This window comes from Malaclemys terrapin, chromosome 21 (assembly GCF_027887155.1).
Source record: "Malaclemys terrapin pileata isolate rMalTer1 chromosome 21, rMalTer1.hap1, whole genome shotgun sequence".
Lineage (NCBI taxonomy): Eukaryota > Metazoa > Chordata > Testudines > Emydidae > Malaclemys > Malaclemys terrapin.
Genome location: NC_071525.1, coordinates 16,979,868 through 17,118,983, shown reverse-complemented (window position 1 = coordinate 17,118,983; position 139,116 = coordinate 16,979,868). Strand labels below are relative to the sequence as shown.

Here is a 139,116-nt window from a genome sequence, read left to right as displayed (position 1 = left end):
AGTGCCCCAGAGAACCCCAGGACTTACCCGCATGTGGAGACTCTCCCACAGCCCCCCCACCGCCCATGCCGCCGGGGGACCCCTGCCCTGCGTCCTAGCCGCTGCCCCATGTGCGGACTGGGGACCCCTGCGGCGTACCCGAGCCGCCGCTGCCACCGCCGCCTGGGACGTCGAGCGACCTCAGCCCCGCTCCCCGGCTGGCGCTACCCGAGTAGCCTGGGGAGCCCCGTGGCGTGCTCCAGCCGCCGCCGCCCCTCGGGACGCCGGGCAACTCCAGCCCCGCTCCCCAGCCGCTGCTGCTCGACCGCCATGGGGAGCCGCACCACCTGCCCCAGCCATCGCTGCCTGAGCCCCTGGGGGTCTCCTGCACCGCGCCGCTGCCGCCTATACAGCCAGGGGACCCCCACCACCTGCCCCGGCCGCCACCGCCCGAGCGGCCGGGGGCTTCCCACCCTGTGCTCCAGCCGCCAATGCACGCAACGTCCGTGGAGCTCCCTGATGCGCCCCAGCAGATGAGACCCCGGCCCGCCGCCTACCAGCTGCCACAGTGCCTGAGAGAATCGCCTACCCGCCACTCGACGCTCCAGCTGCCGAACGATCCCTACGCAGTCCATCAGCCGCTTCAGCCGCCGGGAGACCCCCCAACCACTCCACTACTGCCCCAGCAGCTAGGGACCCCCCCCCACGCTCCTGTTGCCCCAGCCAACAAGAGACCCCCACACCGCCCAGCAGCAGCTGCACCCATCGACCACTCCCCCGCCATGTCCCTCAGTCACCTCGGGAACTCTGCGCTTGCACACTAAGAAATGGGCAGTAGCCCACGAAAGCTTCTGCTCTAATACATTTGTTAGTCTCTAAGGTGCCACAAGGACTCCTGTTCTTTTTGCGGATACAGACTAACACGGCTGCTGCTCTGAAACTTACCTGCGTGCGTGCAAGCCATCGTTCTTGGGGAGTCCTTTGCTGGCAACATTTGCAGTGCTGACTCACAGTCCTCAAGATCAAGCCCTTAGAAGAGAGAACTGTGACTGCAAATCAGAGGTCATCTAGTCCAACCCCCTGCATCCTTCCTGGGACTCTCAGTCCTCTTCTAAGGGCTTGATCTTGTATTACTGAAGTCAGTGGGAATTTTACCACTTGTTTTGCTTGGATCTGAACTGGTTCCATACTGGAGCTCCTGGAACAGTCCTCTCTCCTCCATGTGATCTCATCCTGCTCCCTGCGTAACAACAGGAATATTTTCACAAGGGGAAAGGAATGGAACAATTCCCTTCTATGGGGGGGTAACACAGCTGAGAGACACGTACCCAAAACCCCCACTTCCATAACGTGTAAGAACCAATCTTTTCAAAATTTTATGAAAGAGTAAAATAGAAATGAAAAAAGTAGCTGTTCAAGTAGGTAAACCCCCATCAGAAAAAACAACAACATACAAAACAATCAAATGATCTGAGCACCGATAGAACCCAAAAAATTATTTTCTATTTTTTGAACAACCCTGTTCTCCCCGGAGGGAGGCGCACCACACCTGGAAGTACTGCAATACCAGGCTGATGCATGGAGTGGAAGGAGCAAGCTCCTATTCCATCTCCCTGGTCCAAAAATCCGTTTAATATAAAGTTCTCACATCGAGAACATATCAGATATTAAACTGATAAGAACAGATTTAAATTTTATTAGAGAATATTTAAAGAAATAAACGATACAGAAAATTTGAAGCGTTAGTCATTGGTCATTGGGGGTAACATGCAGAGTAAGGGGGTATGTTGGTGTTTTGGGGCTGGGCAGCACACATAGTATATACACACTGCAATGTCCCCAATGAGGGGTGGGTAACCGGTGGGCGGGATCAGGAGACAGTCGATAAACGGTGAGGGTCCACCACCCATACAGGAGGCAGGGACAGTCATGGGTATAAGCAAGCGGGCTGGATAATGGGGATGGGGTGACCCTCACGTGGCGGGATTCAGCTAGGTTTGGTGGGTTTAGGGCTCAGGGGATAGGGTCCAGCAGGGGGTGTGTGTGGGTGCACGAGGTCTCCCCGGCTCACTCTTGGTATTGGCGGTGGCCGGTGATGTGCTCGGTGTAAATGTCCCGGGACCAACGGATAGCGTCCGAGACCATTAGGCGTCTCATGAGCCGCGCGTAATGACGGCCCACCCCACAGGTCCTCAGCACGCGTTCGTTACACGGGTCCCAGGCACCCAGGGCCCCAACGAGCAGAGCGTCGACGTGCACCTCGTAGCCCTTGGTCCGCAAGGTGTCAGCCAGGGGGGCGTACACTTGGACCACAGCTCAGAGAGCCGAGAAGCGATACCTTTCCTCGGAACAGCGCGCTCCCCTCGCGCTCCCAGTGCTTTCTATATCAATAGGACCTACTTTCATACCTTCCTAGCTAAGTGGCAATCGCTGCCCCGAAGTGACTCCGATACACTCACTCAAACCACCAACTCTCCACACCGAATTCTGCTCCCACACAGAGAATTCTCTCCGCCCGCTTCCTTGGGCTCAGCCCGCTGCTCTGTGTTGCCGCCAGACATTGCTGATCTGCATAACCCCGCCCACTGACGTGTGACGCCTCCCCTCGCTGTCTGCTGCTCTCCCTGCCTGCAACAGACGCGGTGCGCCACGTGCTGCCGGAGCCCCGCTCTCGGAACCAGCCCGTCGGGGCGCGTCCCTCCGCCACTGCTCCAGCCCCCGGCCCGCCCCGTCCCTGCCCTGCGCTCCCCCCGCTGCTGCGCTCAGCGCAGGGAGCCGGGCAGCGAGAGCCGGGCTGGGGATCAAGGGGAGTTTTCTGGGGGCGGGGGGTGTGCAGGGGCGAGGGAATTTCCGGTCCTTAAAAGTGGGGGGGGGGCACCAGCACCGGAACGTGGCCGCCCCCCTTCCTCCGAGCCCCCTCCCTCACGCTTCGCCTTCACCTGCAGGCCCCGCCCCCGCTCCGCCCATTCCCCCTAATCCCTGTCCCCACATCGCCCCTTCCCCGATGCCCCGCCCATTCCCCCTAATCCCTGTCCCCGCATCGCCCCTTCCCCGATGCCCCGCCCTCACACCGCCCTTCCCTCCTCGTCCCCGCCCTCACGCCTTCCCCGAATCCCCGCTCCCACGTTGCCCCTCCCCCTAAACCCCGCCCATTCCCCCTAATCCCCGTCCCCGCATCGCCCCTTCCCCGATGCCCCGCCCATTCCCCCTAATCCCTGTCCCCGCATCGCCCCTTCCCCGATGCCCCGCCCATTCCCCCTAATCCCTGTCCCCGCATCGCCCCTTCCCCGATGCCCCGCCCTCACACCGCCCTTCCCTCCTCGTCCCCGCCCTCACGCCTTCCCTGAATCTCTCCTCCCACGTTGCCCCTCCCCTCTAGGGCCCGCCCCTGCACCGCCCCTTTCCCTGAGGCCCCACCCCCGCACTGCTCCTTCCCCCCAGGCTCAGCTCCCGCACCCCCCCTTCTCCCCAGGGCCCTGATCCCGCACCGCTTCTTCCTCCATGGCCCCGCCCTCGGCCCCCCCTTCCCCCTCGGCCCCGCCCCTGCACCGCCCAGCGACCCAGGCGCAGGCAGGACCGGGGAGGCGGGAGGGCAGAAAAGGAATCCGGGCCCAGCCTCCCGTTCCCGGGTCCCTCGGGCACATCACTCAGTCTCTCTGGGCCTCAGTTCTCCCGGCCGGGACATGGGGCTGGCGGCGCTTCCCACTCTCGCCCGAGCCTGGGAGGGGAACTACCCTGCGGATTAGGAAGATGCTCAGATACTGGGGTGATGGGGGAGGGGCGCAGGGGGAGCGTATTAGCACCATTGGTTGGTATATGGAGTCTGTTTGGAAACAAACTATTTCCCTCAAGTCATTCCCAAAACCTGTATTCAGCGATAACCTTGGAACAGACAGAGCAGCACGGTTTTTTTCCCACGTAGCCAGCCCCCAACCTGGCGCCAGCTCCTAGTTCTGCCCCATTTCTCCTACTGCGACCCCATCTCACCTCCTGGCCCTGGCTGGGTGGCCATGGGCCCCTCGTGGCAGGGGGCTGTGCAGGGGGGTCTCCTTGCAGCCAGGAGAGGGTGTCTGGTGGGTGCTGTCACCTCTGCCAGAGACCCACAAGAAACCCACTAGCTTCCTCCTCATGTGGGGAGAGGCTCCTACTTTCTGACTTGGGGGTGTGTGTCGGGGGGGAGTTTCTGTGATGTCAGAGCCCGGGGCAAGGGGGGGGGATCGAATCATGACTCTGAAGTGGCAGGGCAACCTCCCCCCCAGACCCCCAATCCTGCTCAGATTCCTCTAGGGGGCTGGGCTGGGATCTCTAGGGAGGGAGACACAAGAAAAAACACCTGCCACTATGGAACCCAGGAGTCCTGGCTCCCAGTCCCCCTGCTCTAACCTCTACCCCACTCTGCTCCCAGAGCCAGGGATAGTACCCGGGGGTCCTGGTGCCCAGCTTCCACCCCGCTCTGACCACTAGATCCCACTCCCCTCATCATCATCATCCAAGCTGGCCCTAGGGAGATGTGTGTGTCCCTGTCGCCCCCTGCTGGACGGGCTGAGCCCTGCTCTGTGTGTGTGTGTGAGAGAGAGACACTGTGTTTGTATCAGTGTTAGTGTGTTGCTGGGCTAACTTCTAGGAAATGCTTTTGCAGGACTTTGTATCCTGCAGTAGATCACACACACACACACACACACACACACACACACACACACATCCCTCCACAACTCCACACAGCCAGACAGTCACACACGCTGATGCACAAAGGGACTCACACAATCCCAGACACTCAAACACGACACACCAGGGGCACACACTAGCCCACCCCCCCAAAGAGAGGGACAATCACACACACACACACCGGAATAGTCACAATCGTGCTCAGAGACACAACCACACACAGTTCACTGCCACTGCTCCCAATGCAAGGACCTCCTGCCCTGCACAGCATGTGCTGAGGCCTGTGGAACTCACTGCCACTGGACAGCTACCAATAGGAATGGACCTTTCCAAGAGACCAATAGACATAGCCGCGCCCGTCATAGATTACAAGCCCGTATCCGGTGGCCAAGCTAGAACACGCTTAATTCTGCCCCCTTTGTACATTTCAAGAGCTTTTAGAGGGAGGCGCCCCATCTCAATGCAAAGACTCCAAGGGCTGCAGAATCTGCTCCATCCCTGGGGAAAATCTGCTCCTCGTTTCCAGTCTGGATTTGTCTGGCTTCATCCTCCAGCCATCAAGTCTCGCTCTGCCTTTGTCAGCTGGGTTAAAGAGCCCTCTGCGCCCCCAAATCTCCTTCGTAGGGGGGAGGTGGGTGGAGAATGTGGGGGGTTTTGTAATCATTTGATGACTCAGTTTCCCCACTTGCTTGGGTGTGAAGCTCCCCATTGGGCGTGCAGGGCTTAACTTCTCCCAGGGGGAGTGAGACAGAGCCAGATGTCAACTAGGCCTGCCGGGGCTGGAACCTGGAATGGGAGGCCCAAGGCCCAGAGCACATTCTGCAAAGCAGCAGGCAGAACAGGGGGTCTAGGTGTGAACTGCGCCTGGCAAAGATTTACATTGGTGGCTGCTCAGGGCAGGGGGGAAGCAGAGAAGCCAGCATGTGCCAGGCGCTCGTAATTCACCCAGCTAATCCTCGCTCCTCCACTGTGGACTCCCGCCACCGCCCTGCCCAGGGGGCCGGCTTCCAGCGCCTGCTTGTGACCTTTCCAAACCAGCCTCTGCAGGTTTTGTCCCAGGAATCCTGACTCCCAGTTCCACCTCCTGCTGTAACCACTAGACCCCACTCCCCTCCTAGAACCAGGGATAGAACCCAGAAGTCCAGACCCCGCCCTCCCCCCCACACACACACACTAATCACCAGACCCCATTCCCCTCCTAGAACCAGGGATAGAAACCAGAAGTTCAGGCCCCGCCCCCCTCCACCCCCCCCCCACACTAACCACTAGACCCCACTCCCCTCCTAGAGCTGGGATAGAATCCAGGAATCCTGGATCCTAGCCCATCGCTGTAACCACTAGACCCCATTCTGCTCTGAGAGCTGAAAATGGAACCCAGGAGTCCTGGTTCCCAGTCTGCCCATCCCCTACCCCCCGCCTCTCACCACTAGCTTTTCTTGACATGTGAAGATCAAACCTGGTGCCATTAAGAGCCAGGAAGTCTTTATCACAGTTCCTTTTCCTCCTCTGAGCCCCAGCCCCTGCCAGCCCAGCACACGGGCTAGTGGGTTACAAATCCATAAGCAGGGATGTTTGTCTATCTGCCGTAGCCCACTGCCTCCCTGGTTACTGTCGGACTGGGCTCCCAGAGGCTAACGCAGCCGCAGGGCCAGGGTAAGTGCTGTGCTCCTGAAATCTCACACTCCCGGGAACTTGTGTTTGGAGTGTGGTTGTGTGTGTATGTGGGGGGGGGGAGCGGGGGGGGAGAGACAGAGGCTGTGTTTAGAGTCTCAAAGCATCTTAAACTGAAGGCTCTTTGAGCTGTGGTCAAGTGAAAAATTTTCTAAGTTGTATCAGTTGCCCCACCCCAGAGGTGGCTGCTTCTTAGCGCTGGGCGAGCCATCCCCCTGGGGCATTATGTGCGACTGTTCCCCGGCTGCCCTGTGCCAGAGGTGGCTGCAGCTCAGCACCCGGTGAATCATCCCTCCCTGGTATTATGTGTGGCTCTTACCCAGCTGCTCCACCCCAGAGATGGCTGAATCTTAGCACCGGGTGAGCCGTCCCTGCCTGGTGTTATGTGTGGTGTTTCCCGGCTGCTCCACCCCAGAGGAGGCTGCATCTCAGTGCCAGGGGAGCTGTCCCCGCACAGCATCTGTATGCAGCTGGTAACTGGGTTATATGGTGTTTGGACGAAGGAGTAATTGAATTTTTAAATATAAGATCTTGTAGGTTTATTATTAGTTATTATTTGCACTGTAGTAGTGCTGAGCCCCACGCCCGGGTAAGCCCCCCAGTGTGCTAGGAGCTGCGCAAACACAGGAATACCGCTGCCCCGCTGGGAATTTGTAGGTCAGTTACCCAAAGGAGGAGAAATTAGCACCGTGGCCGCTGGGTATATTCTCAGTGCAACTTGTTTCTTTGCTGTATGTGCACCAGTCCTGGACACAGGGCCGGTGCAAGGAAGTTTCACGCCCTAGGCGAAACCTCCATCTTGCGCCCTGCCCCCAGCCCTGTGGCAGCTCCCCCCCCCTTGAGGCGCCCCCCCCGGCGGCTCCCCCCCCCGCCCTGAGGTGCCCCCACCCACGGCACCTCACCCCCCAGGGAGCCATGCGGCAGCTCCCCACCCCAGCTCCCCTCTGCTCCGCCTCCTCCCTGAGCATGCCGCCCCCGCTCTAATTCTCCTCCCCTCCCAGGCTTGCGGCGCCGAACAGCTGATTGGCCCTGCAAGCCTGGGAGGCGGGAGAAGTGGAGCGGGACCGCGTGCTCGGGGAGGGGGCGTAGGAACGCTGTAAAAAAAAATTGGGGGCACCACTTTTTGGCACCCCCAAATCTTGGCGCCCTAGACAACCGCCTACTTTGCCTAAATGGTAGCACCGGCCCTGCCTGGACAGACGTGGTTGTAAACAGCATCCAGGGAACTCCTTCTGTGGGGACTCTCAGCAGAAACCACCCAGGCCAGGTTCCCAGGGAGCAAATAACTCTCCATAGACTGAGGGGTTGAGGCAGCGAGCACCCCAGAGAGAACTAAAGTGCAAAAGCGAATGAAAAACAAATGTCTTCCAAAGCCTGAACAGTTGCTTGCATACTAAGGACAAATTGTAATAGCGCCACCTGGAGGCTTCTGGCAGAACAAAGATAAGGAGCGCCTCATGTGTCATGGAGACCTCGTGGGGTCTTTGCTGAGCCATTCTGTACTCCATACTCCTCCTCCCTCCCCCCTGCTAATGCTCACCTCCCCTCTAGGGGGCAGAGGAGAGCTCAGTCCCTATGGCCCGTTCAGCGAGCGAGGGGCTGGTTAACGCCATCTGGGGTGTGGATTTTGTACTTCATACATGTTTGTTAGGAACAGGTCTGGGATGCTCACAGCTCACTCCACCCAGCCGCCTACAAGGGAAAAGCCCCTGCCCCCTCCCCGGATCTAACCATTAGATCCCACAATTCTCTCCAAGCCAAGAATAGAACCCAGGAGTCCTGACTTCCAGTCCGCCCTGCTCTAACCCAATGGACCCCCACTCTCATCCCAAAGCCAGAGATAGAACCCAAAGTCCTGACTACCCGTCCCCCTGCTCTAACCATGAGACCCCACTCCCCTCCCAGAGCCAGGGAGAGAACCCAGGAGTCCTGGCCCCCAGCCCCTGCCCCTGCCCTAACCTGTAGACTCCGCTCCCCTCCCAAAGCTGGATAAAGAACCCAGGAGGCCTGCTTTCACCACTAGCAAGATCCAGACAGCAGATAATCGCTGGCCCCTTCCGCCTTCTCTAGAGATCCTGTTCTTAGAATTGTTGTGTCACATCAGATCTTCCGAGACATCTCTGGCCCCAGCAGGGGAGAGAGAGAAGGCCCCAGCTACAGGAACTGTGTATGGCAGCGGGGGAGCCAGCCCCCTGGGACGCTGGGTGAGCCCATCATGTCCAGGCTGGGGGGCTGTACCCTGCTCAGCAGCGACTCTGGGAAGGACCCAGGTGTCCTGGTGGAGCCAGATGGCCCATGAGCTCTGTAGGCAATGCTCTGGCTAAGAGGGTGAGCGTGACCCTGGGCTGGAGATGTAGGGGAATAGCGAGTAGGAGCTGGGATCCCCGCTCGACGTGACATTGGGGAGACTGCGCCCAGCTCTGGGGGGCCGCATGTCAAACAGGGTGTCCGGAAATGGGGGAGGTGTCAAAGAAGAGTAACGGGGACGATCCGAGGGCTGGAAAACCTGCCCGAGAGCCAAGCACTGAAGGAGCTCAATCTAGTGAGTTTAACCCGGAGAAGGCTCAGAGGGGACAAGATCCTGGTCTGTCAGCACCTCCCTGCTGGTGGGGGGAAGGTTTTGGGGAGCAGAGGGCTCGTTAACCCAACAGACAGGGGCAGAGTGAGAGCTGATGGCTGGGGCATGGAGCCAGAGAAATCGAGACTGGGAAGAAGGGGCAGATTTTCCCCAGGGAGGGGAACTGACCCTGGGAATCACTGCCCCAGGGACAGGGCAGAGTCTCCAGCCCTTGGAGTCTTTCTATGGAGATCGGATGTCCCTAAAAGCACTGCTCTAGCTCGACCATCAGCTCTGGGCTGGAGGCCGGGATCCCTGAGGGGAGGTCTCCAGGCTGGGCAGACTGCCTGGGCACCACGGTCCCTTCTGGCGTTAAGATGGGCAGATCAATGAACGTAGCCGTAAGCAGCTGGGCTGGGAGCGTCTCAGTTCTCCTCGGCGAGGCAGGAAGCTGCGATGGTGAATAAAGCTAAACACCGCGCGGTCGTTCTTACAATTTACCACGTGTTACGGTCACGTCTAATGGCCCAGCTGAGATCAGGGCCCCTTCGTGCCAGGCACTGCCCAGACACACAGCAAGAGACAGGCCCTGCCCCAGCTGAGATCAGGGCCCCTTCGTGCCAAGCGCTGCCCATCACACAGCAAGAGACAGGCCCTGCCCCAGCTGAGATCAGGGCCCCTTCGTGCCAGGCACTGCCCAGACACACAGCAAGAGACAGGCCTTGCCACAAAACGTTTGAAGGCTAAAGAAACAAAAGTAGGATTTGTATCCACCTTGTACAGGTGGGGAAACTGAGGCATGGAGCGGAGTGGCTTGCTCGTGGTCACATGGGGCCCTGTGGCAGCGTTGTGTAGCCCATAGAACTAGCTTTAGCATTTATTTGATGGGGCAGTAATGCAAGCAACCCACAGGCCTGTCTCCTGTGAGACGCTGGCATCAGCAGTTAGCATAAGGCTTGGGGCCTATGAACTTTGGCACAGATAAATGGCCCAACCGTGACCCCTAAGTTTTGGGGATGTGGGAACAGGGCATTTAAGGGGGAGCTTTGTCCACAACGACACCAGGAATTCTGAAGTAATCAATAGAATGAATATGCGACTCCTACATCGGGCTCCAGCTGTGACTAGACCCAAGATCTCCTGCCTTAGCCCCCAGCCCAGCATCACTATGGAACTCGTAGCATTTCTGGGACACCCTTTGCGCTGAAAACGTTTTCATAGGAACCTTTCCCGGGCCCAAATCCGGTTCCCTTTTCTTGTAGGCCCCACGTCAGTGTTCACCCTGGAGGAGATGGAGGCCCTGCTGCTGCTGGCCCTCTCCATCCTGACCGGTGAGTGGTTCTGGTTGTGCTGGGGCTGGGATGCAGTAACGGGGATGAACAGGAAGCCGGGAACTTGGGAGACTCTGCCATGGCGATGGCTCCACCTGCCAATGCTTGAAATCCAGCAGGGGACATCTGGAATGACTGGGGTTCAGTTGCAACCTCTAGGGGGCGCTGTGCTGCAGACAGCGAGGTGGGGGCTCTCCTCTGGCAGTCAGGGCTGGCCCCGATACCCCAGGGCAGGACTAGGGAGCATGGTGTTGCAGACAGCGAGGTGGGGGCTCTCCTCTGGCAGTCAGGGCTGGTCCCAATGCCCCAGGGCAGGACTAGGGAGCATGGTGTTGCAGATAGCAGGGTGCTGCTTCCCCTCCAGGTGCCGGCTGCCAGGACTGGGGGGTGACCCTGCCCGTGGGCCCCCTGACCGGATGGAGCGGCTCATGCGTGACGATCCCTTGCTCTTACACCTACCCCGAGGGGCAGCTCGTCAGAGCCATGACCTGGAGCCGGGACAACAAGAGAATTGTGCAGCTCAAAGCAGCAGCGGGGCAGGGCTATGACAAGGCCGAGCGCGCCCAGTTCCTGGGTGACCTGCACCACGACTGCACCCTGCGCCTCAACCTGCTGGCGCTCGGCGATGGGGGCGCGTACTCCTTTGAGTTCCAGACCCAGAGCCAAAGCTGGAGAAGCCCCCGAGCCGTGTGCCTCACGGTGTCAGGTAATCCCCGGCTCTTCTTGCAGAAACGGTTCACCAACAACCCAGCCTGGCCCCACACGGCGTTATGTGTGGCTGCTCCCCAGATGCCCTGCCCCAGAGGTGGCTGCACCTCAGCGCCCATCGAGCCATCCCCAAGGATGGTTGCTGTACACCTCTCATAACATTTCACTCAAATCAGATGACCACATTCTGCAAAGCTGTGAAGAAACAGTGGAGTCTGGTGCTTAGAGGAAGCCTAAACTGGAGTCAGGACTCCTGGGTCCTCTCCCAGCTCTGGGAGGGGAGTAGGATCTAGTGGTCACAGCAGCGGGGGCTGGGAGCCAGGACTCCTGGGTTCTCTCCCAGCTCTGGGAGGGGAGTGGGATCTAGTGGTCACAGCAGCGGGGGCTGGGAGGCAGGACTCCTGGGTTCTCTCCCAGCTCTGGGAGGGGAGCCTGGTACAGGTCACACCCCCAGCTGGTCTTGAGGCCGCTCTCAAAGAAGGGGCAGTGGCTTGTGACTAGAGGTGGCTGTGCCCATGGCCGTGCCCCCAGCAGTGACTGACTCCCCCTCACACACCCTGCACAGAACATCCCTGCAGGGTCAAATATAGCATTACTAGGACCGCCGGAGCCCTGAACGGCAACTTGATCTGCTCCATCTCCGAGCGCTGCGCCTCCTCCGGCCTGCATTGGTACGACGGAGCTGGCGCGCGGATCCTGGAGGAAACTGAAGCTGGCAAAAGCAATAGGTTGAGCATGCGCATCATCTGGCAGCACCGGGGGGCGGCGCTGGAGTGCCGGGTGCAGGGCTACCGGAATAGGTGCCTCCCCAAAGGGCCCCAGCCCCCAGCCACAGGTGAGTTGCATTATGTATGGGGCCTTTCCTTTCTAGGGGGCGCCAGCTCCCATCAGGCCCCAGGGCAGGGGCTGGCTGGGGGGCAGGGAATGGGGCACGGGGCCTTTCCCCTCTAGCAGGCACTGACTCTAATCCGGTCTGAGGGCAGGGGTCTGGCTGGTGCTGGGGGTGGGGAATGGGATACGGGACCTTTCCCCTCTAGGGGGCGCCAGCTCCCATCCGGCCCCAGGGTGTGAGACTGGTTGGCTCAGAGGGGCAAGGAATGGGGCACGGGGCCTTTCCCCTCTAGGGGGTGCTGGGTCTGACCCATCTCCAATGGCCTTTTCAGGCCGGCCCCCCCGCCTGAAGGTCCTGGTGGACATGGACGGCCCAGGCCCGATCAGGGAGGGCGACTCGTTCACGCTGAGATGTGTGGAGGACAGCGGGTCGCTGGACCAGGTCTACTTCTGGATTCACAACTACGAGGACCTGCACGGGGCCCCTCTCAGCAGATTGTCTCACGGGGGCAATTACACCTGCATGAAGTGGGTCTCCGACATAGGGCATGCCTACCTGGCCATATCCCCCACCACCTATGTGGCCATCCTTGGTGAGTAGCCAGTGCCAGGGCGGGGCCACAGCCCTGGGGGTGGGGCCAAGGAGCACAGATGGGAGGGGTCCTTGTCTCACCTACATTCCAAATGGGGGCGGGACCACAGCCATGGGGGCGGAGCAGGAGAGCACAGATTGGGGGGCCTTTCTGTCACTGACATTCCAGTTGGGGGCAGGGCCACAGTCATGGGGGTGGAACCAGGTTCACAAATGGGAGGGGGCAGGGGCCTTCCTTTCGCCACCACTTGGATATGGGAGTGGGGCTAGAGCACTGGGGGCGGAGCCATGGAGCCCCTCCGCCCCATGCCATGCTGCGCCTAAGCCCCCAGCTGCCATCCCACGGGAGCGTCATTAGGTCATATCTCATTCCGCTTCCTCTGCAGCCCCCCCTGTGGTGCATGTGGTGGCCACCCCAGGCCCTCATCGCAGCACGGGGGAACCCCTGTCCCTGACGTGCTGGCTGGACACCAGCGCTTTTGGCGGATTGGGCTTCTCCTGGTACAAGAATGGCGAGCGGCTGGGGTGGGCACAGGCAGAACTGGCTTTCCCGGGTGTCCAGGTGGCTGATGGGGGAAAGTATCAGTGTGAGGTGCACAACATCCTAGGGAAATCCACCTCCCTGCCACTCACCATCACTGTTGTGTGTAAGTACTGGGTGCATTTGACTCCACATTACACATTACATAGCCAGGGAATGGCTTAGAGTCCCCCATGCACCATGGCTGAACCCCACACAGTCCTTCTGCAAGGCCAACCAAAATAAACGAGCTCCCAGCTCGTGCTCCAGCTGGGTCCGCTTTGTTGACCAGGCTCCAGTATCTCTGTCCACAGAGCCATCTAGCGGCCGAATGACATTGCAAATCAACCTGTCACAGGCCGAGAAACACCCGTTCAAATAACGTACACTTAGTTGAAATTTAATATTTTTTAATCATCAGGAAAAATATCTGGTTTGCCCCCCTCAAAATTAGCTCTTTGCCGGACTTTTCATTACATTTTTCACCTCCATTTTTACCTACAGTGTTTCAAAGAGCAATTCAGGGGCGGTGGGTGAATGAGCTGTTGGGGGAGCCTAGCCCCCGGCCCCTCCCTCGCTGCCCGAGAACGCCCCCTCCCCTTCTGCCTCCCCTTCCCTGCTGGAGCCCGGAGCCCGGAGCCCAGAGCCCGGGTGGGTGTGTTCCTGCTGCCCCCTGCTGGAGGAGCTGAGCCCTGCTCTGTGTCTGTGTGTGTCCCTGCCCGCCACCTGTGGCCGCCGGCTCCCCCCATACACCTCCAGTCCCAGAGTGCCCCCAACCCTGGCACCGGGCAGCATTGCATGGCCCCACCCCCAGCGGCCCCAGCCCCAGGCCTCACGAGCACAGGCCCCAGCCTGCCTGCCCCAGCCTCTCAGCCACGTCCTATGATACCCGCCACCCATGGGGCAATTGTTGAAAATTATAATCAATTAAAGTTAAATAAACTTTTAAACAGAAAATAGTGTGGGGGGGGGAGATTGGCAAACAAAATTGTTTAGGTTTTTGGGAAACAGACAATTATGATGGCTGAACAGAACCATCTTTGATCAAAATACAGATAAAACAATGGATGAAAATTTGGAGGGAATGTTTGATTCACAGTTTAGCAAAAGTTGCAAATACCAAATTCCCAAAACTTTTTGGGGCAAAAGTGCGGGAAACGGCTCCATTTTGTACCCAGCAAAACAGAAATACACACATTTTTGTGATCATTCACATTTTTTCTTCCATTGGCCTGTGCAGCTGCCCACACAAGGGGGCTCTGGTCTCATTTGGGGCAGGGTCTGTGTCTCGCTCTGAGTCTGTGATCTCAGCAGGGACAGGGACTGTCTCTGGTTGTGTGTCTGGGCAGCGCCCGGCACAATGGGGCCCTGATCTCAGCGGAGGCTTCTAGGTGCTATTGTGATAAGAGGAGATTGGAGGTTTTATGAACCTGGAAGAAACTCCAATGTCCAATAAACACTTGGGAGGGAAATTCTCCTGGTTAAAAACCCAGCTTCGTTCCTGCCCCCTCCACTGAGACTGGCCTTCATTGTCCCCCCTAGGACTATGCTGCCCCCTCAACCAGCTCCCACCTCCCCATCTCCCCTGTGCCTGCCCCACTGCACCCTGCATGACACTGGAGCTAATGACTCTATTCTCCATCCCTGCCCCCCACAGACGGCAGTGACTGGTACCAGCTGAGCCCTGGCCCCATGGCAGGCTTCGGAGCAGGGGTCCTGCTGCTCTTCCTCCTGAGCAACCTCGGGGTTTATTGTCTGGCCAGGAGACTCCGCCAACGGAAAGAACTGGGGGGGAGTCAGCAGGGTAAGGGACCCCCCGGGGTGGGAATTGGGGGAGGGGCAGGAAAAGGGGCTGCTCTGGCTGCATTGTGGAAAACTGGAGTGTGGGCGTGTGAAGGAAATCAACCCACTGCTCTGTGTGTGTGTGTGTGTGTGTGTGTGTGTGTGTGTGTGTCTCTGCCGCCCCCTGCTGGAGGGGCTGAGCCCTGCACTGTGTGTGGGAGGGTTGGAGGAAGCGGCCTGCTTTGTGGGGGGGGGGGGGGGCGGAGGGCGTTGCCAGAGGGGGGAAACGATTGAATTTGGGGGAAATGTTTAAAGAAGGAAAATAAAGAGTGAAAGGGGATAATTGTGTCTCCTTCCCCAGGGGGCAGCAGAGAGGACCCCAGTGCCCCACAGAGAGACTCGCTCTATGAGGTCAGTGGGGGGGTCTGTTAACCCCTGGGTCCCCACTGCTCCCACATACTGCCTGGAGTTGAGTAGGCAGCTGCAGCCTTTGCCCGCCCCCCCCCCCCCCCCCCGAGTGAACCCCTGACCCCAGCTGGACGGAATCAGCACAACCTGAGCATGTGTCATAGACCCCATCCCGATAATGGCTCAGGGGAGATTCTCCTTCACATCCAATAGCCAGATCCTGCCCTGGCACAGGAGGCTGGGAGATGTCTCCCCAAATACAGTCGGGGATGCTCGTTGTTAGTGCACCAGGTAACTGCAGTTCACAGCTCTGCAGGGCGGTAAAGGTGGGCTTGGAACACAGGAGTCCGGGCTCCCAGACCCACCCCCCGCTCTAACCACTAGACCCCACTCTCCTCCCAGAGCTGGGGATAGAATTCAAGAGTCCTTGATCCCACTTCTCTGCCCTGCCCCCATTACTGCAGGTACAGGCAGACATCACACACAGGTCTCCTGCTGGGGGAGTGTCCCCTCTTTCCAGGGCCGGTGCAAGGAAGTTTTGCGCCCTAGACGAAACTTCCACCTTGCACACCCCCACCCCAGCTCTGCAGCAGCTCCCCCGCCCTGAGGCGCCCCCCCCGATGGCAGCCCCCCCCCCCCCCCCCCCCCCGTAGTGATCTACAACCCATCCTGGACAATCATCCCTCGCTTTCACAGACCGTGGGAGGCAGCCCAGTCCTCGCCCACAGACAACCCACCAACATTAAGCATATTCTCACCAGCAACAAAGCTCGATGCCAACTCTGCCCACATATTTACACCAGCGACACCATCACAGGACCTAACCAGATCAGCTACAACATCACCAGTTCATTCACCTGCACATCCACCGATGTTATATACGCCATCACGTGCCAGCAATGCCCCTCTGCTATGTACATCGGCCAAACTGGACAGTCCCTACATAAAAGGATAAATGGACAGAAGACAGATATTAGCAATGGCAACATACAAAAACCTGGAGGAGTACAAACAGCAAACAGGAAAACATCAAGAAAGAGCTCTCCAACCTGGAGACTTTCATAAATAACCAACCCTCCACACAAACAGACTTTACTAACAGAAGACAGGAGATCTACATTACACACTTCACCTTTCTACAAAGGAAAAAGGACCGCAAGCTGTCTAAAATCCTACCTGCCACATGGGGCCACGATAGAATAGTGGTACCCCTAACTCACCCAGCAATATCGTCAATTTATCCAGCGACACACTCAACCCGGCAGAAGTCTGTCCTATTCTGGGGACTCTCTTTTTGCCCCACCACCCGCACGAACATGATACAGTTCTGCAGTGATCTGGAAGCCTACTTTCGCCATCTCCGACTCAAAGAATACTTTCAAGATAACACCGAACAGTGCACTGATACACAGATACCCTCCCACCAACAACACAAGAACGCCACATGGACCTATACATAGAATAGACCTATACATAGAAACAACCCTGACATTATAATCAAAGAGGCTGATAAAGGAGTTGCTGTTGTCGTCAGGAACAGGTCAGACTACCAAAAGGAGGCTGCCAGACAACTCTCCAATACCAAATTCTACAGGCCACTTTCCTCAAATCCCACTGAGGAATATACTAAGAAACTGCACCATCTACTCAGGACACTCCCTAAACTAACACAGGAACAAATCAACACACCATTAGAGCCCCGACCGGGTTTCTTCTATCTACTACCAAAATCCACAAGCCTGGAAATCCTGGATGCCCCATCGTCTCTGGAATTGGCACGCTCACTGAACAACTATCCGGACATGTGGACTCTCTACTCAGACCCTGCACCACCAGCACTCCCAGCTATCTCCGTGACACCATTGATACCCTGAGAAAACTACAGTGCATTGGTGATCTTCCAGAAAACACCATCCTAGCCACCATGGATGTGGAGGCTCTCTACACAAACATCCCACACACAGATGGAATACAAACTGTCAGGAACAGTATCCCTGATGATGACACAGCACAACTGGTTGCTGAACTCTGTGACTTTATCCTCACACACAATTCTTTCAAATTTGGTGACACTATATACCTCCAGACCAGTGGCACCGCTATGGGCACCCGCATGGCCCCACGATATACCAACATTTTTATGGCTGACCTGGAACAACGCTTCCTCAGCTCTCGTCCACTCACGCCCCTTCTCTATCTAAGCTACATTGATGACATCTTCATCATCTGGACCCCTGGGAAGGAGACTCTGGAAGAATTCCACCACGATTTCAACAGCTTCCACCCCACCATCAACCTCAGCCTGGACCAATCTACACGGGAGGTCCACTTCCTAGACACCACAGTACAAATAAGTGACGGTCACATTAACACCACCCTGGACCGAAAACCCACCGACCGCTATGCCTACCTTCATGCCTCCAGCTTCCATCCTGGACATTCCACACAATCCACTATCTACAGCCAAGCACTGAGTGTGACGATGCGGTTCTGGCAGAACCCAACTGAGAGTGCCAACTCAGGACAAATTGCTCAAACAGGGCAGTTACAGCCCAAGGCTGGGGTTTTTTCCACCTCTAAGGCAAACCAAACCAGCCAGACTAAGAGGACTTCGGTCTCACCCCACTGGCTAACCGCAAGTCTCACAAGCAATCTCCTAGACACTCCAGTTTCTCAGTATTACCACCAGTGCCACTCGTTATGGGGACAAATGGTTATGAAAACCAATACCCAAGTAAAAGAAAAAAGGTTCTCCTGATCCCAAAGGACCAAGCCCCAGACCCAGGTCAATATACAAATCAGATCTTACCCACAATCACGCTGTTGCCAATCCTTTAGAATCTAAAATCTAAAGGTTTATTCATAAAAGGAAAAAGATAGAGATGAAAGCTAGAATTGGTTAAAGTTCTTGGTTCAGGCTTGCAGCAGCGATAGAATAAACTGCAGGTTCAAATCAAGTCTCTGGAATACATCCCCCGCTGGGATGGGTCCTCAGTCCTTTGTTCAAAGCTTCAGCTTGTAGCAAAGTTCCTCCAGAGGTATGAAGCAGGATTGAAGACCCAATGGAGATGAGGCATCAGCCTTATATAGTCCTTTCCAGGTGTAAGAACACCTCTTTGTTCTTACTGTGGAAAATTACAGCAAAATGGAGCCTGGAGTCACATGGGCCAGTCCCTGCATACTTTGCTGAGTCTGAAGGCATATTGGCCTTCTCTCAATGGGTCCATTGTATAGCTGATGGTCCTTAATGGGCCATCAAGCAGGCTAGGCAGAGCTAATCCCAGCTTGTCTGGGATGTCACCCAGAAGCATAGCATAAGTTTGCCATACAGACAGTATAGAGCCAATATTCATAACTTCAACTACAAAACTGATACACACATATAGACAGCATAATCATCACCAGTAAACCATAACCTTGTCTTAGACACCCCATTTGACCCACTTTATACAAGATTTGGTGCCACTACAGGACCTTGGTTGCAACAATGATCTATATGGTCCCAGTTTATGTCAATAACATCACACTGAGGTACAACTGCATTTGCTCCAACACCTACAAGATCTTCACCAAGGATTCTCAAAACTACGATACCCACAGGAGAAAATAAGGAAACAAATCAACAGAGCCAGACGTGTACCCAGACGCCTCCTGCTGCAAGACAAGCCCAAGAAAGAAGCCAACAGAACTCCACTGGCCATCACCTACAGTCCTCTGCTTAAACCTCTCCAATGCATCATCAGTGATCTACAACCCATCCTGGACAATGATCCCTCGCTTTCAGAGACCTTGGAAGACAGCCCAGTCCTCGCCCACAGACAACCCACCAACATTAAGCATATTATTGGCTGTGGCGTCTGAAAGTTCCTGAGGAAGATGGCATCCACCTGAAATAAGAGAAATGGAAATAGAATATTAGACACAGCTGAACAATCCCCATTTTACCGCTCCCATTTGCTTTTATTGTCCATGTTAATATACCCTCAACTTCACCAGCCAGCTGGATCTACATGACTCTTCAAAAGGATAAAATACAGAGCTGCCTTCCCCACAGTGAATCAGAAGAAGCAAGCAAAGAACTGTGGGTAGAGAACAGTAGACTCCAGTATATCGCAAAGTGTTTAGTAGAGCGAACTCCACTGATTTGCATGTCTAGCTAATCTGTATTGTTCTGGAGAAGGTTGCAGGAGACAATGCCAAGGAACTGTGGAAAACTAGATCCTGTTCCCAATCTCATAAGCATGACTAATTAGAGTCGCTGCTAATGATTGTGTTTGACAAGGGAGAGGAACTAGGCAAGGGCAGGAGAACTAGTGACTCCAGGCTTTTTAACAGTAAAATTCATTTAATATTGCAGATAACTGAGTCTGTGATAAAGGAAACAAAGCCCTCACTCTCACACAACAGAGAAGGAACAAGATAGCATGATACCGGGTAAAGATGAAATGTGGGGGAGGGATAGCTCAGTGGTTTGAGCATTGGCCTGCTAAACCCAGGGTTGTGAGTTTAATCTTTGAGGGGGCCACTTAGGGATCAGGGGCAAAATCAGTACTTGGGCCTGCTAGTGAAGGCAGTGGGCTGGACTCAATGACTTTTCAAGGTCCCTTCCAGTTCTAGGAGATAGGTATATCTCCATATTATACTTGCTAGGGGAATTCATATGACCCACATTTTTCTGTGCCCCTGCACAGAAAAATGCAAATAAAATCTACCAGGGGACACAGCCTCTTCCCCAGCAGCGTGTCTGTTCTAGCATGCATGGAGCAACCTCAGAGAGAGGGGCGGGGGGCTGGGCATGCATGCCTGCATGATCGCAGGGGGTGGGTATGTGGTATGTGCGTGAACAATCAAGAGAGAGAGAGAGACTCTGTCCCTCTCCCTTGCTACAACAGCTGACTGGTGTGGAAGGGTAGGGCTTTTTATTCTACACAAGGCAGTCTAGAGGCACAAATGTAATAGTCCTGCCTGAGTTAATTGATTCATTCTCTGAGGCATTAGTAGCCTGACAATGTAGTTAGTAACATCGTTAAAGTTGCTGTTGTTGGTTAATTGATCTCATTCTCTGAAGCAGAAATGTAGCAGCCTGACTGTTACAGTGAATGTTGTTAATGTTGCTATTGTTAGTTAACTCTTCCCTTTCTCAGTCAATTTCCCCAGGAGCATAAAACCTGTACAAGTTTTAAGGCCCCTACATTGCCAGAGTGATGGAAAGGAGCCTTATTATAAATGACAGTAAGGGAATGCTCAGCTAGGAAGATCTATGTGCTTTCTCACTTTATTTCTGTGCCAGAGTGGCACAATGGGGTTAGAATACAGCTCAGGATTTATTTTACTTACCCATTAAAAAAAAAAGACCTTTGAGGGCAAATAAAACATTTACCAAAGAGTCAATAAAATGTCAGGACAATCAGAACCAAGAACATCCCAAAGTACCCAGCCAGGTCCAGGACAATGATTACCAAAACTGTATGACTTTCATGTGTGAAAGTCTCAACAATTTAAAATGACAGTCTACTTTGTGTGTGTGTGTGTGTGTGTGTGTGTGCTGTTTTGTGTTCTGTAATGTAACTTAAATGAAAGGGTATTAGTTACCAAGTGTTTGTAACTTAACTTTCATGTGCTTAGGAAATGCTGAATAGTTATTGTGATGTTTCTGTATTGTAGTTTAAGTAAATTACCAAAACAGTTGAATCTGATGTGATTATATTGCATTATTTTGACAAATAAAGGATGCAGAAGTTTGATTTTTTTTTGGCGCAGAATTCCCCCGGGGTAAAGGATATTGACTTTTGAAGGAGATGCTAAAATGAGAAGCTGTGACCAAGTTCTGTCATAGACCAGGCAGTGCCCTGAGTGATCCAGAAGCTGGTGCTTCCTTAAAATGCCTGCAAGGTGTGATCATCCAACAGTTCCCCTTTCAGGAAGATGATTGCCATATTACACGCCTCCACCCTGCTCCCTACACTGACGTATCACCCTGTGTGGTGTTTGAGGAGGGAGGAACTGAAGAGAGATTCAGTATTTGCTGGGCAGAAGATGGCCCACTCTTCAGTTGATCTGCCTGAGACTGGGAAGTTGGAGATGAAGAAGATCTCTGTCTAGACTAGATGTGATAAATCGACCCCTGCTGGATCGATCACTGCCCACTGATCCGACAGGTAGTGTAAACATACCCTGAGTCTTTGAATCACTCGGCAAATATGTTATGACTTTCCCCTTCCACTGAAGTGCAGTGATAGGGGAGAATAGGACAATCACTAACTAGATAGAAGCAGGGTGAAGTCAGGATTACGGGAAAGGTGTATTTGCATTGCAAGAGAATGTTAACGTGAGGAGGAATGGTTGGAGCTGGTTGTTGGTCAGAAAATGCCCAGGGTGGGAGAGAATGTAGTTCTTCCTTACAATGACTGCAGAGAATATATTGTTATGTATTTATCTTTTTAGAAATGTGGTAACCATATTGTCTACACCCAAAGCCCTGCACAAACTTGGACATGCACCCTCCCCAATATACATACAGATAAAGAAGTGAAGAAATCCCAAGACTCACTCAGGGGTAGAGGGTCCAGTCTGTTTTAGGAAACTTTCATAAATCCCAAAGAACTGAGCCTCGGGGCTTCCAGGGGCAGGCAAGGGAGAGTCACTGATCAAGTGACGCCATGCTGGAGTATTCATCCTAAAATAACATGAATGGAAAGGAAATAGGAGTATCAGGAAAGGAATTCTCTCCTATATCTCCTGCCTCCTCATATACCATAATTTACATTAATAACACTGAATGATCCCACGGCCTGGTAAAATCAATGTTAATGTGACTTTCTTCCATCCTCTAATAAAATCTCTATTGTTTCATCAATAGAAATTTCAAATCAATTTGGGGAACTGGGCTCCCGCAGACTCCTAAATTCTCATATCAGCTAAATGGGCAAGAGAGAGGAAAAGCAGTGAGCCCCATGACTCCCTAATCCCTATATGGCCATCAGCTGTTTTATCTCACCAGCCATTCTTCTTGGTCTTGGTCACTACCAAAGGAGAAAAGAAACTCCATTGAATCAGGGATGGAGTGTTCCATTACTCACGGGCAATGGATTTTCGGGAATAATCTCTTTACAAGTGATTGAGATCTTTGGAGGAGCTCTCAGTTGCCCCTTCCCCAAACTACACTGTAGAAATACCTTTGTAAATACGTTGTCCTCTTAGTAGAGCTGTTCCTCACCCCCTGCCTACCCTATAGTCCCAGTGAAATACAGAGAGCAAAGTTGAGATCACACTAAACATGTGACTGCTGCATTTTCTGTTCCTAATTCCCTTCTTTTCTCACTCTTGAAAGCATCATAAACTAGAAAAATGGGTCCCAAGCTCCAGATGTGGGCATTCCCAGACTTTGCCGGGGTCCAGGCAGGACACACACCCCTGGTGAAGGAAGAGTTTTTTGAACAGTGCTGCATCCACATTTTCAGAAAGATGGGGGCCATGTTCCATACATGTACCTGAAACCCTGCAGCCCCCAAAGTACTCTAACCTAGAGCAAGGAGTATGCTCATTGCCAGAATTACCTGATCAAGGATGGATCTGTCTTTTTAAAAGGTGAGGAGGCTTTATTCGGAAAGACAAAGTAGGTTAGTGGCCAAAATGTAGCTGCCAATTTGGTGTGGATCCTTGGTCTGGCACTTGATGGAGCCTTCATCCTAAATGAAATGGAAACAACAAAATGTTAGGAATGGGTAGGGCACTGGGAGGTGTCTATCGATTTAAGGTTGCAATACACAGTCTGTTTATTATTCTGTTCCTCTGTGTAAAATGACAGACAATATCCCAATGAGTTCCTAATAAGAGTATTTTACCAATAACCAAAGCAATTTATGACCTGTGGGTTTAAGGAATGCTGTGAACAGTAGAGGAGCTAAAGGATTGCTGACTCCAGCATTGAGCAGGAAACCTGAGTTAAAAGGGTGGCTTAATGAGTTTTTGAGGCACCTAAAACTATTATTTTAGGAAGGGATCTCTGAGAGGAACCCAGACATTTAACCACTCAACTGTTAGGGGGTTCAGAAGGAGACATGCAACACTGTACACTAAGCAGAGCTACCTGCAGGATTATGTGTCAAGCTGTCAGTGGCCTACATGGTATTCTGAGGCTTTTTGGCTACACTATGTGGCTCAAAGTCAGACCTTTTCCCCTGTCACTCCCCACCCCCCACTCCCCTCCACACACACACTGTCACTCTGTACAGTGTGTACAATGTAAAACTTTTTTTATCTTCTTACCAAGAATCCACCTTTGACCTTAGGTACTCCATCCTCCACGAATGGGTTCTGAGATCTTAACTGAATAAAAATAGAGAAATGTATATTAGACATTAGGGAAATCTTCCATGCATTTAAAGAGAGATGATCGGGCAATGGGAGTATCTTGTCTTCTGAAAGTGACCAGTGCCAGGTGTTTCAGAAGGAATGAACATTACTGGGCAATTTCAAGTGTTGTACAGTCCCAGCTTCTAGCACGAGAGGTTTAGGATACCTGGAGCATGGGGATTGAGTCTCTGACCAACTTGACTAATAGCGACTGATGGATCTGTCCTCCATGAATTTATCTAATTCTTTTTTGAACCCAGTTATACTTTTGGTCTTCACAACATCCCTTGGCAATGAATTCCACAGGTTGACTATGCATTGTGTGAAGAAGTACTTCATTTTGTTTTAACTCTACTGCCTATTAATTTCATTGGGTGACCCCTTTTTCTTGTGTTATGTGAGAGGTAAATAGTACTTCCCTACTTTGATAGATGGATAGAGAGATGTTGTGGTGATTGGGGCTCTCTCTCTATATATATAAATATATATATATTTAGGATCACTGGCTAGACAAAGGATTATTATTGACTTGTGAAGACAGGACTGTTTTTCAGGTTGGTACTCATCTCATTAATGATAGGGCAAAGGAATTAATTAAACAATGAGGTGATCTCTGCAGTTGAAGATGACCTTAAAACTGTTCCCATATCTCATACAATATCCCTCTGTTTAAGAGACTGATTAAGTCCTATTTAGGTTAAGATTCTTTCAGGCTTTTCTTTGTTAGCTTTGTTTTCATTTGGAATCCTCTAGGTTCAAAGTTACAGGAATAATCTATCTAATGCCCACTGAGAACTAGGCTGAAACCCCTGTGGCCCCACAACTCTATTCATAAAAAAACTCACACAGTTCTATTATATTGGGTACATGGAAAAACTCACTTACTTCTGAGGTCTGAATGCCAAATCTTGTACTAAAAACTCAAAATTGCTACAGTATAGCACGGCACCAACTGTCTCTCTCGGAGGCCAAGTTGAGCACTGACTGTTGTTCATTGCCTCAATAGCTTTGCTTGGGCTAGAGGATGTCACAATGAAGGCTGTGGTGCAATTGCCATGACAACCAGGTGTTAACTCACAAACAGGGGGTGATGTAGTGGCTGTTATATATGTGTGCATCCTGCCTGCCCCTGCCCTGCCCATTTGTTTATGAGTATGTGCCCTCTCTAGAGACTAGCCCAAAAAGATAAATAAAAGCTTCAAGTTTAGGGAGAACTGATGGTAATTCTCTTTGTGCTCAAGTGACAGAGGCCTATTTTTGGAGCTGAAGATCCCGAGTTCTGCTTCCCATGTTTGGCTAACAGCCGGCATCTCTGGTGTCTGTCTGCAGTCAGCCCTGGTTCAGTAAAAGTAGTCCATCACAGAAGGTGTAGTTCATCACATGACAGGTAGCTAGAGAGAGGAGGATAGAACAGGCGAATCAGGAGATCTGGGTTCTTTTTATGGTTCTGCTTTGACTGACTGTGACTTGTAGCAATTGCTTAACATCTGTGCCCCAGGGACTGACTCCAGAGAATATTTTGTAGGGATATTAAAGAAGGTACTAACAGTGATTCTCCCAAGTGACAGTGACCCCCTCATAATTTGTCCCACACACTTTGAAATCCAACAGTTTCACCCAGTACAAAAATGTCTTGGGTCTTCTGTTAAAACTTGTAAGCTACTGTCTGTAGAAACCATTGATTATATCTATCCTGTGAAAGATACTTAAAGAATTTTTTCACTTCAAGGTCCCAGAAGCAAAGACAAGGTTTTCATCTCGAGGCCAAAAGACCAAAAACATCAAGACACTTGATCACGGCCTTGGATAGACCAAGAGACTACTGACACTTGATCTTAGCTCATAGCTCACTGGGTGGGGGCTCCAGACGCTTTTGCATTGCTTTATTGAAAAGGAACCCCTAGATACAGAACCGGCTATATTGCTAAGCAGCTCGTGGAGCAATTTGTGGGGATGACTGGAGGAGCGGAGAAGTAGAATAGATAGATAGAAGGCAAACGCAATGGCAGGAACTTGGGGGAAGGGCTGAGGTGAGGGTTGAGCCTCAGAGAAAGGGGCGGTGCGGGGGCGGGGTCTCAGGGGAAGGGGAGGAGCGAGGGCGGGGCGTCGGAGGAAGGGGCTGTAGTGGGTTCAGTCACAGAGACCCCCTTGGGACTGTCACCTGATGTGCTGGAATTACCTCTGAGCCTGTTTTTTACAGCCAGTTTGGGACTCCAGAACCTGCCTCGTTGAACCAGACACACTAGCCTGCGGCAACACAGACCCAGGTCTGATCCACACCCCCAAAGCTGCAGACTTTAACCAAAAACTGCTTAGCAAGTTACCTATCTCCAGCACCCAGACACCCAGCTCCCAATGGGATCCAAACCCCAAATAAATTTGTTTTACTCTGTATAAAACTTAAACAGGATAAACTCATAAACTGTTCGCCCTCTATAACACTGACAGAGATATGCACAGCTGTTTGCTCCCCCAGGTATTAATCACTGACTTTGGGTTTACTAATAAACTAAAGTGATTTTATTAAGTATAAAAAGTAGGATTTTAGTGGTTTCAAGTAATAACAGACAGAACAAAGTAAGTCACCAAGTAAAATAAAACAAAACACGCAAGTCTAAGACTAATACATTAAGAAACAGATACAGGTAATATCTCACCCTCAGAGATGTTCCAATAAGCTTCTTTCACAGACTGGATGCCTTCCTAGTCTGGGCCCATCCTTTCCCCTGGTACAGACCTTGTTAGTTCCAGCAGGCATCTTAGGTGAAAAGCAGGGGATTTCACATGACTGGGACCCCCCTTGTCCTGCTCCACCCCCTTTTATAGCTTTGGCACAAGGTGGGAATCCTTTGACTCTCTCTGGGTCCCCACCCCTCCTTCTAAATGGAAAAGCACCAGGTTTAAGATGGATTCCAGTATCAGGCGACATGGTCACATGTCCTGTGAGCCCCCAGGCCTCCATTCTTCCCAACCTGACTCACAGGAACACAGGAAGCTTGCAAGTAAACAGAGCCATTTACAACCAATTGTCCTAGTCAATGGGAGCCATCAAGATTCCAAGCCACCATTAATGGCCCACACTTTGCATAATTACAATAGGACTTCAGAGTAATACTTCATATTTCTAGCTTCAGATACAAGAATGATACATACATACAATTAGGATGAGCACACTCAGTAGATTATAAGCTTTGTAATGATACCGTACAAGAGACCTTTTGCATAAAGCATAAAGCATATTCCAGTTACATCATTTTCACACTCATAAACATACACCTCTACCCCGATATAATGTGACCCGATATAACACGAATTCGGATATAATGCGGTAAAGCAGCGCTCGGGGGGGCGGGGCGGGGGGATTGGGGGCCTGCGCACTCCAGTGGATCTACGCAAGTTCGATATAACGCGGTTTCACCTACAACGCGGTAAGATTTTTTGGCAGCGATAGGACAGCGTTATATCAGGGTAGACGAGTATTTTTATAAAGCATCGGTAATGTCACGGGTGGTGCATGTGGCTGTGCAGATGTGTGTGTTCATGTGGCTGGATTTCTGCATGTGTTTGCATCTGTTAGCAGTTGTGTTGGTGTGTGGCTGGATTTGTGCAGGTGTTTGTGTATGTTTGCAATTGTGTGTGTGTGTGTGTGCATGCTCTGCTGCTCTCTGTCGGCTGCAGTGACAACCGCTTCTCCGTGTGTCACAACCCAAATACTGTCGACCCAGGTGGTGATTCCCCCATCCTACATGGGCTGGCTGGCCTGACCCTTCGCCCGTCTGTGGAATGTGGTGGTGGCTGCAGCTCGCCCCCTGTGGCACAGGAGGGTGCAGGTGCGGGCACTGGGCTCTGATGCACCTGGAGGGCAGCTCGCATGAGGCGGGGCAGGGCCTATGGTTTCCGTTCTGCGTTGCCTGGTGCTGGGCCGTTGCACAATCCCCAGCCACGCCGCACACCCCGAGGGGGCGTGGGAAGCCGGGCAGATGATCCAGCACCAGGGTGGAGAGGATATGTGATTGGGGGGAGGGAAGGCCTTGGGCTGCACTGGGGGAGTGCAGAGGAGGGGTGACACCCCAAAAACCTGCAGCAAAGGGATGGACAGGTGGGGTGGGTGGATAGAAGAGGCAGCGAGCCTACAATCTAAAACGGGAGTGGGGTCTGGTGGTTACAGGGGAGGGGGAGGGGGAGGGGGAGGGGGTGAGAACCAGGACTCCTGGGTTCTCTCCCTGGCTCTGACTCTCTCTTGTGCAATCCCTCCGCAGTTACCAGCCAGGCAGCATTTGGGAGCGAGAGTCCTTTTAAAGTCCCGGAGAATCTGAAGGAAGGTTTCCAGCATCCCGAACTCTCCCAGAGTGGCAAAGATGTGATGGTGGGGTATGGACCCAAAGGCATTGGCCAGGTGGAGCCATGCTACGGCGCACTGCCTCCTGGACCTCCTGGCTGCTGGGTGTCAACGTTCTCGCCGTTGTCAGCCTTCGCCAGCTCCTTTGTCCAGGCGGTTTGGCACGACGTGGTGCCCCTCGCTCGCGGCCGTCGCTCCTCCTGCTGTACTGTCTCCGCAGGTTCAGGTGCTGCGGGGACAATCTGCGGCCTCGTTGTCTCTCGGAGTGGGGAGTGGTGTTCAGGCGGATCTTGAGGTGGGAGTCCTAGTGCAGTGTGCGGGGGAGGGGGCAGCTCTCGGTGTCTCCGAGGCAGCCCTGGCTCTTTTGGGAGGGAGGGGGGTTCTGGAAGCACCCGTGCTGGACTTTGGGGGGACGCGTGTCTGGAAGCGCTGAGGACAGTGCTGGTTCTCCTGCAGGCGGTATCCAGCTGGGGCACAAGACTTTTTGCAGTTGGGGTGTCGCTGGACAACCCTGGAGGAGGTGTTGGGTCTCCCGGGGGTGGGGTCTCGCTGTGGGATCTGGGGGCTGCGGGAGGCTCCTCCGTCAGCTGGATCTCACCGGGCGGCCTGGGGGGCGGCGTCGATTGCTCCTACGGCAGGGCGGTATCAGGTTACCTGTCAGGGAGCGCTGTCCCGGCTCCCATCCATGTTGTGCTGGATGGTCTCCATGAGGTTGCTGAGGTATCTGGTGAGGTTGCTGACTTGCGAGATGGCAGTAATCCCCCTCACGGCAGGGTCCAGCGTGGGGATTCTGGAGACAGGGCTGGCTCTTTTGGTGGCGCCGTCCTGTCGGTCGGTCCTCGAGACAGAGGTCGTGCTTCCCTCGACTGGCGGTTGGTCCCCCCTTACGCCTTGTGGCTCTGGGGACACTGGCTGGCGTGCTGAAGCCAGAGCATCGGCGGGGGTCAGAGTTGGGACCCACAGGGTGTCGTCAGAATTGGCCGTCGCTGTCATGAGGGGTCCCTTGCATGTGGTTTGATGATACTTCCATTTCTTTTGAGTCTCAAAGGGTAGGTCGCAGCGGCTACACTGGAAGGCGAACACCTTGTTGTGGGCTTTCCGAATGTGCTTGCTGAGGGCCCCGAGGGTCTGCACTTCACGGAAGAGAAAGCAGAAAGGGCAGAGGAGGAGGTCTGTTGGGATCGCGTACTGGAGGTAGGTGTAGTCCTCTTCCCCTTCCTTATCCTCTGTGGGGCGGACCTCTGTTGTGCCTGCAGACTCGCTGGGTGGTTCCTCCCTGCCCCTTTTCCCCGATGCCCTGCCCTCACTCCGCCCCTTCCCCCAAATCCGTGCCCTGCACTGCCCCTCCCCCCAGGACCTGCCCCTGCACTGCCTCTTCCTCCAAGGCCCCGCCCCTGCACCCCCCCTTCCTCCGAATCCCCACCCCCGCACTGCCCCTTCCCCCGAGGCCTTGTCCCTTCACCGCCCATTTCCCCCAATCCCCACCCCCACACTGCCCCTTCCCCTGAGGCCCCGCCCTCGCTCTGCCCCTTCTCCAGTCCCATCCCTGCATCACCCCTTCTCCCCAAGCTTGCACCCCGCATCGCCCCTTTCCCCAAGGCCCCACCCCAATGCTGCCCCTTCCCCCGACACCCCGTCCTCGCACCGCCCATTCCTCCGACACCCCGTCCTTGCCCTGCCCCTTCACCTGAGGCACCACCTCTTCCCCGAGGCCCCACCCTCGCACTTCCCCTTCTCCCCAGGACCCTGCCCCTGCAGCTAGGGTGACCAGACAGCAAATGTGAAAAATCGTGACGGGGGATGGGTGGGTAATAGGAGCCTATATAAGAAAAAGACCCAAAAATCGGGACTGTCCCTATAAAATCGGGACATCTGGTCACCCTACCTGCACCACCCGGCAACCCGGGGCAGGCCAGATTGGGGAGGCGGGAGGTGTGACACTCTGTACCTCGGGGGAACACGCAGCACCTGCATGTTCATCCTTATAAAACGATTGTGTGGTATCCAATGCAAAGTTTGTCATGTCGGGTGTCTTCGGAAGGCTCATGATGCACTGAGCATGGTTGTTATAGTGATGTTATAGTAATTGTTACAGTAATATTACAGTAAGGTTATAGGTTATAATTTCATGTATACAGTTATGAGACTGAAAATGTATCCTCATGGCTTAAAGCAAGCCCAGGGAAAAACTCTCCAAGAGCAGAGGGTCAGTTCACACCTCATCAGGGCATGTATGGGACAAACCCAGCCCAGCCTCACAGGAACAAAGGACGCTGGCCTAGGCAACAACAAAAGTATCTGTTAGACACTCGAGTGAGTCACCCCCTTTCCTTTGGTTAGTTTGGGACTGCGATGAGGTTAATGCTCATGTGACTCATGGGGCGGGGGGGCAAAGCCAAGCAGAAAGAAAGAACATGATAAAAGGAAGGGTACGTCTATACTTACTTTCTGGTCCGGATGTAAGCGATCCATCTTCTGGGATCGATCCCGGAAGTGCTTGCCGTCGACGCCGGTACTCCAGCTCGGCAAGAGGAGTATGTGGCATCGACGGGGGAGCCTGCCTGCCGCGTCTGGACCCGCGGTAACTTCGGACTAAGGTACTTCGAATTCAGCTACGTTAATAACATAGCTGAATTTGCGTACCTTAGTCCGAAGTGGGGGGTTAGTGTGGACCAGGCAGAAAAGACATTTTGTCATGCTCTCTCTCTTCTACCTACATCTACAGACACCACCACCAGCAGGCATAACTGGACACTGCAAGATGGAGGTTCCTAGGGTTGTGTCTGGGACCGGAGATATTGGCTAGTGGATTCAGTTGCACAATCCAAGGAGCAGCTTTAGGCCAGAGGCTGTGCGTGAACAGCCCAGGAGTGGGGGTTCTCCCAGCAGAGCAGGGTAAGGCTGGCTCCCAGAGGCAAGGATAGGAGTGACCTAGCAGATCACCAGTCCGGATAGCACCAGAGGGGAACGTCACAGCGGGGTCTACAGGTTAGAGCAGGGAACGGGGAACCAGGACTCCTGGGTTTTCTCCTTCGCTCTGGGAGGGCAGTGGGATCTCGTGGTTAGAGCAGGGGGACTGGCAGTGAGGACTTTTGGGTTCTATCTCTGGCTTTGGGATGAGAGTGGGGGTCCAATGGGTTAGAGCAGGGGGACTGGGACTCAGGACTCCTGGGTTTCTATGCTTGGCTTGGAGAGGGGTGTGGGATCTAATGGTTAGATGGAGAGAGGGGGCAGGAGCTTTTCCCTGGTAGGCAGCTGGGTGGAGTGAGCTGTGAGCATCTCAGCTCTGTTCCTAGCAAACATGTGTCTGAAGCACAAAATCAACACCCGGAGGTATTAACCAGGGCAGGCTGAACAGGCCATGAGGCCAGAGCTCTCCTCTGCCCCCTAAAGGGGAGGGGGGCATTAGCAGGGAAGCCAGGGCAGTGGTTCTCAAACTTTTGTGTTGGTGACTCCTTTTACACAGCAAGCCTTTGAGTGCAATCCCCCTTAGAGATTAAAATCACCTTTTTATATTGAATACTATCAGGGCCAGCTCCAGCATTTCTGCCACCCCAAGCAAAAAAAAAAAAAGTCGCGATCTCGACCGGTGGCGGCAATTGGGGGGAAAAAAAAAGCCGCGATCGGCGGCGGCAGTTCGGCGCCAGGTCCTTCGCTCCTAGAGGGAGTGAGGGACCTGCCGCCCCCGAATTGCCGCACGTGCCGCCCCTCTCCCTCGGCCGCCCCAAACACCTGCTTGTTAAGCTGGTGCCTGGAGCCGGCCCTGAATACTATTATAAATGCTGGAGGTGACAGTTTGCGACACCCCCTCCCCCATGTAATAACCTCACGACCCCAGTTTGGGAACCCCTGGGGTACAGAATGGCTCAGCAGAGACTAGGGTTACCATCCGTCCGGGTGTCCCCGGACATGTCCGGCTTTTTCAGTGTTAAATGACCGTCCGGGGGGGGATTTCTACATGGAGCCTGCATTTCTCCCTCTGCCGGGTGAGTGGGGGGAGCAGGGCAGGCGGCGGGGGTGTGTGTGTGTGTAGAGGCTGCAGGGGCAGGGGGTGCAGAGGCTGCAGGGCGAGTGGTGAACAGGGGGCACAGAGGCTCCAGGGGGGGCGCAGAGGCTGCAGGGTGAGTGGGGAGCAGGGTGCACAGAGGCTGCAGGGGCGGGGGGGTGCAGAGGCTGCAGGGTGAGGAGGAGCAGGGCAGGCAGGGGCATAGGGGCTGCGGGGCGAGTGGGGAGCAGGGAAGCACTTAGCAACCCCAACCAAGATCAGAGTGGGAGGGAGGAGGGGGAATGCGGGGTGCTCAGAGGAGGGGGCAGAGTTGGGGCAGGGACTTTGGGGAAGGGGTTGGAATGGGGGCGGAGAAGGGGTGGGGTTGGGGCGGGGCCGGGGATGGGGAAGGGCGGGGTTGGGGCGGGGCCGGGGGCGGGACCGGGGCCCTGTGGAGTGTCCTCTTTTTTAAATGTTTGAATATGGTAACCCTAGCAAAGACCCCAGAGGGAATTCAGTCTCCAGGGCACGTGAGCTGCTCCTTATCTTTGTTCTGCCAGAAGCCTCCAGGTGGCGCTGTTACAAATGGCGTAGGGGCCACCTTGGGGCCTATGGTGTGACCCACGGGAATGGGGGACAATGCAAATTGCAGCTCCCAGCAGGTCCTGCCACCCCGAACTACGGGCCCTGTCCCCCCAACTACAGCTCCCGGCAGGCCCCGCCCCCACCGAACTATGGGCCCCGCCCCCCCAACTACAGCTCCCGGCAGGTCCCGCCACCCCGAACTACGGGCCCCGCCCCCCCGAACTACGGGCCGCACCCCCCCGGACTACAATTCCCGGCAGGCCCCGCACCCAGACTACAGCTCCCGGCAGCCCCGCGGCTCCCATCGGGCTTTGCGGCAGCGGCTGGCATGCCCGGCTGTTCGGGTCCCGGCATGGAGCGGGGCGGACCCGCGCTGGAACTGAAGCTCTGGGCAGCCCAGGAGATGGGGCTGCCCCCCGCGAAGGTGCCCCCCGACGGGGCCTTCCGCCGGTGAGAGCCCCGGGCCCCCCAGCGCGGGATCCCCCCGGCTCCTCCCCCCGCTCCCCGGGACTTCCCCCGTCTCCTGTTCCCCAGGTTCCCGTTTCCCTCCTTGTCCTCCCCGGGCTCCTGCCTCTCCCTCCCCCGGCCCCTGGCCCCTGCTCCCTCGGGGTCCCTGCTTTGGGGGGCGGCCTCGCTCCTTCCTCCTTGGACCCCCCTTGTCCCCTCTCCTTGGTACCTCCCTCCCTCCCTGCCCCAGCCCCCCCCCGCCTATCACCCCCCCGGGACCTCTCTGCGAACCCCCGTGCCCTATGGCCCCCACCCCACCTGGCCCCATTCATTATGTTCCAGCTGTGGGACCAGACCCCCCCCTCCACACTCCCCCCAGAAAAGGGCCTGCCAGCCCCCAGAGATATTACCCCCAAGCCCTGTGAGGTTACCCGGATGAGCCAGGCCTGGAGGGGGGAGAGAAGGAAAAGGGGCGGGGGGGTGGTAATATACAACCCTGAACCGAGGGCCTCCCATGCTCCTTGTAGAGGTTTCCAGTCATGTCCCCCTGGGCTGACGCTGTCGCTCTGTATCCCCAGGATGTGCTCAGGCCAGTGTGCGGAGATCTGGAGATACGTCACCCAGCACATGCACCACCAGAGGTGAGAGGAATGGGGCGTGGGGCCTTTCCCCTTGTTGCCAGCACAGAGGCCCGAGGCAAAGCAACAGCGGGGTTCGTTGCCCGGTGTGCTTCGCGTCAATAAACACACCAGGGGGAGAAGCAAACAAAGTTTATTTGGGATCCCAAAGCGGTGCAAGGAGACTGGCAAGTCTCAAATCAAGCACATTAACAGGAACAGTTTTTCTTCTTTTATATATTTTGCAGCTAAGCCTCACCCTCCCCCTTTCCCCTCTAGCCCTCCCTTTCTCCCCCCCATTCCGCCCTTTACCCCTCCCGTCCCTGGTAATAGTTAAGTCATTCTTGGCAGCTATAAGCCTACCTTGTTAGTAACTTCTTTAAACCGTTATCTTGTCCTTTCTCCCTTCAGCCAGAAACATGCAGCCTCATTATTACTGCTTGAGCAGGGGGTTGCACACAGATAACTGGTTGCTTACATATTCCAATTGCACCTGGCTTTTGAGGTTGATTAGAGTTTAAACATGGAAGGATAGAGTTTGGTTCTTTTGGGCCTAGTGCAGGAAGGCTTCATTGACACTTAGTGGCCTTCCACCCTCCCGAGTTACCTAGGGTGATGCCTAGTGACGTCAACAACTCCCTCCTTTGAGAATACTCAACAAGCTTTTGGCTGAGTTTTCTCATATTCTGTGGACAAGACATGATTAAGTGCTATGAAGCTGGGGTTTTCAATGAGAGGGTATGCCAGGATTTCTGGGGAACTACCCTTCAGGGTAACCCTGCTGCGTGGTGCGGGATTTGGGAGCATACTTAGCAGTTAGAGAGATTAAACTCCTGGGCAAAGCAAACCTTCAAGGACTCATATGTGTTTGTTTCCAAGTTAGTAGGGATCCCTTTCCATCCCACATGTGCCTGGGGGGAAACGGGAGGTAACGAGAGGAGTGTCCCTATGGCAAAGAGTACCACTGTGGCAGACCCTGGACCTGAACTCATGCTGGGCAGGTGACCCTAGGGCCTAACAATTACAATTCCCCAAATACCCACAAAATATCAATTACCAATAGTAGGCAGATTAAAAACAAAAGGACCAGGCCACCAGGTTAGGCCGGCCTTGTGAGAGTAAACACAACTAACGCTTAGAGTTTTCACGGGGAGTGCGCTGCGACTGTCCAGAGAGACCACAGGGCATTCCAAGCAGATCTTATTGTCTTTTGAATAACAGTTTAAGTCCCAGGTTGTCGCTGGTAGTCCTTTTCCGTAGGCTGGATGGTCCACTGTTCAGGAGCGGGCACTGCCTTCAGACGGGAGTGATGAATCCAGTTCTTGTGTCCCTCGACCTTTGCTGCTGTGTGGGAGACCAGCAGGACGGTGTGGGGTCCCTTCCACTTCTCTTGGAGAGGCTCGTCCTTCCAGGTCCGAACGAGAATGGAATCACCAGGTTGCAGAGAGTGGACAGGGGCATTCAGCGGGAGAGGCTGCAAATCTCTGGTATACCTGTGGAGAGAACAAAGAACAGCAGACAGAGAGCACATGTACTGAGATAAAAAGCCACACCCCATTTCCCACTCCCCTGCCAGAACCGGTGTACCGTTCATAGGCCATGCCCTTCCAAACAATCTCGAAGGGACTGAGCCCTAACCTGCCCTTAGGGAGAGCGCGAATGCGGAGCAAAACAAGGGGTAAGGCATCAGGCCACTTAAGGGAAGCCTCTTGGCAGACCTTTGAGAGGTGCCGCTTAAGTGTCTGATTTGTGCATTCCACTACTCCACTGGCCTGCGGTCGCCATGGAGTGTGGAGCTTCCAGGGGATTTGCAGGGCATCCGATATCTTCTGAACAACTTGGGATGTGAAGTGTGTTCCGTTGTCAGATTCCATCCACTGGGGGAGTCCGAAGCGGGGAATGATCTCCTTGACAAATTTCAGAGCCACCGTCTTGGCAGTGTTGTTATGGCGTGAGAAGGCTTCAGGCCATCCGCTGAATCGATCCACCAAGACGAAAAGGTATTTGAATCCTTGGGTCCGGGGGAACTCAGTAAAGTCTATTTGCCAAACCAGGCCTGGGGTAGGTTCCAGAGTGGCTGGTGGCACTGACACTCCTGGTCGAGAGTTGTTCTTTTGGCAGACTAGACATTCAGCCTGTACCTGGGAGGCCAGGGGTCTAAGAGCCTCCCTGCCAGCGTATAATTCTTTGTTTCTTCACCAGGGTCAGTTCTTAATGTCTTTTGTAGTCAGGAATTCCTGGACTTTGTGGTTTCAATGAAGCAAGTGTTCCTTCTCCTATTTTCCTGAAACAGTGTGGTTCAGCATCATACAGGGGAGAGGTTACTAGCACATCACCCTGTCTTTAAATAGGCTTATCATCAGTCGGAGAGTCCTCTCGAGGTGGAGGGGGCTTTTTACAGTGAGAAGCATGGGTCCAGGTGGGCAGTCCTTGGTACTTCACAGCGGTGTTGGTGGTTAACAGAACTTGGAAAGGGCCTTTCCAGTGTGGAGCCAAAGCAGTTTTTCGTTGATGGACCTTACGTAGACTCAGTCTCCTTATTTCAATGAATGGCAGGGCTGCTAGAGTCTTTGGTTAGCACTTCTTTTATCTGTGAGAAAAGAAACCTTACACATTTCATTAATGCCTGGCAGTGTTTTGCAGATCTCATAGTTGCTTGGGCAGATTCAGGCCCCCCTTTTCCTGGTTGTCAGACAAGTCTTAGCTGTGAACAATGCCCTTGGATGGGGCCAGCATCTTATCTTTGGACTGAGCTTGCTAGCTATATATTTTTTCCCTCAGTTAACTCGTTCTGTTCTTTTTCTTGCTCTCCTTCTTGGCTCCTTTTAACCTACAAAGGAAACTTCCACTCTTCACTCATACACCTTTTCCCAACAATGAACACATACACATTGCCATTATCCAGCAAAATAACTTCTATACAGAGCTTTGGAGCAACACACCAGGACGAGCACACCCACTATTGAGGAGTCCAACAAAGTTCAGGAGGCTCACAGTGGCTTTAAGGCAAGGGGTGAGACCCACAGCGGCAATTAACAATTCATCCACATATTGCAGGAGGAGGACCCTGTCCTCATTGTCCCACTCCTCCAAGTCTCTGGCCAGGGCCTGGCCGAACAGAGTGGGGGAATTTTTAAATCCCTGGGCCAGCACTGTCCAGCAAAGCTGCTTTTTAACCCTCCTTTTGTCTTCCCACTGGCTCCACTCTGGGGCTTGCAAAGCTGAGGGCTCAGTTGCAAGAGTCATTATCCAGGCATTCTCTGGGGGTAAGGTGAGGGTTATTTCATCTTGGGTGAAATGCAGGGTGGCTCCTAAGCGACAAAGCAGGTCCCGTCCTAGTAGAAGCTTTGGACAATCAGGGAGGTAAACCAGTTTGTGAGATAGAGTTCTGTTTCCCAAAGCACATTCCGCTGGGGCATATACTGGGCACTTGGTTCCTTTCCCTGTGGCACCCACCACAGTGAGGGACTCTGACACAGGCAGCTGCAGGGGTTGATTTACGGCGGTTCGTGCAGCTCCAGAGTCTATTAAAAAGTCTATGTCCGAATCTCCCACCCTCATGTTTACTCGGGGTTCCGGGGGCAGGATAGTCCGTCTCCCCTGACACCCCTATTCTTGATCCTCCGCTGCCATCATAGGGGTACCTTCCCTTTCAGGGCACTCATTTTTCCAATGTCCCTCCTTCCGGCATATGGCACACTGGTTGCAACCCAGACGCCTTTCCTGTGAGCCAGGGCGCCCACGTCCTCTCATTCCCCAGCCCCTTCCACCTTCCTGAAATCTTCCCCTGCCACCGGCCTGTACTGCTGTGACCATCATTTTTGCTTGCCTCTTTTCCTTTTCTTTAGACACAACCTGATTACGCTCCACCTCAGACAGCAGGGTCCGCATAAGGACATTACAGTCATCCCAGTCAGGCTTACAGCTAGCCAGGCACCCTTCAAAGACCGAGATAGACTTGCTTGGGTTCGTAGAGAATTCTCCTGCCTGTGCCTTAAAGGCTGCTAGGTCCACCGGGTTAAAAGGCACATGGGTGTAAACCTGCATAGTAGTGGCCTGATTCCTATCTGAGCCATGTCTGGACACCATGGTCTCAGTGATCAACAGATAAAATTCCACCGAGGGGGCAATCTCTGGGACCTGAGACACCTTGTCTTTATATGGTGGGGGTGTGATAGCCGAAGGGGTCACTGGACCTGCCATTACAGCTCTGGGGTGGGGGGGTTCTGGGGACTAACAGTAACTACTACCGAACCTGTCGGAGTCAAATTACACTTTTGCAAAATATCTAACCTATCTCTTAGCAACATAAACAACTGTACATACATATGTTCATTCCATTTACCCGTTTGCTGACAAAACAGAAGTAATTGAAGGATCGTGTTATAATTAAGTGATCCTTCCGGTGGCCACCTTTCCTGGTCCTCTAGCTGATATTGAGGCCAGTCTACTGTACAGAACCTTTTCAGTTTACTTTTAGTTATTGGATTTGCGCCAAACACTTTCCAGTTCACCAGAATGCATTCCAAGGGTGTACACCTTGCCCTGCCTGCAGTACTCTGCCCCTGCCCCATATTAGGGAGACACTGGGCGTCCCCAGGTCATAACAGGTAGACCCTGGGCGTCCCCAGGTCAAGACAGATAAAGTCCCCACTGGACTGTTCCTACCTTATCCAAGGGTCCGGTTCTGCACCGTCGCCCTATCCATGGGACCGGTTCCCCACCGTCGCCCGTAGCGGCTTCTCCACTACTCGAGCGCGTTGCACCGTTGTGCCTCCGGGGTCGACCAAACCACATCTCAGCCGAGGCCCCCGGTAAAGTCACCGGTGCGCGCTGGGCGTTGGTCGTCGCCGCAATCTGTCGACCTCCGAGAGGGGTCCGGGCAAGGCTAAATTTCAGCCTCGAGCCCCACGTTGGGCGCCAAAACTGTTGCCAGCACAGAGTGCCCGAGGCAAAGCAACAGCGGGTTCGTTGCCCGGTGTGCTTCGTGCCAATAAACACACCAGGGGGAGAAGCAAACAAAGTTTATTTGGGATCCCAAAGCGGTGCAAGGAGACTGGCAAGTCTCAAATCAAGCACATTAACAGGAACAGTTTTTCTTCTTTTATACATTTTGCAGCTAAGCCTCACCCCTCCCTTTCCCCTCTAGCCCTCCCTTTCTCCCCCCCATTCCGCCCTTTACCCCTCCCGTCCCTGGTAATAGTTAAGTCATTCTTGGCAGCTATAAGCCTACCTTGTTAGTAACTTCTTTAAACCGTTATCTTGTCCTTTTTCCCTTCAGCCAGAAACATGCAGGCCTCATTATTACTGCTTGAGCAGGGGGTTGCACACAGATAACTGGTTGCTTACATATTCCAATTGCACCTGGCTTTTGAGGTTGATTAGAGTTTAAACATGGAAGGATAGAGTTTGGTTCTTTTGGGCCTAGTGCAGGAAGGCTTCATTGACACTTAGTGGCCTTTCATCCTCCCGAGTTACCTAGGGTGAGGCCTAGTGACGTCAACACCCTCAAGGGGCTGCTGGCTCCCACCCGGCCCCACAGCAGGGGACTAGCTGGCTCAGGGAGGCAGGGAATGGGACATGGGGCCTTCTGATTTTCAGGTCTCCTCCTAGAGCCAGGGGTAGAACCCAGGAGTCCTGGCTCCTGGTCCCGCTGCTCTAACCACTGGACCCCACTCCCCTCTCAGAGCCATTGCTGTTTCTGCAGTAGATTCATCCCTCTCTCTTTCCTCACAGGAATGTGAAGAAGATCCGAGGGAACTTGTTGTGGTATCCTTTCCTCGTCCCCCTCTGCCCTTGGGGACTTGTTACTATGGGCAACTTTCTCACCAAGGGGCCCATCCAGCCCAGTGTCCCACCCCATCCCTGCCCCCTAGATCAAGCCCCTGGGCCCATTCAGTCTGGTGTCCCCGTTCCCCTATAGCACGGGGGGAGCGGGTTTAATTTTCTTGTTGACCCTTGGCTGGCGTCTGTCTCCTGTCCTTGGACCCCCCCAGCCTGGTGGCTCCGACCTCTCCCTGACGTCTGTCCGTTCAGGCCTCTGTTGCTCTCCACGTTCAGCCTCCTTTACTCAGGCCTTGCCTCAGGTACCAGCATCTGGAGGAGGCAGAGGTGAGGGGGCCGGTGGAGACTGCTGGTTGAATGGGGTATGGGGCAGGTGTGGATAGGGGCGTGTGGGTGAGGGCTGTCAGTGGGATGGGACGGGACGAGTGTTGTGGGTGGGACTGGGTGATGCTGTGCGGTGTGGTGGGTGGGGTGGTGGGTAGGGGATGGTAATCTGGACTTGGAGGGGCGGGGAAGGGGATCAGGGTGCTGTGGGGTGGGATAGAGTGGATCAGGGTAGGGGATGGAGTCGTGGGGCAAGGTGAGGATCAGGTGGTGCTGCGGGGTGGGATAGGGTGGGAGCAGTGGGTGGGAAGTCAGTTGGGGTGGGATTGTGATGCAGAGGGGTGCTATGAGGTGGGATAGGGTAGGGGACAGAGGGTGTCTTGTTGCTGAGCTGTTGGTCTTGGAAATGGCGATGGGATCAGTGGGGCGGGGGATTGGGGTGCTGTGGGGTGGACCAGGGGCCCTGCCGTGGGGTGAGCAGGATGCCTCGGTCTATAGCGGTGGGTGGATGGGGGGCACACTCAAGGGCGAGGCTGTCCAGGAGAAGCCCCGCCCCCAGTCGGTGTCTCCCCCTCCTCACAGGGAAAGCCCAGCAGGTCGGAACCGGAGCAGGAGCGGCGCCGGAAGCTGGCTCAGGGCCTGGCCCGATGCGTGGGGAGCTGCAGCAGTTGGACCTGCAGATGGAGACGGCCCAGAGCGAGGTCATGGCTGACGGTAAGGGGGGAGCCCCAAGGATCTGTGGGGCCAGCATAGTGTGTGCCCCCAGTGCTCTACCCCAGCCCATCACTGTGGGGGTGGGGGGCACAAAGTCCACCCCAGTCCTCCCATCTGTTCTCCCCCAGCACACAGTGGGACCGTCCCCCTGCAGCCCAGATCCATTTCCCCCACTTCTTCGTGGGGGGCAGGATTGTTCCCCTACCCTGCCCTCCTTGGGGGCACCATCTCCCCACGTGGTCTCTTCCCCAGCCGCAAGGTTCCCGTGGCCCATGGGGCTGCTGCTTTTTTCCCCCATGCTCCCTCCCCAGACAATTGCCTGTGGGATTCACACCCATCACCTCAGGATTCCTGGGTTCTGTCTCCTACTCTGGGAGCAGGGGAGGGGGAGAGGCTGGGAGCCAGGACTCCTGGGTTCTATCCCCAGCTCTGGGAGGGGAGTGGGACCTAGCGGTTAGCATCTGGGGCTCGGGGTGGGGTTTCCCTGATGCTCTTTCTCCTCCCACCCCACAGAAGTCTCCCTGGAGGCGGCCCAGGAGCGGATCCGCGACGCCCAGCGATGCTCTCTGCTGCTCAAGGCCTATGCGGCCCGCACGGCCAAGGAGTGCCAGCAGCTGCAGGGCAGCATAACACAGCTGGGGGGGGGCGGCTGGAGCAGCTGCAGGACATCAGCAGGCGTGTGGGGGGTGGTTCCGTCCTTAGCATGGGGTCCCCACTGCTCCTGGTCACATCCCCCAGAATCCTTTGCTCCCGAAGCACTACCCAGTGAACATCTCTGCTGGGTAGTAACTCCCAGAATCCTTTGCTCCTTGGGAGGGGGTCCCATGGCGTGTGGCATTAGGGATAGGGGACTGCCCATCCTGGGTAGCATCTCTCTGGATCCTTTGCTCCATGGCAGAGTCCCACTGAAGATGGGACCTGGATTGGGGTGAGGGTGGGGGGATGTCCTGAACTGTGCTTCCCCTCTCCCCCACCCTATTTTCACGACCGCCTCTGGTCTCTGCAGAAAGGCCAAGGTGGAGCTGACAGTGGGAGGGAAGGTGCCTGACCTCGGACTTGCTGGCGTGGAGCCTGAAGTACTGGTGAGTGGGGAGGGGACAGTGGGTAGATTCCCGGGTGGGCGGAGAGGAATTTGGGAATCCTGCTGCCCTGTGCTAGTTGGGGATGGTGATCTGGGGATCCCAGTCCTGGGATCTTGAGGGGATCTGGGGATCCCAAGGCAGGATCTAGTGACACAGGGTACCCGGTGATCTGAGCCCTGTGAATGCCAGCATGGGGCTCTGGTGATCTCACCGTGGGATCTGGTGATGGGGTTTGTTGGGGAGGAGGAGCGAATCGGACTGAGCCTGGTGCCGGGACCCGGGGGGAGTCTGTCGGGCCATTGGCAATCAGGTCTTGGGATCCTGAGGGATCTCACTGAGCCTGGTGCCTGGCTCCCAATAAAGGGGGAGGATCCAGTAGATCCTGGTGATTCCAGCAGTGATTCCTGGTGATCTGCAGCTTTCTTGAGGGCCGTCGTCTCCTCCCCACCCCGGGAACCCGTCCCAGTGTCTGTCCGTCTCTCCGCAGCGGGACGTGCGGACGGCCTGCCAGCTGCGCTTCCACTTCCTGAAGTCGCTCTTCGAGCACAGCACGTCTGGGGCCCTCCCGTAAGACCCTGCGAGCTCCCCTGCCCTCCCCTTCCCCTCCGCCGCTCTGTTTCTGACGCGCCCCATGTGTGTGTCTCTCAGCAGCGGGACAAGCGAGGAGCTGCTGGAGGCATCCTACCAGCACTGGTTGAGCACGGTGGAGGTAACGGGGGAGGGAGGCGCAATAGGGTAGGGGCCCTGGGGACGGCTCGCATGGTGCAGAGATGCAGCCACCTCTGAGCTGGGAACAGCTGCACGTAACACTGCACTGGGTCAGCTCACCTGGTGCTAAGGTGCAGCCACAGCTGGGCGCCCCTTAGCGCCGGGCATTGGGGCAGCCCTGACTGCTGGGGGATCCCCCCCGCACTGCTCCCTGCAGCACAGCGCCCCCAGTGCCGGGCTGGGGCATCGGGGCCAGCCCTGACTGCCCCGGGAGAGCCCCCTGCCCTGCTCCCTTCAGCACAGCGCCCCCTAGCACCGCACTGGGGTATTGGAGCCAGCCCTGATGGAGGGTACAGCGTCCCTGCCCCTCTGTGACTCATCCCACCTCTCTGCCCACGCAGGACATCGTGGGTTCCCACCCTCCCAACCACGTCCTGGCAGCCCTGGAGCACCTGGCCCTGGAGAACACCCTGCAGATGCAAGAGCTCACCAGCCGCATTGACATTCCCCGCGACGTAGAGGCGCTCAAGTGGGTACCACTAAGGGGGTGGCAGTGTGGGTGCATGGTGCTGTACGGAGCAGTCGCCCCCCAGTGGTGGTGGCTTGTACTGGGGGGTGGGTAGGGTGGCAGAGTCAGAGCTTGGGAGAGGGGCTGCTGTGGGGCTTTGGTCCCCAGGTGGTGGCAGTTTGTACTGCAGGGGGCAGAGTCAGGGCTCTGGGGGGCTGTCACCCCAGCAGTGCTGCAGTGACCCATGGCACCAGTGCGGGGGCCTGTACCTCTGCACTCTGGCCTGCAGGTTCCGCTATGAGAGCGCCCGCCTGGAAGACCTGGCGGGGCCGCCAGCAGCCCTGCCCTCGGTCCGGGGCCTGATACAGGTGAGTGGGGACATGGGGCGGGGCAGGCAGGGCTGCATCTGGGGGCTGGGCAGTCCCAACGGGTAGGATATAGTGCAGGGGGAGGACGGGCACATCTGCCGCCAGGGAAGCCCCTCGCAGATGGCCAGCTGCAGGGTGCCCGCCACACCATGTGGCTATCATGGACCGGCCGCCGGAGAACCCCGCTGCCCAGCTGCTGCTCCTCCCGCCAGGGGACTGCTTCCTTGGATCCCAGCCGCCTGGGAAACCCTCCGGCGCCCAGCTGCTGCTCCGGATGCCGGGTAAGTGCCCCAGAGAGCCCCAGGACTTACCCGCGCGTGGAGACTCTCCCACAGCCCCCCCACCGCCCATGCCGTCGGGGGACCCCTGCCCTGCGTCCCAGCCGCTGCCCCATGTGCAGACTGGGGACCCCTGCGGCGTATCCGAGCCACCGCCGCCACCTGGGACGTCGAGCGACCTCAGCCCCGCTCCCCGGCTGCCGCTACCCGAGCAGTCCGGGGAGCCCAGCGGCCGTCCGGGACGCCATGGGACCCCTGCCCCGCGTCTGGACCGCCGCTCCCTGGGCAGCCAGGAGAGCCCCGCGGCGCGCGTTGGCCGCCGCTGCCGGGGCCGCTGAGAGACCCCTGCCCCGCTCCTCGGCCGCTTTAGCCCAAGCGGATCCGCGGCGCGCCACAGCCACTGCCGCTCGGGCCACTTTGGGACCCCTGCCCCGCTCCCCGGCTGCCGCTTCCTGAGCAGTCCGGGGAGCCATGCGGCGTGCTCAGGGAGCCCTGCGGTGTGCTCAGGGAGCCCTGCGGTGTGCTGCCGCCGCTGCCGCCCAGGACTCCAGGTGACCCCTGCCCCGCGCCCTGGCCGCTGCCCCCCGGGCAGCCAGGAGAGCCCCGCGGCGCGCTTTGGCCGCCGCTGCCGGGGCCGTTGAGAGACCCCTGCCCTGCTCCTTGGTCGCTCTGGCCCGAGGGGACCCGCGGCGCGCCGCAGCCGCTCGGGTCACTCTGGGACCCCTGCCCCGCTCCCCGGCTGCCATTGGCCGAGCAGTCCAGGGAGCCCTGTGGCGCTCTCCGACCGCTGCCGCTGCCCGGGACACTGGGGGACCCCTTCCCACGCGCCCTGGCCGCTGCCCCCCGGGCAGCCTGGAGATCCACGTGGCACGCTCCGGCCGCCACTGCTGGGGCCGCCAGGGGACCCATGCCCCTGCTGCCTCTCCCCGAGTAGCCTGGGGAGCCCCGTGGCGTGCTCCAGCCGCCGCCGCCCCTCGGGACGCCGGGCAACCCCAGCCCCGCTCCCCAGCCGCTGCTGCTCGACCGCCATGGGGAGCCGCACCACCTGCCCCAGCCATCGCTGCCTGAGCCCCTGGGGGGCTCCTGCACCACGCCGCTGCCGCCTATGCAGCCAGGGGACCCCCTCCACCTGCCCCGGCCGCCACCGCCCGAGCGGCCGGGGGCTTCCCACCCTGTGCTCCAGCCACCAATGCACGCAATGTCCGTGGAGCTCCCTGATGCGCCCCAGCAGATGAGACCCCGGCCCGCCGCCTACCAGCTGCCACAGAGTCCGAGAGAATCGCCCACCCGCCACTCGACGCTCCAGCTGCCGAACGATCCCTACGCAGTCCATCAGCCGCTTCAGCCGCCGGGAGACCTCGCAACCACTCCACTACTGCCCCAGCAGCTAGGGACCCCCCCCACGCTCCTGTTGCCCCAGCCAAGAGACCCCCACACCGCCCAGCAGCAGCTGCACCCATTGACCACTCCCCCTCATGCCCCTCAGTCACCTCGGGAACTCTGCGCTTGCACACTAAGAAATGGGCAGTAGTCCACGAAAGCTTATGCTCTAATAAATTTGTTAGTCTCTAAGGTGCCACAAGGACTCCTGTTCTTTTTGCGGATACAGACTAACACGGCTGCTGCTCTGAAACCTACCTGCGTGCGTGCAAGCCATCGTTCTTGGGAAGTCCTTTGCTGGCAACATTTGCAGTGCTGACTCACAGTCCTCAAGATCAAGCCCTTAGAAGAGAGAACTGTGACTGCAAATCAGAGGTCATCTAGTCCAACCCCCTGCATCCTTCCTGGGACTCACAGTCCTCTTCTAAGGGCTTGATCTTGTATTACTGAAGTCAGTGGGAGTTTTACCACTTGTTTTGCTTGGATCTGGACTGGTTCCATACTGGAGCTCCTAGAACAGTCCTCTCTCCTCCATGTGATCTCATCCTGCTCCCTGCGTAACAACAGGAATATTTTCACAAGGGGAAAGGAATGGAACAATTCCCTTCTATGGGGGGGTAACACAGCTGAGAGACACGTACCCAAAACCCCCACTTCCATAACGTGTAAGAACCAATCTTTTCAAAATTTTATGAAAGAATAGAATAGAAATGGAAGAAGCAGCTGTTCAAGTAGGTAAACCCCCATCAGAAAAAACAACAACATACAAAACAATCAAACAGTTTGAACACTGATAGAACCCAAAAGATTTTTTTCTATTTTTTGAACAACCATGTTCTCCCCGGAGGGAGGCGCACCACACCTGGAAATACTGCAATACCAGGCTGATGCATGGAGTGGAAGGAGCAAGCTCCTATTCCATCTCCCTGGTCCAAAAATCCATTTAATATAAAGTTCTCACATCGAGAACATATCAGATATTAAACTGATAAGAACAGATTTAAATTTTATTAGAGAATATTTAAAGAAATAAACGATACAGAAAATTTGAAGCGTTAGTCATTGGTCATTGGGGGTAACATGCAGAGTAAGGGGGTATGTTGGTGTTTTGGGGCTGGGCAGCACACATAGTATATACACACTGCAATGTCCCCAATGAGGGGTGGGTAACCGGTGGGCGGGATCAGGAGACAGTCGATAAACGGTGAGGGTCCACCACCCATACAGGAGGCAGGGACAGTCATGGGTATAAGCAAGCGGGCTGGATAATGGGGATGGGGTGACCCTCACGTGGCGGGATTCAGCTAGGTTTGGTGGGTTTAGGGCTCAGGGGATAGGGTCCAGCAGGGGGTGTGTGTGGGTGCACGAGGTCTCCCCGGCTCACTCTTGGTATTGGCGGTGGCCGGTGATGTGCTCGGTGTAAATGTCCCGGGACCAACGGATAGCGTCCGAGACCATTAGGCGTCTCATGAGCCGCGCGTAATGACGGCCCACCCCACAGGTCCTCAGCACGCGTTCGTTACACGGGTCCCAGGCACCCAGGGCCCCAACGAGCAGAGCGTCGACGTGCACCTCGTAGCCCTTGGTCCGCAAGGTGTCAGCCAGGGGGGCGTATTTTTCGAGCTTGCGGGCTCGGGCTTCGCGGAAGGCCGGGGTCCTGTTCTCGAACGGAATCGCTACGTCGACCAGGATGATCTTTTTCCCCACCTCGTCCGTGACGACGATGTCCGGGCGCAGCGGGCTGTCGGTGCCAGGGACGGTGCGGTTGACAGCGATCTCTCCCAGACGCGGGTTGATGGCCTTCACTAGACGGTCCTGGACGGCGTTGTGGCGTAGCTGCCAGGCTCTGGCGTGGGGCTTGCAGCAGCACAGGACGTGGGGCAGGGTTTCGTTGACGTACCCGCACTTCCTGCAGCGTTTGTCCCGGTTCCCGTGGCGGATGGCACCGTTGAGAGGGACGCAATTCAGCCGGGCGCGGTGAATGAACCGCCAGTCGGCGAACCGGGTGAAGCTGCCTGTGGGGAGGAAGTGGTTGCTGGAGTCCCACTTGCTGGTTATTTCGAAGACTTTACCCTGGTCCGGCTTTTTCTTCAGGGCGTCCACGTAGAGCGCGTGGACGGCGGCCTTCAGGGATCTCTCCAGCACGCCTCTGGCTCCCGGGGTGACGACGATGTTGTCCTCCATTCCGATCCGCGGTATCAGGACTCCCAGCTCCTGCCGTTCCTCGTTCCATTCCCAGCGGCAGCCCAGGCGCTTTCCCAGCCGGCGCGTGGCATTGCGGGCGCGGGTCCACAGCGAGGCGAAGTCTCCCCTGTCCCGGGCGAAGTCGCCGTCCAGGGAGCCGCTCAAGAAGGTGGCCACATCTCGGTCGGAGGGAGGTCTGCCGATTCGTTTCTCGGTGGCGGCGTGCAGGGCAGTCGTTGCGACGTTCTTTACCGTGGCGTCCGGGCAAGTCAGGAGGCGGAAGGTGTGTGTGAGGACCGCGATGTCGCAGAGGTCTCCCATACGGGGGACGCCGGCACCACCGTGCCTGTGCTTGATGTATACGAGTTCGTTGCTGGCTCTCCGGGGCAGGGACATCCAGTTTTTGACCAGTTTCCGGATGGCGCTGTCCGCCTTGTTGAGGGGCACCTTTGCCACGGCGGATCCCCTCAGGACGAAGGCGATGCGGGGGATCAGGAAGGTGTTGAGGGCGTTGATCTTCTGCCACGGCGCCAGCAGGGATGTGTCGATTTTGGCGGCGTCTTGCATGATCTCCCCGATGGTGTCCTCGGGGGTCTGCCGGACGCGGAAGCCTGTCGGCGTGCCGAGGTGCTGGTACGCCTGCCCCTCCGCCAGGGGAACGACGGACTCGCCCTGGATGAGGAACTCCGTCATCAGTACCGAGTCCCTCTTGCTCCCGTCGACGTGGAGGGACGCACACTTCTTGGCATTGAAGCGGAGTCCCGCCCAGTCCGCGGCTCTCCCGATGGTGTCAAGCATGCCCTGGAGCCTCTCGGGGTCGTCCGCGATCAGGACCAGGTCATCCGCGTAGGCCAAGATGCTCACCCTCTCGCCGTGTAGGTCGAAGCCGTCGGCGCCGTCAGAGATCGCCCGCAGGAGCGGCTCCATGGCGAGGTTAAAGACGATGGGGCTGAGGGGGCAACCCTGCTTCACGCCGCTGTGGATCGGTATCTCTGCGGTCTCCCCTTCTACCGATCGGATGGTGGTGCTGCAGCCCTTATACAGCTCCCGGATCAGGTGGAGGAAGGTCTCTGGCATCCCAAACTCCTGTAGAGTGTCGAAGATGTGATGGTGGGGGATGGACCCGAAGGCGTTGGCCAGGTCGAGCCATGCTATCGAGCACTGCCTCCGTGTTCTCCTGGTCGTCTGGATGACGGTCTGGAGAAGGAAGTTGTGCTCGTAGCACCCCTCCGACGGCATGAAGCCCTTCTGGGCGGGGCTGATGGCTCCCCCGGTCGTCGCCCACTCCGTGATCCTGGCTGCCAGGCAGCTGGCGTACAGTTTGTACATGGTGGAGCAGAGGGAGATGGGTCTCCAGTTGCTGGGGTCGTCCCGCTCGCCCTTCTTGGGAATCAGGACGGTCATGGCCTTCTTCCAGGAGGTGGGGGATCGGCCGAAGCGCTTGCACAAGTTAAAGATGTTGGAGAGCAGGAGGCAGCCGGGGTCCCGCTTCTTGAGGAGGCTGTAGGGGATGCTGTCTTTTCCGGGTGCAGTATTCTTGGTTCTGGAGAGCCTGGCCGTCACCTCTTTAGGGGTGAAGTCGGCCTCCAGGCCGTCCGCGTCGGGAATGCGGGGCAGGGGGCGGAGGCACTCCGGGCGCTGCGCGTCGTTCCTGGGCACGCCGCCGAACACTCCGAGGAAGTAGTTGTAGAGGCGCTCGGGCGGGATCGTGCAGTACGACGGGGGCCCGTCGAGGATCTCTCTCACGGCCTTGAGGCGGTTCGTACGGTACATCTTCTGGATCCTTGACGCGGCTGCCGGGTCGAAACGGCGGCCGGTGTTCCTCCTTCCAGCTCCCCTGGTGTTGTTGTCACGGTGTGGGGCGGGCCGTCTCGGGGCAGGCCGGGTGGTCTCCTGGTTCGGTGTCCTCTTGAAGGCAATCTCCGCGGACAGCTCGCGGGTGAGCCTGTCAACGAGCAGGTCAAATTCCGCGAAGGAGGCTGCCGCTTGGAGCTCCTCGATCCAGGCGGCCTGCCAAGGCGTGGCTGGCCTAGGCTCCGGCCGCCGGTCCTCGGGCTCCTCGGTCGGCGTGGGCAGCGAGTTTGTCGTGTGGTCGATGGGTTGTCCCACTTGTGGGTCGGGGGACTCCGCGGTTGGGTCCCGGGGCGTAGTCGCTGGTGGGGTAGGATCGCCACTGGTTGTTGGCGGAATCTGGACAGGGTCAAGGGGGGCGGGGGTGATGCCAGGTCTTCCGTGTGCGGCTGCTGTCTGGGGGGTTGTCGCGGAAGCGTGCGACCTTCTGGCAGCAGGGATCGGCCTGGGGCCTCTGGCAGCAGTAGTTTGCAGAGTGGGCTGGGGGGTGGACCCCGTTCCCTCGGTAGGCGGGGTTCGAGGTGCAGGTTGAGGGGTCGCATTGGCTCTTCCTGCGGTTGGCGCCCGTAGGGTGGCCTGGCGACCGGCGTCGGTTCCGCGGGGGGCAGGGGTTCGGGCGGCCACGCGTGGCGGGGCGCTGACCCTTCTTGGGATGGGGTTGCGCTGGTTGGGCGTCGGGAGTGCACTAAGACGCCTCAGCTCAGAGAGCTTACGGGCCACCTGGGTGGATGTGAAAGGTGTCCAGCTGGTAGGGGCTCGGTGAACGTTGCCTGCTGTGGGAGGTGCCGTCTCGGTGGTGGGGCCCTGGTCCAACGGCTCGGGGGTTGGAGTGGGTTTTAAGGTGGCGGTTGGCGGGGGTGCCCCGTTTCCACGCGGCGCGGGAGCAGCGGGCCGGGGCACAGGAGGGCGAGAGGCCGGGACCAGAGTTGTCGCTGAACGGGCTCTCTTGCAGCTGGCCTGGTGTGCCTTGCATCTCTTCTGAGTTTCAAAGGGCAGGCTGCAGAGGGCGCAGCTGAAGGTGGTGGATTTGCCATGGCACCTTTTCAAGTGCCTGGTGACTCCTCCGAGGAGGCGGAAACGCCGGGGCGGCGAGCAGATGGGGCAGGTGAGCGCATCAGCGGCAAGGGGGTATGTGAGGTAGATGGTGTCATCGTCACCCCCCTGCGGAGCGGGGGTCTCAGTGGTAGTAGAGGTTTCTCCAGCAAGGGTGTCCCGCTGGGGGTCGGGCGGGGACTGCTGGGGGCCAGGGGGTGTGACTGGTGCCCGCCGGGGGACAGGGGAGCCGTCTCGTGGCGGCTGGAGCAGCTGGGGAGCAGGGGGCGTGTCTGGGTACCGCAGGAGAACCGGGGAGGCATCTCGTGGTGGCTGGGGCGTGTGGCAGAGTTCCCTTGACAGCCGGGGGACGTGGGGTGGGGTGTTCAGCAGTTGCGACTGCTGTGGGGCGGTGTGGGGGTCTCCCGTTGGCTGGAGCAGCAGGAGCGTGGTGGATGTCCCCGGCGGTTGGGGTGGCAGGGGAGTGGTTGGGGGGTCCCCCGGTGGCTGGAGCAGCTGGTGGACAGCGGGGGAGTCACTCTGCAGCTGGAGTGCCAGGTGATGGGGGGGCAGGTCTCCCAGGTTCCGCGGCAGTCGGCGGGCAGCGGGTCGGGGTCCTGTCCGCCGGGGCGCATCAGTGGGCTCCTCGGTCACTGCGAGCGGTGGCGGCTGGGGCGCAGGGTGGGAGGCCCCCTGCGGCTCGGGCGGTGGTGGCTGGGGCAGGTGGTGGGGATCCCCTGGCTGCATAGGCGGCAGCTGCGCGGGGCAGGAGACCCCCGGGGGCTCAGACAGCGGCGGCCGGGGCGGGTGGTGGGGATCCCCTGGCTGCATAGGCGGCAGCAGCGCGGAGCAGGAGATCCCCGGTGGCCAAGGCAGCGGTGACTGGGCCACGTGGCGGGGCTCCCCGAGCTGCCCGAGTAGTTGCAGCTGGGGAGCGGAGCAGGAGTCCCCTGGCGGTGGGACCAGCGGCGGCTGCGGGGTTCCGCGGGGCTCCCCGGGCTGCCCAGGCAGCGGCAGCCGGGGAGCGGGGCAGGAGTCTCCGGGCGGCAGCCGGGGCACGTGGCGGGAGTCCCCGAGCGGCGGCGGCGGGGGTGCGCCGCGGGTCTCCCCGGGCTGCTCCGGTAGTGGCAGCCGGGGAACGGGGCAGGAGTCCCCGGGCGGCGGAGGCGCGCCGCGGGGCTCCCCGGGCCGTGTAGGCAGCGGTAACCGGGGAGCTGGGCCGGAGTCCCCGGGCGGCGGCGGCGGAGGCGCGCCGCGGGACTCCCCGGGCTGCTCAAGCAGCGGCAGCCGGGGAGCGGGGCAGGAGTCCCCGGGCGGCGGCGGCGGAGGCGCGCCGCGGGGCTCCCCGAGCTGCTCCGGCAGCGGCAGCCGGGGAGCGGGGCAGGAGTCCCCGAGCGGCGGCGGCGGAGGCGCGCCGCGGGGCTCCCCGGGCTGCTCCGGCAGCGGCAGCCGGGGATCGGGGCAGGGGTCCCCGTGCGTCGGCGGCGGAGACGCGCCGCGGGGCTCCCCGGGCTGCTCCGGTAGTGGCAGCCGGGGAACGGGGCAGGAGTCCCCGGGCGGCGGAGGCGCGCCGCGGGGCTCCCCGGGCTGCCCAGGCAGAGGTGGCCAGGGCGTGGGGCAGGAGTCCCCCACTGGTGGCTGGGGTAGGGGCAGCTGGAGCACGTGGCCCGGCTCCCCAAGGTGGACACGCGACAGGGGCTGGGGCTCGAGGCAGGGATCCCCCGGCGGCCGGAGCAGCAGCGGCTGGGGCGCGTGGCGGGGGTCCCCGGGCTGCGCCAGGGGGGGCGGCCAGGGCGTGGGGCATGGGTCCCCCGGTGGCAGGGGCAGCCGCTTTGGGGAGGGGGGGCAACCCCCCGGCGGCATGGGTGGTGGGGGAGCCGCGGGAGAGTCCCCTGGAGGGAGTAGGTGCTGGGGCTCAGTGGAAAGGATACCTGGCCCCAGGGGTAGCAGATGGCCAGCGGGGCTCCTCTCCGGTAGCTGGGACGCGTGGGGACGGACTCCTGGCGGCAGCAGCAGCTGGGCGGCAGTGGATGTCTGGGGTAGCAGGGGCGTGGGGAGGCAGTCTCTCCGCGGCTGCGGCTCTTCCCGCGGCAGGAGCGAGGTGGAGCAGACTCCCGGTGGTTGCAGCTGCTGGCGGTCGGCTGCAGGTTCGTCCAGCGGCTGGAGCACTGCAGGGCAGCCTCCCGGCGGCTGGGGACCGGGGTCTACCTTCCTCCTCTCGGTGGTGTTCCTGCAGGCTGGTCTTCGGATGGAAGAGCTTTCTGCAGCAGCATCTTGGGGGCGATTCTCCTTGTCTTCGCACTTCCCTCTGGATCTGCTGGTTTGCCATGGCTCTGAGACACCGAGAGACTTCTTTCGGGTAGTGAGCTGAGAAGATCTCCGGGGAGGACCAGGCGTAACAGCCGGGAGCCTGTGTCGAGCAACAGGCTGTGCTGGGACAGCGGTCAGAGCTTTAGGTTGCGTGTTAGGGGTTGCAGGATGCATCCCAGAGCACCATGAGCTCGTCAGGAGAACTGATACAGTGTATCAGTAGTGATTCAGATTAAACTGATATAGATCTAGGTAGTAGCTTATCAGATGCAATTAATAAAGATTAAACTGATAAGAACAGATACTACACTTGGACCACAGCTCAGAGAGCCGAGAAGCGATACCTTTCCTCGGAACAGCGCGCTCCCCTCGCGCTCCCAGTGCTTTCTATATCAATAGGACTAACTTTCATACCTTCCTAGCTAAGTGGCAATCGCTGCCCCGAAGTGACTCCGATACACTCACTCAAACCACCAACTCTCCACACCGAATTCTGCTCCCACACAGAGAATTCTCTCCGCCCGCTTCCTTGGGCTCAGCCGGCTGCTCTGTGTTGCCGCCAGACATTGCTGATCTGCATAACCCCGCCCACTGACGTGTGACGCCTCCCCTCGCTGTCTGCTGCTCTCCCTGCCTGCAACAGACGCGGTGCGCCACGTGCTGCCGGAGCCCCGCTCTCGGAACCAGCCCGTCGGGGCGCGTCCCTCCGCCACTGCTCCAGCCCCCGGCCCGCCCCGTCCCTGCCCTGCGCTCCCCCCGCTGCTGCGCTCAGCGCAGGGAGCCGGGCAGCGAGAGCCGGGCTGGGGATCAAGGGGAGTTTTCTGGGGGCGGGGGGTGTGCAGGGGCGAGGGAATTTCTGGTCCTTAAAAGTGGGGGGGGGCCACCAGCACCGGAACGTGGCCGCCCCCCTTCCTCCGAGCCCCCTCCCTCACGCTTCGCCTTCACCTGCAGGCCCCGCCCCCGCTCCGCCCATTCCCCCTCATCCCTGTCCCCGCATCGCCCCTTCCCCGATGCCCCGCCCTCACACCGCCCTTCCCTCCTCGTCCCCGCCCTCACGCCTTCCCCGAATCCCCGCTCCCACGTTGCCCCTCCCCCTAAACCCCGCCCATTCCCCCTAATCCCCGTCCCCGCATCGCCCCTTCCCCGATGCCCCGCCCTCACACCGCCCTTCCCTCCTCGTCCCCGCCCTCACGCCTTCCCCGAATCCCCGCTCCCACGTTGCCCCTCCCCCTAAACCCCGCCCATTCCCCCTAATCCCCGTCCCCGCATCGCCCCTTCCCCGATGCCCCGCCCATTCCCCCTCATCCCTGTCCCCGCATCGCCCCTTCCCCGATGCCCCGCCCTCACACTGCCCTTCCCTCCTCGTCCCCGCCCTCACGCCTTCCCCGAATCCCCGCTCCCACGTTGCCCCTCCCCCTAAACCCCGCTCATTCCCCCTAATCCCTGTCCCCGCATCGCCCCTTCCCCAATGCCCCGCCCTCACACCGCCCTTCCCTCCTCGTCCCCGCCCTCACGCCTTCCCCGGATCCCCGCTCCCACGTTGTCCCTCCCCCTAAACCCCGCTCATTCCCCCTAATCCCTGTCCCCGCATCGCCCCTTCCCCGATGCCCCGCCCATTCCCCCTAATCCCTGTCCCCGCATCGCCCCTTCCCCGATGCCCCGCCCTCACACCGCCCTTCCCTCCTCGTCCCCGCCCTCACGCCTTCCCCGAATCCCCGCTCCCACGTTGCCCCTCCCCCTAAACCCCGCTCATTCCCCCTAATCCCTGTCCCCGCATCGCCCCTTCCCCGATGCCCCGCCCTCACACCGCCCTTCCCTCCTCGTCCCCGCCCTCACGCCTTCCCTGAATCTCTCCTCCCACGTTGCCCCTCTCCTCTAGGGCCCGCCCCTGCACCGCCCCTTTCCCTGAGGCCCCACCCCCGCACTGCTCCTTCCCCCCAGGCTCAGCTCCCGCACCCCCCCTTCTCCCCAGGGCCCTGATCCCGCACCGCTTCTTCCTCCATGGCCCCGCCCTCGGCCCCCCCTTCCCCCTCGGCCCCGCCCCTGCACCGCCCAGCGACCCAGGCGCAGGCAGGACCGGGGAGGCGGGAGGGCAGAAAAGGAATCCGGGCCCAGCCTCCCGTTCCCGGGTCCCTCGGGCACATCACTCAGTCTCTCTGGGCCTCAGTTCTCCCGGCCGGGACATGGGGCTGGCGGCGCTTCCCACTCTCGCCCGAGCCTGGGAGGGGAACTACCCTGCGGATTAGGAAGATGCTCAGATACTGGGGTGATGGGGGAGGGGCGCAGGGGGAGCGTATTAGCACCATTGTTTGGTATATGGAGTCTGTTTGGAAACAAACTATTTCCCTCAAGTCATTCCCAAAACCTGTATTCAGCGATAACCTTGGAACAGACAGAGCAGCACGGTTTTTTTCCCATGTAGCCAGCCCCCAACCTGGCGCCAGCTCCTAGTTCTGCCCCATTTCTCCTACTGCGACCCCATCTCACCTCCTGGCCCTGGCTGGGTGGCCATGGGCCCCTCGTGGCAGGGGGCTGTGCAGGGGGGTCTCCTTGCAGCCAGGAGAGGGTGTCTGGTGGGTGCTGTCACCTCTGCCAGAGACCCACAAGAAACCCACTAGCTTCCTCCTCATGTGGGGAGAGGCTCCTACTTTCTGACTTGGGGGTGTGTGTCGGGGGGGAGTTTCTGTGATGTCAGAGCCCGGGGCAAGGGGGGGGATCGAATCATGACTCTGAAGTGGCAGGGCAACCTTCCCCCCACCCCCCAACGCTGCTCAGATTCCTCTAGGGGGCTGGGCTCGGATCTCTAGGGAGGGAGACACAAGAAAAAACACCTGCCACTATGGAACCCAGGAGTCCTGGCTCCCAGTCCCCCTGCTCTAACCTCTACCCCCCTCTGCTCCCAGAGCCAGGGATAGTACCCAGGGGTCCTGGTGCCCAGCTTCCACCCTGCTCTGACCACTAGATCCCACTCCCCTCATCATCATCATCATCCAAGCTGGCCCTAGGGAGATGTGTGTGTCCCTGTCGCCCCCTGCTGGACGGGCTGAGCCCTGCTCTGTGTGTGTGTGTGAGAGAGAGAGACACTGTGTTTGTATCAGTGTTAGTGTGTTGCTGGGCTAACTGCTAGGAAATGCTTTTGCAGGACTTTGTATCCTGCAGTAGATCACACACACACACACACACACACATCCCTCCACAACTCCACACAGCCAGACAGTCACACACGCTGATGCACAAAGGGACTCACACAATCCCAGACACTCAAACACGACACACCAGGGGCACACACTAGCCCACCCCCCCAAAGAGAGGGACAATCACACACACACACACCGGAATAGTCACAATCGTGCTCAGAGACACAACCACACACAGTTCACTGCCACTGCTCCCAACGCAAGGACCTCCTGCCCTGCACAGCATGTGCCGAGGCCTGTGGAACTCACTGCCACTGGACAGCTACCAATAGGAATGGACCTTTCCAAGAGACCAATAGACATAGCCGCGCCCGTCATAGATTACAAGCCCGTATCCGGTGGCCAAGCTAGAACACGCTTAATTCTGCCCCCTTTGTTTCAAGCCCGTATCTGGTAGTGGAGCTAGAGCAGAGCTTTTAGAGGGAAGCGCCCCATCTCAATGCAAAGACTCCAAGGGCTGCAGAATCTGCTCCATCCCTGGGGAAAATCTGCTCCTCGTTTCCAGTCTGGATTTGTCTGGCTTCATCCTCCTGCCATCAAGTCTCACTCTGCCTTTGTCAGCTGGGTTAAAGAGCCCTCTGCGCCCCCAAATCTCCTTCCTAGGGGGGAGGTTGGTGGAGAATGGGGGGGGAGGGTTTTGTAATAATTTGATGACTCAGTTTCCCCACTTGCTTGGGTGTGAAGCTCCCCATTGGGCGTGCAGGGCTTAACTTCTCCCTGGGGGAGTGAGACAGAGCCAGATGTCAACTAGGCCTGCCGGGGCTGGAACCTGGAATGGGAGGCCCAAGGCCCAGAGCACATTCTGCAAAGCAGCAGGCAGAACAGGGGGTCTAGGTGTGAACTGCGCCTGGCAAAGATTTACATTGGTGGCTGCTCAGGGCAGGGGGGAAGCAGAGCAGCCAGCATGTGCCAGGCGCTCGTAATTCACCCAGCTAGTCCTCGCTCCTCCACTGTGGACTCCCGCCAGCGCCCTGCCCAGGGGACCGGCTTCCAGCGCCCGCTTGTGACCTTTCCAAACCAGCCTCTGCAGGTTTTGTCCCAGGAATCCTGACTCCCAGTTCCACCCCCTGCTGTAACCACCAGACCCCACTCCCCTCCTAGAACCAGGGATAGAACCCAGAAGTCCAGGCCCCGCCCCCCTCCCCCCACACACACACACTAACCACTAGACCCCACTCCCCTCCTAGAGCTGGGATAGAATCCAGGAATCCTGGATCCTAGCCCATCGCTGTAACCACTAGACCCCATTCTGCTCTGAGAGCTGAAAATGGAACCCAGGAGTCCTGGTTCCCAGTCTGCCCATCCCCTACCCCCCGCCTCTCACCACTAGCTTTTCTTGACATGTGAAGATCAAACCTGGTGCCATTAAGAGCCAGGAAGTCTTTATCACAATTCCTTTTCCTCCTCTGAGCCCCAGCCCCTGCCAGCCCAGCACACGGGCTAGTGGGTTACAAATCCATAAGCAGGGATGTTTGTCTATCTGCCGTACCCCACTGCCTCCCTGGTTACTGTCGGACGGGGCTCCCAGAGGCTAACGCAGCCCCAGGGCCAGGGTAAGTGCTGTGCTCCTGAAATCTCACACTCCCGGGAACTTGTGTTTGGAGTGTGGTTGTGTGTGTATGTGTGTGCGAGGGGTGTGACAATGCGGTTCTGGCGGAACCCAACTGAGAGTGCCAACTCAGGACAAATTGCTAAAATAGGGCAGTTACAGCCCAAGGCCGGGGTTTTTCCACCTCTAAGGCAAACCAAACCAGCCAGACTAAGACTTCGGTCTCACCCCACTGGCTAACCGCAAGTCTCACAAGCAATCTCCTTAGACACTCCAGTTTCCCAGTATTACCACCAGTGCCACACGTTATGGGGACAAATGGTTATAAAAACCAATACCCCAGTAAAAGAAAAAGGTTCTCCTGATCCCAAAGGACCAAGCCCCAGACCCAGGTCAATATACAAATCAGATCTTACCCACAAATCACGCTGTTGCCAATCCTTTAGAATCTAAAATCTAAAGGTTTATTCATAAAAGGAAAAAGATAGAGATGAGAGTTAGAATTGGTTAAATGGAATCAATTACATACAGTAATGGCAAAGTTCTTGGTTCAGGCTTGCAGCAGCGATGGAATAAACTGCAGGTTCAAATCAAGTCTCTGGAATACATCCCCCGCTGGGATGGGTCCTCAGTCCTTTGTTTAGAGCTTCAGTTTGTAGCAAAGTCCCTCCAGAGGTAAGAAGCAGGATTGAAGACCAGATGGAGATCAGGCATCAGCCTTATATAGTCTTTTCCAGGTGTAAGAACACCTCTTTGTTCTTACTGTGGAAAATTACAGCAAAATGGAGTCTGGAGTCACATGGGCCAGTCCCTGCATACTTTGCTGAGGTACAAGGCGTATCTGCCTTCTCTCAATGGGTCCATTGTAGAGCTGATGGTCCTTAATGGGCCATCAAGCAGGCTAGGCAGAGCTAATCTCAGCTTGTCTGGGATGTCACCCAGAAGCATAGCATAAGTTTGCCATACAGACAGTATAGAGCCAATATTCATAACTTTAACTACAAAACTGATACACACATATAGACAGCATAATCATAACCAGTAAACCATAACCTTGTCCTAGACACCCCATTTGACCCCCTTTATACAAGATTTGGGTGCCACTACAGGACCTTGATTGCAACAATGATCTATATGGTCCCAGTTTATGTCAATAACGTCACACGGGGGTGGGGGGGAGAGACAGAGGCTGTGTTTAGAGTCTCAAAGCATCTTAAACTGAAGGCTCTTTGAGCTGTGGTCAAGTGAAAAATTTTCTAAGTTGTATCAGTTGCCCCACCCCAGAGGTGGCTGCTTCTTAGCGCTGGGCGAGCCATCCCCCTGGGGCATTATGTGCGACTGTTCCCCGGCTGCCCTGTGCCAGAGGTGGCTGCAGCTCAGCACCTGGTGAATCATCCCTCCCTGGTATTATGTGTGGCTCTTACCCAGCTGCTCCACCCCAGAGATGGCTGAATCTTAGCACCGGGTGAGCCGTCCCTGCCTGGTGTTATGTGTGGTGTTTCCCGGCTGCTCCACCCCAGAGGAGGCTGCATCTCAGTGCCAGGGGAGCTGTCCCCGCACAGCATCTGTGTGCAGCTGGTAACTGGGTTATATGGTGTTTGGACGAAGGAGTAATTGAATTTTTAAATATAAGATCTTGTAGGTTTATTATTAGTTATTATTTGCACTGTAGTAGTGCTGAGCCCCAAGCCCGGGTAAGCCCCCCAGTGTGCTAGGAGCTGCGCAAACACAGGAATACCGCTGCCCCTCTGGGAATTTGTAGGTCAGTTACCCGAAGGAGGAGAAATTAGCACCGTGGCCGCTGCGTATATTTTCAGTTCAACTTGTTTCTTTGCTGTATGTGCACCAGTCCTGGACACAGGGCCAGTGCAAGGAAGTTTCACGCCCTAGGCGAAACTTCCACCTTGCGCCCCGCCCCCAGCCCTGTGGCAGCTTCCCCCCCCCTTCAGGCACCCCCCCGGCGGCTCCCCTCCCTGCCCTGAGGTGCCCCCACCCACGGCACCTCACCCCCCAGGGAGCCATGCGGCAGCTCCCCACCCCAGCTCCCCTCTGCTCCGCCTCCTCCCTGAGCATGCCGCCCCCGCTCTAATTCTCCTCCCCTCCCAGGCTTGCGGCGCCGAACAGCTGATTGGCCCTGCAAGCCTGGGAGGCGGGAGAAGTGGAGCGGCGACCGCGCGCTCGGGGAGGGGGCGTAGGAACGCTGTAAAAAAAAATTGGGGGCACCGCTTTTTGGCGCCCCCAAATCCTGGCGCCCTAGACAACCCCCTACTTTGCCTAAATGGTAGCACCGGCCCAGCCTGGACAGACGTGGTTGTAAACAGCATCCAGGGAACTCCTTCTGTGGGGACTCTCAGCAGGGGAGAGAGAGAAGGCCCCAGCTACAGGAACTGTGTATGGCAGCGGGGGAGCCAGCCCCCTGGGACGCTGGGTGAGCCCATCATGTCCAGGCTGGGGGCTGTACCCTGCTCAGCAGCGACTCTGGGAAGGACCCAGGTGTCCCGGTGGAGCCAGATGGCCCATGAGCTCTGTAGGCAATGCTCTGCTAAGAGGGTGAGCGTGACCCTGTGCTGGAGACGTAGGGGAATAGCGAGTAGGAGCTGGGATCCCCGCTCGACGTGACATTGGGGAGACTGCGCCCAGCTCTGGGGGGCCGCATGTCAAACAGGGTGTCTGGAAATGGGGGAGGTGTCAAAGAAGAGTAACGGGGACGATCCGAGGGGCTGGAAAACCTGCCCGAGAGCCAAGCACTGAAGGAGCTCGATCTAGTGAGTTTAACCCGGAGAAGGCTCAGAGGGGACAAGATCCTGGTCTGTCAGCACCTCCCTGCTGGTGAGGGGAAGGTTTCGGGGAGCAGAGGGCTCGTTAACCCAACAGACAGGGGCAGAGTGAGAGCTGACGGCTGGGGGATGGAGCCAGAGAAATCGAGACTGGGAAGAAGGGGCAGATTTTCCCCAGGGAGGGGAACTGACCCTGGGAATCACTGCCCCAGGGACAGGGCAGAGTCTCCAGCCCTTGGAGTCTTTCTATGGAGATCGGATGTCCCTAAAAGCACTGCTCTAGCTCGACCATCAGCTCTGGGCTGGAAGCCGGGATCCCTGGGGGGAGGTCTCCAGGCTGGGCAGACTGCCTGGGCACCACGGTCCCTTCTGGCGTTAAGATGGGCAGATCAATGAACGTAGCAGTAAGCAGCTGGGCTGGGAGCGTCTCAGTTCTCCTCGGCGAGGCAGGAAGCTGCGATGCTGAATAAAGCTAAACACCGCGCGGTCGTTCTTACAATTTACCACATGTGTTACGGTCACGTCTGTTGTACTTAAAGTACTGCACAGGATCTTTTCAGGGGGAATAAGGCAAAATGCCACATTTATTAGTAATACATGTATTCATTAACACTGTATTATATGCATATAATATATTACACTCACACACACACACACACACAAACACACTCCGTCTTGTTGTTACCAATTAGTTGCTCCCCTTAACTTCACTGGCCAGGTGAGTTAGATGGAGGAGGGGGTGGAGCCGGGCTTCTGCCGATCCGGATCGATGCTCCCATGTTGACAAGACGAGACCCGGGGTCCTCTGCAAGACACCTTACAAACGTTGACTCTATCTCCCCTTGTAAATACTCTCACACTTCTTATCACACTGTCTGTACTGGCTAGCTTGATTATCACTTCAAAAGTTTTTTTTCTCTTAATTAATTGGCCTCTCAGAGTTGGTAAGACAACTCCCACCTGTTTATGCTCTCTGTATGTGTGTATATATATCTCCTCATTATATGTTCCATTCTATATGCATCCGAAGAAGTGGGCTGTAGTCCACGAAAGCTTATGCTCTAATAAATTTGTTAGTCTCTAAGGTGCCACAAGTACTCCTGTTCTTCTTTTTGCGGATACAGACTAACACGGCTGTTACTCTGAAACTTACTTTTATAGCAGCTTTCCTCTTATGCAAATCTATACCAGATTTAAACTCTGTGTCTGTGTCCATTGGTCTTTCGTGCTGCTTTCTTTTGAGTGTTGTCCCAATGCTGCAAAGAGGGTGTTTCCAAAAGAAGGTGCTTGCTTCTAACCCCCAAGGCCGTCAGTATGTCTGCTTCTCTTTAATGAGCCCACTTGACACGTTTTATTGTCCTTGGGTCTGGCTCCCAGCCCCTCTCCAACAGTTGAGGCTGTCTGGAGGTGCTGCCTTCCATGCCTTGCTCATCCACACCTCATTCATTCAACAGGGCAATTGATTAAGAGTGGGGGGGGGGGAGAGCTCTTGTTCTACTGCTAGCAAACAGAAATTTTTCTTCTATTTTATTCTATCCTTAGGGGCTATAATATTATACCAAGGGCAATGCAAAGTTTCTAAATGAGGTTTTGATACAAAGTCCCATGAAAACAGAGGTCACACGTGGGTAGACCCACCACAAGGTTATATGAAGAGGCACAATGTAAAGTCATATGAAAATTATCAGAAATTTATCTACATTGTCCCCCTTTTGACCTCTCAAGAACAATTCTTGAGTGGTCACCATATAAATCTTTTGTATTTGTTGCAAACAAACCAAACAATTATAACCAGGTGAATATAGCTAAAACCATTACAATTGACTAAACACCAGATATAACAAATACAAATGCAAACAATTATAATTATAATAATTGGAAATACAACAAAATCGTTACCATTACAATAACTGGGTACATTGACAAACAAAATGAGGCCCAAGTTTGATGCTGCAATAGCCATCAAACAATAAAAGTCACTGAGGTCAGGACCTTTTTAAGCACACACAACAAATAAGATTTTGTAGGAGTACCACAGTTGTTATGCAAGGTTAAGCTGATTTGGACTTAAACTAACATTTAGTTGCTAAAATGTTGTAGAATTTCCTATTTTTAACAGTTGTTCTCAGAGGTTTCTGGGGACCTGAAAGATGGGGCCATACAATTATGGGCCAAGGTCTTACAGGTTATGGGGGCCCAAGAACTACCCTTTAGGGCTTGGGGAAATAGAATTAGAGTGCATAGAGGAAAGTGTGGAATGAATAATAATACAAGCAAATGTAACTAACAATACAAATGTATTAAGAACAAAAAAACCAACAACAAAATGATTATTAGAAAACCTGACAAAACAAAACAAAATAACCCTGATGCACTGGGGACCCAAGTCTTTTGGACACAAGGGGTGATTGATAAGTTGGATGGAGATGGGGGAAGTAGAGAGAGGAAAAGACATTTGCCCTGTCTAGTGTAGTATCCCCTCTTTTTTTAGACCCAATGCTAGCACAGGACACCACTAGAGACAGACACAGAACATGCAACACTGAACACAGACTCTGTCATGACACTATAACCATGGTATTTTATAACTCTTCAGCTGGTACCAGCTCTCCTGATGTTCTGGTTCAGAGCCTGAAAGACAGAAGCTTGGAAACAAATTAGCACAGTGCTTTCACCCTGGCAGAACCTGCTTGGTCTCTGCCACAGTGTGTTTGGTACTTGGGGCTGCACAAATGCTAATTAAGTGGTGCATTTTTTGTGAGTGTAAATCCTCCCTTTCTCTCAGTAAAAGGGCGTTAACACTCCATCTAGAAAAAAATTTTTGTTTTAAAATCTCCAGCCATTTTGCCATGGCCTGGAGATCTGAGGCAGAAGCAGGCACTGTTGTTAACTGTTTCAATGGCATTTTGGCCCTGGGAGGAGGAATTTACCCAAATATCCCCCTTCCCAATCTCCAGAGGGGTCCCAAAGGTCTGCCCCCTTCTGGGGTCTCAAATGTTTCTTTTCCTGATCTCACTGCTGCTTTAAGATTTGAGAGTGCTGTTTTAACTCTCTGTACCCAACCTGTTTTTCAGTTTCTTTATCTATTGCTTGCCTGGGCCCGATCCTGCTTTTTTCAATAAACAGTTTTTTTTCGTGGGCACAAGCCTTGTTTCACTACTAATTTAGCAAGGAGGGTGGGCTTTCCAACTAGCCCCCACCCTTCCTGGTCCTGTTTCTTAAACATTTTTTTTAAATTGTGAAATTACCACAATATTACTTACAAAAACCAAACAAACATAAACCACACTACACTGCCCAAACTCCTATATCCTTCAGAGTTTGGTTTAACAACACAAGATCTGCATTTTATGATTTTAACCCACTCTGGGCCAGAGGGAGAGACGCTAAGCTCCCTCTGTATTACTCGGTCTGCTACCACCGAGGGTTCATACACCAATTATACAAATCCTTCCCCGGATCAGAGTGAGAAACACTAAGTTCTCCTCTTTAGCTCAGTCATGAACACAATTTAAACCTAAACTCCTATATCCTTCAGAGTTTGGTTAATTAACTGAAAGTTTACGCTCTTTTTCCTCTAGTGCCAGGCTTGCTAAAGCTGGCGGTGTGCACACCAGTTTTATAATAACTGTGGGTTCTATGCTTGCTCCCCCTTTTGCATTCTCCACCAAAATGTTGTACTTAAAGTACTGCACAGGATCTTTTCAAGGGGAATAAGGCAAAACGCCACATTTATTAGTAATACATGTATTCATTAACACTGTATTATATGCATATAATATATTACACTTACACTCACACACACACACAAACACACTCCGTCTTGTTGTTACCAATTAGTTGCTCCCCTTAACTTCACTGGCCAGGTGAGTTAGATGGGGGAGGGGGTGGAGCCGGGCTTCTGCCGATCCGGATCGATGCTCCCATGTTGACAAGACGAGACCCGGGGTCCTCTGCAAGACACCTCACTTTTATAGCAGCTTTCCTCTTATGCAAATCTATACCAGATTCAAACTCTGTGTCTGTGTTCATCGATCCTTTGTGCTGCTTTCTTTTGAGTGTTGTCCCAATGGTGCAAAGAGGGTGTTTCCAAAAGAAGGTGCTTGCTTCTAACCCCCGAGGCCGTCAGTATGTCTGCTTCTCTTTAATGAGCCCACTTGACACGTTTTATTGTCCTTGGGTCTGGCTCCCAGCCCCTCTCCAACAGTTGAGGCTGTCTGGAGGTGCTGCCTTTCATGCCTTGCTCATTCACACCTCATTCATTCAACAGGGCAATTGATTAAGAGTGGGGGGGGGGAGAGCTCTTGTTCTACTGCTAGCAAACAGAAATTTTTCTTCTATTTTATTCTATCCTTAGGGGCTATAATATTATACCAAGGGCAATGCAAAGTTTCTAAATGAGGTTTTGATACAAAGTCCCATGAAAACAGAGGTCACACGTGGGTAGACCCACCACAAGGTTATATGAAGAGGCACAATGTAAAGTCATATGAAAATTATCAGAAATTTATCTACACGTCTAATGGCCCAATTGAGATCAGGGCCCCTTCGTGCCAGGCACTGCCCAGACACACAGCAAGAGACAGGCCCTGCCCCAGCTGAGATCAGGGCCCCTTCGTGCCAAGCGCTGCCCAGACACACAGCAAGAGACAGGCCCTGCCCCAGCTGAGATCAGGGCCCCTTCGTGCCAGGCACTGCCCAGACACACAGCAAGAGACAGGCCCTGCCCCAGCTGAGATCAGGGCCCCTTCGTGCCAAGCGCTGCCCAGACACACAGCAAGAGACAGGCCCTGCCCCAGCTGAGATCAGGGCCCCTTCGTGCCAAGCGCTGCCCAGACACACAGCAAGAGACAGTCCTTGCCACAAAAACGTTTGAAGGGTAAAGGAACAAAAGTAGGATTTGTATCCACCTTGTACAGGTGGGGAAACTGAGGCATGGAGCGGCGTGGCTTGCTCGTGGTCACATGGGGCCCTGTGGCAGCGTTGTGTAGCCCATAGAACTAGCTTTAGCATTTATTTGATGGGGCAGTAATGCAAGCAACGCGCAGGCCTGTCTCCTGTGAGACGCTGGCGTCAGCAGTTAGCATAAGGCTTGGGGCCTTTGAACTTTGGCACAGATAAATGGCCCAACCGTGACCCCTAGGTTTTGGGGATGTGGGAACAGAGAGTTTAAGGGGGAGCTTTGTCCACAACGACACCAGGAACATGAGCTAACACCATCTTGCGGATAGTTTAGCATGGGACCATCGGCTGCTGTCTGACCACCAGAGAGCCATGACCTATGGGAGAAGGGCCCCCAGCACTGGTAGTGGGAGGAGATACACATAAGGAAGAGGGGAGACACCCCTACAGAACAGGCATTAGGCAGGGTGATGTCAGCGTAACATCATGTACAAGTCGCATCCCAGCCTGCGGGCAGGAGGAGAGCGCAATGTAGCCCTTGGAAGGTGCCGGGGTGACGACTGGGGTGACAACGAGGAAGGTGATGGTGAGAAGGAAGATACTGGCTGACAGTCTGGGTTGTTCTGCACGGGACGGTTCGGAGGGACACGCTGCCGTCTCTCTATCTACCTCGCTGGGCTGGAGCCTTTGTGACTTTGCTAAATGTGCGAATAATTCCTCAAGTGCGAGTGTCACAGCTGTGCCCATCGGGGCTCCCAGCTGAACCCCAGTTTCCATAATCCTGAGCCTGACCTGGGGACACGAACCTGTCAGACCTCACCTGGAATTCTGAAGTAATCAATAGAATGAATATGCGACTCCTACATCGGGCTCCAGCTGTGACTAGATCCAAGATCTCCTGCCTCAGCCCCCAGCCCAGCCTCACTATGGAACTCGTAGCATTTCTGGGACACCCTTTGTGCTGAAAACGTTTTCATAGGAACCTTTCCCGGGCCCAAATCTGGTTCCCTTTTCTTGTAGGCCCCACGTCAGTGTTCACCCTGGAGGAGATGGAGGCCCTGCTGCTGCTGGCCCTCTCCATCCTGACCGGTGAGTGGTTCTGGTTGCGCTGGGGCTGGGATGCAGTAACGGGGATGAACAGGGAGCCGGGAACTTGGGAGACTCTGCCATGGCGATGGCTCCACCTGCCAATGCTTGGAATCCAGCAGGGGGCATCTGGAATGACTGGGGTTCAGTTGCAACCTCTAGGGGGCGCTGTGCTGCAGACAGCGAGGTGGGGGCTCTCCTCTGGCAGTCAGGGCTGGCCTCGATACCCCAGCGCAGTACTAGGGGGCGTTGTGCTGCAGGGAGCGGGGTGGGGGTCTCCTCTGGCAGTGAGGACTGGCCCCAATACCCTAGGGCAGCGCCATGGGGTGCCGTGCTGCAGGGGGGGGGGCTCTCCTCTGGCAGTCAGGGCTGGCCCCAATGTCCCAGGGCAGGACTAGGGAGCATGGTGTTGCAGATAGCAGGGTGCTGCTTCCCCTCCAGGTGCCGGCTGCCAGGACTGGGGGGTGACCCTGCCCGTGGGCCCCCTGACCGGATGGAGCGGCTCATGCGTGACGATCCCTTGCTCTTACACCTACCCCGAGGGGCAGCTCGTCAGAGCCGTGACCTGGAGCCGGGACAAGGAGAGAATTGTGCAGCTCACCGCAGCAGCGGGGCAGGGCTATGACAAGGCCGAGCGCGCCCAGTTCCTGGGTGACCTGCACCACGACTGCACCCTGCGCCTCAACCCGCTGGCGCTCGGCGACGGGGGCGCCTACTCCTTTGAGTTCCAGACCCAGAGCCAAAGCTGGAGAAGCCCCCGAGCCGTGTGCCTCACGGTGTCAGGTAATCCCCGGCTCCTCTTGCAGAAACGGTTCACCAACAACCCAGCCTGACCCCGCACGGCGTTATGTGTGGCTGCTCCCCAGATGCCCTGCCCCAGAGGTGGCTGCACCTCAGCGCCCATCGAGCCATCCCCAAGGACGGTTGCTGTACACCTCTCATAACATTTCACTCAAATCAGATGACCACATTCTGCAAAGCTGTGAAGAAACAGTGGAGTCTGGTGGTTAGAGGAAGCCTAAACTGGAGTCAGGACTCCTGGGTTCTCTCCCAGCTCTGGGAGGGGAGCCTGGTACAGGTCACACCCCCACCTGGTCTTGAGGCCGCTCTCAAAGAAGGGGCAGTGGCTTGTGACTGGAGGTGGCTGTGCCCATGGCCGTGCCCCCAGCAGTGACTGACTCCCCCCTCACACACCCTGCACAGAACATCCCTGCAGGGTCAAATATAGCATTACTAGGACCGCCGGAGCCCTGAACGGCAACTTGATCTGCTCCATCTCCGAGCGCTGCGCCTCCTCCGGCCTGCATTGGTACGACGGAGCCGGCGCGCGGATCCTGGAGGAAACTGAAGCTGGCACAAGCAATAGGCTGAGGATGCGCATCATCTGGCAGCACCGGGGGGCGGCGCTGGAGTGCCGGGTGCAGGGCTACCGGAATAGGTGCCTCCCCAAAGGGTCCCAGCCCCCAGCCACAGGTGAGTTGCATTATGTATGGGGCCTTTCCTTTCTAGGGGGTGGCAGCTCCCATCAGGCCCCAGGGCAGGGGCTGGCTGGGGGGCAGGGAATGGGGCACGGGGCCTTTCCCCTCTAGCAGGCACTGACTCTAATCCGGTCTGAGGGCAGGGGTTTGGCTGGTGCTGGGGGTGGGGAATGGGATACGGGACCTTTCCCCTCTAGGGGGCGCCAGCTCCCATCCGGCCCCAGGGTGTGAGACTGGTTGGCTCAGAGGGGCAAGGAATGGGGCACGGGGCCTTTCCCCTCTAGGGGGTGCTGGGTCTGACCCATCTCCAATGGCCTTTTCAGGCCGGCCCCCCCGCCTGAAGGTCCTGGTGGACATGGACGTCCCAGACCCGATCAGGGAGGGCGACTCGTTCACGCTGAGATGTGTGGGGGACAGCGGGTCGCTGGACCAGGTCTACTTCTGGATTCACAACTACGAGGACCTGCCCATGGGCCCCTCTCAGCAGATTGAAGGGGCAACCTTGTCTCACGGGGGCAATTACACCTGCATGAAGTGGGTCTCCGACATAGGGCATGCCTACCTGGCCATATCCCCCACCACCTATGTGGCCATCCTTGGTGAGTAGCCAGTGCCAGGGCGGGGCCACAGCCCTGGGGGTGGGGCCAAGGAGCACCGATGGGAGGGGTCCTTGTCTCACCTACATTCCAAATGGGGGCGGGACCACAGCCATGGGGGCAGAGCAGGAGAGCACAGATTGGGGGGCCTTTCTGTCACTGACATTCCAGTTGGGGGCATGGCCACAGCCATGGGGGTGGAACCAGGTTCACAAATGGGAGGGGACAGGGGCCTTCCTTTCGCCACCACTTGGATATGGGAGTGGGGCTAGAGCACTGGGGGCGGAGCCATGGAGCCCCTCCGCCCCATGCCATGCTGCGCCTAAGCCCCCAGCTGCCATCCTACGGGAGCGTCATTAGGTCATATCTCATTCCGCTTCCTCTGCAGCCCCCCTGTGGTGCATGTGGTGGCCACCCCAGGCCCTCATCGCAGCACGGGGGAACCCCTGTCCCTGACGTGCCGGCTGGACACCAGCGCTTTTGGCGGATTGGGCTTCTCCTGGTACAAGGATGGCGAGCGGCTGGGGTGGGCACAGGCAGAACTGGCTTTCCCGGGCGTCCAGGTGGCTGATGGGGGAAAGTATCAGTGTGAGGTGCACAACATCCTAGGGAAATCCACCTCCCTGCCACTCACCATCACTGTTGTGTGTAAGTACTGGGTGCATTTGACTCCACATTACACATTACATAGCCAGGGAATGGCTTAGAGTCCCCCATGCACCATGGCTGAACCCCGCACAGTCCTTCTGCAAGGCCAACCAAAATAAACGAGCTCCCAGCTCGTGCTCCAGCTGGGTCCGCTTTGTTGACCAGGCTCCAGTATCTCTGTCCACAGAGCCATCTAGCGGCCGAATGACATTGCAAATCAACCTGTCACAGGCCGAGAAACACCCGTTCAAATAACGTACACTTAGTTGAAATTTAATATTTTTTAATCATCAGGAAAAATATCTGGTTTGCCCCCCTCAAAATTAGCTCTTTGCCGGACTTTTCATTACATTTTTCACCTCCATTTTTACCTACAGTGTTTTGAAAGAGCAATTCAGGGGCGGTGGGTGAATGAGCTGTTGGGGGAGCCTAGCCCCCGGCCCCTCCCTCGCTGCCCGAGAACGCCCCCTCCCCTTCTGCCTCCCTTGGAGCCCGGAGCCCAGAGCCCGGGTGGGTGTGTTCCTGCTGCCCCCTGCTGGAGGAGCTGAGCCCTGCTCTGTGTCTGTGTGTGTCCCTGCCCCCCACCTGTGGCCGCCGGCTCCCCCCATACACCTCCAGTCCCAGAGTGCCCCCAACCCCGGCACCGGGCAGCATTGCATGGCCCCACCCCCAGCGGCCCCAGCCCCAGGCCTCACGAGCACAGGCCCCAGCCTGCCTGCCCCAGCCTCTCAGCCACGTCCTATGATACCCGCCACCCATGGGGCAATTGTTGAAAATTATAATCAATTAAAGTTAAATAAACTTTTAAACAGAAAATAGTGTGGGGGGGGGGGAGATTGGCAAACAAAATTGTTTAGGTTTTTGGGAAACAGACAATTATGATGGCTGAACAGAACCATCTTTGATCAAAATACAGATAAAACAATGGATGAAAATTTGGAGGGAATGTTTGATTCACAGTTTAGCAAAAGTTTCAAATACCAAATTCCCAAAACTTTTTGGGGCAAAAGTGGGGGAAACGGCTCCATTTTGTACCCAGCAAAACAGAAATACACACATTTTTGTGATCATTCACATTTTTTCTTCCATTGGCCTGTGCAGCTGCCCACACAAGGGGGCTCTGGTCTCACTTGGGGCAGGGTCTGTGTCTCGCTCTGAGTCTGTGATCTCAGCAGGGACAGGGACTGTCTCTGGTTGTGTGTCTGGGCAGTGCCCGGCACAATGGGGCCCTGATCTCAGCGGAGGCTTCTAGGTGCTATTGTGATAAGAGGAGATTGGAGGTTTTATGAACCTGGAAGAAACTCCAATGTCCAATAAACACTTGGGAGGGAAATTCTCCTGGTTAAAAACCCAGCTTCGTTCCTGCCCCCTCCACTGAGACTGGCCTTCATTGTCCCCCCTAGGACTATGCTGCCCCCTCAACCAGCTCCCACCTCCCCATCTCCCCTGTGCCCGCCCCACTGCACCCTGCATGACACTGGAGCTAATGACCCTATTCTCCATCCCTGCCCCCCACAGACGGCAGTGACTGGTACCAGCTGAGCCCTGGCCCCATGGCAGGCTTCGGAGCAGGGGTCCTGCTGCTCTTCCTCCTGAGCAACCTCGGGGTTTATTGTCTGGCCAGGAGACTCCGTCAACGGAAAGAACTGGGGGGGAGTCAGCAGGGTAAGGGACCCCCCGGGGTGGGAATTGGGGGAGGGGCAGGAAAAGGGGCTGCTCTGGCTGCATTGTGGAAAACTGGAGTGTGGGCGTGTGAAGGAAATCAACCCACTGCTCTGTGTGTGTGTGTGTGTGTGTGTGTGTGTGTGTGTCTCTGCCGCCCCCTCCTGGAGGGGCTGAGCCCTGCACTGTGTGTGGGAGGGTTGGAGGAAGCGGCCTGCTTTGTGGGGGGGGGGGGGCGGAGGGCGTTGCCAGAGGGGGGAAACGATTGATTTTGGGGGAAATGTTTAAAGAAGGAAAATAAAGAGTGAAAGCGGATAATTGTGTCTCCTTCCCCAGGGGGCAGCAGAGAGGACCCCAGTGCTCCACAGAGAGACTCGCTGTATGAGGTCAGTGGGGGGGGGGTCAGTTAACCCCTGGGTCCCCACTGCTCCCACATACTGCCTGGAGTTGAGTAGGCAGCTGCAGCCTTTGCCCGCACCCCCCCCGAGTGAACCCCTGACCCCAGCTGGACGGAATCAGCACAACCTGAGCATGTGTCATAGACCCCATCCCGATAATGGCTCAGGGGAGATTCTCCTTCACATCCAATAGCCAGATCCTGCCCTGGCACAGGAGGCTGGGAGATGTCTCCCCAAATACAGTCGGGGATGCTCGTTGTTAGTGCACCAGGTAACTGCAGTTCACAGCTCTGCAGGGCGGTAAAGGTGGGCTTGGAACACAGGAGTCCGGGCTCCCAGACCCACCCCCCGCTCTAACCACTAGACCCCACTCTCCTCCCAGAGCTGGGGATAGAATTCAAGAGTCCTTGATCCCACTTCTCTGCCCTGCCCCCATTACTGCAGGTACAGGCAGACATCACACACAGGTCTCCTGCTGGGGGAGTGTCCCCTCTTTCCAGGGCCGGTGCAAGGAAGTTTTGCGCCCTAGACGAAACTTCCACCTTGCACACCCCCACCCCAGCTCTGCAGCAGCTCCCCCGCCCTGAGGCACCCCCCCCCCGATGGCAGCCCCCCCCCCGGGTAGCCATGTGGCAGCTCCCCACCCCAGCTCACCTCTGCTCCGCCTCCTCCCCGAGCATGCCGCCCCCGTTCTAATTCTCCTCCCTCCCAGGCTTGCAGTGCCAAACAGCTGATTGGCGCAGCAAGCCTGGGAGGCGGGAGAAGTGGAGCGGCGACCGCGCGCTCGGGGAGGGGGCATAGGAACAATGTAAAAAAAAATTGGGGGCACCGCTTTTTGGCGCTCCCAAATCTTGGTGCCCTAGGCAACCGCCTAGTTTGCCTAAATGGTAGCACCGGCCCTGTCTCTTTCACACAATCTGTTTCTCTTTCTGTGTCCCCGGCAGGAAATCCCATGTGCCGAGGAGATTCCCTGCCCCTCAGACGATGCCGGCGACTATTATAACAGCCCAAGGACTATTGTAACAGCACGGCCGAGATCCCTGCCGTCCACACTCCCCTCCGCGCCGCCGCAACTTGGATCTCAATAAGAGTCCACCGCTCACGCCCCAGGCAGTGTTCACCCACCTCCATTAGCTGGGGAAACCCAGGAGAACCCAGGCATCCTGACTCCTACCCCTCCTCCCACCCCGCAGCAGAGCCCTGGGGCAGGCCCCACTTGGGCCACTGGATCTGGGCATTTCTGGGGCAGTTTAATTGTAGCTTCGATTTTCCAGGCTGTGTTGGCTTTCAGGAGGGAGGTCGGCCTAGCAGATAGAGAACAGAATTGGGAGGGAGGCGATCTGGGGTCTGCCTGCCCATGGGCAACTCACAGCCTTAGTTTCCCCATCTGTGCAAGAGGGGTAATGATCCTGCCCTGAGTGCCCTCCTGTGTATAGCACTTGGCGATCTCTGGCCGGAAAGCGCTAGACACGGGCAGGGTGTCGTTACCGACCCCACTGCTGTTTTCTTTCAGTTCTAGCCCCTTTCTCAGCTTTAGCTCAATTTTCCTCAGGGAATTGCCTCTGTTTTGTTTCTTGTTATTGGATAATAAAGCGGTTTTACAAAGCCATCAGCTTGGGTGACTGCTGCTGGATAGGGAGGGTTTGCCGAGGGCAGGGGGCTCCGAGGCTCGAAAGCTAAAGGAAAAAATGACACAGCAAGCAGCCTTCCAAAGCTTTTTTTTAGCAGATTGCACAACGGGAGCTAATCACGCTCTCCGGTGGGGAATTACAAAAAAAAAAAAAGCAGAAGCCCCTCCCCCCAATGCCCCAAAAGAAGCAAGGCGTTACTTAAAGAAATGGATCCCAAATAAATTTGTTTTACTCTGTATAAAACTTATACAGGGTAAACTCATAAATTGTTCGCCCTCTATAACACTGACAGAGATATGCACACTGTTTGCTCCCCGAGGTATTAATCACTGACTTTGGGTTTACTAATAAATGAAAGTGATTTTATTAAGTATAAAAAGTAGGATTTAAGTGGTTTCAAGTAATAACATACAGAACAAAGTAAGTCACCAAGTAAAACACGCAAGTCTAAGACTAATACATTAAGAAACAGATACAGGTAATATCTCACCCTCAGAGATGTTCCAATAAGCTTCTTTCACAGACTAGATGCCTTCCTAGGCTGGGCCCAATCCTTTCCCCTGGTACAGACCTTCTTAGTTCCAGCAGGCATCGTAGGTGAAAAGCAGGGGATTTGACATGACTGGGACCCCCCTTGTCCTGCTCCACCCAGGGCCGTCTCCAGGCACCAGCTTGTCAAGCGGGTGCTTGGGGCGGCCACTCCGGAGAGAGGCAGCACATCCAGCTATTCGTTGGCAATTCGGCGGACGGTCCCTCACTCCGTCTCGGAGCGAAGGACCTCCCGCTGAATTGCCGCCGCAGATCACGATCCCGATCACGGCTTTTTTTTTTTTTTTTTTTTGGCTGCTTGGGGCGGCCAAAACCCTGGAGCGGCCCTGGCTCCACCTCTTTTTATAGCTTTGGCACAAGGTGGGAATCCTTTGTCTCTCTCTGGGTCCCCACCCCTCCTTCTAAATGGAAAAGCACCAGGTTTAAGATGGATTCCAGTATCAGGTGACATGGTCACATGTCCTGTGAGCCCCCAGGCCTCCATTCTTCCCAGCCTGACTCTAACCACTAGGCTAAAGGTTATAAGAGAGCTGCTCTCTGTCCCTCTTTCTCCCCCCCACCCCAGCTGTTTTGTGTAAACTCATCTAAAAGTCCTGATCCAGTTGGTGGCATCTGAGCACACCTGTCAAATCAGGCCCATTCACCGCTTAGGTGGCCTAATGCCTTTCTTACCTCAGTTCATGGATCTCTAGCAGAGATAGGTGCTGAACTCTGAGAGAAGCATGGGACTTAGGATACGCCCCTGTTGTCTGCATCTCCCGCTGGCTGGCTTAACTGGCTCCTAGCATGCTGGCTTTGTGGATTGCATTCAAAGGTGCCTATCGCTTTGCCTAGTGGCCTAAAAGTTAGGTGTTGTGACACTGATCATCCTATGCCTAAGTCCCTTTTGTATATATTAGCCTATGTACCTAAATACCTCTGAGGATCTGGGCCAAACACATTTCCATGTTGATGAGAGATAGCTGGCTGACTTGATATTTTATGGATCTAGTGCTGCAACCCTTACTCAGATCTGAATTGTACTTACGCTTGTGGGCCTGTGCGATGGGGTTTCCACCCCACACAAGGCCTGGAGATGAAGATTAGGCCAATTAGGCCTTAACATTTCCTGGCTTTCCTCCATGTGCAGCCTATAGGTAAATTGGCATAACTTACCCCTTCAGGCCTTGTTTGGCGATGAACACCGCATCACAGCCTGCTTGCATGAATCTGCACCACTCAGGAGTAAAAGATGCAAAACCCAGAGCTTTTATTTGAAAGGCTATTTATCAAAATCTCACATCTCACTATGAGGGGCTTACTTATGCCAGTGCTTTGTCTCTCATTCTGCACAGACTCAGCAATATTTCCCACTCTGATGTGCAGTGGATCTCCATAGCATGACGGGGGAGGGATAGCTCAGTAGTTCGAGCATTGGTCCTGCTTTGAGGAGGAGGTTGGCCTAGATGACCTCCTGAGGTCCCGTCCAACCCTGATATTCTATGATTCTGCATGCAAAACATCAACTGCCATCCAAGGGAGTTCCACTTGTGGAATGAATGCAGGTCCATAGCAATTGGGATCAATAGTGATTCAGACTGTTGGGGAGTTGGTTTGTAAAGCATGTTGGGAACCTCTGGTATGAAAAGCAACAAAGAGTCCCGTGGCACCTTTTAGACTAGAGGGTTTCCAGATCAGCGCAGAACTGTATCATGTTCGTGCGGGTGGTGGGGCAAAAAGAGAGTCCCCAAGATAGGACAGTCGCTTCTGCCGGGTTGAGTGTGTCGCTGGATAAATTGACGATATTGCTGGGTGATTTAGGGGTACCACTATTCTATCGTGGCCCCATGTGGCAGGTAGGATTTTAGACAGCTTACAGTCCTTTTTCCTTTGTAGAAAGGTGAAGTGTCTAATGTAGATCTCCTGTCTTCTGTTAGTAAAGTCCGTTTGTGTGGAGGGTTGGTTATGTATGAAAGTCTCCAGGTCGGAGAGCTCTTTTTTGATGTTTTCCTGTTTGCTGTTTGTACTCCTCCAGGTTTTTGTATATTGCCATTGCTAATATCTGTCTTCTGTCCATTTATCCTTTTATGTAGGGACTGTCCAGTTTGGCCGATGTACATAGCAGAGGGGCATTGCTGGCACGTGATGGGGTATATAACATCGGTGGATGTGCAGGTGAATGAACTGGTGATGTTGTAGCTGATCTGGTTAGGTCCTGTGATGGTGTCGCTGGTGTAAATATGTGGGCAGAGTTGGCATCGAGCTTTGTTGCTGGTGAGAATATGCTTAATGTTGGTGGGTTGTCTGTGGGCGAGGACTGGCCTGCCTCCCACGGTCTGTGAAAGCGAGGGATGATTGTCCAGGATGGGTTGTAGATCACTGATGATGCATTGGAGAGATTTAAGCTGAGGACTGTAGGTGATGGCCAGTGGAGTTCTGTTGGTTTCTTTCTTGGGCTTGTCTTGCAGCAGGAGGCGTCTGGGTACACGTCTGGCTCTGTTGATTTGTTTCCTTATTTCCTCGTGCGGTGTAAGAGAAGGTCCGGACGCACCCCTGCGGCGCCTCCTGCTGGCCGTCCAGGGAATTAGCTCACCAGCCTCTAGAGCGCCCTCTGCAGGCCGGTGATCCGCCTTGTCCTCTGCACTGGCCCCCGTGTCCCTCCCAGGACCCCGGTGCCCCTTGCTCTGGGTGCTGCCCCCTGGCAATACCCACATGCTAGGTCTCCCCTCCCAGGGGAACCCCCACCCACTAACCCCACCTCACCTCAGGATAAGGCCACTGCCAGTCACCAGCTAGCCCCCACTCTCTGGGGCAGACTGCAGTATAGGCCACTCATCATTGGCAAGGTTGGGTTCGGACCTGCTGCCTTGGCCTATTACCAGGCCGCAGCCTGGGGCTATCCAGGCTGGAGCTCCCCAGCTCCTCAGCCTTTCCCCAGCCCTGCTCCACGCAGGTACTCTGTCTAGCTCCCTGCAGCCAGGCCCTTCTCTCTCTGCACTCAGAGAGAGACTCTGGCCTGAGCTCCTGGCTCCCAGCCTTTATAGGGCCTGCTGAGGCTGTTTGGGGCATGGCCCCAGCTACAGCCACTTCCCCTAATCAGCTCAGCCTTCACGCTCCTTGGGCTCTCTCAGGCCCTTCCAGGCAGGAGCAGGTGTCCACCCTGCTACATGCGGGTATCGTAGTTTTGAGAATCCTTGGTGAAGATCTTGTAGGTGTTGGTCTCGGTCTGAGGGGTTGGAGCAAATGCAGTTGTACCTCAGCGCTTGGCTGTAGACGATGGATCGTGTGGTATGTCCGGGATGGAAGCTGGAGGCAGGAAGGTAGGCATAGCGGTCGGTGGGTTTTCGGTGTAGGGTGGTGTTAATGTGACCGTCACTTATTTGTACTGTGGTGTCTAGGAAGTGGACCTCCCGTGTAGATTGGTCCAGGCTGAGGTTGATGGTGGGGTGGAAGCTCTTGGAATCATGGTGGAATTCTTCCAGAGTCTCCTTCCCATGGGTCCAGATGATGAAGATGTCATCAATGTAGCGTAGGTAGAGAAGGGGCGTGAGTGGACGAGAGCTGAGGAAGCGTTGTTCCAGGTCAGCCATAAAGATGTTGTCATATTGGGGCGATGCGGGTGCCCGTAGCAGTTCCACTGGTCTGGACATATCTATTGTCCCCAAATTTGAAATAATGGAAACAATGTACAAAAACCTGTGGCAGAACACTTCAACCTCCCTGGCCACACAATAGCAGATTTAAAGGTAGCCATCCTACAGCAAAGAAAAACTTCAGAACCACACTTCAAAGAGAAACTGCTGAGCTTCAGTTCATTTGCAAATTTGACACCGTCAGCTCAGGATTAAACAAAGACTGTGAATGGCTAACCAACTACAAGAGCAGTTTCTCCTCCCTTGGTGTTCATACCTCAACTGCTAGAAGAGGGTCTCACCCTCCCTGGTTGAACTATCCTCGTTATCTCTAGACTGATTCCTGCCTGCATATTTATACCTGCCTTTGGAAATTTCACTATCAAAGAAACTGAGGAACCTCCTGATCAGCATCCTATACAGCAAACAGGAAAACATCAAGAAAGAGCTCTCCAACCTGGAGACTTTCATAAATAACCAACCCTCCACACAAACAGACTTTACTAACAGAAGACAGGAGATCTACATTACACACTTCACCTTTCTACAAAGGAAAAAGGACCGCAAGCTGTCTAAAATCCTACCTGCCACATGGGGCCACGATAGAATAGTGGTACCCCTAACTCACCCAGCAATTTCGTCAATTTATCCAGCGACACACTCAACCCGGCAGAAGTCTGTCCTATTCTGGGGACTCTCTTTTTGCCCCACCACCCGCACGAACATGATACAGTTCTGCAGTGATCTGGAAGCCTACTTTCGCCATCTCCGACTCAAAGAATACTTTCAAGATAACACCGAACAGTGCACTGATACACAGATACCCTCCCACCAACAACACAAGAACGCCACATGGACCTATACATAGAATAGACCTATACATAGAAACAACCCTGACATTATAATCAAAGAGGCTGATAAAGGAGTTGCTGTTGTCATCATGAAAAGGTCTGACTACCAAAAGGAGGCTGCCAGACAACTCTCCAATACCAAATTCTACAGGCCACTTTCCTCAAATCCCACTGAGGAATATACTAAGAAACTGCACCATCTACTCAGGACACTCCCTAAACTAACACAGGAACAAATCAACACACCATTAGAGCCCCGACCGGGTTTCTTCTATCTACTACCAAAATCCACAAGCCTGGAAATCCTGGATGCCCCATCGTCTCTGGAATTGGCACGCTCACTGAAGAACTATCCGGACATGTGGACTCTCTACTCAGACCCTGCACCACCAGCACTCCCAGCTATCTCCGTGACACCATTGATACCCTGAGAAAACTACAGTGCATTGCTGATCCAGAAAACACCATCCTAGCCACCATGGATGTGGAGGCTCTCTACACAAACATCCCACACACAGATGGAATACAAACTGTCAGGAACAGTATCCCTGATGATGACACAGCACAACTGGTTGCTGAACTCTGTGACTTTATCCTCACACACAATTCTTTCAAATTTGGTGACACTATATACCTCCAGACCAGTGGCACCGCTATGGGCACCCGCATGGCCCCACGATATACCAACATTTTTATGGCTGACCTGGAACAACGCTTCCTCAGCTCTCGTCCACTCACGCCCCTTCTCTATCTAAGCTACATTGATGACATCTTCATCATCTGGACCCATGGGAAGGAGACTCTGGAAGAATTCCACCACGATTTCAACAGCTTCCACCCCACCATCAACCTCAGCCTGGACCAATCTACACGGGAGGTCCACTTCCTAGACACCACAGTACAAATAAGTGACGGTCACATTAACACCACCCTGGACCGAAAACCCACCGACCGCTATGCCTACCTTCATGCCTCCAGCTTCCATCCTGGACATTCCACACAATCCACTATCTACAGCCAAGCACTGAGTGTGACGATGCGGTTCTGGCAGAACCCAACTGAGAGTGCCAACTCAGGACAAATTGCTCAAACAGGGCAGTTACAGCCCAAGGCTGGGGTTTTTTCCACCTCTAAGGCAAACCAAACCAGCCAGACTAAGAGGACTTCGGTCTCACCCCACTGGCTAACCGCAAGTCTCACAAGCAATCTCCTAGACACTCCAGTTTCTCAGTATTACCACCAGTGCCACTCGTTATGGGGACAAATGGTTATGAAAACCAATACCCAAGTAAAAGAAAAAAGGTTCTCCTGATCCCAAAGGACCAAGCCCCAGACCCAGGTCAATATACAAATCAGATCTTACCCACAATCACGCTGTTGCCAATCCTTTAGAATCTAAAATCTAAAGGTTTATTCATAAAAGGAAAAAGATAGAGATGAAAGCTAGAATTGGTTAAAGTTCTTGGTTCAGGCTTGCAGCAGCGATAGAATAAACTGCAGGTTCAAATCAAGTCTCTGGAATACATCCCCCGCTGGGATGGGTCCTCAGTCCTTTGTTCAAAGCTTCAGCTTGTAGCAAAGTTCCTCCAGAGGTATGAAGCAGGATTGAAGACCCAATGGAGATGAGGCATCAGCCTTATATAGTCCTTTCCAGGTGTAAGAACACCTCTTTGTTCTTACTGTGGAAAATTACAGCAAAATGGAGCCTGGAGTCACATGGGCCAGTCCCTGCATACTTTGCTGAGTCTGAAGGCATATTGGCCTTCTCTCAATGGGTCCATTGTATAGCTGATGGTCCTTAATGGGCCATCAAGCAGGCTAGGCAGAGCTAATCCCAGCTTGTCTGGGATGTCACCCAGAAGCATAGCATAAGTTTGCCATACAGACAGTATAGAGCCAATATTCATAACTTCAACTACAAAACTGATACACACATATAGACAGCATAATCATCACCAGTAAACCATAACCTTGTCTTAGACACCCCATTTGACCCACTTTATACAAGATTTGGTGCCACTACAGGACCTTGGTTGCAACAATGATCTATATGGTCCCAGTTTATGTCAATAACATCACACTGAGGTACAACTGCATTTGCTCCAACACCTACAAGATCTTCACCAAGGATTCTCAAAACTACGATACCCACAGGAGAAAATAAGGAAACAAATCAACAGAGCCAGACGTGTACCCAGACGCCTCCTGCTGCAAGACAAGCCCAAGAAAGAAGCCAACAGAACTCCACTGGCCATCACCTACAGTCCTCTGCTTAAACCTCTCCAATGCATCATCAGTGATCTACAACCCATCCTGGACAATGATCCCTCGCTTTCAGAGACCTTGGAAGACAGCCCAGTCCTCGCCCACAGACAACCCACCAACATTAAGCATATTATTGGCTGTGGCGTCTGAAAGTTCCTGAGGAAGATGGCATCCACCTGAAATAAGAGAAATGGAAATAGAATATTAGACACAGCTGAACAATCCCCATTTTACCGCTCCCATTTGCTTTTATTGTCCATGTTAATATACCCTCAACTTCACCAGCCAGCTGGATCTACATGACTCTTCAAAAGGATAAAATACAGATCTGCCTTCCCCACAGTGAATCAGAAGAAGCAAGCAAAGAACTGTGGGTAGAGAACAGTAGACTCCAGTATATCGCAAAGTGTTTAGTAGAGCGAACTCCACTGATTTGCATGTCTAGCTAATCTGTATTGTTCTGGAGAAGGTTGCAGGAGACAATGCCAAGGAACTGTGGAAAACTAGATCCTGTTCCCAATCTCATAAGCATGACTAATTAGAGTCGCTGCTAATGATTGTGTTTGACAAGGGAGAGGAACTAGGCAAGGGCAGGAGAACTAGTGACTCCAGGCTTTTTAACAGTAAAATTCATTTAATATTGCAGATAACTGAGTCTGTGATAAAGGAAACAAAGCCCTCACTCTCACACAACAGAGAAGGAACAAGATAGCATGATACCGGGTAAAGATGAAATGTGGGGGAGGGATAGCTCAGTGGTTTGAGCATTGGCCTGCTAAACCCAGGGTTGTGAGTTTAATCTTTGAGGGGGCCACTTAGGGATCAGGGGCAAAATCAGTACTTGGGCCTGCTAGTGAAGGCAGTGGGCTGGACTCAATGACTTTTCAAGGTCCCTTCCAGTTCTAGGAGATAGGTATATCTCCATATTATACTTGCTAGGGGAATTCATATGACCCACATTTTTCTGTGCCCCTGCACAGAAAAATGCAAATAAAATCTACCAGGGGACACAGCCTCTTCCCCAGCAGCGTGTCTGTTCTAGCATGCATGGAGCAACCTCAGAGAGAGGGGCGGGGGGCTGGGCATGCATGCCTGCATGATCGCAGGGGGTGGGTATGTGGTATGTGCGTGAACAATCAAGAGAGAGAGAGAGACTCTGTCCCTCTCCCTTGCTACAACAGCTGACTGGTGTGGAAGGGTAGGGCTTTTTATTCTACACAAGGCAGTCTAGAGGCACAAATGTAATAGTCCTGCCTGAGTTAATTGATTCATTCTCTGAGGCATTAGTAGCCTGACAATGTAGTTAGTAACATCGTTAAAGTTGCTGTTGTTGGTTAATTGATCTCATTCTCTGAAGCAGAAATGTAGCAGCCTGACTGTTACAGTGAATGTTGTTAATGTTGCTATTGTTAGTTAACTCTTCCCTTTCTCAGTCAATTTCCCCAGGAGCATAAAACCTGTACAAGTTTTAAGGCCCCTACATTGCCAGAGTGATGGAAAGGAGCCTTATTATAAATGACAGTAAGGGAATGCTCAGCTAGGAAGATCTATGTGCTTTCTCACTTTATTTCTGTGCCAGAGTGGCACAATGGGGTTAGAATACAGCTCAGGATTTATTTTACTTACCCATTAAAAAAAAAAGACCTTTGAGGGCAAATAAAACATTTACCGAAGAGTCAATAAAATGTCAGGACAATCAGAACCAAGAACATCCCAAAGTACCCAGCCAGGTCCAGGACAATGATTACCAAAACTGTATGACTTTCATGTGTGAAAGTCTCAACAATTTAAAATGACAGTCTACTTTGTGTGTGTGTGTGTGTGTGTGTGTGTGTGTGTGCTGTTTTGTGTTCTGTAATGTAACTTAAATGAAAGGGTATTAGTTACCAAGTGTTTGTAACTTAACTTTCATGTGCTTAGGAAATGCTGAATAGTTATTGTGATGTTTCTGTATTGTAGTTTAAGTAAATTACCAAAACAGTTGAATCTGATGTGATTATATTGCATTATTTTGACAAATAAAGGATGCAGAAGTTTGATTTTTTTTTGGCGCAGAATTCCCCCGGGGTAAAGGATATTGACTTTTGAAGGAGATGCTAAAATGAGAAGCTGTGACCAAGTTCTGTCATAGACCAGGCAGTGCCCTGAGTGATCCAGAAGCTGGTGCTTCCTTAAAATGCCTGCAAGGTGTGATCATCCAACAGTTCCCCTTTCAGGAAGATGATTGCCATATTACACGCCTCCACCCTGCTCCCTACACTGACGTATCACCCTGTGTGGTGTTTGAGGAGGGAGGAACTGAAGAGAGATTCAGTATTTGCTGGGCAGAAGATGGCCCACTCTTCAGTTGATCTGCCTGAGACTGGGAAGTTGGAGATGAAGAAGATCTCTGTCTAGACTAGACGTGATAAATCGACCCCTGCTGGATCGATCACTGCCCACTGATCCGACAGGTAGTGTAAACATACCCTGAGTCTTTGAATCACTCGGCAAATATGTTATGACTTTCCCCTTCCACTGAAGTGCAGTGATAGGGGAGAATAGGACAATCACTAACTAGATAGAAGCAGGGTGAAGTCAGGATTACGGGAAAGGTGTATTTGCATTGCAAGAGAATGTTAACGTGAGGAGGAATGGTTGGAGCTGGTTGTTGGTCAGAAAATGCCCAGGGGGAGAGAGAATGTAGTTCTTCCTTACAATGACTGCCGAGAATATATTGTTATGTGTTTATCTTTTTAGAAATGTGGTAACCATATTGTCTACACCCAAAGCCCTGCACAAACTTGGACATGCACCCTCCCCAATATACATACAGATAAAGAAGTGAAGAAATCCCAATACTCACTCAGGGGTAGAGGGTCCAGTCTGTTTTAGGAAACTTTCATAAATCCCAAAGAACTGAGCCTCGGGGCTTCCAGGGGCAGGCAAGGGAGAGTCACTGATCAAGTGACGCCATGCTGGAGTATTCATCCTAAAATAACATGAATGGAAAGGAAATAGGAGTATCAGGAAAGGAATTCTCTCCTGTATCTCCTGCCTCCTCATATACCATAATTTACATTAATAACACGGAATGATCCCACGGCCTGGTAAAATCAGTGTATTTGTATTGCAAGAGAATGTTAACGTGAGGAGGAATGGTTGGAGCTGGTTGTTGGTCAGAAAATGCCCAGGGGGAGAGAGAATGTAGTTCTTCCTTACAATGACTGCAGAGAATATATTGTTATGTATTTATCTTTTTAGAAATGTGGTAACCATATTGTCTACACCCAAAGCCCTGCACAAACTTGGACATGCACCCTCCCCAATATACATACAGATAAAGAAGTGAAGAAATCCCAAGACTCACTCAGAGGTAGAGGGTCCAGTCTGTTTGAGGAAATTTTCATGAATCCCAGAGAACTGAGCCTCGGGGCATACAGGGGCAGGCAAGGGAGAGTCACTGATCAAGTGACGCCATGCTGGAGTATTCATCCTAAAATAACATGAATGGAAAGGAAATAGGAGTATCAGGAAAGGAATTCTCTCCTGTATCTCCTGCCTCCTCATATACCACAATTTACATTAATAACACGGAATGATCCCACGGCCTGGTAAAATCAATGTTAATGTGACTTTCTTCCATCCTCTAATAAAATCTCTATTGTTTCATCACCAAAAATTTCAAATCAATTTGGGGATCTGGGCTCCCGCAGACTCCTAAATTCTCATATCAGCTAAATGGGGAAGAGAGAGGAAAAGCAGTGAGCCCCATGACTCCCTAATCCCTATATGGCCATCAGCTGTTTTATCTCACCAGCCATTCTTCTTGGTCTTGGTCACTACCAAAGGAGAAAATAAACTCCATTGAATCAGGGATGGAGTGTTCCATTACTCACGGGCAATGGATTTTCGGGAATAATCTCTTTACAAGTGATTGAGATCTTTGGAGGAGCTCTCAGTTGCCCCTTCCCCAAACTACACTGTAGAAATACCTTTGTAAATACGTTGTCCTCTTAGTAGAGCTGTTCCTCACCCCGTGCCTACCCTACAGTCCCAGTGAAATACAGAGAGCAAAGTTGAGATCACACTAAACATGTGACTGCTGCATTTTCTGTTCCTAATTCCCTTCTTTTCTCACTCTTGAAAGCATCATAAACTAGAAAAATGGGTCCCAAGCTCCAGATGTGGGCATTCCCAGACTTTGCCGGGGTCCAGGCAGGACACACACCCCTGGCGAAGGAAGAGTTTTTGGAACAGTGCTGCATCCACATTTTCAGAAAGATGGGGGCCCTGTTCCATACATGTACCTGAAACCCTGCAGCCCCCAAAGTACTCTAACCTAGGGCAAGGAGTATGCTCATTGCCAGAATTACCTGATCAAGGCTGGATCTATCTTTTTAAAAGGTGTGGAGTCTGCATTCGGAAAGACAAAGTAGGTTAGGGGCCAAAACGTAGCTGCCAATTTGGTGTGGATCCTTGGTCTGGCACTTGATGGAACCTTCATCCTAAATGAAATGGAAACAACAAAATGTTAGGAATGGGTAGGGCACTGGGAGGTGTCTATCGATTTAAGGTTGGAATACACAGTCTGTTTATTATTCTGTTCCTCTGTGTAAAATGACAGACAATATCCCAATGAGTTCCTAATAAGAGTATTTTACCAATAACCAAAGCAATTTATGAACTGTGGGTTTAAGGAATGCTGTGAACAGTAGAGGAGCTAAAGGATTGCTGACTCCAGCATTGAGCAGGAAACCTGAGTTAAAAGGGTGGCTTAATGAGTTTTTGAGGCACCTAAAACTATTATTTTAGGAAGGGATCTCTGAGAGGAACCCAGACATTTAACCACTCAACTGTTAGGGGGTTCAGAAGGAGACATGCAACACTGTACACTAAGCAGAGCTGCCTGCAGGATTATGTGTCAAGCTGTCAGTGGCCTACATGGTATTCTGAGGCTTTTTGGCTACACTATGTGGCTCAAAGTCAGACCTTTTCCCCTGTCACTCCCCACCCCCCACTCCCCCCCCCCACACACTCTGTCACTCTGTACAGTGTGTACAATGTAAAACTTTTCTTATCTTCTTACCAAGAATCCACCTTTGACCTTAGGTACTCCATCCTCCACGAATGGGTTCTGAGATCTTAACTGAATAAAAATAGAGAAATGTATATTAGACATTAGGGAAATCTTCCATGCATTTAAAGAGAGATGATCGGGCAATGGGAGTATCTTGTCTTCTGAAAGTGACCAGTGCCAGGTGTTTCAGAAGGAATGAACATTACTGGGCAATTTCAAGTGTTGTACAGTCCCAGCTTCTAGCACGAGAGGTTTAGGATACCTGGAGCATGGGGATTGAGTCTCTGACCAACTTGACTAATAGCGACTGATGGATCTGTCCTCCATGAATTTATCTAATTCTTTTTTGAACCCAGTTATACTTTTGGTCTTCACAACATCCCTTGGCAATGAATTCCACAGGTTGACTATGCATTGTGTGAAGAAGTACTTCATTTTGTTTTAAATCTACTGCCTATTAATTTCATTGGGTGACCCCTTTTTCTTGTGTTATGTGAGAGGTAAATAGTACTTCCCTACTTTGATAGATGGATAGAGAGATGTTGTGGTGATTGGGGCTCTCTCTCTCTCTCTATATATATATATATTTCGGATCACTGGCTAGACAAAGGATTATTATTGACTTGTGAAGACAGGACTGTTTTTCAGGTTGGTACTCATCTCATTAATGATAGGGCAAAGGAATTAATTAAACAATGAGGTGATCTCTGCAGTTGAAGATGACCTTAAAACTGTTCCCATATCTCATACAATATCCCTCTGTTTAAGAGACTGATTAAGTCCTATTTAGGTTAAGATTCTTTCAGGCTTTTCTTTGTTAGCTTTGTTTTCATTTGGAATCCTCTAGGTTCAAAGTTACAGGAATAATCTATCTAATGCCCACTGAGAACTAGGCTGAAACCCCTGTGGCCCCACAACTCTATTCATAAAAAAACTCACACAGTTCTATTATATTGGGTACATGGAAAAACTCACTTACTTCTGAGGTCTGAATGCCAAATCTTGTACTAAAAACTCAAAATTGCTACAGTATAGCACGGCACCAACTGTCTCTCTCTGAGGCCAAGTTGAGCACTGACTGTTGTTCATTGCCTCAATAGCTTTGCTTGGGCTAGAGGATGTCACAATGAAGGCTGTGGTGCAATTGCCATGACAACCAGGTGTTAACTCACAAACAGGGGGTGATGTAGTGGCTGTTATATATGTGTGCATCCTGCCTGCCCCTGCCCTGCCCATTTGTTTATGAGTATGTGCCCTCTCTAGAGACTAGCCCAAAAAGATAAATAAAAGCTTCAAGTTTAGGGAGAACTGATGGTAATTCTCTTTGTGCTCAAGTGACAGAGGCCTATTTTTGGAGCTGAAGATCCCGAGTTCTGCTTCCCATGTTTGGCTAACAGCCGGCATCTCTGGTGTCTGTCTGCAGTCAGCCCTGGTTCAGTAAAAGTAGTCCATCACAGAAGGTGTAGTTCATCACATGACAGGTAGCTAGAGAGAGGAGGATAGAACAGGCGAATCAGGAGATCTGGGTTCTTTTTATGGTTCTGCTTTGACTGACTGTGACTTGTAGCAATTGCTTAACATCTGTGCCCCAGGGACTGACTCCAGAGAATATTTTGTAGGGATATTAAAGAAGGTACTAACAGTGATTCTCCCAAGTGACAGTGACCCCCTCATAATTTGTCCCGCACACTTTGAAATCCAACAGTTTCACCCAGTACAAAAATGTCTTGGGTCTTCTGTTAAAACTTGTAAGCTACTGTCTGTAGAAACCATTGATTATATCTATCCTGTGAAAGATACTTAAAGAATTTTTTCACTTCAAGGTCCCAGAAGCAAAGACAAGGTTTTCATCTCGAGGCCAAAAGACCAAAAACATCAAGACACTTGATCACGGCCTTGGATAGACCAAGAGACTACTGACACTTGATCTTAGCTCATAGCTCACTGGGTGGGGGCTCCAGACGCTTTTGCATTGCTTTATTGAAAAGGAACCCCTAGATACAGAACCGGCTATATTGCTAAGCAGCTCGTGGAGCAATTTGTGGGGATGACTGAAGGAGCGGAGAAGTAGAATAGATAGATAGAAGGCAAACGCAATGGCAGGAACTTGGGGGAAGGGCTGAGGTGAGGGTTGAGCCTCAGAGAAAGGGGCGGTGCAGGGGCGGGGTCTCAGGGGAAGGGGAGGAGCGAGGGCGGGGCGTCGGAGGAAGGGGCTGTAGTGGGTTCAGTCACAGAGACCCCCTTGGGACTGTCACCTGATGTGCTGGAATTACCTCTGAGCCTGTTTTTTACAGCCAGTTTGGGACTCCAGAACCTGCCTCGTTGAACCAGACACACTAGCCTGCGGCAACACAGACCCAGGTCTGATCCACACCCCCAAAGCTGCAGACTTTAACCAAAAACTGCTTAGCAAGTTACCTATCTCCAGCACCCAGACACCCAGCTCCCAATGGGATCCAAACCCCAAATAAATTTGTTTTACTCTGTATAAAACTTAAACAGGATAAACTCATAAACTGTTCGCCCTCTATAACACTGACAGAGATATGCACAGCTGTTTGCTCCCCCAGGTATTAATCACTGACTTTGGGTTTACTAATAAACTAAAGTGATTTTATTAAGTATAAAAAGTAGGATTTTAGTGGTTTCAAGTAATAACAGACAGAACAAAGTAAGTCACCAAGTAAAATAAAACAAAACACGCAAGTCTAAGACTAATACATTAAGAAACAGATACAGGTAATATCTCACCCTCAGAGATGTTCCAATAAGCTTCTTTCACAGACTGGATGCCTTCCTAGTCTGGGCCCATCTTTTCCCCTGGTACAGACCTTGTTAGTTCCAGCAGGCATCTTAGGTGAAAAGCAGGGGATTTCACATGACTGGGACCCCCCTTGTCCTGCTCCACCCCCTTTTATAGCTTTGGCACAAGGTGGGAATCCTTTGACTCTCTCTGGGTCCCCACCCCTCCTTCTAAATGGAAAAGCACCAGGTTTAAGATGGATTCCAGTATCAGGCGACATGGTCACATGTCCTGTGAGCCCCCAGGCCTCCATTCTTCCCAACCTGACTCACAGGAACACAGGAAGCTTGCAAGTAAACAGAGCCATTTACAACCAATTGTCCTAGTCAATGGGAGCCATCAAGATTCCAAGCCACCATTAATGGCCCACACTTTGCATAATTACAATAGGACTTCAGAGTAATACTTCATATTTCTAGCTTCAGATACAAGAATGATACATACATACAATTAGGATGAGCACACTCAGTAGATTATAAGCTTTGTAATGATACCGTACAAGAGACCTTTTGCATAAAGCATAAAGCATATTCCAGTTACATCATTTTCACACTCATAAACATACACCTCTACCCCGATATAATGTGACCCGATATAACACGAATTCGGATATAATGCGGTAAAGCAGCGCTCGGGGGGGCGGGGCGGGGGGATTGGGGGCCTGCGCACTCCAGTGGATCTACGCAAGTTCGATATAACGCGGTTTCACCTACAACGCGGTAAGATTTTTTGGCAGCGATAGGACAGCGTTATATCAGGGTAGACGAGTATTTTTATAAAGCATCGGTAATGTCACGGGTGGTGCATGTGGCTGTGCAGATGTGTGTGTTCATGTGGCTGGATTTCTGCATGTGTTTGCATCTGTTAGCAGTTGTGTTGGTGTGTGGCTGGATTTGTGCAGGTGTTTGTGTATGTTTGCAATTGTGTGTGTGTGTGTGTGCATGCTCTGCTGCTCTCTGTCGGCTGCAGTGACAACCGCTTCTCCGTGTGTCACAACCCAAATACTGTCGACCCAGGTGGTGATTCCCCCATCCTACATGGGCTGGCTGGCCTGACCCTTCGCCCGTCTGTGGAATGTGGTGGTGGCTGCAGCTCGCCCCCTGTGGCACAGGAGGGTGCAGGTGCGGGCACTGGGCTCTGATGCACCTGGAGGGCAGCTCGCATGAGGCGGGGCAGGGCCTATGGTTTCCGTTCTGCGTTGCCTGGTGCTGGGCCGTTGCACAATCCCCAGCCACGCCGCACACCCCGAGGGGGCGTGGGAAGCCGGGCAGATGATCCAGCACCAGGGTGGAGAGGATATGTGATTGGGGGGAGGGAAGGCCTTGGGCTGCACTGGGGGAGTGCAGAGGAGGGGTGACACCCCAAAAACCTGCAGCAAAGGGATGGACAGGTGGGGTGGGTGGATAGAAGAGGCAGCGAGCCTACAATCTAAAACGGGAGTGGGGTCTGGTGGTTACAGGGGAGGGGGAGGGGGAGGGGGTGAGAACCAGGACTCCTGGGTTCTCTCCCTGGCTCTGACTCTCTCTTGTGCAATCCCTCCGCAGTTACCAGCCAGGCAGCATTTGGGAGCGAGGGTCCTTTTAAAGTCCCGGAGAATCTGAAGGAAGGTTTCCAGCATCCCGAACTCTCCCAGAGTGGCAAAGATGTGATGGTGGGGTATGGACCCAAAGGCATTGGCCAGGTGGAGCCATGCTACGGCGCACTGCCTCCTGGACCTCCTGGCTGCTGGGTGTCAACGTTCTCGCCGTTGTCAGCCTTCGCCAGCTCCTTTGTCCAGGCGGTTTGGCACGACGTGGTGCCCCTCGCTCGCGGCCGTCGCTCCTCCTGCTGTACTGTCTCCGCAGGTTCAGGTGCTGCGGGGACAATCTGCGGCCTCGTTGTCTCTCGGAGTGGGGAGTGGTGTTCAGGCGGATCTTGAGGTGGGAGTCCTAGTGCAGTGTGCGGGGGAGGGGGCAGCTCTCGGTGTCTCCGAGGCAGCCCTGGCTCTTTTGGGAGGGAGGGGGGTTCTGGAAGCACCCGTGCTGGACTTTGGGGGGACGCGTGTCTGGAAGCGCCGAGGACAGTGCTGGTTCTCCTGCAGGCGGTATCCAGCTGGGGCACAAGACTTTTTGCAGTTGGGGTGTCGCTGGACAACCCTGGAGGAGGTGTTGGGTCTCCCGGGGGTGGGGTCTCGCTGTGGGATCTGGGGGCTGCGGGAGGCTCCTCCGTCAGCTGGATCTCACCGGGCGGCCTAGGGGGCGGCGTCGATTGCTCCTACGGCAGGGCGGTATCAGGTTACCTGTCAGGGAGCGCTGTCCCGGCTCCCATCCATGTTGTGCTGGATGGTCTCCATGAGGTTGCTGAGGTATCTGGTGAGGTTGCTGACTTGCGAGATGGCAGTAATCCCCCTCACGGCAGGGTCCAGCGTGGGGATTCTGGAGACAGGGCTGGCTCTTTTGGTGGCGCCGTCCTGTCGGTCGGTCCTCGAGACAGAGGTCGTGCTTCCCTCGACTGGCGGTTGGTCCCCCCTTACGCCTTGTGGCTCTGGGGACACTGGCTGGCGTGCTGAAGCCAGAGCATCGGCGGGGGTCAGAGTTGGGACCCACAGGGTGTCGTCAGAATTGGCCGTCGCTGTCATGAGGGGTCCCTTGCATGTGGTTTGATGATACTTCCATTTCTTTTGAGTCTCAAAGGGTAGGTCGCAGCGGCTACACTGGAAGGCGATCACCTTGTTGTGGGCTTTCCAAATGTGCTTGCTGAGGGCCCCGAGGGTCTGCACTTCACGGAAGAGAAAGCAGAAAGGGCAGAGGAGGAGGTCTGTTGGGATCGCGTACTGGAGGTAGGTGTAGTCCTCTTCCCCTTCCTTATCCTCTGTGGGGCGGACCTCTGTTGTGCCTGCAGACTCGCTGGGTGGTTCCTCCCTGCCCCTTTTCCCCGATGCCCTGCCCTCACTCCGCCCCTTCCCCCAAATCCGTGCCCTGCACTGCCCCTCCCCCCAGGACCTGCCCCTGCACTGCCTCTTCCTCCAAGGCCCCGCCCCTGCACCCCCCCTTCCTCCGAATCCCCACCCCCGCACTGCCCCTTCCCCCGAGGCCTTGTCCCTTCACCGCCCATTTCCCCCAATCCCCACCCCCACACTGCCCCTTCCCCTGAGGCCCCGCCCTCGCTCTGCCCCTTCTCCAGTCCCATCCCTGCATCACCCCTTCTCCCCAAGCTTGCACCCCGCATCGCCCCTTTCCCCAAGGCCCCACCCCAATGCTGCCCCTTCCCCCGACACCCCGTCCTCGCACCGCCCATTCCTCCGACACCCCGTCCTTGCCCTGCCCCTTCACCTGAGGCACCACCTCTTCCCCGAGGCCCCACCCTCGCACTTCCCCTTCTCCCCAGGACCTTGCCCCTGCAGCTAGGGTGACCAGACAGCAAATGTGAAAAATCGTGACGGGGGATGGGTGGGTAATAGGAGCCTATATAAGAAAAAGACCCAAAAATCGGGACTGTCCCTATAAAATCGGGACATCTGGTCACCCTACCTGCACCACCCGGCAACCCGGGGCAGGCCAGATTGGGGAGGCGGGAGGTGTGACACTCTGTACCTCGGGGGAACACACAGCACCTGCATGTTCATCCTTATAAAACGATTGTGTGGTATCCAATGCAAAGTTTGTCATGTCGGGTGTCTTCGGAAGGCTCATGATGCACTGAGCATGGTTGTTATAGTGATGTTATAGTAATTGTTACAGTAATATTACAGTAAGGTTATAGGTTATAATTTCATGTATACAGTTATGAGACTGAAAATGTATCCTCATGGCTTAAAGCAAGCCCAGGGAAAAACTCTCCAAGAGCAGAGGGTCAGTTCACACCTCATCAGGGCATGTATTGGACAAACCCAGCCCAGCCTCACAGGAACAAAGGACACTGGCCTAGGCAACAACAAAAGTATCTGTTAGACACTCGAGTGAGTCACCCTCTTTCCTTTGGTTAGTTTGGGACTGGGATGAGGTTAATGCTCACCTGACTCATGGGGCGGGGGGCAAAGCCAAGCGGAAAGAAAGAACATGATAAAAGGGAAAGACATTTTGTCATGCTCTCTCTCTTCTACCTACATCTACAGACACCACCACCACCAGCAGGGATAACTGGACACTGCAAGATGGAGGTTCCTAGGGTTGTGTCTGGGACCAGAGATATTGGCTAGTGGATTCGGTTGCACAATCCAAGGAGCAGCTTTAGGCCAGAGGCTGTGCGTGAACAGCCCAGGAGTGGGGGTTCTCACAGCGGAGCAGGGTAAGGCTGGCTCCCAGAGGCAAGGATAGGAGTGACCTAGCAGATCACCAGTCCGGATAGCACCAGCGGGGAACGTCACAGCGGGGTCTACAGGTTAGAGCGGGGAACGGGGAACCAGGACTCCTGGGTTCTCTCCCTCGCTCTGGGAGGGGAGTGGGATCTCGTGGTTAGAGCAGGGGGACTGGCGGTGAGGACTTTTGGGTTCTATCTCTGGCTTTGGGATGAGAGTGGGGGTCCAATGGGTTAGAGCAGGGGGACTGGGACTCAGGACTCCTGGGTTTCTATGCTTGGCTTGGAGAGGGGTGTGGGATCTAATGGTTAGATGGGGAGAGGGGGCAGGAGCTTTTCCCTGATAGGCAGCTGGGTGGAGTGAGTTGTGAGCATCTCAGCTCTGTTCCTAGCAAACATGTGTCTGAAGCACAAAATCAACACCCCGGAGGTATTAACCAGGGCTGGCTGAACATACGGTTACCATACGTCCGGATTTCCCCGGACATGTCCGGCTTTTTGGTCCTCAAATACCCATCCGGGGCAATTGCCAAAAAGCCGAACTTGTCCGGGAAAATACTAGTCCCCTGCTTACCTTAGAGCGGCTCCAGCAGGCTGCGAGCTGCAGGCGAATTCCCCCGCGGCGGCGGCTGCTGCTGCTCCCCCCAGACACCTCAGCTTTGTGTAGCGGAAGAGCGGAGCTGCCCGAGCGCTACCGGCTTCACGGTTTGCTGGGCAGCCCCCAGACCTCCAGACCCTGCGCCCCCGGCCGGGCGCTTCCCCAGCGCAGCCGGAGCCAGGGAGGAGAAGTGCACGGCCGGGGGCGCAGGGTCTGGAGGTTCTGGGGGCTGCCCGTGAAGCCGGTAGTGCTCGGGCAGCTGTTTCGCGTGGCTGGGAGGGAGGAGGGGGAATGCGGGGCGCTCAGGGGATGGGGCGGAGTTGGGGCGGGGACTTTGGGGAAGGGGCGGGGTCAGGGTCCAGTGGAGTGTCCTCTTTTTTTAATTTTTAAATATGGTAACCCTAGCTGAACAGGCCATGAGGACAGAGCTCTCCTCTGCCCCCTAGAGGGGAAGTGGGAATTAGCAGGGAAGCCAGGGCAGTGGTTCTCAAACTTTTGTGTTGATGACTCCTTTTACACATTACAGAAGCAGTTTTTCCTCTCCTGGAATTGACACCTCCTCATCTATTATTGGGAGTGGACTACATCCACCCTGATTGAATTGGTCCTATCAACACCGGTTCTCCACTTGCGAAGTAACTCCCTGCTCTCCATGTGTCAGTATATAATGCCTGCATCTGTAACTTTCACTCTATGCACCCGAAGAAGTGAGGTTTTTACTCACGAAAGCTTATGCCCAAATAAATCTGTTAGTCTTTAAGGTGCCACCAGACTCCTTGTTGTCCTTTTACACAGCAAGCCTTTGCAGTGCAATCCCCCTTAGAGATTAAAATCACCTTTTTATATTGAATACTATCAGGGCCGGCTCCAGCATTTCTGCCGCCCCAAGCAATAAAAAAAAAAGCCGCGATCATAATCGTGACCAGCGGCGGCAATTGGGAAAAAAAAAAAAAGCCGGGATCGGCGGCGGCAGTTCGGCGCCAGGTCCTTCGCTCCTAGAGGGAGTGAGGGACCTGCCGCCCCCGAATTGCCGCACGTGCCGCCCCTCTCCCTCCGCCGCCCCAAGCACCTGCTTGTTAAGCTGGTGCCTGGAGCCGGCCCTGAATACTATTATAAATGCTGGAGGTGACAGCTTGCGACACCCCCTCCCCCATGTAATCACCTCACGGCCCCAGTTTGGGAACCCCTGGGGTACAGAATGGCTCAGCAAAGACCCCAGAGGGAATTCAGTCTCCAGGGCACGTGAGCTGCGCCTTATCTTTGTTCTGCCAGAAGCCTCCAGGTGGCGCTGTTACAAATGGCGTAGGGGCCACCTTGGGGCCTATGGTGCGACCCACGGGAATGGGGGACAATGCAAATTGCAGCTCCCAGCAGGTCCTGCCACCCCGAACTACGGGCCCTGTCCCCCCAACTACAGCTCCCGGCAGGCCCCGCCCCCACCGAACTATGGGCCCCGCCCCCCCAACTACAGCTCCCGGCAGGTCCCGCCACCCCGAACTACGGGCCCCGCCCCCCCGAACTACAGCTCCCGGCAGGCCCCGCGGCTCCCATCGGGCTTTGCGGCAGCGGCTGGCACGCCTGGCTGTTCGGTCCCGGCATGGAGCGGGGCGGACCCGCGCTGGAGCTGAAGCTCTGGGCGGCCCAGGAGATGGGGCTGCCCCCCGCGAAGGTGCCCCCCGACGGGGCCTTCCGCCGGTGAGAGCCCCGGGCCCCCCAGCGCAGGATCCCCCCGGTTCCCCCCCTGCTCCCCGGGACTTCCCCCGTCTCCTGTTCCCCGGGTTCCCGTTTCCCTCCTTGTCCTCCCCGGGCTCCTGCAGCTCTCTCCCCCGGCCCCCTTCCCCTGTTCCCTCGGGGTCCCCGCTTTGGGGGGCGGCCTCGCTCCTCCCTCCTTGGACCCCCCGTGTCCCCTCTCCTTGGTACCTCCCTCCCTTCCTGCCCCAGCCCCCCCCCACGCCTATCATACACCCCCCCCCCGGAACCTCTCTACCAACCCCCCTGCCCTATGGCCCCCACCCCACCTGGCCCCATTCATTATGTTACAGCTGTGGGACCAGACCCCTCCCCCTCTGCTCTCCCCCAGAAAAGGGCCTGCCAGCCCCGGAGATGTTACCCCCGAGCCCTGTGAGGTTACCCGGATGAGCCAGGCCTGGTGGGGGGAGGGAAGGAAAAGGGGCAGGGACGTGAGGGGGGATATACAGCCCTGAACCGAGGGCCTCCCATGCTCCTTGTAGAGGTTTCCAGTCGTGTCCCCCTGGGCTGACGCTGTCGCTCTGTATCCCCAGGATGTGCTCAGGCCAGTGTGCGGAGATCTGGAGATATGTCACCCAACACGTTGTTGTACTTAAAGTACTGCACAGGATCTTTTCAGGGGGAATAAGGCAAAACGCCACATTTATTAGTAATACATGTATTCATTAACACTGTATTATATGTATATAATATATTACACTTACACTCACACACACACACAAACACACTCCGTCTTGTTGTTACCAATTAGTTGCTCGCCTTAACTTCACTGGCCAGGTGAGTTAGATGGGGGAGGGGGTGGAGCCGGGCTTCTGCCGATCCGGATCGATGCTCCCATGTTGACAAGACGAGACCCGGGGTCCTCTGCAAGACACCTCACTTTTATAGCAGCTTTCCTCTTATGCAAATCTAGACCAGATTCAAACTCTGTGTCTGTGTCCATTGGTCCTTTGTGCTGCTTTCTTTTGAGTGTTGTCCCAATGCTGCAAAGAGGGTGTTTCCAAAAGAAGGTGCTTGCTTCTAACCCCCCGAGGCAGTCGGTATGTCTGCTTGTCTTTAATGAGCCCACTTGACACGTTTTATTGTCCTTGGGTCTGGCTCCCAGCCCCTCTCCAACAGTTGAGGCTGTCTGGAGGTGCTGCCTTCCATGCCTTGCTCATCCACACCTCATTCATTCAACAGGGCAATTGATTAAGAGTGGGGGGGGGGGGAGAGCTCTTGTTCTACTGCTAGCAAAAAGAATTTTTTCTTCTATCTTATTCTATCCTTAGGGGCTATAATATTATACCAAGGGCAATGCAAAGTTTCTAAATGAGGCTTTGATACAAAGTCCCATGAAAACAGAGGTCACACGTGGGTAGACCCACCACAAGCTTATATGAAGAGGCACAATGTAAAGTCATATGAAAATTATCAGAGATTTATCTACAACGTGCACCACCAGAGGTGAGAGGAATGGGGCGTGGGGCCTTTCCCCTCAAAGGGGGGGGAGGGATAGCTCAGTGGTTTGAGCATTGGCCTGCTAAACCCAGGGTTGTGAGTTCAATCCTTGAGGGGGCCACTTGGGGATCTGGGGCAAAATCAGTACTTGGTCCTGCTAGTGAAGGCAGGGGGCTGGACTTGATGACCTTTCAAGGTCCCTTCCAGTTCTAGGAGATGGGATATCTCCATTATAAAAAGGGCCGCTGGCTCCCACCCGGCCCCACAGCAGGGGACTGGCTGGTTCAGGAAGGCAGGGAATGGGACATGGGGCTTTCTGCTTTTCAGGTCTCCTCCTAGAGCCAGGGGTAGAGTCCTGGCTCCCGGTCCCCCTGCTCTAACCACTGGAACCCACTCCCCTCCCAGAGCCATTGCTGTTTCTGCAGTAGATTCATCCCTCTCTCTTTCCTCACAGGAATGTGAAGAAGATCCGAGGGAACTTGCTGTGGTATCCTTTCCTCGTCCCCCTCTGCCCTTGGGGACTTGTTACTATGGGCAACTTTCTCACCAAGGGGCCCATCCAGCCCAGTATCCCACCCCGTCCCTGCCTCCTAGATCAAGCCCCTCGGCCCATCCAGTCTGGTGTCCCTGTTCCCCTATAGCAGTGGGGAGCGGGTTTAATTTCCTTGTTGACCCTTGGCTGGCGTCTGTCTCCTGGCCTTGGACCCCCCGTGCCTGGTGGCTTCGACCTCTCCCTGACATCTGTCCGTTCAGGCCTCTGTCGCTCTCCACGTTCAGCCTCCTTTACTCAGGCCTTGCCTCAGGTACCAGCATCTGGAGGAGGCAGAGGTGAGGGGGCCAGTGGAGACTGCTGGTTGAATGGGGTATGGGGCAGGTGTGGATAGGGGCGTGTGGGTGAGGGCTGTCAGTGGGATGGGATGGGACGAGTGTTGTGGGTGGGACTGGGTGATGCTATGCGGTGTGGTGGGTGGGAGCGGTGGGTAGGGGATGGTAATCGGGATTTGGAGGGGCGGGGACGGGGATCAGGGTGCTGTGGGGTGGGATAGAGTGGATCAGGGTAGGGGATGGAGTCGTGGGGCAAGGTGAGGATCAGGTGGTGCTATGGGGTGGGATAGGGTGGGAGCTGTGGGTGGGAAGTCAGTTGGGGTGGGATTGTGATGCAGAGGGGTGCTATGGGGTGGGATAAGGTAGGGGTGTGACGAACTGGGCCTGTTCTCACGGTGGTCTGTGAATGCTGACAGGGGAGTGTGCTGGGATAGTCTGCATTGCAGAATGGGATCTGCCCGAGGGCGCCCGAGGGCGCATACCTGAGTGTGTAACATGAGAACCCAGGAAGGGGTTGAAGGCGAGGCGACTCCTTAGCCCGGGAAACTGAACAAAGGCTGTGGGAGGGGTCGTAAAAGGAGAGTGCTGGAAGCAGGGAGAAGGAGGCTGGAGAGATGGCTGGGAGGCAGGGATGGCTCTGACCCCCCCAAAGGGGGGTGGGCGGGCATGCCCTGGGACCCCAAGCTGGACCTAACTGAGGGGGGGCCCTGTTGTCTGTGCCTGCAAGACCTGTCTTGGACTGTATTCCTGTCATCCAAATAAACCTTCTGCTTTACTGGCTGGCTGAGAGTCGCAGTGAATCTCGGGAAGAGGGGTGCAGGGCCCTAACTCCCCCACAATCCGCAACAAGGGGACAGAGGGTGTCTTGTTGCTCAGCTGTTGGTCTTGGAAATGGGGGTGGGATCAGTGGGGCGGGAGAATGGGGTGCTGTGGGGTGGAAGAGGGGCCCTGCCATGGGGTGAGCAGGATGCCTGGGTCTATAGCGGTGGGTGGATGGGGGGCACACTCAAGGGCGAGGCTGTCCAGGAGAAGCCCCACCCCCAGTCGGTGTCCCCCCCTCCTCACAGGGAAAGCCCAGCAGGTTGGAACCGGAGCAGGAGCGGCGCCGGAAGCTGGCCCAGGGCGTGGCCCGCCTGCGTGGGGAGCTGCAGCAGTTGGACCTGCAGATGGAGACGGCCCAGCGCGAGGTCATGGCTGACGGTAAGGGGGGAGCCCCAAGGATCTGTGGGGCCAGCATAGTGTGTGCCCCCAGCGCTCTACCCCAGCCCATCACTGTGGGGGTGGGGGGCACAAAGTCCACCCCAGTCCTCCCATCTGTTCTCCCCCAGCACACAGTGGGACCGTCCCCCTGCAGCCCAGATCCATTTCCCCCACTTCTTCGTGGGGGTCAGGATTGTTCCCCTACCCTGCCCTCCTTGGGGGCACCATCTCCCCACGTGGTCTCTTCCCCAGCCGCAAGGTTCCCGTGGCCCATGGGGCTGCTGCTTTTTCCCCCCATGCTCCCTCCCCAGACAATTGCCTGTGGGATTCACACCCATCACCTCAGGATTCCTGGGTTCTGTCTCCTACTCTGGGAGCAGGGGAGGGGGAGAGGCTGGGAGCCAGGACTCCTGGGTTCTATCCCCAGCTCTGGGAGGGGAGTGGGACCTAGCGGTTAGCATCTGGGGCTCGGGGTGGGGTTTCCCTGATGCTCTTTCTCCTCCCACCCCACAGAGGTCTCCCTGGAGGCGGCCCAGGAGCGGATCAGCGACGCCCAGCGCCGCTCCCTGCTGCTCAAGGCCTATGCGGCCCGCACGGCCAAGGAGCGCCAGCAGCTGCAGGCCAGTGTAACACAGCTGGGGGGCGGCTGGAGCAGCTGCAGGACATCAGCAGGTGTGTGGGGGGGGGGGTTCCATCCTTAGCATGGGGTCCCCACTGCTCCTGGTCACATCCCCCAGAATCCTTTGCTCCCGAAGCACTACCCAGTGAACATCTCTGCTGGGTAGTAACTCCCAGAATCCTTTGTTCCTTGGGAGGGGGTCCCATGACATGTGGCATTAGGGATAGGGGACTGCCCATCCTGGGTAGCATCTCTCTGGATCCTTTGCTCCATGGCAGAGTCCCACTGGGGATGGGGCCTGGGTTGGGGTGAGGGTGGGGGGATGTCCTGAACTGCGCTTCCCCCCCTCCCCCACCCTATTTTCACGGCCTCCTCTGGTCTCTGCAGAAAGGCCAAGGTGGAGCTGACGGTGGGAGGGAAGGTGCCTGACCTCGGATTTTGCTGGCGTGGAGCCTGAAGTACTGGTGAGTGGGGAGGGGACAGTGGGTAGATTCCCGGGTGGGCGGAGAGGAATTTGGGAATCCTGCTGCCCTGTGCTAGTTGGGGATTGTGATCTGGGGATCCCAGTCCTGGGATCTTGAGGGGATCTGGGGATCCCAAGGCAGGATCTAGTGACACAGGGTACCCGGTGATCTGAGCCCTGTGAATGCCAGCATGGGGCTCTGGTGATCTCACCGTGGGATCTGGTGATGGGGTTTGTTGGGGAGGAGGAGCGAATCGGACTGAGCCTGGTGCCGGGACCCGGGGGGAGTCTGTCAGGCCATTGGCAATCAGGTCTTGGGATCCTGAGGGATCTCACTGAGCCTGGTGCCTGGATCCCAATAAAGGGGGAGGATCCAGTAGATCCTGGTGATTCCACCAGTGATTCCTGGTGATCTGCAGCTTTCTTGAGGGCCGTCATCTCCTCCCCACCCCGGGAACCCGTCCAAGTGTCTGTCCGTCTCTCCGCAGAGGGACGTGCGGACGGCCTGCCAGCTGCGCTTCCACTTCCTGAAGTCGCTCATCGAGCACAGCACGTCTGGGGCCCTCCCGTAAGAGCCTGCGAGCTCCCCTGCCCTCCCCTTCCCCTCCGCCGCTCTGTTTCTGACCCGCCCCATGTGTGTGTCTCTCAGCAGCGGGACAAGCGAGGAGCTGCTGGAGGCATCCTACCGGCACTGGTTGAGCACGGTGGAGGTAACGGGAGAGGGAGGCGCAATAGGGTAGGGACCCTGGGGACGTCTCGCATGATGCAGAGATGCAGCCACCTCTGAGCTGGGAACAGCTGCACGTAACACTGCACTGGGTCAGCTCACCTGGTGCTAAGGTGCAGCCACAGCTGGGAGGGGCACCTGCGCGCCCCTTAGCGCCGGGCATTGGGGCAGCCCTGACTGCTGGGGGATCCCCCCCACCCTGCTCCCTTCAGCACAGCGCCCCCTAGCACTGCACTGGGGTATTGGAGCCAGCCCTGATGGAGGGTACAGGGTCCCTCATCCCACCTCTCTGCCCACGCAGGACATCGTGGGTTCCCACCCTCCCAACCACGGCCTGTCAGCCCTGGAGCACCTGGCCCTGGAGAACACCCTGCAGATGCTAGAGCTCACCAGCCGCATTGACATTTCCCGCGACGTAGAGGCGCTCAAGTGGGTACCACTAAGGGGGTGGCAGTGTGGGTGCATGGTGCTGTACGGAGCCGTCGCCCCCCCAGTGGTGGTGGCTTGTACTGGGGGGCGGGTAGGGTGGCAGAGTCAGAGCTTGGGAGAGGGGCTGCTGTGGGGCTTTGGCCCCCTGGTGGTGGCAGTTTGTACTGCAGGGGGCAGAGTCAGGGCTCTGGGGGGCTGTCACCCCAGCGGTGCTGCAGTGACCCATGGCACCAGTGCGGGGGCCTGTACCTCTGCCCTCTGGCCTGCAGGTTCCGCTACGAGAGCGCCCGCCTGGAGACCTGGCGGGGCCGCCAGCAGCCCTGCCCTCGGTCCGGGGCCTCATACAGGTGAGTGGGGACATGGGGAGGGGCAGGCAGGGCTGCATCTGGGGGCTGGGCAGTCCCAATGGGTAGGATATAGTGCGGGGGGGGGGCACATCGGGGGGCTGGAGGTTCCGGGGGCTGGGATATAGCAGGGGAGGGGACTGTATCTCAGTGCTGGGGGGTCCCAGGGACTGCGGGGGGACCTCAGGGCCATATCTCCAGCTGGGATATAGTGGGGGAGGGGGCAGTGTCCCCTGGCCCCTCCTTACCTGCTCCCTCCCCCTGGCTGCAGGAAGACTGGAGCAGGTGTGAGGAGCTGTGGGTGCAACGGCTCCCCCTACAGGCCCGGGAGCAGCGCGGCACGGCCCAGCTGGTCTCCCTCCTGCAGGAGATGCACCGGCTGCTGGCGGACGGCTCGGAGCGTGCCATCCTCACCAGGTAGCTGCCCCAGCCCCTGGGAGACACCCCGCCCCCTGCGCTCACCCCTGCACAGTTGGTGACCACCCACTCCTGGGAGACCATCCCCTGCTGGGGAGACTTCCCGCTCCAGGGGTCCCCCTGCGCTGTGAGGGCCCCCTGGAGAGCGCTCCCTGTTGGGGAGACTACCCTGTTCCGTGGGGTCCCCCTGTGCTGTTGGGGCCTGTGGTGGGCACCCCCTGCCAGGGAGACATCCCCACCACCCAGGGTCCCTCCTGCACAGTTTGTGACCACCCACCCCTGGGAGAGTGCCCCCTGCTGGGAAGATTCCCTGCCCATGTGGTCCCCCCCGCCCCAGACCTACAGAGTGCGCCCCCTGCTGGTCCCCATCCGCCCGCTGAGCCGGCCTATCCCGCCCGGTCCCCAGGGCAGTGCTGGAGCTGGAGCTGCGGGCTGTGCGGCGGGCGGGGCTGCGGGATGGGCTGCACCGGGGCTGTCGGGAGCTGGAGTGGGAGGCGAGTGCCCGCCACGCCGAGCTGCAGGCCTTGCAGAGCAAGCGGCAGCGCATCTTGGATTTCCGCCACCGGTAGAGGGGGTGCATGCTGGGGGGAATATAGGGGTCTGGTGATGATGGGGGAAGGGAGGGAGTGGACAAGTTGTGGGAGGATGGGGGTGCCTTCTGGGGGGAAAGGGAGGGATCGCAGGGCTGAATATAGCGGTGCCTTCCTGGCACGGGGGGAGCAGGGACACTGTCTCGAAGCAACCCCAGGACTGAACCCCCCCCTCCCCAATACACCCAGCGCGAAAAGCAGCAGCACATCTGGGCGCTGATCAAAGGCACCTCCTGCATCAAATCCCAGCTCTGCAAGGACCAGGCCGAGGTGAGACACCCCCACCCGCCCGCACTATGGAGGAGGCTGTGGGGCGAGACTGAGGGGCACTGGCAGGGCTGCTGGAGTGGGCCCCAGGATTTGGATGGCAGGGAGCTGCTGGTTGGGCCTGAGGGGGCATGGCAGGGGGCTGTGGGGCTCAGGGCTGGGAGGGCAGGGGGTTGTGGGGCAGGACTGAGGGGCACTGGCAGGGCAGGGGGCTGTGGGGGTCAGGGCTGGGAGGGCAGGAGGCTGTTGGGCAGAACTGAGGGGTACCGGCAGGGTTGGGGGATTGGGGCTCAGGGCTGGGAGGGCAGGGGGTTCTGGGGCAGGAAAGAGGGGCACTGGCAGGGCTGGAGGTGTGGGGCTCAGGGCTGGGAGGGCAGGGGGCTGTGGGGCAGGACTGAGGGCTGGGACTGAGGGGCACCAGCATGGTCTCCCCCCACTCTCTCTCAGGTCCAGGCCTTCGTGCAGAGGAAGCTTCTGGGCCCGGAGCAGGACGTGACGCTGGAGTCGCAGCGGCTGCACGGGGGGGTGGAGCGCGAGGTCCGGCAGCTGGGGGCCATCGCCCTCCCCTGACTTCTGCGCCGCGGCCTCCTGGGGTGAGTCCCCCACCCCCCGCTCTGTCTGAACTGCCCTGTTCCCCTCGTCCCCTCTTGGGGTGCCCCAGGGGCTGGATCCCCATATGGGGGGAGCCCCCGGCCTTAGCGGGGAGTACCTTGGATGGAGGGCTGTGCTCCCTATCCCCCGCTACTGGACTTGGGGTATGCAGGATTCCTGGGATCTTGTCCCCCCTCCCCCCGCCTGTGCCCCATTGAAACAGGGCTCAGACCCGCCCCGAGATCTGCAGGTTCGAGGGGGTAGGTGCCCGCAGAGCAGTACTGATACTTTGCTTCTCTGCCCCATGCTGGGGGCGCCTGTCCTCTGCGAGGAGCATCAGTACTTGGGCAGTGGTATTAATGCTGCAGTAGCGGCATCGAGACAAGCAGGAGCGTTGGTGCTGGGGAATACTAATGAAAACCCGGTGTTCTCTGGGAGGAGAGCTAATACCCTGAGAATGGGGCAGGGGCTTTAATACTCTGGTGGGAGCATGAATACTCCCTCCAGGGTAATAATAATCTGAGAGCATCGGTACCCGACATCTGGGGTGGGAGGATTAATACTTTCTGGGCTGATAATGCTCTAGGAGCATTGGTAGCCTATAGCGGTGAGAGGAGCATTGATACTCTCTGAGATATTAATACTCTGCACTGGTATCTGCTCTCCTGGGGGTACCAATGCTGTACTACCCTGGCAGGCGGCTGTGACGACGGGGCCCCGCAGCCCTTCCCGGGGAGCAGGGGGGGAGGTGGGCTGGGCTGGGGTGCCTGGTGAGGATGGGGGGGTGCCGGAGAGTGGGGGGTTCAGGGGCTGATCCTTGGCTGCCCTGACCCAGTCGTCCCCGGCCTCCAGGTCCCAGCAGGTCCCGGCCCACGAGCTCTCCATCCATAGGCTGAGCCGGACGGCGCTCGCCCAGCACCGGGCCTTCCTCACTGTGTGCCAGGCTTCCGGCTTCCCTCTCTACAAGGTGAGACGCACACTTGGTGGAGCAATGGGGCAGGGAGCGGAGAGGTCTCCCCACAGGGCAGGAGTGAGACCCTCTTCTGGGGGGAGATGGGATGGGGGGCCCTGGAGGAGGGGGTGGGGCAGGAGCACCCCCCTAGTTTATTCTGCATTAAACCTCCCTAGAGCCCCATGGGGAGTGATCTTGGGCGGGGGGGGGGGCAAGGCCCTGTCTCCCCTCACCCCCGTCTCTGCCCCAGGCCCCGGAGCACCTCCTGCCCCACGTGGCTGAGCTGAAGAAGGAGCTGCTGGCCCTGCGTGCCCAGCTGGGCTACAAGAAGTGGAAGATTGGACAAATGACCAGGGAGGAGTATAAAAATATTGCTCAGGCGTGCAGGAGTGAAATCAGGAAGGCCAAATCACACTTGGAGTTGCAGTTAGCAAGAGATGTTAAGAGTAACAAGAAGGGTTTCTTCAGGTATGTTAGCAACAAGAGGAAAGTGTGGGCCCCTTACTGAATGAGGGAGGAAACCTAGTGACAGAGGAAGTGGAAAAAGCTAATGTACTCAATGATTTTTTTGCCTCTGTCTTCACGCACAAGGTCAGCTCCCAGATTGCTGCACTGGGCAGTACAGCATGGGGAGAAGGTGACCAGCCCTCTGAGGAGAAAGAAGTGGTTCGGGACTATTTAGAAAAACTGGACGTGCACAAGTCCATGGGGCCGGATGCGCTGCATCCGAGGGTGCTAAAGGAGTTGGCGGATGAGATTGCAGAGCCATTAGCCATTATTTTTGAAAACTCATGGCGATCGGGGGAGGTCCCAGATGACTGGAAAAAGGCTAATGTAGCGCCCATCTTTAAAAAAGGGAAGAAGGAGATCCGGGGAACTACAGGCCAGTCAGCCTCACCTCAGTCCCTGGAAAAATCATGGAGCAGGTCCTCAAGGAATCAATTATGAAACATTTAGAGGAGAGGAAAGTGATCAGGAGCAGTCAGCATGGATTCACAAAGGGGAAGTCGTGCCTGACTAACCTAATTGCCTTCTATGATGAGATAACTGGCTTTGTGGATGAGGGGAAAGCAGTGGATGTGTTATTCCTTGACTTTAGCAAAGCTTTTGATACGGTCTCCCACAGTATTCTTGCCGCCAAGTTAAAGAAGTATGGGCTGGATGAATGGATGTAAGGTGGCTAGCAAGCTGGCTAGATCGTCGGGCTCAACGGGTAGTGATCAATGGCTCCATGTCTAGTTGGCAGCCGGTTTCAAGCGGAGTGCCCCAAGGGTCGGTCCTGGGGCTGGTTTTGTTTAATATCTTTATTAATGATCTGGAGGATGGTGTGGACTGCACTCTCAGCAAGTTTGCAGATGACACTAAACTAGGAGGCGTGGTAGATACACTAGAGGGTAGGGATTGGATACAGAGGGACCTAGACAAATTAGAGGATTGGGCCGAAAAAAACCTGATGAGGTTCAACAAGGACAAGTGCAGAGTCCTGCACTTAGGACGGAAGAATCCCATGCACTGCTACAGACTAGGGACCGAATGGCTAGGTAGCAGTTCTGCAGAAAAGGACCTAGGGGTCACAGTGGACGAGAAGCTGGATATGAGTCAACAGTGTGCTCTTGTTGCCAAGAAGGCTAACGGCATTTTGGGCTGTATAAGTAGGGGCATTGCCAGCAGATCGAGGAACGTAATCGTTCTCCTTTATTCGACATTGGTGAGGCCTCATCTGGAATACTGTGTCCAGTTTTGAGCCCCACACTACAAGAAGGATGTGGAAAAATTGGAAAGAGTCCAGCGGAGGGCAACAAAAATGATTAGGGGTCTGGAGCACATGACTTATGAGGAGAGGCTGAGGGAACTGGGATTGTTTAGTCTCCAGAAGAGAAGAATGAGGGGGGATTTGATAGCAGCCTTCAACTACCTGAAGGGGGGTTCCAAAGAGGATGGAGCTCGGCTGTTCTCAGTGGTAGCAGACGACAGAACAAGGAGCAATGGTCTCAAGTTGCAGTGGGGGAGGTCCAGGTTGGATATCAGGAAAAACTATTTCAGTAGGAGGGTGGTGAAACACTGGAATGCGTTACCTAGGGAGGTGTGTTGTACTTAAAGTACTGCACAGGATCTTTTCAAGGGGAATAAGGCAGAACGCCACATGTATTAGTAATACATGTATTCATTAACACTGTATTATATGCATATAATATATTACACTTACACTCACACACACACACAAACACACTCCGTCTTGTTGTTACCAATTAGTTGCTCCCCTTAACTTCACTGGCCAGGTGAGTTAGATGGGGGAGGGGGTGGAGCCGGGCTTCTGCCGATCCGGATCGATGCTCCCATGTTGACAAGACGAGACCCGGGGTCCTCTGCAAGACACCTCACTTTTATAGCAGCTTTCCTCTTATGCAAATCTAGACCAGATTCAAACTCTGTGTCTGTGTCCATTGGTCCTTTGTGCTGCTTTCTTTTGAGTGTTGTCCCAATGCTGCAAAGAGGGTGTTTCCAAAAGAAGGTGCTCGCTTCTAACCCCCGAGGCCGTTGATATGTCTGCTTGTCTTTAATGAGCCCACTTGACACGTTTTATTGTCCTTGGGTCTGGCTTCCAGCCCCTCTCCAACAGTTGAGGCTGTCTGGAGGTGCTGCCTTCCATGCCTTGCTCATCCACAACTCATTCATTCAACAGGGCAATTGATTAAGAGTGGCGGGGGGAGAGCTCTTGTTCTACTGCTAGCAAAAAGAAATTTTTCTTCTATCTTATTCTATCTTTAGGGGCTATAATATTCTACCAAGGGCAATGCAAAGTTTCTAAATGAGGCTTTGATACAAAGTCCCATGAAAACAGAGGTCACACGTAGGTAGACCCACCACAAGGTTATATGAAGAGGCACAATGTAAAGTGATATGAAAATTATCAGAGATTGATCTACATTGTCCCCCTTTTGACCTCTCAAGAACAATTCTTGAGTGGTCACCATATAAATCTTTTGTATTTGTTGCAAACAAACCAAACAATTATAACCAGGTGAATATAACTAAAACCATTACGATTGACTAAACACCAGATATAACATAAACACAAATGCAAACAATTATAATTATAATAATTGGAAATACAACAAAACCATTACCATTACAATAATTGGGTACATTAACAAACAAAATGAGGCCCAAGTTTGATGCTGCAATAGCCATCAAACAATAAAAGTCACTGAGGTCAGGACCTTCTTAAGCACACACAACAAATAAGATTTTGTAGGAGTACCACAGTTGTTATGCAAGATTAAGCTGATTTGGACTTAAACTAACATTCAGTTGCTAAAATGTTGTAGAATTCCCTGTTTTTAACAGTTGTTCTCAGAGGTTTCTGGGGACCTGAAAGATGGGGCCATACAATTATGGGCCAAGGTCTTACAGGTTATGGGGGCCCAAGAACTACCCTTCAGGGCTTGGGGAAGTAGAACCAGAGTGCATAGAGGAAAGTGTGGAATTAATAATAATACAAGCAAATGTAACTAACAATACAAATATATTAATAACAAAAATTAACAACAAAATGACTATTAGAGAACCTAACAAAAAATAAACCTGATGCATTGGGGACCACCGTTTTTTTTGGACACAAGGGGTGATTGATAAAGTGGATGGACATGGGGGAAGTAGAGAGAGGAAAAGACATTTGCCCTGTCTAGTGTAGTATTCCCTCTTTTTCTGGACCCAATGCTAGCACAGGACACCACTAGAGACAGACACAGAACATGCAACACAGAACACTGAACACAGACTCTGTCATGACACTATAACCATGGTATTTTATAACTCTTCAGCTGGTACCAGCTCTCCTGATGTTCTGGTTCAGAGCCTGAAAGATAGAAGCTTGGAAACAAATTAGCACAGTGCTTTCACCCTGGCAGAACCTGCTTGGTCTCTGCCACAGTGTGTTTGGTACTTGGGGCTGCACGAATGCTAATTAAATGGTGCATTTTTTGTGAGTGTAAATCCTCCCTTTCTCTCAGTAAAAGGGGGTTAACACTCCATCTAGAAAAAATAAAATTCTGTTTTAAAATTTCCAGCCATTTTGCCATGGACTGGAGATCTGAGGCAGAAGCAGGGACTGTTGTTAACTGTTTTAATGGCACTTTGGCCCTGGGAGGAGGAATTTACCCAAATATCCCCCTTCCCAATCTCCAGAGGGGGCCCAAAGGTCTGCCCCCTTCTGGGGTCTCAAATGTTTCTTCTCCTGATGTTACTGCTGCTGTAAGATTTGAGAGTGCTGTTTTAACTCTTTGTACCCAACCTGTTTTTCAGTTTTTTTATCTGTTGCTTGCCTGGGCCCGATCCTGCTTTTTCCAATAAACAGTTCCTTTCCATGGGCACAAGCCTTGTTCCACTACCAATTTAGCAAGGAGGGTGGGCTTTCCAACTAGCCCCCACCCTTCCTGGTCCCATTCCTTAAACATTTTCTTCAAAATTGTGAAATTACCACAATATTACTTACAAAAAACAAAACAAAACAAAAACAAACAAACAAACATAAACCACACTACACTGCCCAAACTCCTATATCCTTCAGAGTTTGGTTTAACAGAACAAGATCTGTATTTTATGTTTTTAACCCACTCTGGGCCAGAGGGAGAGACGCTAAGCTCCCTCTGTATTACTCGGTCTGCTACCACCGAGGGTTCATACACCAATTATACAAATCCTTCCCCGGATCAGAGTGAGAAACACTAAGTTCTCCTCTTTAGCTCAGTCATGAACACAATTTAAACCTAAACTCCTATATCCTTCAGAGTTTGGTTAATTAACTGAAAGTTTACGCTCTTTTTCCTCTAGTGCCAGGCTTGCTAAAGCTGGCGGTGTGCACACCAGTTTTATAATAACTGTGGGTTCTGTGCTTGCTCCCCCTTTCGCATTCTCCACCGAAATGTTGTACTTAAAGTACTGCACAGGATCTTTTCAGGGGGAATAAGGCAAAACGCCACATTTATTAGTAATACATGTATTCATTAACACTGTATTATATGTATATAATATATTACACTTACACTCACACACACACACAAACACACTCTGTCTTGTTGTTACCAATTAGTTGCTCCCCTTAACTTCACTGGCCAGGTGAGTTAGATGGGGGAGGGGGTGGAGCCGGGCTTCTGCCGATCCGGATTGATGCTCCCATGTTGACAAGACGAGACCCGGGGTCCTCTGCAAGACACCTCACTTTTATAGCAGCTTTCCTCTTATGCTAATCTATACCAGATTCAAACTCTGTGTCTGTGTCCATTGGTCCTTTGTGCTGCTTTCTTTTGAGTGTTGTCCCAATGCTGCAAAGAGGGTGTTTCCAAAAGAAGGTGCTCACTTCTAACCCCCCCCCTCCCCCCCCCCCCCCCCCCCCCCCCCCGAGGCCATGGGTATGTCTGCTTGTCTTTAATGAGCCCACTTGACACGTTTTATTGTCCTTGGGTCTGGCTCCCAGCCCCTCTCCAACAGTTGAGGCTGTCTGGAGGTGCTGCCTTCCATGCCTTGCTCATCCACACCTCATTCATTCAACAGGGCAATTGATTAAGAGTGGTGGGGGGGGAGAGCTCTTGTTCTACTGCTAGCAAAAAGAAATTTTTCTTCTATCTTATTCTATCTTTAGGGGCTATAATATTCTACCAAGGGCAATGCAAAGTTTCTAAATGAGGCTTTGATACAAAGTCCCATGAAAACAGGTCACACGTGGGTAGACCCACCACAAGGTTATATACCCACCACAAGGTATATATATGTACCACAAGGCACAATGTAAAGTGATATGAAAATTATCAGAGATTTATCTACAGGTGGTGGAGTCTCCTTCCTTGGAGGTTTTTAAGGCCCGGCTTGACAAAGCCCTGGCTGGGATGATTTAGTTGGGAATTGGTCCTGCTCTGAGCGGGGGTTGGACTAGATACCTCCTGAGGTCCCTTCCAACCCTGAGATTCTATGATTCTAAGAGACAGGCGTTGGCCAGCCTGCAGCAGCGCCAGGGCTCCCCGGGGACCGACGCACAAGGTGAGATCCCCTCCATGGCTCCAGACGGACAGGGGGACGCCCCCCCCCCCACCTGAGGACCCTTCCTAGGGTCTGCAAGGGGCACGAGCCGGCCTGAGGGGCGGCAGGACCATGGCATCCATCCAGCAGCTCAGCACACCCCTCCCCCCGCCCCCCCAAAGCCATAACTCCTCCAGGCCTCACTGACGTCTCTTCCCCCAGCCCTGGTGCAGGCCCTGCGGGACCACGACCGGGAGCAGGCCGGAGCCCTGGGGCCGCGGATCCAGCTGGTGATGGAGCAGTGCAGGCAACGCATCGAACGTTATTGTTCTCTAATAAAATTTATATCTTGATTTTATCAGTTTAATCCTCATTTATTCTATACGATTAAGCCGCTACCTTGATCTATATAGCAGTATATCTGCTACACTAAGCACAAGCAGTGGGAATGCATCCTACTGCTCCTAAAACTCAGCCCAAACTGCTGGCCTCTACTCCAGCATGCCACCGGGCCCCGCCACTGCCAACTCTACCGAGAGTGGTCCTCAGGGCGCTTCCCGAGAGACCCCAGGGGTCTCCAAGCCACAGCAAGTCACCAGCTGCAGAGGAAAGAGGGAGCGGGGGAAAGACCCCCCAGATGCTACCACAGGAAGCTCCCGCATCCCGAGACCAGCCTGCAGGGACATCAGGGAGAGGAGGAACATCCACCCCGCTCCTCAGCCACAGCGAGGTCACCCCGCCGTGGTCCTGCCGCCGGTAGACTCTCCGGCCGACCAGCAGCTGCAACCACCTGGAGCCTGCCCTGCCGTACTTCTGCCGCCAGGGAAGCCCCTCGCAGATGGCCAGCTGCAGGGTGCCCGCCACACCATGCAGCTATCACGGACCAGCCGCCGGAGAACCCCGCTGCCCAGCTGCTGCTCCTCCCGCCAGGGGACTGCTTCCTTGGATCCCAGCCGCCTGGGAAACCCTCCGGCGCCCAGCTGCTGCTCCGGACGCCGGGTAAGTGCCCCAGAGAACCCCAGGACTTACCCGCATGTGGAGACTCTCCCACAGCCCCCCCACCGCCCATGCCGCCGGGGGACCCCTGCCCTGCGTCCTAGCCGCTGCCCCATGTGCGGACTGGGGACCCCTGCGGCGTACCCGAGCCGCCGCTGCCACCGCCGCCTGGGACGTCGAGCGACCTCAGCCCCGCTCCCCGGCTGGCGCTACCCGAGTAGCCTGGGGAGCCCCGTGGCGTGCTCCAGCCGCCGCCGCCCCTCGGGACGCCGGGCAACTCCAGCCCCGCTCCCCAGCCGCTGCTGCTCGACCGCCATGGGGAGCCGCACCACCTGCCCCAGCCATCGCTGCCTGAGCCCCTGGGGGTCTCCTGCACCGCGCCGCTGCCGCCTATACAGCCAGGGGACCCCCACCACCTGCCCCGGCCGCCACCGCCCGAGCGGCCGGGGGCTTCCCACCCTGTGCTCCAGCCGCCAATGCACGCAACGTCCGTGGAGCTCCCTGATGCGCCCCAGCAGATGAGACCCCGGCCCGCCGCCTACCAGCTGCCACAGTGCCTGAGAGAATCGCCTACCCGCCACTCGACGCTCCAGCTGCCGAACGATCCCTACGCAGTCCATCAGCCGCTTCAGCCGCCGGGAGACCCCCCAACCACTCCACTACTGCCCCAGCAGCTAGGGACCCCCCCCCCCACGCTCCTGTTGCCCCAGCCAACAAGAGACCCCCACACCGCCCAGCAGCAGCTGCACCCATCGACCACTCCCCCCCCATGTCCCTCAGTCACCTCGGGAACTCTGCGCTTGCACACTAAGAAATGGGCAGTAGCCCACGAAAGCTTCTGCTCTAATACATTTGTTAGTCTCTAAGGTGCCACAAGGACTCCTGTTCTTTTTGCGGATACAGACTAACACGGCTGCTGCTCTGAAACTTACCTGCGTGCGTGCAAGCCATCGTTCTTGGGGAGTCCTTTGCTGGCAACATTTGCAGTGCTGACTCACAGTCCTCAAGATCAAGCCCTTAGAAGAGAGAACTGTGACTGCAAATCAGAGGTCATCTAGTCCAACCCCCTGCATCCTTCCTGGGACTCTCAGTCCTCTTCTAAGGGCTTGATCTTGTATTACTGAAGTCAGTGGGAATTTTACCACTTGTTTTGCTTGGATCTGAACTGGTTCCATACTGGAGCTCCTGGAACAGTCCTCTCTCCTCCATGTGATCTCATCCTGCTCCCTGCGTAACAATAGGAATATTTTCACAAGGGGAAAGGAATGGAACAATTCCCTTCTATGGAGGGGGGGTAACACAGCTGAGAGACACGTACCCAAAACCCCCACTTCCATAACATGTAAGAACCAATCTTTTCAAAATTTTATGAAAGAGTAAAATAGAAATGAAAAAAGTAGCTGTTCAAGTAGGTAAACCCCCATCAGAAAAAACAACAACATACAAAACAATCAAATGATCTGAGCACCGATAGAACCCAAAAAATTATTTTCTATTTTTTGAACAACCATGTTCTCCCCGGAGGGAGGCGCACCACACCTGGAAGTACTGCAATACCAGGCTGATGCATGGAGTGGAAGGAGCAAGCTCCTATTCCATCTCCCTGGTCCAAAAGCGCGTTTAATATAAAGTTCTCACATCGAGAACATATCAGATATTAAACTGATAAGAACAGATACTACACTTGGACCACAGCTCAGAGAGCCGAGAAGCGATACCTTTCCTCGGAACAGCGCGCTCCCCTCGCGCTCCCAGTGCTTTCTATATCAATAGGACTAACTTTCATACCTTCCTAGCTAAGTGGCAATCGCTGCCCCGAAGTGACTCCGATACACTCACTCAAAGCACCAACTCTCCACACCGAATTCTGCTCCCACACAGAGAATTCTCTCCGCCCGCTTCCTTGGGCTCAGCCCGCTGCTCTGTGTTGCCGCCAGACATTGCTGATCTGCATAACCCCGCCCACTGACGTGTGACGCCTCCCCTCGCTGTCTGCTGCTCTCCCTGCCTGCAACAGACGCGGTGCGCCACGTGCTGCCGGAGCCCCGCTCTTGGAACCAGCCCGTCGGGGCGCGTCCCTCCGCCACTGCTCCAGCCCCCGGCCCGCCCCGTCCCTGCCCTGCGCTCCCCCCGCTGCTGCGCTCAGCGCAGGGAGCCGGGCAGCGAGAGCCGGGCTGTGGATCAAGGGGAGTTTTCTGGGGGCGGGGGGTGTGCAGGGGCGAGGGAATTTCTGGTCCTTAAAAGTGGGGGGGGGGCCACCAGCACCGGAACGTGGCCGCCCCCCTTCCTCCGAGCCCCCTCCCTCACGCTTCGCCTTCACCTGCAGGCCCCGCCCCCGCTCCGCCCCTTCCCCCTCATCCCTGTCCCCACATCGCCCCTTCCCCGATGCCCCGCCCTCACACCGCCCTTCCCTCCTCGTCCCCGCCCTCACGCCTTCCCCGAATCCCCGCTCCCACGTTGCCCCTCCCCCTAAACCCCGCTCATTCCCCCTAATCCCTGTCCCCGCATCGCCCCTTCCCCGATGCCCCGCCCATTCCCCCTAATCCCTGTCCCCGCATCGCCCCTTCCCCGATGCCCCGCCCATTCCCCCTAATCCCTGTCCCCGCATCGCCCCTTCCCCGATGCCCCGCCCTCACACCGCCCTTCCCTCCTCGTCCCCGCCCTCACGCCTTCCCCGAATCCCCGCTCCCACGTTGCCCCTCCCCCTAAACCCCGCCCATTCCCCCTAATCCCCGTCCCCGCATCGCCCCTTCCCCGATGCCCCGCCCATTCCCCCTCATCCCTGTCCCCGCATCGCCCCTTCCCCGATGCCCCGCCCTCACACTGCCCTTCCCTCCTCGTCCCCGCCCTCACGCCTTCCCCGAATCCCCGCTCCCACGTTGCCCCTCCCCCTAAACCCCGCTCATTCCCCCTAATCCCTGTCCCCGCATCGCCCCTTCCCCGATGCCCCGCCCTCACACCGCCCTTCCCTCCTCGTCCCCGCCCTCACGCCTTCCCCGAATCCCCGCTCCCACGTTGTCCCTCCCCCTAAACCCCGCTCATTCCCCCTAATCCCTGTCCCCGCATCGCCCCTTCCCCGATGCCCCGCCCATTCCCCCTAATCCCTGTCCCCGCATCGCCCCTTCCCCGATGCCCCGCCCTCACACCGCCCTTCCCTCCTCGTCCCCGCCCTCACGCCTTCCCCGAATCCCCGCTCCCACGTTGCCCCTCCCCCTAAACCCCGCTCATTCCCCCTAATCCCTGTCCCCCGCATCGCCCCTTCCCCAATGCCCCGCCCTCACACCGCCCTTCCCTCCTCATCCCCGCCCTCACGCCTTCCCCGAATCCCCGCTCCCACGTTGCCCCTCCCCTAAACCCCGCCCATTCCCCCTAATCCCCGTCCCCGCATCGCCCCTTCCCCGATGCCCCGCCCATTCCCCCTAATCCCTGTCCCCCGCATCGCCCCTTCCCCGATGCCCCGCCCTCACACCGCCCTTCCCTCCTCGTCCCCGCCCTCACGCCTTCCCCGAATCCCCGCTCCCACGTTGCCCCGCCCCCTAAACCCCGCCCATTCCCCCTAATCCCTGTCCCCGCATCGCCCCTTCCTCGATGCCCCGCCCTCACACCGCCCTTCCCTCCTCGTCCCCGCCCTCACGCCTTCCCTGAATCTCTCCTCCCACGTTGCCCCTCCCCTCTAGGGCCCGCCCCTGCACCGCCCCTTTCCCTGAGGCCCCACCCCCGCACTGCTCCTTCCCCCCAGGCTCAGCTCCCGCACCCCCCCTTCTCCCCAGGGCCCTGATCCCGCACCGCTTCTTCCTCCATGGCCCCGCCCTCGGCCCCCCCTTTCCCCTCGGCCCCGCCCCTGCACCGCCCAGCGACCCAGGCGCAGGCAGGACCGGGGAGGCGGGAGGGCAGAAAAGGAATCCGGGCCCAGCCTCCCGTTCCCGGGTCCCTCGGGCACATCACTCAGTCTCTCTGGGCCTCAGTTCTCCCGGCCGGGACATGGGGCTGGCGGCGCTTCCCACTCTCGCCCGAGCCTGGGAGGGGAACTACCCTGCGGATTAGGAAGATGCTCAGATACTGGGGTGATGGGGGAGGGGCGCAGGGGGAGCGTATTAGCACCATTGTTTGGTATATGGAGTCTGTTTGGAAACAAACTATTTCCCTCAAGTCATTCCCAAAACCTGTATTCAGCGATAACCTTGGAACAGACAGAGCAGCACGTTTTTTTTCCCATGTAGCCAGCCCCCAACCTGGCGCCAGCTCCTAGTTCTGCCCCATTTCTCCTACTGCGACCCCATCTCACCTCCTGGCCCTGGCTGGGTGGCCATGGGCCCCTCGTGGCAGGGGGCTGTGCAGGGGGGTCTCCTTGCAGCCAGGAGAGGGTGTCTGGTGGGTGCTGTCACCTCTGCCAGAGACCCACAAGAAACCCACTAGCTTCCTCCTCATGTGGGGAGAGGCTCCTACTTTCTGACTTGGGGGTGTGTGTCGGGGGGGAGTTTCTGTGATGTCAGAGCCCGGGGCAAGGGGGGGGATCGAATCATGACTCTGAAGTGGCAGGGCAACCTTCCCCCCACCCCCCAACGCTGCTCAGATTCCTCTAGGGGGCTGGGCTCGGATCTCTAGGGAGGGAGACACAAGAAAAAACACCTGCCACTATGGAACCCAGGAGTCCTGGCTCCCAGTCCCCCTGCTCTAACCTCTACCCCCCTCTGCTCCCAGAGCCAGGGATAGTACCCAGGGGTCCTGGTGCCCAGCTTCCACCCTGCTCTGACCACTAGATCCCACTCCCCTCATCATCATCATCATCCAAGCTGGCCCTAGGGAGATGTGTGTGTCCCTGTCGCCCCCTGCTGGACGGGCTGAGCCCTGCTCTGTGTGTGTGTGTGAGAGAGAGAGACACTGTGTTTGTATCAGTGTTAGTGTGTTGCTGGGCTAACTGCTAGGAAATGCTTTTGCAGGACTTTGTATCCTGCAGTAGATCACACACACACACACACACACACACACACACACACACACACATCCCTCCACAACTCCACACAGCCAGACAGTCACACACGCTGATGCACAAAGGGACTCACACAATCCCAGACACTCAAACACGACACACCAGGGGCACACACTAGCCCACCCCCCCAAAGAGAGGGACAATCACACACACACACACCGGAATAGTCACAATCGTGCTCAGAGACACAACCACACACAGTTCACTGCCACTGCTCCCAACGCAAGGACCTCCTGCCCTGCACAGCATGTGCCGAGGCCTGTGGAACTCACTGCCACTGGACAGCTACCAATAGGAATGGACCTTTCCAAGAGACCAATAGACATAGCCGCGCCCGTCATAGATTACAAGCCCGTATCCGGTGGCCAAGCTAGAACACGCTTAATTCTGCCCCCTTTGTACATTTCAAGCCCGTATCTGGTAGTGGAGCTAGAGCAGAGCTTTTAGAGGGAAGCGCCCCATCTCAATGCAAAGACTCCAAGGGCTGCAGAATCTGCTCCATCCCTGGGGAAAATCTGCTCCTCGTTTCCAGTCTGGATTTGTCTGGCTTCATCCTCCTGCCATCAAGTCTCACTCTGCCTTTGTCAGCTGGGTTAAAGAGCCCTCTGCGCCCCCAAATCTCCTTCCTAGGGGGGAGGTTGGTGGAGAATGGGGGGGGAGGGTTTTGTAATCATTTGATGACTCAGTTTCCCCACTTGCTTGGGTGTGAAGCTCCCCATTGGGCGTGCAGGGCTTAACTTCTCCCTGGGGGAGTGAGACAGAGCCAGATGTCAACTAGGCCTGCCGGGGCTGGAACCTGGAATGGGAGGCCCAAGGCCCAGAGCACATTCTGCAAAGCAGCAGGCAGAACAGGGGGTCTAGGTGTGAACTGCGCCTGGCAAAGATTTACATTGGTGGCTGCTCAGGGCAGGGGGGAAGCAGAGCAGCCAGCATGTGCCAGGCGCTCGTAATTCACCCAGCTAGTCCTCGCTCCTCCACTGTGGACTCCCGCCAGCGCCCTGCCCAGGGGGCCGGCTTCCAGCGCCCGCTTGTGACCTTTCCAAACCAGCCTCTGCAGGTTTTGTCCCAGGAATCCTGACTCCCAGTTCCACCCCCTGCTGTAACCACCAGACCCCACTCCCCTCCTAGAACCAGGGATAGAACCCAGAAGTCCAGACACCGCCCTCCCCCCCCCCCCCACAAACACTAACCACTAGACCCCACTACCCTCCCAGAACCAGGGATAGAACCCAGAAGTCCAGACCCCCCCCTCCCCCCCCCCCACACCAACCACTAGACCCCACTCCCCTCCTAGAACCAGGGATAGAACCCAGAAGTCCAGACCCCGCCCTCCCCCCCCCCCACACACACACTAATCACCAGACCCCATTCCCCTCCTAGAACCAGGGATAGAAACCAGAAGTCCAGGCCCCGCCCCCCTCCCCCCACACACACACACTAACCACTAGACCCCACTCCCCTCCTAGAGCTGGGATAGAATCCAGGAATCCTGGATCCTAGCCCATCGCTGTAACCACTAGACCCCATTCTGCTCTGAGAGCTGAAAATGGAACCCAGGAGTCCTGGTTCCCAGTCTGCCCATCCCCTACCCCCCGCCTCTCACCACTAGCTTTTCTTGACATGTGAAGATCAAACCTGGTGCCATTAAGAGCCAGGAAGTCTTTATCACAGTTCCTTTTCCTCCTCTGAGCCCCAGCCCCTGCCAGCCCAGCACACGGGCTAGTGGGTTACAAATCCATAAGCAGGGATGTTTGTCTATCTGCCGTACCCCACTGCCTCCCTGGTTACTGTCGGACGGGGCTCCCAGAGGCTAACGCAGCCCCAGGGCCAGGGTAAGTGCTGTGCTCCTGAAATCTCACACTCCCGGGAACTTGTGTTTGGAGTGTGGTTGTGTGTGTATGTGTGTGCGGGGGGTGGGGGGGAGAGACAGAGGCTGTGTTTAGAGTCTCAAAGCATCTTAAACTGAAGGCTCTTTGAGCTGTGGTCAAGTGAAAAATTTTCTAAGTTGTATCAGTTGCCCCACCCCAGAGGTGGCTGCTTCTTAGCGCTGGGCGAGCCATCCCCCTGGGGCATTATGTGCGACTGTTCCCCGGCTGCCCTGTGCCAGAGGTGGCTGCAGCTCAGCACCTGGTGAATCATCCCTCCCTGGTATTATGTGTGGCTCTTACCCAGCTGCTCCACCCCAGAGATGGCTGAATCTTAGCACCGGGTGAGCCGTCCCTGCCTGGTGTTATGTGTGGTGTTTCCCGGCTGCTCCACCCCAGAGGAGGCTGCATCTCAGTGCCAGGGGAGCTGTCCCCGCACAGCATCTGTGTGCAGCTGGTAACTGGGTTATATGGTGTTTGGACGAAGGAGTAATTGAATTTTTAAATATAAGATCTTGTAGGTTTATTATTAGTTATTATTTGCACTGTAGTAGTGCTGAGCCCCAAGCCCGGGTAAGCCCCCCAGTGTGCTAGGAGCTGCGCAAACACAGGAATACCGCTGCCCCTCTGGGAATTTGTAGGTCAGTTACCCGAAGGAGGAGAAATTAGCACCGTGGCCGCTGCGTATATTTTCAGTTCAACTTGTTTCTTTGCTGTATGTGCACCAGTCCTGGACACAGGGCCAGTGCAAGGAAGTTTCACGCCCTAGGCGAAACTTCCACCTTGCGCCCCGCCCCCAGCCCTGTGGCAGCTTCCCCCCCCCTTCAGGCACCCCCCCGGCGGCTCCCCTCCCTGCCCTGAGGTGCCCCCACCCACGGCACCTCACCCCCCAGGGAGCCATGCGGCAGCTCCCCACCCCAGCTCCCCTCTGCTCCGCCTCCTCCCTGAGCATGCCGCCCCCGCTCTAATTCTCCTCCCCTCCCAGGCTTGCGGCGCCGAACAGCTGATTGGCCCTGCAAGCCTGGGAGACGGGAGAAGTGGAGCGGCGACCGCGCGCTCGGGGAGGGGGCGTAGGAACGCTGTACAAAAAAATTGGGGGCACCGCTTTTTGGCGCCCCCAAATCCTGGCGCCCTAGACAACCCCCTACTTTGCCTAAATGGTAGCACCGGCCCGGCCTGGACAGACGTGGTTGTAAACAGCATCCAGGGAACTCCTTCTGTGGGGACTCTCAGCAGGGGAGAGAGAGAAGGCCCCAGCTACAGGAACTGTGTATGGCAGCGGGGGAGCCAGCCCCCTGGGACGCTGGGTGAGCCCATCATGTCCAGGCTGGGGGCTGTACCCTGCTCAGCAGCGACTCTGGGAAGGACCCAGGTGTCCCGGTGGAGCCAGATGGCCCATGAGCTCTGTAGGCAATGCTCTGCTAAGAGGGTGAGCGTGACCCTGTGCTGGAGACGTAGGGGAATAGCGAGTAGGAGCTGGGATCCCCGCTCGACGTGACATTGGGGAGACTGCGCCCAGCTCTGGGGGGCCGCATGTCAAACAGGGTGTCTGGAAATGGGGGAGGTGTCAAAGAAGAGTAACGGGGACGATCCGAGGGGCTGGAAAACCTGCCCGAGAGCCAAGCACTGAAGGAGCTCGATCTAGTGAGTTTAACCCGGAGAAGGCTCAGAGGGGACAAGATCCTGGTCTGTCAGCACCTCCCTGCTGGTGAGGGGAAGGTTTCGGGGAGCAGAGGGCTCGTTAACCCAACAGACAGGGGCAGAGTGAGAGCTGACGGCTGGGGGATGGAGCCAGAGAAATCGAGACTGGGAAGAAGGGGCAGATTTTCCCCAGGGAGGGGAACTGACCCTGGGAATCACTGCCCCAGGGACAGGGCAGAGTCTCCAGCCCTTGGAGTCTTTCTATGGAGATCGGATGTCCCTAAAAGCACTGCTCTAGCTCGACCATCATCTCTGGGCTGGAAGCCGGGATCCCTGAGGGGAGGTCTCCAGGCTGGGCAGACTGCCTGGGCACCACGGTCCCTTCTGGCGTTAAGATGGGCAGATCAATGAACGTAGCAGTAAGCAGCTGGGCTGGGAGCGTCTCAGTTCTCCTCGGCGAGGCAGGAAGCTGCGATGCTGAATAAAGCTAAACACCGCGCGGTCGTTCTTACAATTTACCACATGTGTTACGGTCACGTCTAATGGCCCAATTGAGATCAGGGCCCCTTCGTGCCAGGCACTGCCCAGACACACAGCAAGAGACAGGCCCTGCCCCAGCTGAGATCAGGGCCCCTTCGTGCCAAGCACTGCCCAGACACACAGCAAGAGACAGGCCCTGCCCCAGCTGAGATCAGGGCCCCTTCGTGCCAGGCACTGCCCAGACACACAGCAAGAGACAGGCCCTGCCCCAGCTGAGATCAGGGCCCCTTCGTGCCAGGCACTGCCCAGACACACAGCAAGAGACAGGCCCTGCCCCAGCTGAGATCAGGGCCCCTTCGTGCCAAGCGCTGCCCAGACACACAGCAAGAGACAGGCCCTGCCCCAGCTGAGATCAGGGCCCCTTCGTGCCAAGCGCTGCCCAGACACACAGCGACGGCTCCACCTGCCAATGCTTGGAATCCAGCAGGGGGCATCTGGAATGACTGGGGGTCAGTTGCAACCTCTAGGGGGCGCTGTGCTGCAGACAGCGAGGTGGGGGCTCTCCTCTGGCAGTCAGGGCTGGCCTCGATGCCCCAGGGCAGGACTAGGGGCCACTGTGCTGCAGAGAGCGGGGTGGGGGTCTCCTCTGGCAGTGAGGACTGGCCCCAGTACCCTAGGGCAGCACCATGGGGTGCCGTGCTGCAGGGGGGGGGGGGGCTCTCCTCTGGCAGTCAGGGCTGGCCCCAATGCCCCAGGGCAGGACTAGGGAGCATGGTGTTGCAGATAGCAGGGTGCTGCTTCCCCTCCAGGTGCCGGCTGCCAGGACTGGGGGGTGACCCTGCCCGTGGGCCCCCTGACCGGATGGAGCGGCTCATGCGTGACGATCCCTTGCTCTTACACCTACCCCGAGGGGCAGCTCGTCAGAGCCGTGACCTGGAGCCGGGACAAGGAGAGAATTGTGCAGCTCACCGCAGCAGCGGGGCAGGGCTATGACAAGGCCGAGCGCGCCCAGTTCCTGGGTGACCTGCACCACGACTGCACCCTGCGCCTCAACCCGCTGGCGCTCGGCGACGGGGGCGCCTACTCCTTTGAGTTCCAGACCCAGAGCCAAAGCTGGAGAAGCCCCCGAGCCGTGTGCCTCACGGTGTCAGGTAATCCCCGGCTCCTCTTGCAGAAACGGTTCACCAACAACCCAGCCTGGCCCCGCACGGCGTTATGTGTGGCTGCTCCCCAGATGCCCTGCCCCAGAGGTGGCTGCACCTCAGCGCCCATCGAGCCATCCCCAAGGACGGTTGCTGTACACCTCTCATAACATTTCACTCAAATCAGATGACCACATTCTGCAAAGCTGTGAAGAAACAGTGGAGTCTGGTGGTTAGAGGAAGCCTAAACTGGAGTCAGGACTCCTGGGTTCTCTCCCAGCTCTGGGAGGGGAGCCTGGTACAGGTCACACCCCCACCTGGTCTTGAGGCCGCTCTCAAAGAAGGGGCAGTGGCTTGTGACTGGAGGTGGCTGTGCCCATGGCCGTGCCCCCAGCAGTGACTGACTCCCCCCTCACACACCCTGCACAGAACATCCCTGCAGGGTCAAATATAGCATTACTAGGACCGCCGGAGCCCTGAACGGCAACTTGATCTGCTCCATCTCCGAGCGCTGCGCCTCCTCCGGCCTGCATTGGTACGACGGAGCCGGCGCGCGGATCCTGGAGGAAACTGAAGCTGGCACAAGCAATAGGCTGAGGATGCGCATCATCTGGCAGCACCGGGGGGCGGCGCTGGAGTGCCGGGTGCAGGGCTACCGGAATAGGTGCCTCCCCAAAGGGTCCCAGCCCCCAGCCACAGGTGAGTTGCATTATGTACGGGGCCTTTCCTTTCTAGGGGGCGCCAGCTCCCATCAGGCCCCAGGGCAGGGGCTGGCTGGGGGGCAGGGAATGGGGCACGGGGCCTTTCCCCTCTAGCAGGCACTGACTCTAATCCGGTCTGAGGGCAGGGGTCTGGCTGGTGCTGGGGGTGGGGAATGGGATACGGGACCTTTCCCCTCTAGGGGGCGCCAGCTCCCATCCGGCCCCAGGGTGTGAGACTGGTTGGCTCAGAGGGGCAAGGAATGGGGCACGGGGCCTTTCCCCTCTAGGGGGTGCTGGGTCTGACCCATCTCCAATGGCCTTTTCAGGCCGGCCCCCCCGCCTGAAGGTCCTGGTGGACATGGACGGCCCAGGCCCGATCAGGGAGGGCGACTCGTTCACGCTGAGATGTGTGGAGGACAGCGGGTCGCTGGACCAGGTCTACTTCTGGATTCACAACTACGGGGACCTGCACGGGGGTCCCTCTCAGCAGATTGAAGGGGCAACCTTGTCTCACGGGGGCAATTACACCTGCATGAAGTGGGTCTCCGACATAGGGCATGCCTACCTGGCCATATCCCCCACCACCTATGTGGCCATCCTTGGTGAGTAGCCAGTGCCAGGGCGGGGCCACAGCCCTGGGGGTGGGGCCAAGGAGCACCGATGGGAGGGGTCCTTGTCTCACCTACATTCCAAATGGGGGCGGGACCACAGCCATGGGGGCAGAGCAGGAGAGCACAGATTGGGGGGCCTTTCTGTCACTGACATTCCAGTTGGGGGCATGGCCACAGCCATGGGGGTGGAACCAGGTTCACAAATGGGAGGGGACAGGGGCCTTCCTTTCGCCACCACTTGGATATGGGAGTGGGGCTAGAGCACTGGGGGCGGAGCCATGGAGCCCCTCCGCCCCATGCCATGCTGCGCCTAAGCCCCCAGCTGCCATCCTACGGGAGCGTCATTAGGTCATATCTCATTCCGCTTCCTCTGCAGCCCCCCTGTGGTGCATGTGGTGGCCACCCCAGGCCCTCATCGCAGCACGGGGGAACCCCTGTCCCTGACGTGCCGGCTGGACACCAGCGCTTTTGGCGGATTGGGCTTCTCCTGGTACAAGGATGGCGAGCGGCTGGGGTGGGCACAGGCAGAACTGGCTTTCCCGGGCGTCCAGGTGGCTGATGGGGGAAAGTATCAGTGTGAGGTGCACAACATCCTAGGGAAATCCACCTCCCTGCCACTCACCATCACTGTTGTGTGTAAGTACTGGGTGCATTTGACTCCACATTACACATTACATAGCCAGGGAATGGCTTAGAGTCCCCCATGCACCATGGCTGAACCCCGCACAGTCCTTCTGCAAGGCCAACCAAAATAAACGAGCTCCCAGCTCGTGCTCCAGCTGGGTCCGCTTTGTTGACCAGGCTCCAGTATCTCTGTCCACAGAGCCATCTAGCGGCCGAATGACATTGCAAATCAACCTGTCACAGGCCGAGAAACACCCGTTCAAATAACGTACACTTAGTTGAAATTTAATATTTTTTAATCATCAGGAAAAATATCTGGTTTGCCCCCCTCAAAATTAGCTCTTTGCCGGACTTTTCATTACATTTTTCACCTCCATTTTTACCTACAGTGTTTTGAAAGAGCAATTCAGGGGCGGTGGGTGAATGAGCTGTTGGGGGAGCCTAGCCCCCGGCCCCTCCCTCGCTGCCCGAGAACGCCCCCTCCCCTTCTGCCTCCCTTGGAGCCCGGAGCCCAGAGCCCGGGTGGGTGTGTTCCTGCTGCCCCCTGCTGGAGGAGCTGAGCCCTGCTCTGTGTCTGTGTGTGTCCCTGCCCCCCACCTGTGGCCGCCGGCTCCCCCCATACACCTCCAGTCCCAGAGTGCCCCCAACCCCGGCACCGGGCAGCATTGCATGGCCCCACCCCCAGCGGCCCCAGCCCCAGGCCTCACGAGCACAGGCCCCAGCCTGCCTGCCCCAGCCTCTCAGCCACGTCCTATGATACCCGCCACCCATGGGGCAATTGTTGAAAATTATAATCAATTAAAGTTAAATAAACTTTTAAACAGAAAATAGTGTGTGTGGGGGGGAGATTGGCAAACAAAATTGTTTAGGTTTTTGGGAAACAGACAATTATGATGGCTGAACAGAACCATCTTTGATCAAAATACAGATAAAACAATGGATGAAAATTTGGAGGGAATGTTTGATTCACAGTTTAGCAAAAGTTTCAAATACCAAATTCCCAAAACTTTTTGGGGCAAAAGTGGGGGAAACGGCTCCATTTTGTACCCAGCAAAACAGAAATACACACATTTTTGTGATCATTCACATTTTTTCTTCCATTGGCCTGTGCAGCTGCCCACACAAGGGGGCTCTGGTCTCACTTGGGGCAGGGTCTGTGTCTCGCTCTGAGTCTGTGATCTCAGCAGGGACAGGGACTGTCTCTGGTTGTGTGTCTGGGCAGTGCCCGGCACAATGGGGCCCTGATCTCAGCGGAGGCTTCTAGGTGCTATTGTGATAAGAGGAGATTGGAGGTTTTATGAACCTGGAAGAAACTCCAATGTCCAATAAACACTTGGGAGGGAAATTCTCCTGGTTAAAAACCCAGCTTCGTTCCTGCCCCCTCCACTGAGACTGGCCTTCATTGTCCCCCCTAGGACTATGCTGCCCCCTCAACCAGCTCCCACCTCCCCATCTCCCCTGTGCCCGCCCCACTGCACCCTGCATGACACTGGAGCTAATGACCCTATTCTCCATCCCTGCCCCCCACAGACGGCAGTGACTGGTACCAGCTGAGCCCTGGCCCCATGGCAGGCTTCGGAGCAGGGGTCCTGCTGCTCTTCCTCCTGAGCAACCTCGGGGTTTATTGTCTGGCCAGGAGACTCCGTCAACGGAAAGAACTAGGGGGGAAGTCAGCAGGGTAAGGGACCCCCCGGGGTGGGAATTGGGGGAGGGGCAGGAAAAGGGGCTGCTCTGGCTGCATTGTGGAAAACTGGAGTGTGGGCGTGTGAAGGAAATCAACCCACTGCTCTGTGTGTGTGTGTGTGTGTGTGTGTGTGTGTGTGTGTGTGTGTGTGTGTGTGTGTGTGTGTGTGTGTGTGTGTGTGTGTGTGTGTGTGTGTGTGTGTCTCTGCCGCCCCCTCCTGGAGGGGCTGAGCCCTGCACTGTGTGTGGGAGGGTTGGAGGAAGCGGCCTGCTTTGTGGGGGGGGGGGGCCGAGGGCGTTGCCAGAGGGGGGAAACGATTGATTTTGGGGGAAATGTTTAAAGAAGGAAAATAAAGAGTGAAAGCGGATAATTGTGTCTCCTTCCCCAGGGGGCAGCAGAGAGGACCCCAGTGCTCCACAGAGAGACTCGCTGTATGAGGTCAGTGGGGGGGGGTCAGTTAACCCCTGGGTCCCCACTGCTCCCACATACTGCCTGGAGTTGAGTAGGCAGCTGCAGCCTTTGCCCGCACCCCCCCCGAGTGAACCCCTGACCCCAGCTGGACGGAATCAGCACAACCTGAGCATGTGTCATAGACCCCATCCCGATAATGGCTCAGGGGAGATTCTCCTTCACATCCAATAGCCAGATCCTGCCCTGGCACAGGAGGCTGGGAGATGTCTCCCCAAATACAGTCGGGGATGCTCGTTGTTAGTGCACCAGGTAACTGCAGTTCACAGCTCTGCAGGGCGGTAAAGGTGGGCTTGGAACACAGGAGTCCGGGCTCCCAGACCCACCCCCCGCTCTAACCACTAGACCCCACTCTCCTCCCAGAGCTGGGGATAGAATTCAAGAGTCCTTGATCCCACTTCTCTGCCCTGCCCCCATTACTGCAGGTACAGGCAGACATCACACACAGGTCTCCTGCTGGGGGAGTGTCCCCTCTTTCCAGGGCCGGTGCAAGGAAGTTTTGCGCCCTAGACGAAACTTCCACCTTGCACACCCCCACCCCAGCTCTGCAGCAGCTCCCCCGCCCTGAGGCACCCTCCCCCCGATGGCAGCCCCCCCCCCCGGGTAGCCATGTGGCAGCTCCCCACCCCAGCTCACCTCTGCTCCGCCTCCTCCCCGAGCATGCCGCCCCCGTTCTAATTCTCCTCCCTCCCAGGCTTGCAGTGCCAAACAGCTGATTGGCGCAGCAAGCCTGGGAGCCGGGAGAAGTGGAGCGGCGACCGCGCGCTCGGGGAGGGGGCATAGGAACAATGTAAAAAAAAATTGGGGGCACCGCTTTTTGGCGCTCCCAAATCTTGGTGCCCTAGGCAACCGCCTAGTTTGCCTAAATGGTAGCACCGGCCCTGTCTCTTTCACACAATCTGTTTCTCTTTCTGTGTCCCCGGCAGGAAATCCCATGTGCCGAGGAGATTCCCTGCCCCTCAGACGATGCCGGCGACTATTATAACAGCCCAAGGACTATTGTAACAGCACGGCCGAGATCCCTGCCGTCCACACTCCCCTCCGCGCCGCCGCAACTTGGATCTCAATAAGAGTCCACCGCTCACGCCCCAGGCAGTGTTCACCCACCTCCATTAGCTGGGGAAACCCAGGAGAACCCAGGCATCCTGACTCCTACCCCTCCTCCCACCCCGCAGCAGAGCCCTGGGGCAGGCCCCACTTGGGCCACTGGATCTGGGCATTTCTGGGGCAGTTTAATTGTAGCTTCGATTTTCCAGGCTGTGTTGGCTTTCAGGAGGGAGGTCGGCCTAGCAGATAGAGAACAGAATTGGGAGGGAGGCGATCTGGGGTCTGCCTGCCCATGGGCAACTCACAGCCTTAGTTTCCCCATCTGTGCAAGAGGGGTAATGATCCTGCCCTCCTGTGTATAGCACTTGGCGATCTCTGGCCGGAAAGCGCTAGACACGGGCAGGGTGTCGTTACCGACCCCACTGCTGTTTTCTTTCAGTTCCAGCCCCTTTCTCAGCTTTAGCTCAGTTTTCCTCAGGGAATTGCCTCTGTTTTGTTTCTTGTTATTGGATAATAAAGCGGTTTTACAAAGCCATCAGCTTGGGTGACTGCTGCTGGACAGGGAGGGTTTGCCGAGGGCAGGGGGCTCCGAGGCTCGAAAGCTAAAGGAAAAAATGACACAGCAAGCAGCCTTCCAAAGCTTTTTTTTAGCAGATTGCACAACGGGAGCTAATCACGCTCTCCGGTGGGGAATTACAAAAAAAAAAAAAAGCAGAAGCCCCTCCCCCCAATGCCCCAAAAGAAGCAAGGCGTTACTTAAAGAAATGGATCCCAAATAAATTTGTTTTACTCTGTATAAAACTTATACAGGGTAAACTCATAAATTGTTCGCCCTCTATAACACTGACAGAGATATGCACACTGTTTGCTCCCCGAGGTATTAATCACTGACTTTGGGTTTACTAATAAATGAAAGTGATTTTATTAAGTATAAAAAGTAGGATTTAAGTGGTTTCAAGTAATAACATACAGAACAAAGTAAGTCACCAAGTAAAACACGCAAGTCTAAGACTAATACATTAAGAAACAGATACAGGTAATATCTCACCCTCAGAGATGTTCCAATAAGCTTCTTTCACAGACTAGATGCCTTCCTAGGCTGGGCCCAATCCTTTCCCCTGGTACAGACCTTCTTAGTTCCAGCAGGCATCGTAGGTGAAAAGCAGGGGATTTGACATGACTGGGACCCCCCTTGTCCTGCTCCACCCAGGGCCGTCTCCAGGCACCAGCTTGTCAAGCGGGTGCTTGGGGCGGCCACTCCGGAGAGAGGCAGCACATCCAGCTATTCGTTGGCAATTCGGCGGACGGTCCCTCACTCCGTCTCGGAGCGAAGGACCTCCCGCCGAATTGCCGCCGCAGATCACGATCCCGATCACGGCTTTTTTTTTTTTTTTTTTTTGGCTGCTTGGGGCGGCCAAAACCCTGGAGCGGCCCTGGCTCCACCTCTTTTTATAGCTTTGGCACAAGGTGGGAATCCTTTGTCTCTCTCTGGGTCCCCACCCCTCCTTCTAAATGGAAAAGCACCAGGTTTAAGATGGATTCCAGTATCAGGTGACATGGTCACATGTCCTGTGAGCCCCCAGGCCTCCATTCTTCCCAGCCTGACTCTAACCACTAGGCTAAAGGTTATAAGAGAGCTGCTCTCTGTCCCTCTTTCTCCCCCCCCACCCCAGCTGTTTTGTGTAAACTCATCTAAAAGTCCTGATCCAGTTGGTGGCATCTGAGCACACCTGTCAAATCAGGCCCATTCACCGCTTAGGTGGCCTAATGCCTTTCTTACCTCAGTTCATGGATCTCTAGCAGAGATAGGTGCTGAACTCTGAGAGAAGCATGGGACTTAGGATACGCCCCTGTTGTCTGCATCTCCCGCTGGCTGGCTTAACTGGCTCCTAGCATGCTGGCTTTGTGGATTGCATTCAAAGGTGCCTATCGCTTTGCCTAGTGGCCTAAAAGTTAGGTGTTGTGACACTGATCATCCTATGCCTAAGTCCCTTTTGTATATATTAGCCTATGTACCTAAATACCTCTGAGGATCTGGGCCAAACACATTTCCATGTTGATGAGAGATAGCTGGCTGACTTGATATTTTATGGATCTAGTGCTGCAACCCTTACTCAGATCTGAATTGTACTTACGCTTGTGGGCCTGTGCGATGGGGTTTCCACCCCACACAAGGCCTGGAGATGAAGATTAGGCCAATTAGGCCTTAACATTTCCTGGCTTTCCTCCATGTGCAGCCTATAGGTAAATTGGCATAACTTACCCCTTCAGGCCTTGTTTGGCGATGAACACCGCATCACAGCCTGCTTGCATGAATCTGCACCACTCAGGAGTAAAAGATGCAAAACCCAGAGCTTTTATTTGAAAGGCTATTTATCAAAATCTCACATCTCACTATGAGGGGCTTACTTATGCCAGTGCTTTGTCTCTCATTCTGCACAGACTCAGCAATATTTCCCACTCTGATGTGCAGTGGATCTCCATAGCATGACGGGGGAGGGATAGCTCAGTAGTTCGAGCATTGGTCCTGCTTTGAGGAGGAGGTTGGCCTAGATGACCTCCTGAGGTCCCGTCCAACCCTGATATTCTATGATTCTGCATGCAAAACATCAACTGCCATCCAAGGGAGTTCCACTTGTGGAATGAATGCAGGTCCATAGCAATTGGGATCAATAGTGATTCAGACTGTTGGGGAGTTGGTTTGTAAAGCATGTTGGGAACCTCTGGTATGAAAAGCAACAAAGAGTCCCGTGGCACCTTTTAGACTAGAGGGTTTCCAGATCAGCGCAGAACTGTATCATGTTCGTGCGGGTGGTGGGGCAAAAAGAGAGTCCCTGAGATAGGACAGTCGCTTCTGCCGAGTTAAGTGTGGAGCTGGATAAATTGACGATATTGCTGGGTGATTTTGGGGTACCACTATTCTATCGTGGCCCCATGTGGCAGGTAGGATTTTAGACAGCTTACAGTCCTTCTTCCTTTGTAGAAAGGTGAAGTGTGTAATGTGGATCTCCTGTCTTCTGTTAGTAAAGTCCGTTTGTGTGGAGGGTTGGTTATGTATGAAAGTCTCCAGGTTGGAGAGCTCTTTCTTCATGTTTTCCTGTTTGCTGTTTGTACTCCTCCAGGTTTTTGTATATTGCCATTGCTAATATCTGTCTTCTGTCCATTTATCCTTTTATGTAGGGACTGTCCAGTTTGGCCGATGTACATAGCAGAGGGGCATTGCTGGCACGTGATGGCGTATATAACATCGGTGGATGTGCAGGTGAATGAACTGGTGATGTTGTAGCTGATCTGGTTAGGTCCTGTGATGGTGTCGCTGGTGTAAATATGTGGGCAGAGTTGGCATCGAGCTTTGTTGCTGGTGAGAATATGCTTAATGTTGGTGGGTTGTCTGTGGGCGAGGACTGGGCTGCCTCCCACGGTCTGTGAAAGCGAGGGATGATTATCCAGGATGGGTTGTAGATCACTGATGATGCATTGGAGAGATTTAAGCTGAGGACTGTAGGTGATGGCCAGTGGAGTTCTGTTGGTTTCTTTCTTGGGCTTGTCTTGCAGCAGTGGGCTTCTGGGTACACGTCTGGCTCTGTTGATTTGTTTCCTTATTTCCTCGTGCGGTGTAAGAGAAGGTCCGGACTCACCCCTGCGGCGCCTCCTGCTGGCTGTCCAGGGAATTAGCTCACCAGCCTCTGGAGCGCCCTCTGCAGGCCGGTGATCCGCCTTGTCCTCTGCACTGGCCCCCGTGTCCCTCCCCGGACCCCGGTGCCCCTTGCTCTGGGTGCTGCCCCCTGGCAATACCCACACGCTAGGTCTCCCCTCCCAGGGGAACCCCCACCCACTAACCCCACCTGGGGCTATCCAGGCTGGAGCTCCCCAGCTCCTCAGCCTTTCCCCAGCCCTGCTCCACTCAGGTACTCTGTCTAGCTCCCTGCAGCCAGGCCCTTCTCTCTCTGCACTCAGAGAGAGACTCTGGCCTGAGCTCCTGGCTCCCAGCCTTTATAGGGCCTGCTGAGGCTGTTTGGGGCATGGCCCCAGCTACAGCCACTTTCCCTAATCAGCTCAGCCTTCACGCTCCTTGGGCTCTCTCAGGCCCTTCCAGGCAGGAGCAGGTGTCCACCCTGCTACATGCAGGTATTGTAGTTTTGAGAATCCTTGGTGAAGATCTTGTAGGTGTTGGTCTCGGTCTGAGGGGTTGGAGCAAATGCAGTTGTACCTCAGCGCTTGGCTGTAGACGATGGATCGTGTGGTATGTCCGGGATGGAAGCTGGAGGCAGGAAGGTAGGCATAGCGGTCGGTGGGTTCTCGGTGTAGGGTGGTGTTAATGTGACCGTCACTTATTTGTACTGTGGTGTCTAGGAAGTGGACCTCCCGTGTAGATTGGTCCAGGCTGAGATTGATGGTGGGGTGGAAGCTCTTGGAATCTTGGTGGAATTCTTCCAGAGTCTCCTTCCCATGGGTCCAGATGATGAAGATGTCATCAATGTAGCGTAGGTAGAGAAGGGGCGTGAGTGGACGAGAGCTGAGGAAGCGTTGTTCCAGGTCAGCCATAAAGATGTTGTCATATTGGGGCGATGCGGGTGCCCGTAGCAGTTCCACTGGTCTGGACATATCTATTGTCCCCAAATTTGAAATAATGGAAACAATGTACAAAAACCTGTGGCAGAACACTTCAACCTCCCTGGCCACACAATAGCAGATTTAAAGGTAGCCATCCTACAGCAAAGAAAAACTTCAGAACCACACTTCAAAGAGAAACTGCTGAGCTTCAGTTCATTTGCAAATTTGACACCGTCAGCTCAGGATTAAACAAAGACTGTGAATGGCTAACCAACTACAAGAGCAGTTTCTCCTCCCTTGGTGTTCATACCTCAACTGCTAGAAGAGGGTCTCACCCTCCCTGGTTGAACTATCCTCGTTATCTCTAGACTGATTCCTGCCTGCATATTTATACCTGCCTTTGGAAATTTCACTATCAAAGAAACTGAGGAACCTCCTGATCAGCATCCTATACAGCAAACAGGAAAACATCAAGAAAGAGCTCTCCAACCTGCAGACTTTCATAAATAACCAACCCTCCACACAAACAGACTTTACTAACAGAAGACAGGAGATCTACATTACACACTTCACCTTTCTACAAAGGAAAAAGGACCTCAAGCTGTCTAAAATCCTACCTGCCACATGGGGCCACGATAGAATAGTGGTACCCCTAACTCACCCAGCAATATCGTCAATTTATCCAGTGACACACTCAACCCGGCAGAAGTCTGTCCTATTCTGGGGACTCTCTTTTTGCCCCACCACCCGCACGAACATGATACAGTTCTGCGGTGATCTGGAAGCCTACTTTCGCCATCTCCGACTCAAAGAATACTTTCAAGATAACACTGAACAGTGCACTGATACACAGATACCCTCCCACCAACAACACAAGAACGCCACATGGACCTATACATAGAATAGACCTATACATAGAAACAACCCTGACATTATAATCAAAGAGGCTGATAAAGGAGTTGCTGTTGTCGTCAGGAACAGGTCAGACTACCAAAAGGAGGCTGCCAGACAACTCTCCAATACCAAATTCTACAGGCCACTTTCCTCAAATCCCACTGAGGAATATACTAAGAAACTGCACCATCTACTCAGGACACTCCCTAAACTAACACAGGAACAAATCAACACACCATTAGAGCCCCGACCGGGTTTCTTCTATCTACTACCAAAATCCACAAGCCTGGAAATCCTGGATGCCCCATTGTCTCTGGAATTGGCACGCTCACTGAAGAACTATCCGGACATGTGGACTCTCTACTCAGACCCTGCACCACCAGCACTCCCAGCTATCTCCGTGACACCATTGATACCCTGAGAAAACTACAGTGCATTGCTGATCCAGAAAACACCATCCTAGCCACCATGGATGTGGAGGCTCTCTACACAAACATCCCACACACAGATGGAATACAAACTGTCAGGAACAGTATCCCTGATGATGACACAGCACAACTGGTTGCTGAACTCTGTGACTTTATCCTCACACACAATTCTTTCAAATTTGGTGACACTATATACCTCCAGACCAGTGGCACCACTATGGGCACCCGCATGGCCCCATGATATGCCAACATTTTTATGGCTGACCTGGAACAACGCTTCCTCAGCTCTCGTCCACTCACGCCCCTTCTCTACCTAAGCTACATTGATGACATCTTCATCATCTGGACCCATGGGAAGGAGACTCTGGAAGAATTCCACCACGATTTCAACAGCTTCCACCCCACCATCAACCTCAGCCTGGACCAATCTACACGGGAGGTCCACTTCCTAGACACCACAGTACAAATAAGTGACGGTCACATTAACACCACCCTGGACCGAAAACCCACCGACCGCTATGCCTACCTTCATGCCTCCAGCTTCCATCCTGGACATTCCACACAATCCACTATCTACAGCCAAGCACTGAGTGTGACGATGCGGTTCTGGCAGAACCCAACTGAGAGTGCCAACTCAGGACAAATTGCTCAAACAGGGCAGTTACAGCCCAAGGATGGGGTTTTTTCCACCTCTAAGGCAAACCAAACCAGCCAGACTAAGAGGACTTCGGTCTCACCCCACTGGCTAACCGCAAGTCTCACAAGCAATCTCCTAGACACTCCAGTTTCTCAGTATTACCACCAGTGCCACTCGTTATGGGGACAAATGGTTATGAAAACCAATACCCAAGTAAAAGAAAAAAGGTTCTCCTGATCCCAAAGGACCAAGCCCCAGACCCAGGTCAATATACAAATCAGATCTTACCCACAATCACGCTGTTGCCAATCCTTTAGAATCTAAAATCTAAAGGTTTATTCATAAAAGGAAAAAGATAGAGATGAAAGCTAGAATTGGTTAAAGTTCTTGGTTCAGGCTTGCAGCAGCGATAGAATAAACTGCAGGTTCAAATCAAGTCTCTGGAATACATCCCCCGCTGGGATGGGTCCTCAGTCCTTTGTTCAAAGCTTCAGCTTGTAGCAAAGTTCCTCCAGAGGTATGAAGCAGGATTGAAGACCCAATGGAGATGAGGCATCAGCCTTATATAGTCCTTTCCAGGTGTAAGAACACCTCTTTGTTCTTACTGTGGAAAATTACAGCAAAATGGAGCCTGGAGTCACATGGGCCAGTCCCTGCATACTTTGCTGAGTCTGAAGGCATATTGGCCTTCTCTCAATGGGTCCATTGTATAGCTGATGGTCCTTAATGGGCCATCAAGCAGGCTAGGCAGAGCTAATCCCAGCTTGTCTGGGATGTCACCCAGAAGCATAGCATAAGTTTGCCATACAGACAGTATAGAGCCAATATTCATAACTTCAACTACAAAACTGATACACACATATAGACAGCATAATCATCACCAGTAAACCATAACCTTGTCTTAGACACCCCATTTGACCCACTTTATACAAGATTTGGTGCCACTACAGGACCTTGGTTGCAACAATGATCTATATGGTCCCAGTTTATGTCAATAACATCACACTGAGGTACAACTGCATTTGCTCCAACACCTACAAGATCTTCACCAAGGATTCTCAAAACTACGATACCCACAGGAGAAAATAAGGAAACAAATCAACAGAGCCAGACGTGTACCCAGACGCCTCCTGCTGCAAGACAAGCCCAAGAAAGAAGCCAACAGAACTCCACTGGCCATCACCTACAGTCCTCTGCTTAAACCTCTCCAATGCATCATCAGTGATCTTCAACCCATCCTGGACAATGATCCCTCGCTTTCAGAGACCTTGGAAGACAGCCCAGTCCTCGCCCACAGACAACCCACCAACATTAAGCATATTATTGGCTGTGGCGTCTGAAAGTTCCTGAGGAAGATGGCATCCACCTGAAATAAGAGAAATGGAAATAGAATATTAGACACAGCTGAACAATCCCCATTTTACCGCTCCCATTTGCTTTTATTGTCCATGTTAATATACCCTCAACTTCACCAGCCAGCTGGATCTACATGACTCTTCAAAAGGATAAAATACAGAGCCACCTTCCCCACAGTGAATCAGAAGAAGCAAGCAAAGAACTGTGGGTAGAGAACAGTAGACTCCAGTATATCGCAAAGTGTTTAGTAGAGCGAACTCCACTGATTTGCATGTCTAGTTAATCTGTATTGTTCTGGAGAAGGTTGCAGGAGACAATGCCAAGGAACTGTGGAAAACTAGATCCTGTTCCCAATCTCATAAGCATGAATAATTAGAGTCGCTGCTAATGATTGTGTTTGACAAGGGAGAGGAACTAGGCAAGGGCAGGAGAACTAGTGACTCCAGGCTTTTTAACAGTAAAATTCATTTAATATTGCAGATAACTGAGTCTGTGATAAAGGAAACAAAGCCCTCACTCTCACACAACAGAGAAGGAACAAGATAGCATGATACCGGGTAAAGATGAAATGTGGGGGAGGGATAGCTCAGTGGTTTGAGCATTGGCCTGCTAAACCCAGGGTTGTGAGTTTAATCTTTCAGGGGGCCACTTAGGGATCAGGGGCAAAATCAGTACTTGGGCCTGCTAGTGAAGGCAGTGGGCTGGACTCAATGACTTTTCAAGGTCCCTTCCAGTTCTAGGAGATAGGTATATCTCCATATTATACTTGCTAGGGGAATTCATATGACCCACATTTTTCTGTGCCCCTGCACAGAAAAATGCAAATAAAATCTACCAGGGGACACAGCCTCTTCCCCAGCAGCGTGTCTGTTCTAGCATGCATGGAGCAACCTCAGAGAGAGGGGCGGGGGGCTGGGCATGCATGCCTGCATGATCGCAGGGGGTGGGTATGTGGTATGTGCGTGAACAATCAAGAGAGAGAGAGAGAGACTCTGTCCCTCTCCCTTGCTACAACAGCTGACTGGTGTGGAAGGGTAGGGCTTTTTATTATGCACAAGGCAGTCTAGAGGCACAAATGTAATAGTCCTGCCTGAGTTAATTGATTCATTCTCTGAGGCATTAGTAGCCTGACAATGTAGTTAGTAACATCGTTAAAGTTGCTGTTGTTGGTTAATTGATCTCATTCTCTGAAGCAGAAATGTAGCAGCCTGACTGTTACAGTGAATGTTGTTAATGTTGCTATTGTTAGTTAACTCTTCCCTTTCTCAGTCAATTTCCCCAGGAGCATAAAACCTGTACAAGTTTTAAGGCCCCTACATTGCCAGAGTGATGGAAAGGAGCCTTATTATAAATGACAGTAAGGGAATGCTCAGCTAGGAAGATCTATGTGCTTTCTCACTTTATTTCTGTGCCAGAGTGGCACAATGGGGTTAGAATACAGCTCAGGATTTATTTTACTTACCCATTAAAAAAAAAAGACCTTTGAGGGCAAATAAAACATTTACCAAAGAGTCAATAAAATGTCAGGACAATCAGAACCAAGAACATCCCAAAGTACCCAGCCAGGTCCAGGACAATGATTACCAAAACTGTATGACTTTCATGTGTGAAAGTCTCAACAATTTAAAATGACAGTCTACTTGTGTGTGTGTGTGTGTGTGTGTGTGTGTGTGTGTGTGTGTGTGTGTGTGTGTGTGTGTGTGTGTGTGTGTGTGTGTGTGTGTGTGTGTGTGTGCGCTGTTTTGTGTTCTGTAATGTAACTTAAATGAAAGGGTATTAGTTACCAAGTGTTTGTAACTTAACTTTCATGTGCTTAGGAAATGCTGAATAGTTATTGTGATGTTTCTGTATTGTAGTTTAAGTAAATTACCAAAACAGTTGAATCTGATGTGATTATATTGCATTATTTTGACAAATAAAGGATGCAGAAGTTTGATTTTTTTTTGGCGCAGAATTCCCCCGGGGTAAAGGATATTGACTTTTGAAGGAGATGCTAAAATGAGAAGCTGTGACCAAGTTCTGTCATAGACCAGGCAGTGCCCTGAGTGATCCAGAAGCTGGTGCTTCCTTAAAATGCCTGCAAGGTGTGATCATCCAACAGTTCCCCTTTCAGGAAGATGATTGCCATATTACACGCCTCCACCCTGCTCCCTACACTGACGTATCACCCTGTGTGGTGTTTGAGGAGGGAGGAACTGAAGAGAGATTCAGTATTTGCTGGGCAGAAGATGGCCCACTCTTCAGTTGATCTGCCTGAGACTGGGAAGTTGGAGATGAAGAAGATCTCTGTCTAGACTAGATGTGATAAATCGACCCCTGCTGGATCGATCACTGCCCACTGATCCGACAGGTAGTGTAAACATACCCTGAGTCTTTGAATCACTCGGCAAATATGTTATGACTTTCCCCTTCCACTGAAGTGCAGTGATAGGGGAGAATAGGACAATCACTAACTAGATAGAAGCAGGGTGAAGTCAGGATTACGGGAAAGGTGTATTTGCATTGCAAGAGAATGTTAACGTGAGGAGGAATGGTTGGAGCTGGTTGTTGGTCAGAAAATGCCCAGGGGGAGAGAGAATGTAGTTCTTCCTTACAATGACTGCAGAGAATATATTGTTATGTGTTTATCTTTTTAGAAATGTGGTAACCATATTGTCTACACCCAAAGCCCTGCACAAACTTGGACATGCACCCTTCCCAATATACATACAGATAAAGAAGTGAAGAAATCCCAAGACTCACTCAGGGGTAGAGGGTCCGGTCTGTTTGTGGAAACTTTCATGAATCCCAAAGAACTGAGCCTCGGGGCATACAGGGGCAGGCAAGGGAGAGTCACTGATCAAGTGACGCCATGCTGGAGTATTCATCCTAAAATAACATGAATGGAAAGGAAATAGGAGTATCAGGAAAGGAATTCTCTCCTGTATCTCCTGCCTCCTCATATACCACAATTTACATTAATAACACGGAATGATCCCACGGCCTGGTAAAATCAATGTTAATGTGACTTTCTTCCATCCTCTAATAAAATCTCTATTGTTTCATCACCAAAAATTTCAAATCAATTTGGGGATCTGGGCTGCCGCAGACTCCTAAATTCTCATATCAGCTAAATGGGGAAGAGAGAGGAAAAGCAGTGAGCCCCATGACTCCCTAATCCCTATATGGCCATCAGCTGTTTTATCTCACCAGCCATTCTTCTTGGTCTTGGTCACTACCAAAGGAGAAAATAAACTCCATTGAATCAGGGATGGAGTGTTCCATTACTCACGGGCAATGGATTTTCGGGAATAATCTCTTTACAAGTGATTGAGATCTTTGGAGGAGCTCTCAGTTGCCCCTTCCCCAAACTACACTGTAGAAATACCTTTGTAAATACGTTGTCCTCTTAGTAGAGCTGTTCCTCACCCCCTGCCTACCCTACAGTCCCAGTGAAATACAGAGAGCAAAGTTGAGATCACACTAAACATGTGACTGCTGCATTTTCTGTTCCTAATTCCCTTCTTTTCTCACTCTTGAAAGCATCATAAACTAGAAAAATGGGTCCCAAGCTCCAGATGTGGGCATTCCCAGACTTTGCCGGGGTCCAGGCAGGACACACACCCCTGGCGAAGGAAGAGTTTTTGGAACAGTGCTGCATCCACATTTTCAGAAAGATGGGGGCCCTGTTCCATACATGTACCTGAAACCCTGCAGCCCCCAAAGTACTCTAACCTAGGGCAAGGAGTATGCTCATTGCCAGAATTACCTGATCAAGGCTGGATCTATCTTTTTAAAAGGTGTGGAGTCTGCATTCGGAAAGACAAAGTAGGTTAGGGGCCAAAACGTAGCTGCCAATTTGGTGTGGATCCTTGGTCTGGCACTTGATGGAGCCTTCATCCTAAATGAAATGGAAACAACAAAATGTTAGGAATGGGTAGGGCACTGGGAGGTGTCTATCGATTTAAGGTTGGAATACACAGTCTGTTTATTATTCTGTTCCTCTGTGTAAAATGACAGACAATATCCCAATGAGTTCCTAATAAGAGTATTTTACCAATAACCAAAGCAATTTATGAACTGTGGGTTTAAGGAATGCTGTGAACAGTAGAGGAGCTAAAGGATTGCTGACTCCAGCATTGAGCAGGAAACCTGAGTTAAAAGGGTGGCTTAATGAGTTTTTGAGGCACCTAAAACTATTATTTTAGGAAGGGATCTCTGAGAGGAACCCAGACATTTAACCACTCAACTGTTAGGGGGTTCAGAAGGAGACATGCAACACTGTACACTAAGCAGAGCTGCCTGCAGGATTATGTGTCAAGCTGTCAGTGGCCTACATGGTATTCTGAGGCTTTTTGGCTACACTATGTGGCTCAAACTCAGACCTTTTCCCCTGTCACTCCCCACCCCCCACTCCCCCCCACCACACACACTGTCACTCTGTACAGTGCGTACAATGTAAAACTTTTCTTATCTTCTTACCAAGAATCCACCTTTGACCTTAGGTACTCCATCCTCCACGAATGGGTTCTGAGATCTTAACTGAATAAAAATAGAGAAATGTATATTAGACATTAGGGAAATCTTCCATGCATTTAAAGAGAGATGATCGGGCAATGGGAGTATCTTGTCTTCTGAAAGTGACCAGTGCCAGGTGCTTCAGAAGGAATGAACATTACTGGGCAATTTCAAGTGTTGTACAGTCCCAGCTTCTAGCACGAGAGGTTTAGGATACCTGGAGCATGGGGATTGAGTCTCTGACCAACTTGACTAATAGCGACTGATGGATCTGTCCTCCATGAATTTATCTAATTCTTTTTTGAACCCAGTTATACTTTTGGTCTTCACAACATCCCTTGGCAATGAATTCCACAGGTTGACTATGCATTGTGTGGAGAAGTACTTCATTTTGTTTTAAATCTACTGCCTATTAATTTCATTGGGTGACCCCTTTTTCTTGTGTTATGTGAGAGGTAAATAGTACTTCCCTACTTTGATAGGTGGATAGAGAGATGTTATGGTGATTGGTGCTCTCTCTCTCTCTCTCTATATATATATATATTTAGGATCACTGGCTAGACAAACGATTATTATTGACTTGTGAAGACAGGACTGTTTTTCAGGTTGGTACTCATCTCAATAATAATAGGGCAAAGGAATTCATTAAACAATGAGGTGATCTCTGCAGTTGAAGATGGCCTTAAAACTGTTCCCATATCTCATACAATATCCCTCTGTTTAAGAGACTGATTAAGTCCTATTTAGGTTAAGATTCTTTCAGGCTTTTCTTTGTTAGCTTTGTTTTCATTTGGAATCCTCTAGGTTCAAAGTTACAGGAATAATCTATCTAATGCCCACTGAGAACTAGGCTGAAACCCCTGTGGCCCCACAACTCCATTCATAAAAAAACTCACACAGTTCTATTATATTGGGTACATGGAAAAACTCACTTACTTCTGAGGTCTGAATGTCAAATCTTGTACTAAAAACTCAAAATTGCTACAGTATAGCACGGCACCAACTGTCTCTCTCGGAGGCCAAGTTGAGCACTGACTGTTGTTCATTGCCTCAATAGCTTTGCTTGGGCTAGAGGATGTCACAATGAAGGCTGTGGTGCAATTGCCATGACAACCAGGTGTTAACTCACAAAAAGGGGGTGATGTAGTGGCTGTTATATATGTGTGCATCCTGCCTGCCCCTGCCCTGCCCATTTGTTTATGACTATGTGCCCTCTCTAGAGACTAGCCCAAAAAGATAAATAAAAGCTCCAAGTTTAGGGAGAACTGGTGGTAATTCTCTTTGTGCTCAAGTGACAGAGGCCTATTTTTGGAACTGAAGATCCCGAGTTCTGCTTCCCATGTTTGGCTAAAAACCCTATGGCAGACCCCTGCATCTCTGGCCCCTACGGCCAAGAGGAACGAGAGGTGGTACTTTGTCCCTTCTAAGGGATATGAACATTTGTACATCCACCCACCCCCCGACTCCCTGGCGGTTGATGCAGCCAATCAGCGAGAGCGCCAGGGCTACCAGGGCCCCTCCCCTAAGAATAGGGATCCAAAAAGACTAGATCTTTTGGGCAGGAAGGTCTAGTCCACTGGGGGCACTATAGCTCCGCATTTCAAATCAACAGGCCATTGTGAGCAGATCCACACACAGGATGCGCTGCGATGGCCAAGTTTGCGGAGCTCCTGCCGCAGGACTCTCGCACAGAGTTCTCGGCATTAGTGGAGGAGGGAAAGCTGGTCTCCAGTGCGTCCCTACAGGCGGCATTGGACGCAGCAGACGCAGCCTCACGTCCAATGGCCACGGGGGTTGTAATGAGGAGGAGTTCCTGGTTGCAGGTCTCTGGTCTGCCCCATGAGGTCCAACAAACAATCCAGGACTTCCCCTTCGAGGGTTTGGCCCTCTTCTCCGATAAGACAGATAAAAGATTCTATAGTGTGAAAGACTCAAGGGCCACCTTCAGATCTTTGGGGCTCCATACCCCCGCCACTCAAAATAGGCATTTCTGGCCGCAGCCTCCCTCTAGGTTCTACCAAGCTCAGAACCGTGAGGACGCTC

At 54.8% G+C, this 139,116-nt stretch overlaps 1 protein-coding gene, 1 long non-coding RNA gene, 3 other non-coding genes and 1 pseudogene across 5 annotated transcripts; 2 read left to right on the top strand and 4 right to left on the bottom strand.

The window, feature by feature from the left end:
• Window positions 1-1,512: 1,512 nt before the first annotated feature.
• LOC128827560 (U2 spliceosomal RNA) lies at window positions 1,513-1,697 on the bottom strand. The gene has a single exon (XR_008442988.1). It is a non-coding gene; the product is annotated as a U2 spliceosomal RNA (small nuclear RNA).
• Window positions 1,698-32,660: 30,963 nt separating this feature from the next.
• On the top strand, window positions 32,661-123,190 carry LOC128827358 (HAUS augmin-like complex subunit 5). The gene is given in 27 exon segments (XM_054011214.1): window positions 32,661-32,758; window positions 33,334-33,396; window positions 39,109-39,141; window positions 39,459-39,483; window positions 40,063-40,126; window positions 40,129-40,194; window positions 40,708-40,832; window positions 40,835-40,873; window positions 41,205-41,276; window positions 41,764-41,843; window positions 41,925-41,985; window positions 42,386-42,513; window positions 42,782-42,860; window positions 99,898-100,043; window positions 100,450-100,608; window positions 100,792-100,903; window positions 101,348-101,493; window positions 102,344-102,458; window positions 102,694-102,773; window positions 108,424-108,479; window positions 108,681-108,779; window positions 109,332-109,457; window positions 119,240-119,581; window positions 120,002-120,271; window positions 120,600-120,875; window positions 121,293-121,520; window positions 123,039-123,190. Coding segments are annotated over 27 exon segments (3,240 nt in total).
• On the bottom strand, window positions 45,365-45,549 carry LOC128827562 (U2 spliceosomal RNA). Its single transcript, XR_008442990.1, has one exon. It is a non-coding gene; the product is annotated as a U2 spliceosomal RNA (small nuclear RNA).
• Window positions 52,117-52,237, bottom strand: LOC128827579 (U2 spliceosomal RNA; annotated as a pseudogene).
• Window positions 74,533-88,869, top strand: LOC128827448 (uncharacterized). Its single transcript, XR_008442958.1, has 3 exons — window positions 74,533-74,621; window positions 81,151-81,548; window positions 88,502-88,869. It is a non-coding gene; the product is annotated as an uncharacterized LOC128827448 (long non-coding RNA).
• On the bottom strand, window positions 110,978-111,170 carry LOC128827586 (U2 spliceosomal RNA). The gene has a single exon (XR_008443005.1). It is a non-coding gene; the product is annotated as a U2 spliceosomal RNA (small nuclear RNA).
• Window positions 123,191-139,116: the final 15,926 nt, after the last annotated feature.